We start from the raw sequence: 144,179 nt of genomic DNA, 5'->3' as shown, positions 1-144,179 counted from the left end.
GGGTTTTTGTCAGTATCTGTTAATCAATGTGTTTCTTATTGATGCTCATCAAGAAAAGCCAAAGGGTTAAGAGGTCCTCTAAAAACTGTTGCCCTAGATACCCTCTTAATATCCATGCAGCTCTGGAACGATGATGCTATTTTCCTAAAGAGTTGACTGATCAGCATACAGTAATTTCATATGTACTGATATCTTATCTCAAACGTGACTCGCTCGAGAACAGATTAGGTTCCCCTGAATTAAACTTCACTGTACTTTACTAATTTCAAATTCTTGGGGTTAGTAAAGTACTTTTGTACCCCACAATACATCTGCTTATGTAAAGCAGATGTATTGGACAGACCACAACAGATGATCAATAGTCTACTTAGAGCGCAAGACAAGAGACCATTTTTTAGGATAAATAATATGAAATGGATCAAATATGGACATGTGGTATCTCTGCTTTGCCAATGGACAATTCACAAAACATTAATATGTTCAAATAGTGCAGGCTATCTCTCAAAAGGAGACCTGTAGCTGATGCTAGTCTTTCTCCTGCCTTATTAGTGTCTTTTTCATCTAGTACAGGCTGCATAAAAAGATATGTTGTACAGACTGGCTTTAATTGAATCATAGCTATATTTTTATTTGTTTTATTTGTGTTTCTAATGCATTTGCTCTTCATCTGTATGTGTCTAGATATGTGAAGCATTAGCACATTGGGGTAGTACTATCATTTATGATATAAATATACAGAAATTACATTTTTTGTTGTATTAGTCTTGATATATTTATCTTGCTGTCCTAATAAATACAGAGAAAATAATAACAGTTTTTCAGAATGTTTGCAACTAAAGTTAAACAAAAAACAGTGCTATGTTTTATTAATAATATGAAAATGAATTCGATGCGAGTCAAAAAGATCCAATTCCAGTGGATTTTTCACAGCCAAGTCCACCACCAAAAGTCAGCTTCTCGTGACATTAAAGGGAACAAATAAACTCATGAATAAATGCAAACGGATATAAATATGCACATACATAAGGCAAGCCACACTAGTTTGATGAGAACAAGAGGCAGAGCGTTGCACCACTGCTGATGTGCTGTGGAGCAGGGCCTCCTGCTGGCCCTCAAAGAGACTCCAATACAACTCCAGGTCCCCGTTTGCAATCAAAATGCACTTAAGGCACAATTCCATGTTCTTTTCCCTGCTTGCATAGCACTGTTAAAGGTGTCTCTGTAATCTGACAGTAGCATGGCGCTGTGCTTAACTGTACACCATGTCTTTCAGAGTGACAGGTTTGTTTGTATGCAGAACACACACAGCCATCACCTGGGGAGAAGCTGGGCCTTAGAGCAGAATAGAGAACTTCAAACTGACTCTCCAACACCTAACTAAGCAAACAGGGCTACATAGGAATAGGCAAAAAAAGTAAGACACCAATATATATGACCATGCACATCCAGTGCTATCTACTCCAGATGTTCAAGAGCTACTACTAAAAAGAGGATCTGTATGAGGAAAGCAAGGTATACCTTTAAAAAATCTGCTTTTGGCTAATGATATTAAAGAGACAAGATTGATAGGTACACGCATGAAGGACACAGGAGTTCGGACCCATTTTCAAAGACAACAAGTACCATCAGAACAGCGAGAATTGGAACTAACAGAATTATTTTGGAAAGTGGCTGCTAGGCTCTTAGCCAGCACTCTAACCACAGATTGAGAAGGTCGAAGGGTAGCATCTGCTGTTCACAGCGCTGTTCTATTGTTACTACTACCTGCACTTTTAACAAAATGGCCACCTCCTTTCAAGGTAATGTAATAGCAATTTATTATTGAGCTCCTTCCAGATTTCTAAGCTCCTCAACCCTTGAACCCAGACACCCAGCAGAGGACACACAGCAAAAGAACTTAAAACGATGACAAAATACTTACAATCACTGAACTGCGGGTGAGGGTTTAAACACCAATTCTGTCAATTTCACACTACTCCTCCAATCACTTGTGATCACAGTGAAAAAGACAACAACATACTTGAACTCTTCACTCCGAGCAGGAACTCACGCCACACTTAAAGGGATCTCTTCACAGTTCAAGAGTGATGTGGGTGCAAACTCATTTAGAAAACCCATTTATTTTCTGTTATTTTTTAAAGGTAAATGCAATTTTGGACAGATTCTGACTTAATCATTTGAGAGCAACAGCTACATGTACAGATGGCACATTTGACAGAAAATCTTTCACCATATTAGGTTTTGGTCATGCATGTGAAAACACACAAAAGCACAATTAGTCGCACAGTTAGACATTTAAATGTGCTTTATTTGGCATGTAAATGTACTCAGAAAAACTATACATTGGCATTTACTCAACCCTCCCTCAATGTACAAATTTGCCAATCCCTTTACAATAGGGCTCCCCAGCATTACCATTCAGTTCTTTTATGTGCAAATTCAGATTGTGCATGAAAATTAGAAATACACATATCTAAGAATTGTTGTCCTGTCACATTCAAACATCACTATTTCCTTTCCTCTGTTCATTAAAAGAGAGAATAAAAAGTCACTTGGAATGCAAACAATTATGCATATACCTGTCTTAATTAATATAATTACATTTGTTTTGCATTCAGACAGGAACCATTTTTTGATATATTTATATAGGTCCCTTGTGGGGGTCTATGTGATCAGATTCTTTATTATCGTTGCTGTCACAGTGTTTCAAGGTTATCCTTTGGTCTTTTTTAGATGACTCGCCTAATCAGATTACTTAGGCAGTGTTGCCCCTGTGAACAGGTTTTGATACAGTGCAAATTAATATTAATTTTACCAGCCCCGCCTGTGAGACAGATCTAGCCTTGACTTGCTGATTGGTGAAGTGCTCTTTAATTGGTTTAAACTTTGCTCTTGCTGCTCAGGGATCTACACGCTTAATTTCAGCAAAAGGTCAATATCAATAAATCCGGATGCTAAGGGAGGGAGGCACAGGCCTGGAAATAAAATGCTCCACACTCTTCTGGCTCGAACTGACCACAGGGAGGGGAAAGCAAGCTGACCCTGGTAACACTGCGAACCAACAAGATGCTAAGAGAAAATTAGAATTTGAAGCGCTGTCGGCCCACCCTCTTGTCAGGTGTTTATTGCCCATGACCTCGGCAAGATGAGGTCAGATTTTCATATTATAGCAAACCAACTCCTTTGGCACAATTGGTTGCAGTATATTCAACAACTGCATAATGAAATGCTCAACAGGAAGAGGAGGGGTTGTATAAGCAAGTGAGGAAAGACGAACAGGGAGTGGTCTAGAACAAAGTAGAAGAGACTGTGCAAGATTGTGCGCAATGTAGAGCAGATGCAGAAAGAAAGAGAGTGATATGAAGCAAAATCTACTCTGGGCTTTGGGTTTTTTGTTTTTTTTGCATCAGTTCCTCTCTTGTGTGAACATTAAATAGCCCTAAAAAGGCAAGCATGAGAAGCTGCAGTACTCTGGGCTCTCAGGGGGGTATGCACACTCTACACTTGCCCCTCAGGATTTCACTCACCCAAATGGAGAGATGAACAGCCTTACTGATTACATGTCTAATGCTTTCTATGGCTCATCACTCTCTGATGCCCAAGTGGAGCGTGTGCTGAACACACAAACCTACACTCACACAAAAACACCCATGCACACAAAACTAAGCCGTAATCATTGGCAACAACATCAACATCCTGCTTCTGAACTATCCATCAAGAGATTATGTCATCTGTCAATCAGACTGATGGTAAAATCTTTCAGTTGACACACAGGGCTCCCCAGGTAAAATTAAAATAAATTACTGCAGATCACACTGTCCCTAGTGTAATCTGTCAGCTGATTGGTCTGTATTGTGGTGGTCTAGGTTACAGCAAAGTAATGTGCTCTCCTGTGCGATGGAGTTGAAATTGGATAATTATTCCGTCTAGTCACCATGCATCACCGCTCCCATGAACCGAGATCAATACCAGGCAAAGGTGAAAAGAGAAGGAGAAGGGGTTAAATGAATGAAGGAATGACAGGACTCTACAGCGTCAAATCCCAGAGTTATGGTGTTCTATCCAAACTATAACTTACTACAAGCATTTATGAAGTTTGCTTTTCTATTTGTCTAAATAAAGCTTGTCAGTCATATACTGTATATCTCTGTCTCTCATGGTCACTACTGTCAGTGTGCTATATTTAAAGTTCAATTCAAGTCAAGTGTATTTCTACAGCACATTTAAAAACAACAGCTGTACATTTAAAATAACCATAAAACACAGGACAAAATGACAGAGTTCCATAAGACTACACACAATGTAATTATCAAATACACAATATACCACTATAAATGATTTGACTGACTACACTTAGTTTAGAACCTCTTTTTCGAAAAAAAGCTGTAATGCTTCACTTTAATGTGCATTTTATTTACAAGTTTATGCATTTATGTTTAGCGGTTACTGCTCTTGAGTAGTTTCACTTGTGGACATGTCTGACTGCTGAATTGGATGGTCAGTTGGAAAAACACATGCCATTGCTTTTTAATCCCCTAACTAGATGTCCATTAAACTCCCACCCCCCAAAAAATAAAGAAATAAGGCGGAGCTTCGATAATATAATTTTAGTAAGTGAAACTTGCCATCTATCACAAGTTATTTGAAAAACAAGTTTCTATTTAACTGTTTTCATTCCCTAAAATTACTGCAAAAACTATATTTCTTATGTTACAGTAACTTGTAAACCAAGAGAAATATCTTCTCTTGCTCAAAGAAAAAAGTGAGACCAGGACACGTAAAACAGTCAAATCAGGTTCCAAACTTTTAATCAGTGTAAAATGTTTTTAATTTTTTATTCTAAAACCATAGTAGGATGGTGAACCATTGTTATATTCCGCTGCTGTGTCAGAAGCTTTATCTTAATTATGTCAGATCCGTATTCTGTTCAGCACTTGCATAATTGTAGAGGATTCATCCAAGAAATCACAGCAGATGATGAATGAAAGAAATGGATATAGCAACTCTGGTACATGATTTGCAACGAGTATTTGTGAATTGTATTACTAATAACGAATCCCCCATTAATCTAACTCAGAATCTGCGTTAACCAGATTAAAAAATTATATTCTGGTAGGCACTTACTGTAAGCGTGTACTAAATGAAGAAAATATATCAGAATGCAAAAGGGAGGGCAAGTGGATTTGCTTGGAGATAGGATATTGAGACAGATGCACAATGGCCTTGTCCAACAAAATTGCCACTATGTGCTGTCGGTTTTGTGCAGTGCTGGAACAATGAGTAGGGCTGAGATAAAGCTATGTTACATGTTTTCTACAGCTGACTTGAACCTTGGCCAATTTCATGAAACTTGCAACATACAAGCTGTGATTTGCAACATAAGATAATCTAGTCATCTTTAAGCAACAGCACACTTATAACACATGCATGAGCACGAGAGAGAGGGCATTCGCAAATTCATTTTAGAAAATTGGATGCTGGTGCAGTTTGCAATCACCATGTAAGTAGTGCTCATCGGTTGCAGTGTAAAATAACCCCACAGCCTCTAAGCCCTCTGCAGTGTTTCTTTCAAACGAATGACAGCAGAAACTGAACACCCAGAGTCATTTTCTTCTTGGTACCATGCTTGATGGGCACTTTGTGAAAGCATGATGGAAACTGGAAACATGCTGTATGCATAAGGTGGAATGCACTCTGAAGAACAATGCCCCTCCTCATACACTCAACAAAAATATAAACGCAACACCTTTGTTACTGCTCCCATTCCCCATGGGATGGACGTAGAGACCTAAAATTCATTCCAGATACACAATATAACCATCCCTCCCAAACAGTGGTCACAAATCAGTCCAAATGTGTGGTAGTGGGCACATCTGCTATATTGAGATAATCCATCCCACCTCACAGGTGTGCCACATCAGGATGCTGATCTGACATCATGAGTAGTGCACAGGTGTACCTCAGACTGCCCACAACAAAAGGCCACCCTGGAATGTGCAGTTTTGTCTCACAGCAAAATGCCACAGATGCCACAAGCAATGAGGGAGCGTGCAATTGGCATGCTGACAGCAGGAATGTCAACCAGATCTGTCGCCCGTGCATTGAATGTTCATTTCTCAACCATAAGCCGTCTCCACAGGCGTTTCAGAGAATATGGCAGCACATCCAACCGGCCTCACAACCGCAGACCTCGTGTAACCACACCAGCCCAGGACCTCCACATCCAGCAGGTTCACCTCCAAGATCGTCTGAGACCAGCCACCCAGACAGCTGCTGGAACAATTGGTTTGCACAACCAAACAATTTCTGCACAAACTGTCAGAAACCGTCTCAGGGATGCTCAACTGCATGCCCGTCGTCCTCATCGGGGTCTTGACCTGACTCCAGCTCGTCGCCGTAACAGACTTGTGTGGGCAAATGCTCACATTCGATGGCGTCTGGCACGTTGGAGAGGTGTGCGCTTCACGGATGAATCATGGTTCACATTGTTCAGGGCAGATGGCAGCTGAGAATGTCCCAGTTCTTGCATGGCCAGCATACTCACCGGACATGTCACCCATTGAGCATGTTCGGGATGTGCTTGACCGGCGTATACGACAGCGTGTACCAGTTCCCACGAATATCCAACAACCTCGCACAGCCATTGAAGTGGAGTGGACCAACATTCCACAGGCCACAATTGACAATCTGATAGACTCCATGCGACGATGTGTTGCACTGCATGAGGCAAATGGTGGTCACACCAGATACTGACCGGTTCTGGGTCCCCAGACCCCCAATAGCGCAAAAAACTGCACATTCCAGGGTGGCCTTTTGTTGTGGGCAGTCTGAGGTACACCTGTGCACTACTCATGATGTCAGATCAGCATCCTGATGTGGCACGCCTGTGAGGTGGGATGGATTATCTCAATATAGCAGATGTGCCCACTACCACACATTTGGACTGATTTGCGACCACTGTTTGGGAGGGATGGTTATATTGTGTATCTGGAATGAATTTTAGGTCTCTACGTCCATCCCATGGGGAATGGGAGCAGTAACAAAGGTGTTGCGTTTATATTTTTGTTGAGTGTATATCACCATAACAGAACACAGGATGGTTCCAGCATGTACAGATTTCAAGTATCAGAAAGAGGACATTTATCATAATGTCAAGCCTCAATGATAATCCATGTTCACCTATCCTCAATCAAGAGATGATAATGTGTAATGGCAAGCCACGATCAACTTGGACCGCAATAGCTAGAGGCCAATACCATTTCATGTCCAATTAGGCTAGCTAATGCTGGTTCATCTGCCTTATGCAGCCTCTTCTTTGTGAAAGGCAAACTGATGGAGAGGGAAGAAGCATACCTCTGACTGTGTTGACAGACTGGGTCAGAATCAGCTCTCCAGTGGGTTAAGTAATTTTGACACTATGTCTGCCTTCCTCTATAACTGAGCTGCGCCACAATATACAGTGCATAGAATCATAAAAAATTGAAACTGATACTTTGCTTTTGAGACAAAATAGCTGAGGCATTGCCTTCACCAGTGCATTCCATCTTAAAGCATAAATGCCATTGCACATTTACAACCAGACCAAGAGTAGTCAGAAGGGGTGATGCCTCCAAAAATGCTTTGATAAAACAGGAGAGTCGACTGGTGAGGTATGTGATGCAAATTACATTTCTCTAAAGACTGAAGTCAGAGACAAACCGACCAAGCTGAACACAGACCTCACAAGCTCATCATCCCGGTCTAGGACTCCCTGGTTTGTAGCGAGATCTAACCCCTGTAGCTGTGCAAACACAAATGTGGCATTCCTGCTCAGAGGGCTGTAATCTTGTCCACGTTTCCTCAACTAACAACAAGATCTCTTGTGGAAAACAAATGCCAGTCTTTAGAGGAACTGCCTCTTGTTTCTAGTCACTGATTTGCATGCTTCCAGTCAACATAAATATCCTTGACTGTCTGGAAAGATATTCTTGATCTGTTTTTATTCGACGAGTTGGGAGCAGAACACGTTAGACCTAGCTGAGGCACTGTTTTGTTCGGTGGAGAACCCCTGTGATCCTCAAACTACAGCAGAGCTACGGTATTGTTGCCCTATTCTCTATAAAGCAAACTTGAGTGAAAACAGTAGGGGAATACAAATAAAAATCAGTATGCCTGCCAGATGGAGCCCGCTTGGTAGATAATGCCCATCACCAAGCCCCAGAGGTACATTAGCAATGCTTATTTAAACAGCTGGGTTGAATATAGCCCCTTTAAATGGAATGAAATAGTACCATTAACGGGTGGGCCATGCGCTCTGCTTGTTCTGCTTATTGTTTTGTGCTGCTCTAAAAGTCCCTCAACATTGAAGGAAAGTTGATTAACAGTAAGTGAAGCTGAAGGTTGGCAAGGTGGTAGCATAAGATTAAAGACCATAGATTAAAAAAAGACTAAATATTCTGTGGACAATTTCATAAACGTTGTACTACTTAACTTATTATGCTGAGTTTTGATTTATCAGTTAATGTCACAAAAAGTGAAGAAAATGTAAAACTGATAAAACACAAAGTAAATGATAGGTTTACCCTTCAACTGCCATTAGATTAGGCTTACAGAGTCATGAATGTAAAAAATGAGACGTGACAGATTAAACTTCGGTCACTGACTAATAATACTGCAACCCTTTACAAATCTCCAATTTGTTATCAGGAAGGGGGCGTGAAGAACACGCCTCCAGAAAAAGATAAAGAATGCCACCTAAAGCAAAAATGTATCAACCTTGCAGGAAAAGTGTAAGAAAGGACTAGAAAAGCATACATAAAAAAAAAGAAACAAATAAAAACAGCAACAGTGAATTCCATTAATACCAGAACACATTGTGAAACATATTGTTTTGACATTATGAGGCATCTCATAATGTTGCTGGGCTGATATTGCATAGTCTAAATCCAACATGCAGCATAAACCTGTTGAACAGACTGCTGAAGCTGCACACCTTTAACTTCACACCTATCATGGAGTGGTATACCTTTCAATATGACATGCTGAATTGGAAAAAACTTCAGCACAGTAATGTTTCCCTTTCCTCCGCTAGGGTAGGTTAGCAAATGAAGACACATAAATCTTTGTTTCTTCTGGGCCTGTCTTTGGTCTTCTTGTTTGGCAGCTTAGGTTCACCTTTTCCGCTACCTGTAAGACCACGGTTATTTTAACATAATTCAAATGTTAAATATTATTCTAACATTGTGGGTTTTAAAGAGTATGTGGGAACAGCTGAGACCTTATAAAAATATGCAATTTCCTTGACATCATATTGAGCCACGAATAGAAAAATGAGCATTTAGACCAGTCTGAAGCCTTAATCTTTGATTCACAGAGAATACTTTGACATACACTGACCTCATTATCTCAAAGTCTGTCCAAGTTTAATATGAACATTCATCAATGTAACAGAAAATAAGGAGAAACACAATGTGTAACAAAAGATAGAATACAACAGAAACAAATTTGAATTTATTTGGAACATCATACCTAAGTAGTATGCAAATTTATGTGTGCAAACAGATCCAAGTCTACATATCATGCACGGTTTAGATGTGTCAGTAAAGCAGAACAGAAGCACCGTCTATATGGAAGAAATATAGTGTCATCAGAATTCAAGTATTTTTAGACATTGAATTTATGACACTGAATTTTTATCCTCCAAATTTCCCTGCAAAAATATTCACCTGCAAAAATTCACCTGCAAAAATTCACCTGAAAAAAATTCACCTGCAAAAATTCACCTGAAAAAAATTCACCTGCAAAAATTCACCTGAAAAAAATTCACCTGCAAAAAATTCACCTGCAAAAATTCACCTGAAAAAAATTCACCTGCAAAAATTCACCTGAAAAAAATTCGCCTGAAAAAAATTCATCTGCAAAAATTCACCTGAAAAAAATTCACCTGCAAAAATTCGCCTGCAAAAATTCAACTGCAAAAGTGATGAACTTTAATGACCCAAGCCAGAGCAATCAGCACCAGATCGAGTCGAGTGGCTCTCAGCCAATTAAATTACGCTGTTTGATCACATGACACCGTTAGCCAGCAGTGTGTCTCCTAAAAGAGAGCTGTTTAAAGGTGAGTGATTAAGTTTTTCTCCTAAATAGAGATCATTACAGAATGCCTAGTCCTACTTAAAATCCCATTTATTTTTATTATTTTTTTTTATCATCTACTCGAACTAAGGAAAACGTTTGACTAACTCAAAGACAATTTCCACGCCTCCCATGCCTGTCTGCAGAAGGCGTTTTGAATTTAGGAGCGCCAAGATGGCAGCGGCAAACCCTGGCGGCTCTCCGGTGAGTATATATATTTTTTTATCTTCAAGTTTGTCTTTTGAAACCTTAATTTTATTTAAATCCGTTGCTCACGTATAAAGTACACAGACGGGGTCTTTGCTCAACTCGTCTGAGGCGTGTCTCACTAAGCGCTACATGCTAGCATCCTGCTAACCGAGCTACCCTTTACATGCTGTGCTTTAGAAAATAGGATACTCGTTAAAAAAATACTCCGCAGATATTGATAGATAGACGAACACTGCAAATATAATGTTGGAAACGAGAACGGCCTTTGGTGAAGGGGTAAAATACACCATGAATAAAGCCATAGAGTGAATGGCTGCCATGGTTGCAGAACGGCCTGATTTAATGACAAGAATGGGGAAGAGTGAGGTGAAGTGAACCAAAGCCACAAAACACGGTCAGACAAGGCGGCAAAAGGGCAGTGATCTGTCCGTCAGTATGAAGTTGGTGTGTGCTTTGGTGAACAAAAACTCCAGACCGGTAGCAGGAAGATGGGAGACTCGTGTTTCACTGGAATAGTGGTGAATTAAAACATCCTTTGTTGGGGACATTTCGGTGTAAATGCATCCATACACGCAAGACAGAGGCAGACCAGACAGTGAAGAAAACAAGGCAAACATTAGAAATATTAAAACGGAAATATAGGATTGAGTTGAGGTCCTTGCAGGCTACCCACAATTTCCCCAAACTGAGCCACCCATTAAGAAATTCATTCTCACTGTTTCATAAACCAAAGGGATTAAATTTGACAATATCAAATTTAATTTTCTGATCTTTTCATAAATGAAACACGCTGCCAGGCAATCTGTTTTCATTTTTTTTTCATCCATTCAGAGTATTCGTTGGGAACACTGAACTCAATAATCAGTTCCAGCTTTCTTCATTAAGTTTTGGTTTGGCTTTGTTCTCAAAAACATTTAAATAAAACAGATAAAATAGAAAATAAAGCTTTTTCTCTTGCGAGCTCAATTTTTAAATATACTGTGCTATTAAAACAAAAGATGTAAGAAAAGAATAAATAAAATCCTAACCAGAAAATCAAAATGCTGCAACAAATGGCATGAATTAAAAAATAAACTTTTTTGAAAGAACCATAAGGAAATATGATAAAATAAACATTGGAATCTTATAGCCTAAGAATATTCAGTTAACTAGGTAACTAACCTTGTGTTTTTAACTCACTTTTTGTTGGTGATTTAAAAATTACAAAAATAATTCTACTTTTTCCTCTCCTTTAGGATCTTCTCCTACATCATATTCTTCTGAGACAAGGCAAACATTAGAAATATTAAAACGGAAATATAGGATTAATATAACATACAATTTGGGAAAATGTAAGGAACGCAATGTAAATGATATTGTAAAGTCATTAAAACAGCATACTCTGATTAAAAGAAACATGTAATTGGGTAGGATAATAATAATAATTATAATAATAATAATAATAAACACGTACAAGATGGGTATGTATACTTGTACCCAGAATTTAACAACTATAAAGTTGTAGCATGCCAGACCATCTTGATTGAATGTAACTTTGCTCCACACAAGTTTTTTGTTAGACATATTCATATTGTTATCTAATAAATGATACATTCTTAGATTTTATCGAACGTTAATTTATAAATTGTTTCTGTCTTTATGTGTTTGTTTCAGATTATGCAGGATGAAATTATTCGGTCAGCAAGACACTTGCTGCAGTTGCTAACATCATCCAACCAAACTCCTGCTGTTGCTGCTGCGATGAATCAGAATACAAGGTACTTTAGCAAGACTTATGAGTTAATCCTACATTCAACTAAATTGAGATATATCTATGTATATGTGTATATGTATATGTATATGTATGTGTGTGTGTGTGTATATATATATGTATGTGTGTGTGTATGTGTGTGTGTGTGTATATATATATATATATATATATATATATATATATATATATATATATATATATATACACACATGCATGCATGCATGCATATGCAGGGATGGGTCAAAGAACAGCACATCTTGATGAGAGCACAACACATGAAGAGGTATAAACTTATTCTTTTTATTCACTGATCAAAACTGAGAAGTTTTCGCTTAATAAAAGTGTTATTGAAGGTGACCATCACTGCAGGTCACAGGTGGCATTTACAAAAAATAATATTATTATTGGATATTCATCATTAATCATGAAAATGTAACTGTAAATTTTGGATTGAAAAAGATTTTTTTATTATATCCAGTTTGCACTGTAAATGCATGCTTCTTTTACCGTTTCTTAGTATATACAGGGGTATAATTAATGTTAAATGTGTAATTTCTTTGGACTCAGAGATTGTATTTGTATTATTGCTTTCAGTTAAGGGACGCCCTGAATGATTTGTTTCCCAAACTGAAGGAGGTAACAGGTGGCTGGCTGCTGTTCAAACCTGGGGGTGTGTATGAATTCTGCACTGTGTATAATTAAACTAGAAACTGATCCTGCTGTTTAATAAGTACTTTTAAGACAAGTTCCTTTTCACCGCATGTTGTGAATTCCTAATTCTGAGTAGTTTTGAAGATACTTTTCTTTTTTACTTTTCTTGAGGCATTGGATATATTTCATGATCAGAATAATCTGCTGCAATTTGCTTTTATACAGGTGGTTGGGGAACCCGAAAACTCTCTCTGGTTCCTCCAGCTGATATTGGCTATACAGGGACAATCCTAAAGGCTGCCAGTCGTGGGGGTAAAAATGTATATATTGCTCCTATTCAAGAGGAACTTAGCAATGACCCTGTACCACTAAGCGATGAGTCCTTCAGATGCATGCCAAAAGCAAAATGCCAGAAGTGTGGCATAGGTGTTCCACTGCAACTTCTGTCAGAACACCTAAAATCCTGTCCTCCTTTGGAAACTCCCAGTGAAAGTACTGTGGTGAATTTAGATGGTGATGAACCTACAGAAAAGGAATGTAGGTTTTTTGACAATTTCATACTAACATATTACCCAAAAGCATAAAGTGTTAAGAGCTAGCTAGAAGGAAAAATTAAATGTTATAAAAATAAACTTTGTCCTTTATAATTTATTGCACAACAGCACCATTGCAGCAGTGTCCTGTCTGCACAGATATGTTTCACTCTGACCTCATTGAGCTGCATGCCTCTTCATGTGGAGAAAGGTATTTAGCAACAAAAATTGCAATTTTTATTGTCATTGGATTTAAGCCTTGAATGAAATTTAACAACATATTTTGATAGTAGCTCACAAAATGAAAAGGGGCATGAAGATACAATAATTGAGGAAGGGCTAGCAGATATGCCAGGACCATCTGGAACTACTTGTGAAGTCAGGGATGGTAGGTCAATCATTTAGTCACAGGTTATGTAAGGAAGGTGTTGATTAGTAACAATCAACAGCTAATGTGAACAATTCCCGGAAATCAAACCATTAGTTTGTATCCATTCAATGGATTTCTTATTTTTGATAGCCTCATATTCAAACTACTTTAGACAATCCTTCAAAGGATAAAACATTATCTTCTTGTAATAGTATCTAGATAGAACGTGATATACAGACTATATCCAATTATAATCACTTCTATTTTCTTTTAGGCTGGTTAACTGTTTTGGACTCTTCAAAGGCCAAATATGAATGTGCAAAGAATGCTTTGGACATGCATGAAATGGAGAGCCCATTACGTCTCACAATGGACATCAGACAAAGTGTAGCTGATCAGGACATGGCCCTCATCTCATTCTACAAGAGACCCAATGTTGAATGGGCACGTCCCTTGGAGTGCAGGCTTGAGGGTAAATTTTCTGAAAATGATACATAAATATATCTTGAAAGAATTATTTGTATTCATTATTTTATTTTGGTGATCTAACAGGGGATACAGCTATCGGACAAGGAGTAATACGTTTTTTCTTATCAACATGCATGGAGAAGCTGATGTCTAGTTTTTGCATCAATTTTGGTTAGTTTGTTTTGGTTGACCGTACCTATGTTTGATGATCATTATATTGTAGAACTTTTCACAAGTTAATTGTCTCTTTATTTTGTGAAAACCTCTGTATTGTGTGTAAGTAATCTTCTTTTTTTTTTCTTTCTTTTCATTTATCTCATAGCAAACTCTGTTACTCCACTTTTTGAGGGAGAGCCAGGCCATTACATACCATCAGCAGCTCACTTTCTTGTGGAGAGTGATATGTTCCTTATGGCAGGGAGGATGGTAGGGCACTCCTTTCTTCATGGAGGCCCATGCCTATCTGGACTTAGCCCAGCCGTTGTGCATGTCCTACTTGGTGGTAGTCCTGAAACTGCCACCGTTACACCCGAGGACTGTCCAGATCTAGACCTGAGAGGGACAATTCAGCTTGTAGGTTTTTATGTTTAAATGAGGGAACGTTTATACATTGCCCCGTGTGAGTTATAAACATGTCTAACCTAGACTAATCCTTTAAAATTGTTCTAGATCAAAAACTCTGCCATTGAGACATGGTCTGAGACTTTTAACTTGTCTTTTTTTTTTTTTTTTTTTTTTTTATGTATGAGGAATTAGGAATTTATAGTTCTTGTTTCTGTCGGAATTACTGTCTTATGGGTTACAGCTTGAAGGGCAATCCAAGCTGTCGGATGAAGAGAGAAAACGTGTTCAGGATCTGGCATATGCATGGGACCTCCCCCCCTTGACAGAGAACAACAGGAGATGGCTGTTTGAGAAATTATTACTCCATTCTGTGAGTAAATTGAAAAGTAAGTAAAATATTTCTGTGTTACTGTTTAGTTAACGTTTTTCCTTAGGTCATTGGAAGAGTGACGAGGTCGATAAAACAGCTGAGAAGGGGACTTAAAGAAACCCATATGTGGACCCTGCTGACCCAGCGACCTGACACGGTGCCCTTACTCTTTCCACAAGAGTTGGCTGCTGTGAATCCTGAGGTAAATTTTGTGTTCCTAAATACTGTATTCATTAATAACATTTTACTGTGTTGTAGAAAATGTAGTCCAAAGCAAACTATGAAGACTTGAGTCATTCTACAAAGTGAAAAAATTTCAATTTTAATTTGGCATTTACCAAGAATTATGTATCAAATAATAAACTTACCATAACAAAGCTGTATTCATTTTTACAAATAAAATGCACAAATACTAAAAATGAACATATTCTTGTGGACCATACATCTTTACAGCAGTTTTTCTTTAGTCCTGTAAAAATAAAACTGCTCAAAGCCTGATTTACATATAGAAAACGATTTTGTAGATTTGAAAAAGACATGACTAAAATACATTAGTAATTATTTGGTAATACACATTTTCTAATTATATATTTAGCCATTAATGTTGTTTGAATTTGAAAAAAAAAAATTTATTTCTATTTTCATTTTTTGTTTGAGACAGTTTCTTCTTTTAAGATACAGTCAAAACTATGTAGAGGTTTGGGGATCCAAGTGAACACAAAAAGCACAAAACATGGATTATTATAGAAATTTATTCAAGAAATCAAGTCATGGACCATAAGGCTAAGTGGGTGATAGTGAGCTAAGAACAGGTGAAATATGGCTATAGGGAAGGGAACTACCCAAAACAAGAACAGACAAAATCCATGGAAATCTGAAAAATGTGCAGCAGTATTTTTAAGGGTATACTTTGTTCTGTTACAGGTCCTTCTTCAGCGGATCGTGTGGCCAGAAGATGAAGATGATGACTGTCCTCTTGAAAATAAATGCCGAATCACAGGCTACATGAGGCATTTTATTCTAAATGGTAGGTTTGCCATTTTGCAGGAGGGGAATACTACGGAGCCCCGCAGGGGACATGGGAGGGGAAAAAAATTAAGACGGACTTTTGCGAGATCTCGCAAAACAAACTCGGGATCTCGCAAAAGTTGAATTCCAACAATGGCGGCAGCTACTTAGTTGTAATATTACTCTTTCTGGGTCACAAAATACACCTTTAAGATATTTTGAGGCGTGAATGTAGTGGTGTAAATGTCAGATACCTGCTCGGTTTACAAGACATCACATATTTGCAAAAGTGCTCCGACGCTTTTGGAGATGTGACACCCACTAGCTCGAAGCTAACGGGAGGTCGAGACCTACTACAGCCGGGAGGAACACCGCTTTCCCGGCACATCGTGCCTCGACCTCCCGGTCGGCTTCGAGCTGGCGGCCTCTGAAGAATGCGGCTAAAACATTTGCGAGATCCCGAGTTTGTTTTGCGAGATCTCGCAAAAGTCCGTCTTAATTTTTTTTTCTCCCGTGTCCCCTGCGGGGCTCCGTAGAATACCAATATTATTGCAATGTTAAAAATATATTGGTTGGATTTTTTTCAAGGTTGTTAAACCTCATTTTTTTCTTCACAGCAACACCAAGTGAGCTGAAAAATGTCCTAAAATTCTGGACTGGATGGGAGATTGTGCCAAAAAGTCTCACAGTGGAGCTAGTGGATGGCAGACATCCAACTGCTATTTAACTTTTAAGGAAGACCTCATTGCCTGCTCTGAAACCTGCCACTCAGGGTTTGGACTCATTTGAGTCATTCCCATAATGCAAGGTAGTGTTGTACAAGTCTGTTTAAGATTTGGAATATAAATGTTCACATCTACTGGGCCTCTCTGATGCCATTTACTCTGTGCAGGCAACATTGGTTCAGTTCTCGGTTGAAAATGCCTTTAAGTAGTTTTTAAAACTGTTAATGTCTTGAAAGTTTACCTTGTCAATGACATCTTGCATGCATCTTGATCAAAATAAAAGGACAAGATTGACTTACATTGTTGTTTTAATTTTGAAACATTCCAACCATCAGCCTTCAGTCAAATATTGCTTTACAACATAACATTCAAACTGACAAGCAGTTTCTATTTAGTTTTCTGAGTGAATCTATATTTTTAAGTTCCCTCTCCTAATTCTTCAGTATTTACATTACGAAGCTTTACTAAAAATTCCTACTTATAGCAAAGTTTATAGCTTCAAACAGTTGGTGAACCCTGTGTAATCTCATAGATTTCAGCACAATTTGAAGATCAGATCCCATTTCATGACCAAAGTCACAATAATCAGAACTGCTTATACACAATTATGTTAATGAAAACACCATGAAAATTCTTTGAGTTGGTTTAGTTTAAGCAGACTGATTGTCCAGATGCCCGTGATGAAGATCCGATTACATTTCATGACCAAATTGTGCAGAAATTAATGAAATTCAACAAGATTCACAAACTTTCCTGCAACTGTATGTAGCTTTCCTATTCTAAATGAATTGCTGACAAAACTGAACAGCCATAATGTAGATGTCCGCACCAAAGGACTGGGATGCCGCTCTTGGATTAACAACGCCCTGTAAAGTTGTCATTTGTTCTTCTGTCAATGGACAGTCAGTGTTCGGAACAACAATGCTTGAATGGTTATGGCAAGATAGGCCACTGTCCTCCCAGTCAATGTCTGGAATCTGGAAGCCCTGCAACGAACAAGCAAAATTAGGAAAGAATAATTGTATATAGGAATCAATGAGTACTAAAAATGTGCACCTTTACCTGTGTGTTTTCTGGAACAGGAACAGGGTGATATCTGTGACCCAACTCCCACAGCTGGTTGGGACTCATGTTGTTTTCTGTTCGCAGTGGATGGTTGTCCCATCCACTGCAAAATGTATTCAAATCATCCTCCAGTCGAGGAAGAAAGACGTAATGGCAGCAAAAGAGGTGTGCAACATTTGAAATGTCAAGAAGGCCCTCGTAGTAAATGCATGTAACGGCCACCCAGAGGTCTCTCCACAGTCGCTCTATTCTGAAATAATATATAAAAAATATTTAATTAGGTATGGCTTTTCTTGGTGTGTATGAGAAATTCCCTGCTTGTTTCTAACCCGACATGAAATGTGTGCATGACAACAGTAATAATACATTACCAGGGCATGTAGGAAGGACCCAGGCATATCACTTAAAAGGTGCCAAAAGGGTTGTAATGATCAGTGGCAACATGAGATGACAACCAGACCATTAACACAGAATGAACATTCATGGAAGGAAGGAACAGACTGGAAAAGGTGCGTGAATAACTAAAAAAAATAGGGCACATTCCTGAAGGCTCTTTGGGGTTTGCTGGACCTGTCCAATATTTTCTTCCTTGAGGGGTAAGTAATGGAAATTGAAAGAAAAAACAACAAAAACTGCCAAAAAAAAAAAAGGAACACCTGATACATATCACAAAGTGTATCATGCTGGATAGGGCACTGTTTTCTAAAAACTTTCATAAAACTATACCCTTTAAATGTATGTATTTTTAATTAATGGAAATAAAGATGCAACACCTTCCATCTTATGTCAGGAACATTTGAGGTGGACAGTATTTTATGAGAACAAACCTTTGATTGTGCACACTCTTTCCTGAAATGAAACTGCCTCTTCCTGTGCCACGAACAGTAAACATCAGCCGTGCAACCTCCACATTTTCCCCTCCGTGGTCGCCACGAACCCTGAAAACAAAGAATCGTACCCCAAAACATTCGAAGCTTTAAAAAAAATTAGATCTGATAATAAAGAACAGTATATGCCTTAAGCAAAGTTTGAAAAACAAATTGTAAAAGAATCCTTAAAATCTTTCATTGCTACTGCTCTTGAATGCATCAGAAAAATTGTCTCATGAATGCACTTTCCAGCATGTGTCAGTATGAAGTGTAATTTAACACAGCTGTTAAAACATTTTTCAGGATTTCACAGGTTAGTAGTAATTACTTAGATTTATTGTATTTGTTGAAAATTACGCAAGTGCCATCTTGTATCATTATGATCTGTGTAAGGAGACAATTTTTAGAATATTTTTGCAAAAATATTTACATCAAATTAAACAAATAAGTAGTCTATGGCATTTAAAAGTGGTTACCTACAATTCTGAAATGATAATACTAATTCTTATTGATGATGATATTGAATTTGAAATCATGGTGTAACACTGAACCCGACATCATAAAATGATTACCCTTGTAATGTCAGGGAGTTACAGCCAAGGAGGCAAAATATTACTATCTCACCCCTTGTATCCAATTACATAACAGCAGTGTTTGGTAAAGGTGTTGAATTAATTTTTTTTTATTCTTAAATATCCCCAAGTCACCATAACAATCCTTTGAAATTAGAGATATATATATTGAGGCAAGTTAGAATCATCTTAAACAACTTTTAATGAAATATCCAAATGTAGTCTTACAAAAGGTATGTAAGATAATACCTAACCCATAATAAAATGCATCACTTATTACCTGAGAGGAAAACCAAACTTCTCGATTGATTTTCGGAAGAATGCCAGTGTTGTTGATGCCAGATTGTTGGAAGCAGCACCGAGATACATAATCTTTATAGGAAAAAGAACAATGGGAAACTTCCATGTAAATATTACATTTGATTTACTTACTAAACTAAACTTACCTTACGAGAAAAGCCATCAATACCTCCAAAGATCACAATGTTATAGCTGAATGGGGAAAACAAATTTTTTTTTTATCAATTTTGGAATTATCACTTTGAAGTGTTTAAATGTAAGCAATGCAAGATGTAATTTATGTATGTCCAGATGCAAATATAGTAACGAGTAAGATAACAAAATACAGTTCTGAACATTTGCAGATGAAAAAATTCTCAGGAATATCTTTCACTTCAAAAGATCAAATAATTTACCGTATCAGTTTGTGATTTGTGTCAATATGCATTAGAGACTGTGGTCCTGGGACGGAATAAGCACGTCGAGCAATGCATCCCAAGGAAAACATCCTTGACACAACACCAGCTGTGTCAACACGGTGCATAGAACTTCTAACCCTTTGGTACTGGACTCTGTGTCCTCTGGCCTGAAGAAGTGCTTTCACCATCCGGTATCCAGCGTGAGGCTGCCTAGATTTTATGTCTGTAATGCATTGGTCCAACTCTTCATCTGACAGGCTGCTATAGAGTGCTTTGACTGAAAGATTGAACTCATTCATGCGTCTGAATATTGTGCTTCTTGACATTCCCAAAATTTTAGCAATGGCTGGGATGGACAAGTTCAGTTCCAGAAGGCTGTTAAGATGATGGGGGGAAAGAGCCATTCTTAGTCGCCCAGTAGGTCCCCACTCAAACTGAATGACAGCACTATGTAGATTCATTTTATCCTTTTCTCTGTTTATCAGAGTATGTAAACTACATAATGCATCTAAGAGGACAGGGCAAACCTGAACTTGACCAGACAAAGCTTGTAGAAAAACTAGTTCCTGGGTGCAAATGAAATCTAAAAAGTCCAGATCCAGGGGAAGGTGTTCAAGACAATGTTCTAAACGTGAACGCAGTCTCAGAAGAATATGATGTAGGAGAAGATCCTAAAGGAGAGGAAAAAGAATTATTTTTGTAATTTTTAAATCACCAACAAAAAGTGAGTTAAAAACACAAGGTTAGTTACCTAGTTAACTGAATATTCTTAGGCTATAAGATTCCAATGTTTATTTTATCATATTTCCTTATGGTTCTTTCAAAAAAGTTTATTTTTTAATTCATGCCATTTGTTGCAGCATTTTGATTTTCTGGTTAGGATTTTATTTATTCTTTTCTTACATCTTTTGTTTTAATAGCACAGTATATTTAAAAATTGAGCTCGCAAGAGAAAAAGCTTTATTTTCTATTTTATCTGTTTTATTTAAATGTTTTTGAGAACAAAGCCAAACCAAAACTTAATGAAGAAAGCTGGAACTGATTATTGAGTTCAGTGTTCCCAACGAATACTCTGAATGGATGAAAAAAAAATGAAAACAGATTGCCTGGCAGCGTGTTTCATTTATGAAAAGATCAGAAAATTAAATTTGATATTGTCAAATTTAATCCCTTTGGTTTATGAAACAGTGAGAATGAATTTCTTAATGGGTGGCTCAGTTTGGGGAAATTGTGGGTAGCCTGCAAGGACCTCAACTCAATCCTATATTTCCGTTTTAATATTTCTAATGTTTGCCTTGTTTTCTTCACTGTCTGGTCTGCCTCTGTCTTGCGTGTATGGATGCATTTACACCGAAATGTCCCCAACAAAGGATGTTTTAATTCACCACTATTCCAGTGAAACACGAGTCTCCCATCTTCCTGCTACCGGTCTGGAGTTTTTGTTCACCAAAGCACACACCAACTTCATACTGACGGACAGATCACTGCCCTTTTGCCGCCTTGTCTGACCGTGTTTTGTGGCTTTGGTTCACTTCACCTCACTCTTCCCCATTCTTGTCATTAAATCAGGCCGTTCTGCAACCATGGCAGCCATTCACTCTATGGCTTTATTCATGGTGTATTTTACCCCTTCACCAAAGGCCGTTCTCGTTTCCAACATTATATTTGCAGTGTTCGTCTATCTATCAATATCTGCGGAGTATTTTTTTAACGAGTATCCTATTTTCTAAAGCACAGCATGTAAAGGGTAGCTCGGTTAGCAGGATGCTAGCATGTAGCGCTTAGTGAGACACGCCTCAGACGAGTTGAGCAAAGACCCCGTCTGTGTACTTTATACGTGAGCAACGGATTTAAATAAAATTAAGGTTTCAAAAGACAAACTTGAAGATAAAAAAATATATATACTCACCGGAGAGCCGCCAGGGTTTGCCGCTGCCATCTTGGCGCTCCTAAATTCAAAACGCCTTCTGCAGACAGGCATGGGAGGCGTGGAAATTGTCTTTGAGTTAGTCAAACGTTTTCCTTAGTTCGAGTAGATGATAAAAAAAAATAATAAAAATAAATGGGATTTTAAGTAGGACTAGGCATTCTGTAATGATCTCTATTTAGGAGAAAAACTTAATCACTCACCTTTAAACAGCTCTCTTTTAGGAGACACACTGCTGGCTAACGGTGTCATGTGATCAAACAGCGTAATTTAATTGGCTGAGAGCCACTCGACTCGATCTGGTGCTGATTGCTCTGGCTTGGGTCATTAAAGTTCATCACTTTTGCAGTTGAATTTTTGCAGGCGAATTTTTGCAGGTGAATTTTTTTCAGGTGAATTTTTGCAGATGAATTTTTTTCAGGCGAATTTTTTTCAGGTGAATTTTTGCAGGTGAATTTTTTTCAGGTGAATTTTTGCAGGTGAATTTTTTGCAGGTGAATTTTTTTCAGGTGAATTTTTGCAGGTGAATTTTTTTCAGGTGAATTTTTGCAGGTGAATTTTTTTCAGGTGAATTTTTTGCAGGTGAATTTTTGCAGGTGAATTTTTTGCAGGTGAATTTTTGCAGGTGAATTTTTGCAGGTGAATATTTTTGCAGGGAAATTTGGAGGATAAAAATTCAGTGTCATAAATTCAATGTCTAAAAATACTTGAATTCTGATGACACTATATTTCTTCCATACATCTAAGACAGAAGCTTGTCCATCTGTTAGGTGAGCTATGCTTTTTCGAGTCTAATTAGGTTGACACTTCTATCTGTACTGCATGGTCATTTCCTGAAACAACTGGCAGTAGGGCTTCCTCCGATGAACTTTTTTTTACCTTTCCTGTCTGTGGTTTCAATTATTGTAGTGTTGCTGGATAAGAAATATAGCTAGATGGCAATCTGCACTATACATTGCATTTCAGGTATGGGACATATTTTTGAAAGAGAGAAAACCTTAAACAACTCTTGTTTGTTGTTCATTTTACAGTGTACTTTATATAATATTAGCTCGACTAACAAGTTATATGCATGTGTGCCAAGTCTGATAATGGACCCTTGCCGGACAGCAGTGTCTCGCTGTGTATGTGTGTGCGTATGTGTGAGATAAAGACCCCCCCCCCCCCCCCCCTCAAAAAAGGATAAAGGTTACCTAGAACAAGCCAGACAAAGCGAGTGAGTGCGGGGTGAATATTTTCTTGAGAACAGAGTATTGCAAGCCTGACTTGAGTGTTAACAAAGCAGAATGATTTTGCTATTCCCTCTTAGCTGTAAGAACAACATGAGAAGGAACAAAAGAGCGGAGCACTGCTTTGGTCCTTTCTATTATGCAAGCTATTTCTAGATAGACACATCAGCTAGACAAGCAGATGAGCAAAGAGACAGAGTAAGAGTCAGACAAAGATGGTTTGTTCCAAAGAAAAATATTGCTCTGTATTGCATTGATTTTTAAAAAGTTAACAGAACTTTCTTTCTTTTTGCATTCAAGATGTTGTAAGTCGAGTAACAACCTTGTGGTAGTCAATAGTGCATGCAAAAAACAAAAAAAACAAACAAACAAACATACCCAGGTAGCTACAGTTAGATAGTAGTCAAGTACAAATAAAATTTGAATTTGAATTTGAATTTACTGACTATTCTAAAAAACAGTCTGGATGCTTGAAGAAGTCAGGGATTTAAAAGTGTGATGAAATCAACTCATTCTAATACAAATTCCACTGCATCGGAGAAAGTAAACGCTCTTAAACTAGTACTGTTGTGAAAGTAAGATGAGCTACTGTTAATCCAAGGTCAAGGAAGTCCTAAACGCCAGAGAAAATCCAGCCATCAATTCTCTTCTGATGATCCAAGTCCGGACCAGTTTAGATTTAAACTAACGTGTATGCCTTTGCACTGTGGAGGGAAGCTGGAGCAAACTCCACAGAGGGGGCCCTAGCCATGGCACAACCCCATAAGTGAAACATGGATGATGGTAATATGAAAAACCCATAGCTTGTCTTTTAGCTACAGAGTCAAACTCTCATCTGTTACGCTGTTACAAGTGGTCAAAATTATTTTCGCTGAGTTAGGATTTTTCAGATAGTCTTTCTGAGCCCATCATCCATGACAGCAATAACTCTTGGCTGTCAAAAAAACCTTACAAATGCTATGAAGCAATTTGCAGTTGTTTGTTTCCTTTATTATGCAAACATACTGACCTGTACAATATTAGGACTGACTAATGTGTAACCTCCTGGGCTTTATCTTAAAGAAAATGCTATTTAAGGTACCCTCTAATGAAAACCACGTTTTTGAAACTGGTATTTCTCTATATGTGTTTTCTCTATACACTAGAAAGCATGAAGAAAAAAGAGCTGAAAACACCATGGATAAGCTTCATTGGAACTTAGGAACAAATCCTGTCAACTAGCTCGGCTAATGTTTTGCATTCAATCAAAAACAAGGTTTATGTAACTTTGGCAAACCATTAGTTGCCTGATATCAGTTCAATTTCATTTGTCTAGCACCAAATCAAAACACCAGTCGCCTCAAGGTGTGTAATCAAAGTAAGTCTCCTGTTATCTATGTACACAAATTCATTTTAGTTCAGTGTGACTCAGTATTTTCTCCATTTCGCCCGATGAAACAGACAAATGCATGACACAGCAGGCATCTTTGGAGTGGAAGAGAGACAACATATTACGTCAAAGTTTGAGCTTCTCAACAACCGTTAACAGTTTTAGATGCTTTGCGATGAGAAAGCACATAGTTGTTCCTCTGTAGTACAGTGGCTCTTTTGATGCACTTGGTGTTTTCTTTTGGGGTTTTTTAACATCCTTTACATTCCCCTGTGCTGTGAGAACAGTATAGTACAGTTAAGAACAGTTTGCACTGTGGGCCTGTCTACTGTTTCTATCTAACGAAAGAACCATGAGGAGAGAGCAGAGTTAGTTGCAGGCAAGTGGCTAAGGGAAGTGATGGAGAAGAATTTGCACATTTATATAGACCTGCACACACTTAATGGGCCAAAAGTGTAAACTTGCATTAAAGTCATTTTAAAACTTAAAGTAATTAATGTAAAAAGTAATAATAGCAATAAAACCAAATAAAAGAAACTATATAATTTTGATAAAGCCAAATGCGAGACTCGCTGTACAGTCTATTAAGTCTTTTAGATAAACTGCCAAACTCAGGAATTGCTAACAAAATATTTATAACTATTACTATATATATATATACTAAACATAACAATCACAACTAAATAGAATTCCAATAGAATTTTGAACTGAATATTATGAATGAACTGACTACTGCTAACTGAACTAATACTGTATGTGTGCTGTGGAAAACCAAACTTGTGCCAGAACTTTCTTTGGACAAGGTCAATTGTTAAGTTAATTTGAGGCAAAAACGGACATAATTAAATTAAGACTAAGGCATGTACATGTTACCATGTTCTGTAAGTGCTATTTCATAATTTTCCTTAACCCCCACCCCCCGTCTGCAGCATTGTGTACAATATAATGTCAACAGTTATTTGTGACTGGGGTATAATTTTCACTGTAGTATTTATGGCATTTACTGGATGAAGCACTAAAGAGTCCTGTTGGACACATGTGACTCCCTCCATCCCAACACTGCAGAGAGATTGACAGGAATTATAGGCTTTCTATTATTTGGTTCTATTTGAGAAGACTGGCTGCGTCCACACATGACAAGGAAGCAGAGACGTCAATGAAAAATTTATTCTACCCACTCAAATCTAAAAGTTGGCAATTACTACAACAAACCACCCTGATTGCGAGCATCTGTCATTCCTTTGGACAGGCTTTAAGTAACAAACACATATATATACATATATATATATATATATATATATACACACACACACACACACACACACACACACATATATATATATATGTATGTTTCAGAGACACTTAAATGCAATAATGTATTTTTGTTTTTGTCAATATATTGACTAATTGATTGAGGCAATAAAGACTTTCCCTCAAGGTTAACCACCATCAGCATTGATGCAAAGTGTCTTAAACTGAACTACTCTTTGTGTGATTTTAAGTGAATCCCGCAGAGGTTTCTCAGTCCATGTCTGGAGGTTTGGCTGAGAAAAAGCTGTCTCCAGACGGACAGGGATGATATAGTCACTTCTCCTAGGCCCTCCAGTACTCTAATCGGCTTTGAGAAGAGAGACGGATAGAGGACATCATTGTCTATTGCTTGGTGTTTTAGCCCTCGAGGCCTCAGCTTCTGTGTACCAAGGCCAAGCATCTCTCTGGCCTCACGCAATCCAGCTTGTGTGAGGCACGATCTGTTTCGTGCCCCAGGGAGCTTGCCACTGCTGGAGCTCACTAAAGTTTGTGAAGTCATCCCGGACTCGCTACTTTCATGTCTGGATATGTCAGTGTCTCTGCAAGATCTCAATGTAGCCAGTCATTGTTCACTATAAAGGTTAGGTTTATTTTTCTTTTCATTTCATGTCTGAAAAATGAAGCCATTTTATTAGCACAAAATTCCATAACAGTAAAAGGTCTGCTCCTTTTTACTGAATCTTCTGGACTGCCCACACCACAAATTAAGTGCCTTGAAAGGCTTCCATTTAAATTGTGCCCAAAAGCATATGCAAAGATATTGCAAATTCTGCCATTAAAACCTGTATCAACAATTCCCATGGCTTTTAAAATTTGCACTGGCTTTTAGAAGTACACAATTCTGCCATAATTAGGGAGGAAAATTACAAAGTCAAGTCCCATTTCACCACCAGAAACAAAAGTCTGCATTCATTATTAATTTGTGATTTTATTGCATTTTGCTCCTCATATTGCCGTGTTATGTCACTCTGTATTTAGCAATGCTACCACTAAATCAGCCCGATGTGGGCTTTGCACTTTCATCAGATTGCCTAAACATGATCTGAGTTGTTTCTTGAATAATGCATGTTTTACCAGTTCAGCAACACACCATACTTAAATGTAGGAGAGGTACTTTTCACTGATAAATTTTTAATATAGCCAACCTTGCTTTTGAAGGGCCCATAGCACTGTCTCATTATACATAAGATGCAGTTCCATTAGTATCAATTTTAGCACCTGGGAGACTTGCGAGATTCACCTTAACTCTTGTTTTGGCCAGGAATAATAGGCGGGATGATCAATAATGCATCAACAAGATAAACACAGAACACTCCTGCTGTTTATTTCAAGAGCACTTTAATAACCATATTATGTTTAGTAAAAACCATTCTGCATCGTTACATGAAATAATTAAAAGTACATTTTGCAGGCAAGATTTTTACCCTTATTAAAAAAATATTGATGTAGATAGACATGGACATGTTATCGTTCAAATAGGGGTGTCTGAAGCAAACATAAGCCTGTGGGTTAAAGTTAAATATGCAGATGTTTGATGTTGAATTCAGCATGTCAGGGTTAGAACTGTGTGCAGCACATTCTGCAGTAAGCTGTAATTATCAAGTCCCCATTGTCATTTATGACAGCGAGTGTCTTCCACTTCTGGCTGGTTAACCCATTCAGAAGTGTGTGTGTGTGTGTGTGTTAGTGGTTATGATAAAGTAAGGCGAGTTTTTGGCTTTTATTATTATTTTACATGGTCTTGTGGATAGTGAAAAAGTATTTTTTTAGCATGTTGAAGCATATAAAGTGTAGGCTTTCATGTAGTCATTCCTAGGCAGCAGCACTTTGCCTAGTACCTAGTACTTATGGCACACTAAAGTAAAATGGGATCCAGAGCTCAACCTGCTACTAGAGGAGCAGGTTGAGCGAGTGATTGCACTAAATTTTTTCACATGCTAGTTGTGGGGACCAACTGATCTCCCAGCAGTTGAGAATGTACATTTTTCCCAAAAGTTGGGAGGTTGTAATGAAGATACAAATAGAAACAGAATGCAATGATATGCAAGACAGAAATAAAATATAAAAAGATATAAAAGACAGAAAATAACATGTCTCAAAGTTGGAGTAAGAAAAGGCTGGAAAAATAAGTGGCACTAACAACAATCAGCAGCTGGAGGAATATTTTGCCCATAATTAGGTTAAACAGATCATCCTAGACAGGCAGTTTTTCATGAGATGGGCAAGAGGTCTGCAATTGATCTTAAAGTGACTACACAGGCCACCTAGTGTGAGGCAACATGTCTCTAAAAACAACTGAAGCCCAACTCTGACGCGAATCACTCACAGACTGATTGGTAAAGGTTTATTATATTCCTAAATAAAACCAAGGTTGCCAAGCACCAATATCATTTAGCAGTTAAATCACCATCCTGCAGCAACTGCATCACGATTTAAGAATGAATTTCAGTTTCAAATCTGTGAGGCTATGGCTAGACTCTAAAGCCCCTTTTTCATTACTACCTACTCGTAATCAACTCGCCACGGATCACCACAGCTCGACTCGGATCGACTGGTTGTCCATTACAATCCGGTACTACCTGACCTGTGTGGTTGTCATCATAGTAACACGTCCGAGTGTCCTGCGATGTAATTAATATGCAAAACAAACGCTTTAAAAAGTGGACATCGAGGCAAGAATATACCTGCTGCTCGGTCTGTGGCTTTTCATCAGACTCTGAGACCAAGGCGTAGTTTTTTGTAGCCATTTCCCTCGTTGCACTGTTTCAAATATGGCAGTTTTAATTTTCGTGAATGAAGCACTCTCATGACTCATCGAGTGATGCTACTGACCAGCCAATCGTTGGCATGCAGTCTGACAACTCACATTTTAGTACCTGTTCGGATCACTTGGAACCCCGGGTAAGCAGGTACTAAAAAAAGCACATGGTACCTAATGGAAAATACAGGAAAACGTGTTGATCCAAGTATGTACGAATCGAAAAGGAGCTTAAATGTAAGTACTTAATGTGATTTTCTTTTGAATGCAAATGTCTGCTATTATTTTAACTGAATTATGAAAGTTCATCAACATATTATCACAAATAGACAAAAATGAGACAACTTGACCCCATTCAAATGCAAACTGACAGCAGACTAACTATCTTACTGCAGCTTTGTCTCCATTTTGACCACTAAAGTCACTTTGAAGATGACAAACAGAAAAGGTAAAAGTACAGACATTCTATACTTTAGTGGAAGAGAACATACTTATATTATACTCTGGTAAAAGTTGAAGTACTGAGTCAATTCCTTTACTCAAGTAAAAGACAAAAAGTACAGCCTCTGAAATGTACTCAAAGTAAGAAAGTAAGAAGTAGCCCATTTTCAGTTTCTACCAGCTACTTCTGTACAAAGCAAACAGAACCGTGTGCTACATTAATACTGTAAAATATATTAACATTTGCATTCCCATGTATTATTTCAAATACACTCTGCTTGAATCAGCTATATAGAACATGAGCAGTGAAAAAGAAGGAGACATTTTAAAAATAGCTCTATTTTCTGTTGCCTACATTGTAGAAAGTGACTTTGCCTCCACATAGAGCTGGGCGATAGAACGATAACGATATGTATTGCGATATAACTTTTTCTCGATAGAAAAATTAAACTATTGCGATAGACCTCGCCGCTCTTGTCCTCTTAAAAAAAAGAAAAAAAAAAGAACAGCCAATCCAAATTAAGTAGCGCAGAGCCGAACCAATCACAGCCGCAACGTCACGTGACTTGTTACGTACAGCACTAGTGCCAAGCCGCACATGTGTATTTGTTTGGGAAGCAGCCAGCCACCGTACCGCCCGGGTAATGGAGGAAATGAGTGTGCCGACTAGAAAAATCAACCGAGCGTGACCGAAGGTTACCGAAGAGAAAACAGATGATGGTTCCAATGCCGGAGAGATTGTCGAACGGAAGAGCCATAGAAGTTCCGTAGTGTGAAGGTATTTCGGCTATTTCAAGTCTGACAAAAAACAGAGTAGCGTTCACTGTAAATTGTGCCGAAAGCAAGTCTGGAAATACAATAAACTGGTGCATGCGCTACGTCCACACGTACCCGGGTATTTTTGAAAACGCAGAATTTTCTATGCGTTTGCACCTTTCGTCCACACGTAAACGGCGTTTTTGGTCACTGAAAACGAAGATTTTTAAAAACTCCGGCCAGGGTGGATATTTTGGAAAACTCAATTTTTGCATTTACATGTGGACTAGAAAAACGGAGAAAACGCAGCGTCAAAGGTGTGTGCATTTTTTGACGTCGCACTGTGCGCCACGTTATTGTTTCGGTGAAATGAATTTCTTTTTTTCTTTTTTTTTAGGTTTTCTATTTTATTTGAGACTCCATAACAAAAAACAAAAAAAAAAAAAAAAAAACCAACCCAAAACAGGACAAACAAAACAGCACAAATAGAAAGAAAAAGTAATTCCTTGGCCAATTTCCAGGCTACCTTGGAATACGAGCGAGAAGCACATCCGGTCCTTAAGTGATGATGTATGAACCCTGCTTCCAGGTCCAAAATACTCAGAGCTGTTGTGTTTTTAACATGTTCTAATGCTTTGTATCTTGTTCTATTTAATCTGAACAAGCCCCTAAAAAAAGACAGTGATCACCTTCGGCCTCCCTTGTTTTTTATTACCACAATTCATTTAAAAGCTGTTTTTAAAACCTTACAATGTAACTACAGCATCCTGCCATGTGATTGCATTTGTTCCTAACCAGTGTTGGTCAAGTTACTTGAAAAAAGTAATCAGTAACTAATTACTGATTACTTCCCCAAAAAAGTAATCCCGTTACTTTACTGATTACTTATTTTCAAAAGTAATTAATTACTTAGTTACTTAGTTACTTTTTAAAAACACGATTTACAACCTGAAGAGGTGATAAAGCGATAGATCTTTCAGCCCAATTCTACTTTTTCTACATAATCCATCATACAAAATGTAATCAAATGGAAAAGTCTCTTTTTTTAACTTGTTTTATCAGTTTTAATCTTTTAACTTTATGCATCAAGCAAAAATTTAATTATATGCAACATTCTCTGACTTGAATAAATTAGTTTAACATTTAAACCTATTTTCTGCACATTCCAGCACAAAAAATAAAATGTTTTTTGTGTTTACATTCACATTTTTTTTTTTAAATTTTATTTTCACTTACTGAATACGGGACAGACTTGACTGGGGGAAAGAAGGGGAGAAAGAAAGAGGGAAAGAGAAACAGCTGAGAAGAGGGACGGGGGAGAAGGGCAAAAGACAAAAACCAACAGAACGGGCAGAAGAAAAAAAAAAGAAAAAAATGCATATATCAATCACCTGGATCACCTGCTGAGAAAGAAAAAAGAAAACAAGCAGAAGAGAACAAGAGTAATAGAATAAACAACATCACAATGATATATGGGAATATGACAGTAAATACTAAATATTAAACATTATTGTGCAGCACATAAGATCAACAGAACACAGTGTGCTTTGAGGTAGGAGCCAAAAAGGGTGTAGTTTGTGGGTGTGATCACCCGTGTGTACACCTGTGAGCATGGACGCGCTTGTTTTTTTTTTTTTAAAGGTTCCTTCATGTAATGATCTGCTAGAGGGTGTGGGGGGGCCACAGCCCCGTCCTCCAGGGCATGAAGCAGGTATGGAGGAGATCAAAACTCCAGACATCCAGAGGCCCCCAGAACACAAGAGACCAAGGAAGACCAACAGAGGGGCAGCCGCGCCACTGTCCCAGAAAGAGCTGAGGAGAGTCCCAGATGAGGGCTCACTCAGCAGCCGCGGAGCAGAAGCCAGGGGGAGTTGCAGTGACGCGCCCGTGAGCTCCGCCGGCAGCCAGCTGCGCCTGAGTGACCGAGCCCCAGGCCGAGAGGCCGGGGGCACCCCACCTCCGAAGTGGCCCGAGCGAGCCCCAGGCTCCAGGCCCCGATAAGCGGCCGCCAAGGAGTGAGCCGGTGTGTACCTGGACGCCCATCCCCGGACACAAAGAACCACCAACACACCAATGTCTGAGGGAGTCCGCCACTGGCAGGGGAAGTGGTGGTAGGGGGAGATAGGCCTCCAAACCTTGGAGGGCCTGAAATGTCCCCAGAGAGGTGGCGCCTGACACCCAACCTGACATATAGACACAGACATACAGGCACACACATATACAAACATCCATTCCCACCCTCATGCTCTCACGGTGAAATGAATTTCTACAATACTGTTAATTCTACTCTCTGCGGTGCTTAAATGCTTACATATACACACAGTTACTGTCCCTCCACACATACGACTCGGTTCTGCTTCTATGCCCCAGCTTTGTTTACTTTTTCCCACCGAGGCTTCTAAACTTCTGATTGGCCAACATTTCTGCACGGTTAGGAATCTAGCGCCACCTGCTGCTTTGGCATGTTCATAGCAGCGTTTTCCTTCATTTCTGCCTTTATGTGTGGACGGGATTATTTTTTAAAACGGAAAATCTCCGTTTTCAAAAATACCCGTGTACGTAGCCTCAGTCTCTGACTGGAAGCGCTAATTCGTCATTCGGCTTTTGTCAGACTAAAGTAACTGTTAAAACTGTTTGAAAAGCTAAGCTATACAACAAGGAGAGATTGAGAATTTCCTTTTAGTTCTCAGTTTATTTGATATTGACAAAAGTTAGTCAATTTTGTTTGTTCTTCTATTTAAAACAAACTAAGATTTATTTTTAGAATTAATATTTTGTTTCTAAGTGGAATTGACAATTTAGTAGTCTGTTTCGTTTGTTCTATTTTGAATCTTAAACGCTTTAGCGGCTGCCTTTTGTGTAGTTTGCAATATTTGCCTTTATTTATCTGAAAAAGTCTCATGTTCCTTAAGTACATCTACCCTGTTGAACTTATTATGGGAAATAAATATTTAAATAAAAATAAGCTGCTGATTATTTCACATTTTACTTGTGAGCAACGGCACGTTTAAATCCTACAAATATAGTTGTTTGGCTTATATCGTGATATATATCGTTATCGCCTGAAATGAAAAAAACATATCGTGATATGAAAAAATCTTATATCGCCCAGCTCTACCTCCACACCTAAACAGGAAAAAGAGTACAGTCAGGGGTTAAAGTGGGAATCAACAGGTGGGGGGACCTTAAAATCATCTGTAGTGGCTCAGCCATGGCTCTCAATAATTTCTATTGTAAGCTACAGTAGATTTTCTTAGTGTGTAGTGATCAGTTAACTGTCTTTACACTAGACACTATAACGTTTGTATGAAGTTGGAATTAAGTGACTGAATCCAAGTATCATCAGCTAAAATTCATATTAATCTCTGCTACTCTTAATGTAACCTAACTCTGACCATGAAAACCACAACCACTGTGCACAAGTCCAACACACTTTAAATCCATCACATTACTGGAAGCTAACCTGTTTATCCTGCACTAAACTGCACAGTATTTTCAGTGCTCCCTTTATGCTCGCTCTTCTTCTATAGGGCAATCTTGATGCTGAAGTACCGCAACCACAACTTATGAACATCTGCACTCATTCAAAAAAATGAGTGCAAAAAACCCCCCTGACTATGGCGCTATAAATGATGCATAAATTATATGATTTTTACCTCTTTCATCTCTTGATTTGCAATAACCCCTGGTGATTGATACACCATTAGGATTGCCTTTAATGCATTATCGTTTAGGCTCAAATCGGTTTGATGTTCAAAGGCGCGCAGTGCTGGGAAATAAAAGCTTCCATCAACTGTCTCAAATCAAAAGTGACGTGCCTGTTTTGAAAATGTGAGCAGTAAAAAGTACAGAAATGAATACTCAAGTACAGATACCTGAAAACCCTGCTTAAATACAGTAACAAAGCATTTGTACTTAGTTACTTCCCACATCTAACGGGCAGTGACAGCGAGTGGTTGCAGACCTTGCCCTGTCTTTGAAGCAACAATTTCAAAGGCAACAAGATTGCAACTCCATCGTCACACCGTGACAATAATTTAGGTTGTGCCGCAATCCTAGTCTTTGTGAATGTGTGAGTGCATTTTAATGTGTTTGCCTTTAATCAATAATTAGCAATGTTAAAGAGATAAGCTTAGCATACTGGTACTTTGCTTTGAGCAGCACTTGGGGGATGTTGCTAACTCCGGGTCCGATAACAGGCACCACACCGGGAGTAGATGTGCTCGGTGCTCGGTCTTGCAGCAAGCTATCAAATACGGTGCATTTCTCTGCTTTTAAAAAAATGTTATGCATCGCCAGGTGTTTCATCAGTTTCGAGGTGTTACCTCCTTTGCACAGTATCACCTTAAAGCACTTGTTGCAGGTTGCTGAGTTTGCATCTTTTGCTGTGAAGTACAGCCAGACTTTTGACCACTTTGCCTTGGGCATTTTTAATCTGTAGCTCTGCTCTAAAAGAACGTATGTACATCGGCCTGCCTATCCTTGGAAAGGTAAAATGATTGGCTAGAATCCAAAGTGTATGACATCTCAGCAGTGTTGCCAACTTAGCGACTTTGTCGCTATATTTAGCGAGTTTTCGTCTTTAAAAAAAGACGTGAAAGCGCGTATCGCTTTTACTCTCAACAAGCAGCGGGTGCTGTAACGCAGTCAGTTCTTTTACTCTTATGCTGTTTTGTGGATCACAAGGTTTAAAACTACTTATAAACACAGACACAAAGTAACTCCACCAGAGTGCCTATTTCGGGTCACTTTTGCCGGTCCAAGCCCGGGTAAAGGAGCAGGGTTGGAATTGTGACATAAAAAAAAACAATAATTGCTAAAAGAAATTTAATTTGTAGTTCTAAATAAACTCTAAATGCATTTAGGACGTTTTTTACTCACTTTATGTCTCTTCCACAATGTTATTTCTCTCTCCAACAACATAGGTTACAATTAGATTAGCATGACCAATTATGCAAATTAGGCGATGACGTCATTTAGCGACTTCTAGCGACTTTTAGGACAACCAATAGCGATTTTCCTTACTGAGGAGTTGGCAACACTGCATCTCAGGGAAAAAAAAGCACCAAAATAAAGCACCGAAATGTGTGCTGCTTTTCGGTCTGGTTACTACCGTTTATGTCAGAACATACCAGTACCCATCCCTAGTCAACAAACCTATGTTCATTTACTAGAGTTAACCAGACTGTTACTACTACTGTTAATACTAAACACACAAAATGCATTTTTTTCATATGCAATAAAATGCATTATTAAATATTTAGCAGACCAGCATCTAGGGGAAATGCTGATGTTGAATATTAACATTAATTTCTTAACATGGGGGATTGTGCAAGTTTTGTGCAGGCTTGTATGCACACATGCCAGTCTGAGGAAATTTGCATCTGGCTGCCTCAGTGTATGTGCATGTGTGCGTTTGTGGGTACGCTTCTATTTTGCATGGTGACTCAATTCCAAGGCTGTGGCTGAGCAAAGGGTTGTCCTTGGCTGTCACTTCTCATTATTTGCTGGTCAGTAAGACAGCTGAGCAGAGGGCATTGTATGAACAGTGAGGAGATGAGTGACAGGCTCTGGGATTGAATGACTGCACCCTGTTAGAACCCCTGTTGTCTTCAAGGGAAACCTGACACTCAAGTGGTTTATAAAAGATGAAGAATAAAGCCGCACATCTATGCTACACATCCCCCCGCTTCCACCAGCCAACGTAGAGGTATTTGACTGCATACATGTAAATTGATTCGAATCCATGCAGAGATTTACACAGCCACACACGTGCAGAAAAAGAAAGAAATGGATGTATTCACTTCACAAAATCCCCATGAGCACAGACACATACCATCACCACACACTGACAAACAATCACTCCGTTGTCTCCCTGCTATTGATATTCCTCACAGCTGCGGCCTCCATGCACTTACAAGTTATCAGAGGCTGCTTTCAGCCACCACATATAATGGAACTCAGAAGCACTTCATTTCTCTCTTTTTCTTTTCCCTCTTATGAAGGAATAAGAATGCATATATGAGCACAGTGGTAAATCTAAAAATGAAAACCAACTCACATTAGCAAAGCTTGAAGTACACACCCAGAAACTCATGTATTTAGCACTTCAGCAATACAATAAACCATCTTTAAACTGAGAGGAGCTTCAGCTAAAGAGTTCTGTGATTAATACTAAGCATATAATTCAGAGGGCAATATAATGAATGGCCCTTTTTTGGGATTATAAGACATGAGAAAAACTACCCTGCGTGTCAGCAAGATTCTCTTCCAGCCCAATCTCTCCACAGAAAAACCATCAGCGTCATCGCTGAGCATGCTGTAATAGACGGAGATCTGTGCAAAGGAAAGGCATACGTGCCTGTTGGAGATTCAGCTGTTAGAAGGCTGACAAAACAACAGCGAGAACATTCCAGAATTTACTGCATGTTCCAGTTTCAGATAAAGGGTGTAGTGCTGCTATTAAAATTTTATGATCCCTGATTCGTGCAGGAGAATTAGGTAGCGGATATTTTAGATACGTAAAACAAAATTGGATAATGTTCTTCTCCTTTTGGCCATTAGTGGAAGAAAACTGAGAATTTCAGCATAACCTTGAATGCTTTTTACATACCGTATTCTTCAGACCATATGTCGATGAACGGGTCTGTTTTCATACATAAGGCGCACCAGATTATAAGGTGCATTAAGCGAAACAAAACACTCAGATGAGTCAAACTTTACTCAACTCATTCTTCTTGCTTCCTCCACTTCAGTACCATTGATTCATTAATGTTGAATTCTCTCACAGCTGCTCTATTTCGTGTTTTTGCAGTATATTAATAACTAACCTCATGTTTTGGATGGATTATCTCAATTGTTCTCCTGACTGAAGTTTGAGTCGTTTACAGCATCCTGCCATGCGATTGCATTTGTCCCTAACCATCGGGAACCCTCACGTCGAGTGGAAAAAAGTTAGCGTTCAGCCTCCAGCTTCACGATGTTTATGTCATGCTAGCATAGCTGTGTCGCTAGCCATCACGTAGCACATCATTATATACCAGCTAGCCCAACTTCAGTAACCCTACAAAAGTCACTGCTGGTTAGTTTCCTGTCTTCATTTATGTTGGAAGTGATAGCAGAGCTGTACATTTTATTTTTTTCAGAAATCTCTCAGTCAGAACATGGTATACCATGTTTAAGTAGAAACTAGCGAGCTAACTTCCTGCTAACTTCTAACTCCATTAAATTTAATAAATTCTGTTTTCATGGATATCTGGATGTTAAACTTAATTGTTACACCTGGTAGCAAAACTGATCATTTTATTAAAGTTGAAAGAATTGTTTAACTCTCAGTGATGCCACAGTGTTCGTTTGACTTTGGGGCCTGAAGGCTCCTGACTATGGTAGCCGTAATGCTCTGACAATTCATCAAGCGGTGCGGCTTTGTAGCTTACCAAAGTCGTACTAAAACAGTTTTTGACAGATTTCTGAGCGCCGTGTACCACATAAAATCAGTTCGAGGTCAGTAAGCACAACTAGAATTCATACATAAGGCGCACTGAATTATACGGCGCACTGTCGATTTTTGAGAAAATTAAAGGATTTTAAGTGTGCCTTATAGTCCGAAAAATACGGTAGGTGACAATAAAACACCTTAAACATGTGACTACAATAATACTATAAATAACTTAATGTCAGTGTGCAGAGACTTCTTTGTATGTGTTTTTTTTAGCTAAATGTCATACTCTACTCTCCTTCCATTAAAAAATGTAATTGTTTTTCATAATTCTTTAGCTTTCACACACCCAAAGTGAAGTTTTTGACAGTGTCGGATGAGCTCTGCATAAACAACTTGATAAGTCACTTAATTATTCAGTCTGCCTTGAAATATGATTTATAAGTAAATAAGCAGACTGCCAGTGGAATGGGGGTAATGTCACCTTTTTAAATGGCATCTCAGTTGCCTCGAGAGATTTCAAGAAAATCAGACTTTAAAAATAAATCAAAACTGCAAGATTAATTTTAAGCAGAACACTGATAAGGTGTCCCTAAGTGTTTTATATGGCTGTCATTGTGCAAGCGGCACTGATATTTTTTGTGGCTGAAAGATTTCACCCCTTTCTTCATTTCTCCAACCCCTATCTGTATATCTCTCTTGACAATCTGTACTGTAAGCAGAGATAAATCAAATTGTGAAAGTGAAAGTACTCTACTTAACTTATTGACTTTGCTCAGGTCACAGCAAAAAAGGAAAAGGCCTTAAAAATTACTTGATTACAATCTTGCTTTTATCACTTTGCTCCAAAAATCTACTCGAAATCAGAGGATTCCTTCTATGTGGTTGTTGCAAGTGACACGATAACAACCAAGAGACTGCCAGTGGTTCCATGTCAGCTTGTTATCAAAAAAGCTACTGTAAATTTTTGGATGAGTATTATAGATAAGAACAAGAAAAAGTCCATCCATTTTGCTTGAAGATTCTACTTTCCTTTCCTGGCTGCTACATCTTTCAGCTTTAACAGTAACATTCAGCCCCTGTTTTCTCCTTCTTATTGTCTATATTATTCATGCTCTTATTAGCACAGTGCATGCAGGCATTAATGTCTGCTCCATGCATTTAGATATTTAAAATTTCAAATCCCAAAAGACAACACACAGTGGGTATTAATCTTTTTGTTTTTTTCCTTTGGTTACCCACTGAGATGTTGTGTGTGAGCTTTGCATGTGTGTGACAGAGAGCGAGCAGTTGCATTAGAGAAACTAGGTAGAGAAGAGCATGAGAGGTATTTGTTTTACAAAACTGCCAACTGAGAGTTTGTTAACTGCATGTTTTAAATAAAAATACATTTGAAGAGATTAAACTTGTTGCCAAGTTAGTAAAATATTTAAAGGTGTCACTAATGTAGTTTTAATGATGTTATTGATGTTAATGACGAAGGTGATATACACAAAATCGGTGCTATACATTTGTGGCACTGTACAGAATGCATGCAAAATATCTATTAGAAAGATAGATTAATCCTCTATAAATTATTTTGCAGGAAATTACATTCCCACCGGAGCATCAACACACACATAACACCACAGAGCCCAAAAAGCAAAACAATATTAATACCTAATCAAGTTAAAATCATATAAATGGGAAAAACATCAGTAATTAACACTCGCAAATATGCAAACATAATCATTGTCATCATCATCATTATTATTATTATTGTTGTTATTGTTGTTATTATTATTATGCAATAAACAGTCTTATAGCAGCTGGTATTGTCCACACACACAGACATACACACAGTTTTGTCTGTGTGTGTATGGGCTCATGTGTTTGTTATTCTATACTATTCTATATTTAAAAGAAGCCACACACCATAAAAGCATGCGGCTCAGGATGACTAATCTCCTCTCACTATCTAAAGCCATGCAGCCCTCCAATGCATGGCCGGGGCTATGTTTCCTAGTCTCTGACATACAAGCAAGTGGCCTGTCTGCTAAACTACCCCAGCTCCCCAAATGGAGTTCTCATTTTCAAGGGGAACGGCTGCATGGCATAACGCACTTTGTCTTGGGAATTACTTTTTCTCTGCCTGTGTGGCTCCCCTGGATGGACATGGCTGGCTGGCTCTAGGGGAGACAGATGGAGGCTGCTGGCTAGCCTGACACATGTTGAGCGGCTGTGATGAGTCGGTGAAGAGGGGCGGCAGGATAGAGGGGCACAGCACTCTGTCTATGTGATGTGTTGATGAGAGCAGGGAGAATTGGAGGGTGGAGGCCTCACTTGGCCTGAAATCAGCTGCCGACAGACTGAAGCTTCACCAACCTGTATAGTGAACGTTATTTGGATCAGACTAACTGCAGTTTTTATCACTACTGGGGAGATTACCCAACTCTCAGGATTTTAACTGATATTATTATAATGAATATATAATGAAAATATTTATAAAACACTGTTTCTTTTTTAGTGATGTCTTTGGCAAATTCAACTTAATTTGATCTAATGACTACCTATACAAGCATGTTACTTGATGGTGGATTACTTCTACTTTCCGTGCTTCTTGTCAACTGTATGTAATAAAGAACTGCAGTAGGTGCCGACTCTTCTGACACATTCAGTAGGCACCGAATTGTTGAACCCAGCTGTGATGATGTTGTTGTTCATGGAGATGCTGTTACAAGAGTCTTAAACATTAATCTCCTGTTACCAGTGGCTATAAGACTGACGTAAACATGTTGTAATTTCAGCTGGAAATTAGTTAATGACACTGACAAGGACACCACAGACAACACCAGAAAGATCAGAGAGGCTGTTTACATCAAGCATGATCACTATTATTCATTAACAACACTTACATCACCACGGACTGCCATTTGGCTTTTTCTACCTTTAAAACCCGGAGAGCAGCCAAATGGCTTTTAGCTAAGCTTTAGCTTCAGCCAAGTGGAAGCTAAATTGGCTAGTCATTCATATGTATATTAGGTTGGTAGCTGGGAATTCTGGAGGGAGGGGAGTGGGGGTGTGTGGATGAGGGGGTGGGGGAGCTGCTAAAAGCTGTGAACTTCCTTTTGTGTTTCATCTTGATGCATTCTCAATCATCCAGGGAAATAAATCTCCAAAAGTCACCAACTTGGAGTGTTTCAGTTTGCCGTCTTAGGGAGAAATCAACACACATGGGTGTAGGTCCTTTGTTGCTGAGATTTATTGATAAAAACAGTACAAAAAACCAACCATTTGTACACATATTTACAAATAATAATAAAAAGTGAGTGAGTACATTTCAACATTAACAATTACTTCCACTCCATTCAGTGAACATGGACCATTATATATTGTTATTATAAGCTTAAAGTTCAAATTCTAGCAAACCGCAGGTGTGAGCCCCTTGATTGCAAGACAAGAAAAGCCAGATAAAGAAATGAGAAATGTCACAGCAACATGACAATTCTGTAACAATCTGTAATCTTGTTGTTGAAACAATTGGAGATATTTCATATGCCCCACAGGTGAGTCAGATCAACATTATTCAGAAATATTTTAGCTTTTTTAAGCTATGTTTACAGCTTTGTAAAGCTTTTACAAGAAAACTGCAACCATGTAAGTCAAGCCAAGGCAAAGATAATACTGATGTAAAGGAGCATATAGGCATTACTTTGCTTGTGAACATCATTAAGAAAAAACTTTCAAACAAAAGATTTTCCATGAAACCATAATGAGGCGGAGTGCGTGAGTAAAAAGTGAATTTGAGATGATAATGAATCCACTGATCCACTGTTCTACTGATTAATGTAATTCATGGCTGCCTGCAACCTAACAGTGCAAATGTTTATTAGAGGATCACACTTTTGGTGGTGTCTGGTGTTTCCTGCTAGATTCCAGACCATGGCAATGAGAGAAAAACTTGGGGTGCCTTAGGCCATGAAACAAAACTGGCAGTAGACATCAGGGTTGAGCTGAATAATTTAGCCTCACAATACATTTTCATATTCACATTCATTTTCACTGGCACGTTCACTTGAGAAGCTACCTCCTCTACTGCCTGACTGCATCTTTCCTTTCAGACCCAAAATAGCTGAATTAACTGACTCCTCTTGAGGAATAGAGAAGGCACCACCTAAAGGTTTGGTGTGATGTACTGTGAGGACTTTGTTGATGCTGATTAGGAAAACTGTCTCAGGGGTTGATCTGTTAGAGCAAAGCCATTAGTAATGACACCAGGTGCACATTTAATTTACAGCATTTCCCTGTGCACTTGTGCTTTGCTGAATAGTGCCAGCAAATTATTATTGCTGATATAAGACAAAGAACAACACAAAGTCAGAAATTCTGTAGCAGTTAAATGGTAATTATGGTATTTCAAGAGATCAGTGAGGCAGATAACACAATTCTACTGAAAAAGAAAACCCTCAAAAAGCCAATAAACACAATAACACTGGACGAAAATATAGTTTAATTATCAATTAATATTTTCTGTCTCTGTACAATTACTAACAAAAAGACCTTTTAAAGTTTGATGCTAATTGTGTAAGCTTCAGATATTCATACTTGCAGTGGTGAGAAGTAATGAAGTGCAAATACTTTCTCTTATATTGGTAAGTACTTTTAAATTTTATTTAACTTTTTACTTTGAATCCCTAAATTTTAATATAAATATTTGTACTTTCAACTCCTCACATTTTCAATCAGGTTTGTTACTTTAGGTTTACAACATTTAAGGGGAGGTATTATTTCCCAACACCTCACCCTTTCAAACATCAAACCGATTTAAGCCTAAACAGTAACACATGAAATCAATCACGTGGAAAAAGATGAAGGAAGCAAAACCATATAATTTATGCATAATTTATAGAGCTACAGTCAGAGTGAGCTGGTGGCTTTTTTATTTTTTTTTGGCACAACACCAGAAGGAGTGCAGATGTCCATAAGTTGTGGTTATGGTACTTCAGCATTTAAGGTCCTGCTACAGAAGAGGAGCATAAAGGGACTAATGTTTTTAAGTGGCAAGTAATTTCAAATGCAGCGTTTCCATCAGCTTCATAAACATCAGCAAACACACAAACTGTTTGTGTGCAGTTTGTTGCACACTGTGTCTACTAGCTAAATGTACAGCTGCCGTGTTTACTAGGAAGAGAAAAGAATGAGATATGACTTCACTAAGAGATGGAGTAAGATGTAAGTAAGACAGGAGAGGAAGAAGAGAGGTTATAGTTAAATGAAAGGACTGCCCTGCTCAGTGGTATTTGATCAAATGGAAATGTAAAGCGTACACACGTACACGATTTGTTAAATCGGATATTGGATTTATATATGATGAGAAGTTATGTTTTTTTAATATTGGGAACAAACTGAGGCATACAAACTTTGTGTTATTCAAATGTTGAATGTCAATGCTCTTCAGTTTAGTGCAAGATAAATATTATAGGTTAGCTTTCTGTACTTGGAGGAATTTACAGCAAAGCACTGTGTTGGACTGGTGCACAGCTGCTGTGGTGTTCATGATAAGAGTTAGGTTAGAAATGATTTGAATTTAAACTGCCGATGCTTAGATTCATTCATTGTATCTATCTTAATAGCATCTAGTATAAAGACAGCATAAACAGTATACTGTCAGTGTAGTGGAAATTAGCCAGGACAACTCATGAAACATCTGCTTACGTCGTGTTGAATTCAGTTGAGAAAATCCAGAAAGAGCGGTAAACCTCAGAGCACCTCAGTGCCCTAATATTATTTTATTAATATATTAATTTAGCAAAGGGTTCAGTTAGCTTTGCACAAAACACACATATCTATACTTCTACTAACTACAGATGCAGTGGTCCAACTAGTCAAATCTGTTTATTGGCATAAAAAAATCTGAAAACTCGAGCTTGATCGAGAAAAAAAAATATCATCTTGTAAGATTAGACAGTCAGAATGGCAGCATTAAGAACAGGTGAGTCTGAAAAATATTTTTGACGCACATAATATTTGCACATCCAGTCTGTAACTCTTAGATAAGACAAAGACTGAACTATTTCCAAATAGTTCACAATGACAAGAGGTAGGTTTGGAGGAGTAAAAGTAAGGTTTTGGAATCTTAATCAGACCTCATTTCATTCTGTCCCTTAATGCAAAGGATAAAAGATCAACACTGTTCAACACCTTTTTCCTACTTTTTATCAACAAAGATAAACCACGTTTGCCACAGCAGCAGTGCATTTCTATTACACAGGTAATGTCTGAATACCTGGAGGGCAGAGATGATTCAGTATGTTGGACAACAAATCAAACAGATCAAACAGATACGACACAAGAAAAATGACAGCAGTTCTCTCTCCTTCTGTTGAAGCTTTTCCCCCATAATATCCTACTTCAGAGCACTCTGTTTAATTAAGCTTGCGTGAACAGGTGACAAACACCTAGTGAGGATAGTGAGGATTATTTTCTCTTTGAGTGAGGTAGATTTACACAAGAATAATATTTGTCTTCTCAAGTCTTTTGCAGCAGTGAGACAAAACATACTTGTCAAATACGCAAACAGGTGTGCAAAAAGAAAAGTAAGACGAGGAAAAGGGAGAGAAGGAGGGGCAACAAGGAAAATGTGGAGACAGCAGAGATGACCCACATTGGTGCGAGTTGTTATGAATTCACAATGATGCTGCTGGGCTTGTTAGCACACGGCTGGGGAGCCAGGGGTGATGGGAGATGCACAGTCGGCTACCTCGGCTAACCCCTCTGCAATTCTATTACACTTGTTTATAGCTCTTGGCAAACCGAACACAAAAGATACTTTAGCTTCTCAGAGAAGGGCAGGGTTAAAGGGGGATGACTACTTAGCATTTCACAAGGAGACACAGAGGGCATCCTGAGCAAAGTGAACACGCGGGGGAAGTGAAGAAAGACTAGAAAGGAAGATACAGATAGAACTGGGCTGACTTTTATACTGATGCATGATAATAGGACAAAACAGTGAAACAAAAATTATGGGATTAAATGTTACTTTGGCTTATGTTTTCTTCTAAGCTTTCTGTAAATTTGGGCCTTTATTACGTATGCTGTGAATGTTTTGGTAAACATGTCATTGGTTTCCATGAACACAATGTTTTTGAATGACAAATGGTCATCCAGTTTCTGTGGACGTATGAGAGATACCAGCTGTCACAACTAATGTAAGTGTTTCTGGGAAGCAAACTGGGGATGAGAGTAGCACCTGCAAATTAGCAACTCTTTTCATACACATATGAACACACACAAAAAAGTGGTTTTTGTCTGTTTACATCTGCAGGTGTCAACAGTTTTTCCCTATTAGTTAAACTGTGGAGGTTTCTTTACATTGCAAATGAAAGAAAATGACAAAACATACTTTGCTAGATTAAACAGCAATTTCAATGAATGAATGTAAATTGCATAACTTTATATTCAAGGTATTTTGTATGACCTGTAGTTTTGCATTCCTCTCCTTTAGATATCCCATTCATCTTTTGGATCACAGACAAAAGACAGACAATGGTTTGACAAGACATAAACACATGTGACAATGTAAAGTTTTAACACCATCAGAAGTGCAAGATGAAGAAATTTGCTACTGTTTTGCTAAATTGCTCAATTGTACATTTCTTAGAAGCTCATTCAAAACTCACTTTACAATTAGTAAAAGTAAGTAAAATAAATCAAAGACAATCTGCCAACACAAGAAAAGATGAACCAAGAAACCTACCGGTTATCTGCCTTAACCCTTTAATACACTATTACTAATGGTTTCAACTGTGTATGGGAAGAATTTAGTTGACTAAACTGTAACTTTTCCATGATTAAAAAACATCAAAACACCTAAACAAACAGGACCAGTCTGCACATCTCACATATAGATAGATGCAACATGGATTTTCAGTACAGCAGTAAATACATTCACAAGAGATACCTCAACCCATAGCTGGACTGGCCATCGGGCATACCGGGCATTTGCCCGGTGGGCCGATGGTGATTTTTCGTTTTTATGGGCCGATGTTTTGTTTTGTTTTTTGTTTTTTTTCTTCCCCGTAACGATATAAACACTGAAAGGTGGTGGATTGGCCAGATGCTGGGAGGTGTGTAAAAATAACTCAATTGTTTGGTGGTGGCTATTGCAGAGCTTCCACAGATTCAGTAACATTAGCAAGTGGTGGAGGCCAGCAGATGCAACACGCTGGCAGGTGGATGATGGAAAGGCAGGAGGAGCAGAGACCCGAGGCGGTGAACTGAACTTCAGGTAAGAAGTTATGACCTGCAGTCTATCTGGGTCAGATATAAACCAAGTTTAGGTGTAGTTTATTTTCGTTATGCTGACTTATTACAGTCAGTTACAATAACTCGTACTGCGTACTAGCTAGCATGACGGAGTTTCTATACTGCTGGGCGGGTGCTATGATGTTATTGATGTTGAACTTGTTTTATCTTATTTTATTCGTAAGGTTAGTTATTAGAGTTTCCGTTTTAAAAAACGGAATCGTCTCGTATTCAGAGAAAATATTGCGCGTTTCGTGTTGAGGTGAAAAGGAACGCAGTTTGTCCCGGACTTCAGCTACAATGAAAAAGACACAAAGCTGGAGCTGCACAGCTGCCTCTTCTTCTCTCATTCTCTCCCTCTCCTGTTTCTACTTCAATCATGAAACTGATCAATGATCAGCTGATCGGCTTTTCTCTCGTTTGTTTATCGCTCACTTTGCGCCAGAAAGAAGAAACCAGTGGATGTCGCGCTAAACAACAGCAGCACGTTTAAGCTTGATCAGCTGTTGTTAGAATTTATTTAATATTAATTTCTAGTATCAGCTGATGTTTGCTGGAGCCACAGCTGTAAAGCTGCTGGTCATGATGTCGGTTTGGATATGTGGTGAGAGGGAAACATGAAGATGAAACCAGGAGATGTCCTTACTGAATCATCAGAGCTGTGATGGAGAAACAGGTTTACCTTTTAGGTGACATGAATGAGTTGAAGGGAAGTTATGAACTGTTTCTGAGAGACAAATAACACCAGGATCCTTTTCTAAGTAGCCAACAGCTGGTAACTGTGCAGGTGCGGGTCTAGCAAAGTTTTGCCAGGGGCCCAGGTAGGGCATTAACAGGGAAAAGGGGGGCACAAAGAAATACTTTTCTTTCTTATTCTCATTTAAAATGTCTTACTTTTAACAAATAATTATCTGAATCTTACAACAAACATTTTCATCTGATGTAAAATGTATAGAAATCCATTACTGCACATACTAATTTTTTTAGGGTCCCATCAAATTTTCTTCAGAAGTAACTAAGTACCGTATATGATGCCAGTATATTCCCACATTTTCTAGATAATGTACCAGTACTGTGTGTAAAATGCCATCAAAAAGTCAATTAAGTTTTATTCTTTCTCACCTGTCTTTCTATCTCCTTTCACTTTTTAAAGGTTGCCATGTTAGAAAAAATATTTTGCCCTACCATGCTGTTTATTGATGTGGCAAATGAATGGTTTATGAAAATATATCTAAATCTGTCATCAGTAATGATCATGTCTCACCTCTAGCCTTCTCTGTCTTAATTTCAGGTTTTCACCATGTGTTGTAGATAGTTCAGGAGGTTAACTCGACCAAGCAGTCTACTTTTCGGTACTGTTTAGAATACCAGAATAGGGAGGATGTTGTAGGTTTAAGTTTATTAGATTGATACATATATACCAACAAGACAGCGTACATCACTGTGACAACAGCGTTTGTTTTCATTCAAAGGCTTTATGGTTTTTCCTATAATACCTGGTGGGCCGGTCTCTAGTCAAAATGCCTGGGCCGATTTTTTGTCCCAGTCCAGCCCTGCCTCAACCAATGACAGTTACTGAAGGAAGAATACTGCAATCATGTTTTTCAGCGCATATGGCTTTCTATCCTTAAGGCAGTGAAAGCATATATAATGGAAGCCACATTATGTCTCAACGTGCTGGGCTCATTTCTATTTCCACTGCATCCTCACAGGAGGAGATAACCACAGTGACCCATAATAAGCAGGGAAGAACCATGACAGTCCCCATCCTCAATCGTGCTGTGTTCAAGTCACAGTTAACTGATGGGCTCGTCATGTGTGCTCATGCTCTTGTGGTGGAGTTAATGGGAGCTGAGCACTTTTTGTTGCCATTTCACATTAAAAGCTTCAAGTACAGTTTGAGGTACTTTTGGAATTCATTTGATTTAAAGCTCACAGGCAGATGTGGTACATTTCACTCAGCTACAGTTGCAGTCATTTACCACGTACATTTCTGTTCAAAATGTCACATAAAAACTTAAGATAAGCTTATGAAATCTAATACACTACTAAAGCCCACATCACAAAAAAAAAGCAATATGTAGCTGAGTTGTCATAATAGTTTATCTATAATATATATCAATACTTAATTTTCCACTTTATTTTCTGAAATTAACAGTAGCAACATTGTCATATATTTCAAGAAATAAGGAACACACATTAATTTCAAGAAACCCCATCCCGCCACACCACGCCCCCGCCCGCCCCATGGCAATGTTTACCACTTTGTAACACCCTTTCTTCTTTTAGCAACAGTCAGTAAATGTCTGAAAGCCAAGACCAGTTGTTGTTGTTTGGGAGGGAAATCCTGTCCCATTCTAGCCTGATGTACAATTATAGCTGCTTTACAGCCCCCAGGGCTCTTCTTTCTCCTAGTTTTGTTTCATGATGTGCCAAATTCTTTCAGTTGGTGAAAGTTCTGGACTGCAGGCAGGCCATTTCAGCACCTGGAGGCTTCTACTCCGAAGCCATGGCGTTTTACTAGATGCAGTATGCGGTTTAGTACTGTGTTGCTGAAATAAGGAAGGCCTTCTCTGGCAAATGTTGCTGGATCACAATTCAGTTCAATTGAATTCAATTTATACAGTGGCAAATCAAAACAACATCAGAAGAAGGCTTTTTTGCAGTGTGGTGAACCTCTGTTATAAGATAAGATAAGATAAGATAAGATAACCTTTATTAGTCCCACACGTGGGAAATTTGTTTTGTCACAGCAGGAAGTGGACAGTGCAAAAGTTATGAGGCAAAAATTAGAATACAATAAGAATAAATACAGTACACAGCTGTACAGAATAGAATAAAATAAAATACTATATACAGTAGAATAAAATAAAATAAATATACAATAAGATAAAAATAGAATACAAATACAAATACTATATACAACTGAGTAAAAATACAACGATGACAGAAAGGATTATTGCACTTAGTATTATTGCATATGTATGGATGTGTGTGCTTGATCAGTTAAAGTCTTTATTATGGAGTCTGACAGCAGTGGGGAGGAAAGACCTGCGAAATCTCTCCGTCCCACACCGTGGGTGCCGCAGTCTCCCACTGAAGGAGCTGCTCAGTGCTGTCACAGTCTGCTGCATGGGGTGGGAGATGTTGTCCATCAGGGATGACAGCTTAGCCGCCGTTCTCCTGTCACTCACCACCTCCACTGGGTCCAGAGGGCATCCTAGAACAGAGCTGGCCCTTCGGATCACCCTGTTCAGTCTCTTCCTGTCCCCAGCAGAGATGCTGCCGCCCCAGCAGACCACGCCATAAAAGATAGCAGAAGCCACAACAGAGTCATAGAATTTCTTCAGGAGTGGGCCCTCCACCCCAAACGACCTGAGTCTCCGCAGCAGGTACAGCCTGCTCTGCCCTTTCCTGTAGAGGGCGTCTGAGTTATGAGTCCAGTCCAGTCTATTGTTCAGATGAACACCAAGGTACCTGTAGCTGTCCACAGCCTCAATGTCCATACCCTGGATGTTCAGTGGTTGCAGTGGAGAATGCTTGTGCCTGCGGAAGTCTACCACCAGCTCCTTGGTTTTACTGGCGTTGATCTGGAGGTAGTTCAGCTGGCACCAGTCCACAAAGTCTTGGGTCAGACCTCTGTACTCCTTGTCGTCCCCATCAGTGATGAGGCCGACTATTGCAGAGTCATCAGAGAACTTCTGCAGGAAGCACTGGGTGGAATTGTGGGAGAAGTCTGCAGTGTAGATGGTGAAGAGGAACGGAGCCAGAACCGTTCCCTGTGGGGCCCCCGTACTGCAGACGACCCTGTCCGACACACAGCCCTGAGTCCTCACATACTGTGGTCGGTCGGTGAGGTAGTCCAGGATCCAGGTAGTGAGGTGATGGTCCACTCCAGAGTTCACCAGCTTGTCCTTTAGAACCGAGGGAAGAATGGTGTTGAAGGCACTGGAGAAATCAAAGAACATGATTCTCACAGTGCTTCCAGCGGTCTCCAGGTGAGCGAGGGAACGATGTAGGAGGTGAATGACGGCATCATCCGCTCCAATGCCAGGCTGGTAGGCAAACTGAAGTGGGTCCAGTGATGAGCTTATTAGGCGCCGAAGCTGAGCCAGGACCAACCGCTCCAGGGTCTTCATCAGGTGGGATGTCAGAGCCACCGGCCTGTAGCTGTTGAGGTCCTTGGGGCGTGAAGTCTTTGGCACTGGTACAACACAGGAGGTTTTCCAGAGCTGTGGGACTCTTCCCAACCTCAGGCTCAGGTTGAAGAGGTGCTCCATCACCCCACACAGTTGGTCCGCGCAGGACCTGACGACCCTCGAGCTGATGCCATCTGGACCCGCTGCCTTCTTGCCATTAATCCTCCTCAGTTCCCTCCTAACCTGGGTGGTTGAGAGAGACAGGCTGGAGCCTTGTGTTGAGTGTGTATTGGATGCTGTTGTTGGGGGTGGGGGGGAGTGAGCAGGGTGAATAGAGGAGGTGTGAAGTGTCTGAGGTGGAACAGCAGCAGTGGGGGTGGGTGAGTCTGCAGCCGATGTTGTAGACTGTCTCATGGCTGAGTCAAATCTGTTGAAGAAATGATTCAGTTCATTTGCCCATCTCACATCCCTCCCAGGCAGAGAGTTCTGCTGTTTGTGGCCCGAGATGGTTCTGAGGCCTCTCCAGACTTCACCAACGTTGTTTTGTTGAAGCTGGTTCTCCATCTTCTGCCTGTAGCTCTCCTTCCCATTCCTTATCAGTCCCCTCAGCTCTCTCTGCACCCTTTTCAACTCCTCTTTGTCTCTGGATTTGAAGGCCCTCCTCTTCTGCTTGAGGACGGTTTTAATTTCTGGGGTAATCCAAGGTTTGTTGTTGGAGAAACACCGTACAGTCCTGGTAGGTACAGTGTTATCCACACAGAAGTTTATATAGTCAGTAATGCATGTAGTATCTTACTTATCTTTACTTTTTAGATATTCCACCATTTTAAAAAAAAACAACAAAAAAACCCCAGTAATGTTACTGACCTGTTGCCAATTAACGTGCTTAGTTGAAAATGTTCCTCCAGGTGTTTGTTTTTAGTACTACTTACATTTTAATCTTTTTGTAGCTCCAATCCCAATTTGAGACATGTTGTTGCCATCAAAATCAAAATGATCCAATTTTTTTCACTAAATAGTAAAATGTTTCACTTTAAACTTTTGATTTGTTTTCTGTTTTATTGTGAATAAAATATGGGTCTGTAATTTGCAAGCCATTGTATTCTGTTTTTATTTCCAACACAACACAACCATAGCATGCAAAAAAAAAATTTTCATTTGCTTTTAGCATGAAATTTATCATTGCTGTTAATGGCCCCACCCCAGCCAAGCCACACTGTAAATAGTGCATGGCTATAATTAAATACAATTAACAGACATAGCACAATTGAAAATTTCAACTCCAAACGTGGCTTGAATATGAAACAGGGCTATGGTTTATAATGAGACAACAGGTTTTCTCTTGCCAGGGCCCCTAGTGTAGCTGCATGCAACATCCACACTTTAAATAAGAAAAATCAATCAAACACTTAAGCTTCATTTCACTGTTTGAGAGCATTGCTCCATCACAGGGTTCTTTTGTCTACATGCACAGTTCTGTAGATGGGGGAAGAAAAACAACAAAAAAAGACACACACACACAGACACACAACACATACACCCAGAGATAGAACACACACAGGATGCCAGATGAAATATCAAAAGGTCAGTAGACAGGCAAGAGGATATGGTGGTGCCACTGTAAGACAGGCTGGGTCCTAGCTCTCTGTCCCCGAGTGTTTGTCTGTTTGAAATCAAGGACAACACTGGAAATTGTAAACAAGCCTTAATGTCTATGTTTATCCATGCATATTTTAAATGCCAGATGCGCCTTCCAATTCCTTAGATTCTCAAATCCGTCTCAGTCACCATAAAGCTAAAAATCCAAATACGGAACTATGATTTGCAGAGATTACATAGAAAAATACTTAAACCTCTTAGAGAGTGTGCAAATTATCAGTTGAAATGCTATAACTATACATACATTTAACAAAATTATGACACAAACTAAGTGCCAGGTGGCGCTTAATCCATGAGTATATGGTGAATGTGCACTGAAACGTCCATTAATCCCCAGAGTTCGTGCATCGTGGTTTCATCTGATTTATTAACACAGTGGATGTACCCTGTAACAATAATCACTTCAGGTCATCAGTCAAAAAACAAGAAACGTTCAACTTTTTTAATGTCTGTCGACCATTTTAGTCTTTAATCAAGGCAAATAAAATGCAACATGCCACAACTGCACAACAGCGCCACACAATGGTCAGGAGAGGGAAAAGCATAATGGATAAGGATTAATTAAAAGAACAATACCTTAGATTGTAGCTTATCACTTGGCAGATGAGGGAGGAGGCAGTGTTTTCTCATATGTCTCCAAGTGATTAAAAATCTCAAAAATATTACAACAAATCTATCAGAGTAGAGTAAAACACCAGCTCGGGATTTATTTGATGAATGATCAGAATGGGGGATCTCTACCAAAAGAAATTGATTGTTACTGCGGAGGTCCAACACACAAAGTAACAAACATAGTTGCTAAAAAGAGAATCGAATTCTGCTAGTTTATTTAAGCATCAAACCAGAAGGACCACTTTATTATGAATGGGCAGCTGCATAATTACATACTGTATTCTGAAATTCAATGGAATAGGAGAGGGACAATGTCAGCCACTGCTACTGTAAAAAAATGAAAGCATTAAGAGTTGTGGTCCACTAAAAAGCAAGTTTTGTTTACGCACATAAGACTTATGTCTTTGCAGAAGGCATGGCTCCGTATCAGCAGTAAATAGCTGATAATTAAGGAAAAGAAAATTATTGCTAGGGAATGGAGGGTGTGCAATCAGAAGCATAGAGGGAGAACAAATACCATACAGATCAACAAGGTGATAAACAAAGTTACTTTTAAGATTTTTTCAGTATATGTATCTTTATTAAACTTAATAATATGTAAGTATATTTTCTAGTCAAAACACTTTGCCATCCAAGTTTTTGATGGCTTGATAGTTTTTTTGGCCACAACTGTTTGCACATCTGTTACCTTTTGGGGCAGTTTTCTCTGCAGATGTTTTTCATTATGCAATGCAAATCTTTTTTTCCCAGAGAGTGCTAGTGTTTTATCCAAGATGGGGTAGCCTATATGTACTTGCAGTATTATTGTGTAGAACTGTAAATATGAGACCAATTACAAGCCAGGACAAAGTTTCAAACAAATATGGAAAACTGAGGAAACAGCTAGCCTACCTCTATCCAAATGACAGTAAGTTCTTGAAGTCTCTGCCAATTTCCTGGCAACCTCAAGGTGATGACAAGACTACCAAGACTGAACCTGGCCAACAAAAAGAAACAATGCATTTGTTTTTTGTGGAAATCAAAGAAAGGAAAGACAACATATAATTTCTGTGGCACTGGTAGGTTGAATTCATTATTTTAGAATATAGCCAACCTCTCTGTTTCCTCCGGTTATATATTTTACTCCAAGATACTATAGTATTCCTCCTACCTAGACATCCAACTGTAATGAAGATATCAAATCCCCTCCACAGCCTGAAAAAAGCATCTTGAGTCTTTTAAATGAGAAATATTTTGACTTTACTGGTTTGGAACTTGTTTGGAAATACACAATGCAATGCAAATAAAATTTCTCCTGGCTTCATTCTTATGGTTGGAAACTATTACTATAGTTTCTCACAGATACTACCCACTCTGCTGTTTATATATGTATTTGGTGTGTACGTTTGTGGGTCTTTGCCTGCACGTATTCGTGTGTATCTCTGTGTATATGCATCTTTGTGTTTGTCAGCCTGTGCCCAACTAGAAAAAAATTACGTTCCATAAAACGTCTCTATAAACGGCATGGCACAATAAATCCAAGGCAGAAATATTAAGTGGAACCAATATTTTGCTGGACTCACTCCAGATTTCTAGTAAAACTCACAACTTGTGATGATCTTAGCATTAAAAATATATATTTTACAGGGGGGAATAATCCAACTCCATTCCAGCCAAGGCATCATTGTCATGGAGCTATCTGCGTTGTGCACCTGTGCCTTTCTACTGAGAGGTCATTAGTTTACATTCTCTCTTTTAGGCACAGCTCTATTAAATACACCATGCATACCCAAGCAAAAAAGGATTTTTGCAATGTCACAAAGAAAGAAAATGACTGGGGGGAAAAAGTGCTGCAAACTGTTGCTGTGTTCTAAGAAGGAAGCCTCCCATATGTGCAGAGAAACGAAGCAGTGAAGCTACAAAGGAAACATGCTCAAGGACACCTGTTCGTTGCAGGGAGCAGTTTGTGAGAAGCATCTTGTCTGTGCAACACTGCACCAGTCATGTGTGAATGAAAAAAGAAAAGGAACAGGATCCACTCCCTTATCGCCACATGGAACCACAATGTACTTTTGAACGTGATGACATATTAAAAATTTGATGAAGTCCTAGGATGACACAGCGTGACTGTGTACTTAGGAAAGTATAATGCAGACTTTGAAGCATTTCTTTATGACATTATTTTTAAGCCAAACTACATCACTTATTGATCAAAGAAAACAACAAAAGATAATTAATACTGTAATTAGGATTACAGCATCAGCATAATGTCTGTGATGCTGGTACTAGAAACCACAGAAGACTTCAAAACAAATTCCTCTGCATGAAAGACCCAAGTACCCTGAATCAACTCGGCATTTCCCATGACAGTTATACCAAAGAATGTGAAGCCATACGAGTATACTGAACATAGCAGCCTATATATACCAGTATAGACTGAAGAAGTCACTTGGATGAGCGACAAAATGTTTCTCCCACTGAAAACGCTGCGTCCAGATGAACAGAATCAACTTTTGGGGCATACTACTGTAGGTGGAAGTGATAGGGTTGAGTTGCTTGTTTACTGTAAGGCAGGTGTGTGAAAACAGTATCGACACTATGATTATGATGACTAAACTAACGTTATATGTTAGAGGTTACATTAGCTAGCTATAAAAACAAAATAAAAATATTGAGGGCAACATCATTGCATACAGCTAATGTGGCTTAAAAATGCTCTGTAGACACTGCAGCTATTATCACTTTTTTAAATCAGCGTCACACAGTCACAGCTGATGATTTTAATTATTTTTTTAAATATAGTTGCTCTGGTTGTATTTCCGTTCAGACCTTATGTCTGAACTCTAAAAACAATTACCAGACCTCTGTGACCACAGAGCTATATATCAGCATCTGCACAGAGCCTCTGTCTGTTCGCCACAGCTATCTGCCAAAAACTGCATTTTCAGGAAGCTGACATTTTCAATTGGCTTTTAAAATATTAGTTTCATTTTAGGTTGATTCTGGTTGTGTTATGTGTGGCTATGCATTGTGTAGAAATATAAATTTTGATAAAGAGGACAAGGGAGGGGGAAAAAAGTCAGCTTGGTCCTCCCTTCCTATTTTTGTCTCTCAGCGAGATGAGGTCATCAAACACCAACCTGCTTTGTATATTAATGATGCAACAGCCAGGGTTCTTTGGACACCCTGTCCCTGGAGACTGCTTGTCTGGCAGCAGAGGAAGACTTCATCTTGATTTAAGAGAGATAACACCCTCGACAGAACTGTGACAAAGGCTAGATAGGCAGTGTGAGAGGAGATAGTGAGGGAGTGTCGACACCAGTAGAGAGGAGAAGACAGGACAGGAGGGAGGCAGAGGAGGGACTGTGTGATACACTGTGCCTTTAAAGCACCAAGCCCCTCCTCCACAGAGCCAAGCAGAAGAGCCGAGTGGTGCTGGCAGGAGCCTGAGCCCAACGATAAACTCTGGCATCAGCTTCCCTTCATCCGGCAGTGAGCGAGGACACAGTGAGGGCGTAGGGGCAGAGGGACAGGGATGGAGAAAGAGTGACAGAAAGAGAGGGAAGTGTGAGAGAGAGGCAGAGAGAGACAAACCAGGCCGATAGACAAAGAGGGAGAGGCTGTCATAAGAATCACACAGCTCCTTTTTCACAGTAGCAGCTCAGTTGATCTGTCTGCTGCCTCCCGATGCAGGCGAATGCTGAAGGGGATGACGGGTGGTGTGTTACGGCAGCATAGCTATCTGAGTGATGGTAGCGGCCGCAGCAGCATCACAATCCGAAGCAGGGGCTCTTCTTGCCACTCTGGCTCTTAGTCATCTTCGGCGTCCGCTCTCCCTTCTCAGAGTGCTATCAGGGCCATTCATCGTTCCCATCTCATGCCTCCTGCCTCCTCCTCCTCCACAGCTTCATCCTCCACTTCTACTCCTCCTCTGATGAGCCACAGCCTCAGAGTGAAATAACCCTGCTAATAGAAGCTTCTCCCTCTGTCAAGACAGTAAGTACGGGAGGAGGGGGGAGAACTCTGTGTGTGTGTGTGTAAGGGAGAGAGGGAGTGTGTCTGCGTGTGTAAGACAGAGAGGAAAAAGAGGGAGTGAGAACGGCAAGAAGGAGAGAAGATGTTGGTGTGTGCGACACAGGGACTTCTAAAGAACCAGCAGGTTGTGTGTAGCTTCAGTGATTCTGCTGTGCCTGGACAGTAAGCTCTGGGCATAGCAACAGCAAAGTGATGCACAGAAAAGGTGAGTAGGTGTGCGTCCCAGCGGATGTGTGTGAGCGTGTGTGAGCGTGTGTGAGCATGTGGAGGTGAGGCAAGTGCTGCTGAAGTACGAGATGCATTCTAACAGAAGCAAGAAATAATCAACGCAGTTAATCCCTGACTATATCTGAGTCTTATTCACCCGACTGATGCTGCTTTTCATGCTGCTATGATTTAGAGCAAGCTTTAAAAAAGAAAAGAAGACGAGACATGAACGAATAAGTGATTGCTTTCCTTCCTGTATGACCAGGTGCCATGTGTGATTGGCCAGCATACCCTGTGGCAGTGGCATCGCCCTGGATTTGGCGAGAAGCTCTCCCCCCTGCTTGTTCTCTGGGGCTCCTTTGGGAAGCTTTCATGGGATTTATCTTGTCCTGCTGGATGGCACGGAGCTCTCTGCCTCTCTGAAAAGAGTCCACAGAGAAAACATACATTACACGGATAAGAAGTAAAATAATTATCCAATCACAGCACAAGCAGGCAGACCGGGTTCCCTTAGCAACAACTGAAGGAGACGAGAGAATCCTTTTCTCTTTCTGCTCCTTTGGTTTTTGGGCACACCCCTGTGGACAGCTGTGGGTCAGTCTTTTGAGAAAGGACTTCAAAAACATTTTTACATAAGACAAGCTATCACCGAAATTCCAGAGGAAGGTGCTCATTTGCCTTCAAGTCAGCTTGTTACTGTGTCTCATTGGCACAATGAGTTTTTTGTTATGCCTCCACAAATTCGCATCGCAAGTCACACTGCACTGGCTTAGAAATCACTTCATTTTGATCCCACGCCACCTGGAATGAGCCCTGCATTTTGGGGGAGATTTGACACTGTGTGAAAAGACCCACTTTTACATTTCTCCCTGTCATGGACAAGAAATGAAGGACAACATGATTAGGTCATCAACTGCAAAGAAAATGGATGAGAAGCAGAGTTTATTTTGATGTGAGTTTCTACTGAGAGTCTTTTTTTTTCCTCAGAGGAGGTTACACCACACTTGACAGAGGAATAATCTCTTTTTTAAACAGGAGCTGTCCTTTCTGTCTTTTAAACAGTAGCCCTCACTAATGGACTATTTTTAGAAGGCAAATCTTGGCCCGCTACCAATAAAATAGAACACGATCATTTTGAGAATCGAGCCACTGCTGGGAGTTTTCTTTTTCTATTTCAAAAAGGTTATCGTGAACCCTTTTCCTGTTTTCACTTTTGTATGTTAGCCTGCCATTATGCCACTGTGTTTTACATGTAAAAAAGAGTGTTCAGGACAAATGGAAGAAAGAAAAAGTCTTTTCCCTGTATAGACAGGCATTTTAAATAGCATCTCCTTGAGAACAATTTCAAATATATACACTGACACATGAGATGAGTTGGCTCAACATGATTATGTAAGAGTTTCATACCAGCTTTAGCCCATGAATTTTCCCTCTTCTTTTTCGATGGATTTACAGCATTTGACTTTTCCCATGCTCCTTTTCTCTTCATTTTTGGAAGTGTCTTCAAGAAGGCATGGATGCCAGAGTGTGACCCTGTGCCGAGAGTGCTGGCGAGGCAAGGTGTTTTGGCTGCCGAGGTGCTTTTAAGATGTTGAGGTCTCCCTGCGTGGCCGGGGCCCCTGTTCGGATCAGTAGCACTGAGGCTCCTTGTAGCCAAAGACATGGACCCCGACTCGGCTCCCCCACGCCCTCAGCCTGTTGGCCACTGGCTCCACGTCACCCTGTAAAGGATGTCCCTCAGCAGAGCTCCGGCCCGGGACACCTCTGAGACCCCCAGCCCGAGAGAACGCATCCGCAGCCACATGAAGATGGTGATTGATCAGCTGGAAGGAATTCTCAAAGAGCTCAAGGATGTGGCCAAGGAACTCCGGGAGGTGAGCATCAAAATAAGTTTATAAATATCACGCTTTTTCATTTAGAGAGGACTATAGTAAGGAAGACAAGCAGGCAGGGAGATAATGGGTGCCAGGTGGGCGTGCTTCTCTTGTAAGCTGCATTAAATTAAGTGTAAAATTCTTTTTCTAGCATAGAGATATTGATTAAGATTTGACAGTGATGAGATCTAACTTTTCTGTGTGTTTGTAACAAAAGAATGTTGTTTATTACAACCACACCAAGGCTTTTCTGCTCTTACAATAAGCCCACAAGAACACAGTTGCTTATGGGCAATTACAAATGTCCTTCATGTGTTCACTGGCGTCTTGTGGGAGGTACAGTAGATGTGAAAAGCTGCTGAAAAGCAGCAAAGCCAGGCTGAAAGGAAATACAGACACAGGCTTAGATAAGATACATGACTTAGCGCTGCAATAGTTACATAACCATTTTGTTAAGAATCAGCTGGATTCTTACTGTATTTTTGAAACTGCCATGGTAACACTGTAATATGTGCATTTTAGTGTGTGTGCGTGTGTATACGCCACAAGGTCTGAACAAGGATCTTCAAAGAGACACTGTGAGTGTTGTTATATGCACGTACAACCACGTAGACTTAAAAAAAATCTGCGTGATGTTTGATAATCAGTAGTACATCTGTTTATGCGGGAAATCTCTGTAGGATCCTGCAGTGTCCTCAAAGATGTGAGCTCTTCTTGGAAAGCTCTTCTGCAGAAAGAGATGAAGGCAGATATAGACAGAGACAAATGAAACCTCAGTAAACAGTTTTGTCCGACCCATTCCATATCCTCCAAGCTCATGACATGATTAGCCTCCCACCTGCTTCTGGGATCGACACGTGTGTCTAAATGTGTTAAAAAGGCAAAATGGTGGATGTTGGTGCATATAATCACCCGAAGAAGGAGGGGGTGTGGGTGGCTATCATAACTGAGTTCATCACCCCACAGGAACCTTTCCCCCCCACATTCTCCCTGACTCCCAGCTCTGTCCTACTCACTACGCTCTACTTTATGTACTTGCACAGTTGGAGGTGCAAGGGCACCGCTTGCAGTGCACCTTCTCTCTGGTGAACAACAGAAGTCGGCCCATGAGCAGAAGTGATTGATGGTTATGGGACAACTGCAAGTGGAATAATGCTGGCTGGAGCTATTTATAAACAAAAACACAGGCTGTGCCTCTGCCAGCTCCAGTGCATATTACCATTCTTATCCCAGACCCCATTAGAGAAGGCTCTGCAAAGTGGCTCAAATGTCATTTTTTATTGGAAGAGCACATTCCCACATATTAAAATGGTTAAGGAATCATATTAACTGAAGGAGCAACTGTGATACTGGTATAAATATCCTACAATTAACTGACCTTTGGGGTGGGAGTCTGTATCAAAGGGAAATGGAGAAATAGAATCAGTGTTGTGCTATCAGATGCATGGAAGCCTAATGTTCCACAAAATCTCTCATTCTTGGCCACATGAAAGGAACACTATAATAGACAACAACTGTCATATAAATAAATGATGAATTGCAGTGTGAATGTAGTGAAATAAATAACTCAGTGGAGGAGCGGTAATGACTGATTATCACCCACAAGGTCTTTGGGGAGCTGAAGAAAGAGCTCTGAGGAGTTAAAGCTGACATTCTAAAGGAAAAAGCTGCCCAGATATTGGGAACCTACGAGTGTGTTACTAAACTTACTTCACGGTACCGCTTTCAAAGCTCAAGATCACATATGTACCATGTCACTGTGCCAGCTGGTCAAAAGCTGAAACCAAGAAGCGATTAAAACATCTAATTTTAACACATTATTAGTCACGTTGCCAAAAAAGAAAAAAAAAAAAAAGAAATCTACCTACATTTCATTTTCTTTTCCTCCATATTGCCTGCAGTGTTCATTTAGATCATTTAGTCAATGACGTTAAATGTCACATGAATTAAAACACTTACTTTTGGGAGGTTTTCTAATTATACTGTCTGGATTTTAGAGCATTATGTACCTACAGTTAAATAATGTATCCTCTGCGTTTTTAGTCGATTACGGTAAAGTAAAAAAGGAGAACACTTTCAATACTCTATATAAAATAAGATTTAAAAAGCACCGAGGAAAATCCAAGAAAAATTCTAAGGGGAATCTCTTCGAGAACAATATAGGTTTTCTTTTAAAAATAAGTATCACTGCAGAATTGTAGCCTTCCACCAAGAGACGTCATCACCATCTAGGTTCTCAACTCAATATAACACTAGATAATTGGCACGAATAAACATCCATTAAATTGCTGTTTAAACACTAAACCCAGTCAATGTGCTGTTATACACGAGGAAAATAAGGCACAGTTTAAAAATGACTCAGTGCTTTTCTCCACCTTCACTCAGTCTTCCCACGAGTGACTACCATTTCTCATAAAGCGAGAAAAAGACTTAACGTGGGGTCACTTTTGGGTCTTACTGGTTTTGACTTTCAGACCTCACCATCCCCATCAATAAGGATTCTTTCAACAGAGGATGTGCTCAACATCTTAAATGACAGCAAATATAGGTTCGCAATTGTTGATACAGTTTGAGCACCCATACAGCCTAAACAAACTCACCAAGTTTAATGTAAATCCGTATTATGCAAATTTACAGTATAGTAAGTGCATGCCATTCAGTTTTTTTTTATTTGTTATGAAAACAAAATATTTCTGGAAACAAATTTCACAAAGATGGAGCTATTTCAGGAAACTTTCAGGAAAGACTCAATGATTGCTAAATTAAAAAGCAATCTCAAGCAAATTTTCATATAAAGGCATGCTTCTGCAAAATCTTCACACAATATACAGAATTCTTCTCCACGCTAGTCATTTGGCTCAAACATTAACACTACAATCACCTTTAAGTCATACAAATTAAATAACATGGCAGCCAGTGAAAAAGCACCAGCTGCACACAGAACAATACATATAGTTCCTCAGATCTTGTGTTAAACATTTTAGCAAACCATGCCATATGGTTATATACTCACATAAATATAACCGATTATGATAATACTACTAAAACTACCCATAAGCACATTCCAATATAACCGTGAACTTATCCAGTATAAATTCTGAATAATCCTAGTGTACATAAAAATGTGATTATGGTACAAATCTTGAAATTGGAAGTGTGTAAAACATCAAGGTTTTCCTTTCCATGCTGCAGCAATGTCTCAGGCAGCAAATCTTCCTCACATGTTGAAGAAAAATGTAACACGGAGCACGAGTAGTTTTTCAAGATTGCTCCCTTCAAAAGCCTATTACTGTCAACTGCAGCCTGTCTTACTTGTGAATCCCATTAAGGCTCCATGACAGGTAAAATGAAAAGGACCTAAAGGAAGGACATTGGAAGGTAATATACTGATAAACTACTCCATTTGTAGTAATAATACTGGCAGGAGTGGCGAGACTAGAGGAAATAATTCATTTGGATATCATGTCAACCTTGGACTTTTTGCGAAAATGGCAGCAAACAGAATGCAAAGTAACCTCTGAAAGTTATTGAGTTCTAACTTTTGCTCAAATAAAAATTTTAAAAGAAAAAAAAAGGCAAATATAGAAATGCAAATGTTAGAGTGCACCCGTGAGGGTTATTGGAAAAATTGGGAAATTGGAGATTAAAATTAAAAGAATTTAATGAAGTGCTACAGAAATAAAAATGAGGCAGAGGAAAAGTGTATTGTATTTGTTTTAAATGCACTTATGTTGGTACATGTATTTTGACTTTTGTTGCCATGACGTCTGCCATGAGTCACTCTTGGGAATTCGATTTTTGGATAAATAAAGGACTAATAAAAAAGCACCAGTGGCATCAACTAACGTAAAAGGTTTTGGCAAATTATATTGAAGCTCAAGATATTTAAACACAGGAAGCTAATCAGGAAGAGAGCAGAGAATATAAGCTAGAAAAACAGGCAATTATCAGAAGGATAACACATCCAGAGAACTGGCCTCGATCAGTCAGCCTTTTCAGAATCAGAATCAGAAGACTTTATTTATCCCCAAGGGACAATTAACAAACAACAGAGCAGCATAGCGTTGAAGATAAGGACTATAAGAACAGGCAATAAGAGTGATGGTAGCTTTTGGTAGCTTTATGCATATGTTCATGTAATGCTTAAGAGCGACTAACTACCCTGAAGGAGGAGGACAGAGGCAGCAACAAAAGGCAAGCGTCAGGTGAAATCTGTGTACTCCAAATGTCAGCTTTTTTTCCCCCCCAGTGATGATGTATTAAGTAACAGTTCCATTAATGGGACTGGTCAATAAGCCGTTTCAGAATCTTATAATAAGGATTTCAGTGTGTCATTAAAGGCTCCAAGTGACCAAAAACAAACAAAAACAACAACAAAAAGCAGTCATCACCGTTTTTCCTTGTGATTAGCACCAGCATCTTTTACTTTTTAATTTTTGCTGGTTTTTTAACAAGAGAACTTGTGCTCAACAAGCTAAGTTCGCCTCTAAATGGCAGATGCATGCGGCACAAATGGGTGGTCTATTTAATTTCTATTCATCACCCAATACCATCTGCATGATCCCTCTGGCCTGGCTGTCAAATCAAGACATCTGTGCTAAAATGGAGTCTGTCAAAGAAAACTGCCATGTAAATTATCTGATCGGGAAGGCTACTATATTGTTTTCATGTGCGAGGCATACGTAAATGCCATGTTATTAAAGCCTGGTGTGGATAGTGAGGTAACCAAGCACCTGGCCTCAGCCTCAGAGCCATCTGCCAAGCCAACAAGCCAGTTGTGTCTCCTGATCAAGTCTGAAACCAGTTATGACACATGTCGAAGTGGGGGTGGGGGCACAGTGCCCCTCTGCTGAAGCTACCATGCTCAGCGCTGAATGAAATCTGTTCCAAACCCAGAGGCAGCCCAAGGGAGACTCAAACCAAAATCAAAGGGCCTTTTTTTCTCTTTTTTTAGAAGAAGAAGAAGCCATATCCTCTTCTCACTCTGTTCCCTCCCCTGCTGCTGCTGCTGCTGAGCAAAGCAGGGAGCAGAAAACTGCTTAGCAAGAACACTTCAACATTTAACCATAAGAGTGGCTCTTGCAATCACTAGCACTTTAACTCAGTGAGTAGAACAATATAGAGGACAGTGGTAAACACACTCTCATACCATAACATTGTTGAGCCTATTACTAGAGAATATTTGCAAAATTTAAGGGCATAGCAATGGCATTAGGAAATCCCTGTGTGGAAAATGGGCCACTGCAGAGTGATGTGATAAAATAGATGAGTTCCATTTATTTCCAAATTTTAGATCTGACCCCAATTGACACGTGTCTAATGAAATATCTTTACAACAAATTAAAAAATATAGCCGTAATGATAAATGAAATCTTGGGAAAATTCAGGATAATAACTAAAATGTTTTTCTAAGACATCCATGCCATCGTGCTGGACTTACTACAGAGCAAAAACCAAAAAAAACAGTCTATTTCTATTAATACTCATGATAGCTAATCAACTTGGCACGTGGATGGGATTCATTTTGTTTGTCCAAACAGACGCCTACAATAAGAAATTACAATGTAATAAGTCACAAAGCTGTGTTCTGATGTATCATTTTCCACAAAACAACCATTTTGACTTGGCTTACTGCATTGTGGATTTTACTACCCAGTTAACCACAGCCCAGTGATCTCCACTGAGGATGGCCCAGCCTGTTCTCCACTACAGAATCCATTTACTTTAGATTGAGGCAGGGTTGGGCCAAGTCTCTGACATGTGAACATGCCGACCAGCTGCTCCTTGCAGGTCAACGATACTCAGTTGCCAACAGTAAAAGCTTAAAAACACACAGAGAGAAAAGTGCCCTTCAACCTGACATACCTGGGCCAAAGTGTTTCATCTTATTAAAAGCCATTTGGAAGAAATGACAAGTACCCGCCTGCTGTATCTGTCAATTTGTTCTTCCTTGATTGACCTCTTTTGTGTGTGCAAATTAAATTCCTAAATTAAACTTGGTGACGTGCCTCCAGCAGAGTTCTCCTTGCTCAGGAAAACAAGAAAAAGCAGGTACCTTTTTTTCGGGCTGAATTCAGAACACCCTGCCATCTCCACATCTGTGTTGCTGCCTTGAGCTGAGCTCCCCATGAGTTTGTCCATTCCTGGAAGGAAGCAAGGGTTCAATTATTCTCAGGACTGAAGAAATTGCTCTTTTGGATTCAGTGAAAAACCAGATCATCTGCTGACTGTGTTACAACCCGGCTCGAAATGACCGTAACAAGAGCGGGGTGTCCCGCGACTTCCCACGCCCAAACAGACACAGCATCGGACTTTTAACAATAATTTATTCACAGCAGTGGCACTCAGTACACGGTAGTGGAAGTGTATGATTTCAGGGTGAGCTAAGGCCAACACAACAAACAAAACCCAACCTAGGCTTCGGTTCCCCTTTGACCTGTTCAAGGAAAAGAAAACAAAGAAGTGACACAGTCTGACCTCCCTGGTCAAAGTACACAGGAGAAAAGAAGGTTTCCCAAAATAATCGGCAGCTCACCCCTACTTGATCCGCACTTCACACACATGCCCGACTTTAACTAAGTGGCTGCGGCTGCGGCTGCGGCTGCGGCTGCTCCGTCTGGACCTGAGGCAAGTGCACGGGAAGTTTTCCACACCCCCCACACCGCAGCTCTTCAGTCGTCCTTTTATAGTTACGTCCACGGCAGGAACCAGTTACATCAGGCCATTCCTTAGGTCCACCAATCACAGCCGAGCCCCTGCACAGGTGAATTTGCATACACACATTAAGAAACAAACCAACAACACGCGCACGTAACAATTGGCTGATTTTAAATGAATTCGGATATGTCCACAGTTGTTAGCAAGTGACAAAAAGATCACTGCTTTAATAAAAGGACATTACCTTTTGTTTTTAGTTTAATTGCACGATCACAATATTTAAAAGTAAGCGGTTTTGAGAACTGCAACGGGATCAAAGAAGGAAAGGACTAGTGGTAAACAATGTGTTAAGACTTAAACGGCATCTAACCTTGAGAGCTGTGGAAAGAATAAAAACTGCACCACGCAAAGCATTCCCCAGAGACTCTTTTACCTAGCTCTGCTGTGGAGCTCCAGCATTCTTTCGGATGCAGGCCCAGCATATTGACTAGCCCACCGTGCCTATGAGACCAAATGGATTAGTTGGCCCTTTGAGCTCTGCCTTCCTCCATGAACCCTGCACTCAGCACAGACTGTAATGAGGGCTTTAGGTTAGACCTCTGCTGAGATAAACACTCCAAAAATTGTGCTTGTTGTGTTCAGTGATTTTTATCAGCTAACACACCTACTGTGGGCTAGTTACAGTGAAAATTTTTACCATGCATGTTTGTACTTTGTGATTCAGCCACAAACCCTTTTGCTTGTCCCAAGGCAAGGATAGAGCCGAACAGGATGAAAAAAGGGTGTTACAGGCAAAGCAAAGAAATACTGAGGGGAAAAAAGAGAGAGAAAGGGAGAGATGAAGGGCGGATGGAGATAACGGTTTCTCCTGCTGCACAGAATTGCGATAGACTGGGTGGAACAGCTTAGATCAATTGTTGCAATTGTGCTCGTTCGTGGGCGTGTTTAGGATTGTTTTGGCCTATCTCTGTGCTGTGAATAAAACCAGTAGACTGTAGTTAATGGTGTGAAAAATGGCATCCATCGAAGTGCACAAGCAGCCTCCAAGAATAGCTACATCATTTCATTGTGTCAAAGCATACTGTATGCAGAGGGACAGCTTTCTCTCCATTAGGCCATCAGATTGCGTTTTACTAAGGTGTGGATATGTGATTTTATAACTGTTGAGATACACATAATGTAAAATAAACCGATTACTATTATGATCAGATTTTGAAGAGGCGCTATATTTTTCTCTATTTCCATTGCCTGTAAAAACGCTCAGGGCAGCATGGACCAACCCACTCACCAGCGGTGCAGCTTAATCCAGCTACAATCTTTGGAACTGTGTTATACTGAGGGATCATCAGGAGGCTTTTTTTGTCATTCCTTTTATTTTTAGCCATAGTCTGTGATGCATCGTAAATCAACCCAGTTTCGAATGAGATTGTTCAGTTTTCACTAGCAGAAATAGCTCAAGTTAGATGGCACACTACTAAGCAACTGGACCATTTCTAAAGCCTTTCAAGGGCTCAAGTCTTTACACATCCGTCCTGACACATAACACCAAACAGGTTCTCTCAGATAACACACAACAGGTGTTTTAGTGCTGTTGATATTCAGCATTTCTGATATTTCCACCATAGGAAAATTATTGTGCATCTGGTATTTTGTTATGCATGTTAGAAAATCCTGCCAGAAACTGTGTGACAAGTTACAACAGTATGACTCACTTCTAATTCTGGCTTGGCATGTGTAATGTTGCACACTGTCTTAGTATAATTAAAAATGTGTTGTTTACAATATAGAGCCAGAATGCAGCTGTGACAATGCAATTGGGTGTTTTATTTTTAATCAGTATCAGCTATTAGTTTGTAAAGCTATCTAACTTGATTTTTTCATGTGTACAAATATCAGAGGGACAGCTCAGGTTGAGCAATTTGGAAACCAAGTTCTGGAGACAAGACTGAGGTGGTTTGGTCATGTACAGAAGAGGGAGAGACGCCAGGGAGAAGGAAAAGAGGAAGACCACAGAAAAGAGTCATGGATTTAGAGAGAGAGGTACCTGCAATGGTTGGTATGATAGAGGAGGATGCTAGGGTTACATGGCTGCTGTGGCAACAAGGTAAGTCAAGAAGAAGATCCCTACTTGACTTACTAATTAGTCCAAAAGTAGCATTTTGTACAGTGGAAAGTTTACTGAGCAAAGTTTTTAATTGTAAAGTGCTCGAGCAACAGCCCACTTAACTGTATCACTCAGAATGAATCATAATAAAAAGGATTCTAAAATTTGGCAGTAATCTGTCACAATTAAACAAATAAGGTCTTGCACAAAAAATAATTATATAAAGGAACATTTATCATATTCAGGGACAAGCCAGTGTTGTCTTTACTTCTTTCGCTCTTTTATATAGTTGATGAATTTACACTTTGTGAGTTTAAGAAGGATGAAAGTCCTCTGGTAAGGTAAAGCCAGGTTTTATTCTCCATTATCCCATAAACACCTTTATGTGATAACTTGTACAGTTTTTAGTATCACAAAACACAAATGGTCAATTATTCTGTAAGAAAGTTATTGAGTTATACATTAATTTTGAATCTGGCCATTTTATTACCATTCAAACATAAGTTTCTGACAATATGTACTCAAGTGTATTTTTTTCCACTATCTTTTTGTTTTTTATATTGCATATTTTTAATTTCATTACTATTACACAAAATAACTTTGGATATGTGATGAATATAGGTACAGAACCTGTAGAGAATTTTCTGGGGATAAATGACGGCAGAAAAATTACTGCTTCAGTACTATGATAACAGAGTGTATAAAAGAGGCATGTCTCCTATCGAAGGCTCAATTTGGCTCTTGAAAAGCATTTTGCCAAGGCAACATGAGAACACTATGGGAGTAAAAAGTCACTGAGGACACCATGTGCTTTTCCTCAACAAAACTACCAGACCCATTTCTAGCAACTGAGTATTTAGAATAGAAACAATTCCTCACTAAACTATACAATTTAAAAATGCTACGTTACTGTGCAATGCAGGCCTTATGTTCTTTTGAACATACACAAAGATCTGTTTCTTTTACTGATACAAATCACAGCAGATGTGGTGTACTATATACAGTAAAACAGATTACAAATACTATTAAAAAACTAGTTTAAATTCTTAATTCAGTGTCTGCTCAACAGGGAAATTAAATTACATCTTGAAAAATGTTCTCAGAGAAACACCCTTATCCTTTTTAATGTTTAAACACCTCAGCTACTTTATTTCCCCCAACGGCTAACTAGAAATGCAAATGTTCTTGAGGGATAAGCTTATGCCTAGTGTCATCCTGTTTGGTTCTTTCATGAAGTTCCTACCTAAAATGGTTGGTTTTAGTCGATGTTTGTCTCACTTTGGAAATGCTTTGTTTAAATTTGAAGTAGAAGAGCTTGTTAGGGGCTTTTCACAGTCTGAGAGTAGGTTTTTCTTTAGATCAGGATTTTAGTGGCCAGTTAAGTTTGTCTGGTAAGGTTGAAATTTAATTTAAGACTCGTAACATTTACTTCAAGTAGATTTTTTTTTATATTGTTTCCACTGTTTTGGAAATTCAGCATAAAACTGACACAACTGTGTGTGGTGGCAAATAGGATTAGCTGAATTTGCACTCGGTTCTGTGATTGCAAGATCACAGGCTCTGGGAATAATAGGAAATACAAAGGTAACACACCTTGCAATGTGTGCATCGGAACTCTACAAATACCATAACATTAAATTCTCTTACTGGGATTATTTTGAATCCCCTAATTAATGCCAACTAGCCCAGGATCCATTTAACATCTAAATGTCATTAATTACTTCACGTTGTAAAGAGTTGATCTGTCTGAATATTTAAGCAGGTGGCCTACAATGTCTGATGCTATGCTAATCTCCATTGTGGACCTATGCAGAACCTTCTTATCAAATAAATCTCAATTTTTTTGTTTTCATTTAGTATGCAAGTCAAGTTTTATATTTCACAATGAGAAAGAATGCAGATGTCTACTGACCTTAAGTGATGTGCAGTTTTTGGGATGATATCATTACCTTCCAGCTACACAGTGCTCCAAGTACTACAGAGCCAACCATATTAATCATCACAAAAACAGTGAATCCTGCAAAGTTGCCTCATAGACATCTTTACTAAATCTATGAATCACAAAATCTAAGCATTCATATAGAAAACAAGCCAAGCAAAACAGAATGACACACAGATCTTCATCAAGGCGTAGCACCTGTCCACTCAGGGAGCCTTTTTGCATGCTGAGAGCTGAATGAATTAACAAGTACTTAAGAGAGTCCGTGTGTATGACTCTACATTCCTACATTAATGCGTTTTTTTTTCCTCTCTACTTCTTTGTGTACTACATCTTTAATGGTTTTGGCGAGGTGGCTAGTTGTTGGCTTGCATACCGGGTAGCTGGTATTAGGTTTTGTTGCGGATGGTATCCAAAGGGAAGCCATCTATCCAACATAGATTGAGGCTTGTGCCAGTAAGTGTTGGTGGAGCAGGTGCTGAGGCTGCAGGTGAATAAGTTGGCCATGAGAATGAGTTAGACTTCCAGAATAAATTCAGCTCTTCTGTGATAGAAGAAACACTTTGTTCTCTGAAAAGCAAGATGTAATGGCAGGTCATTACATCTCGGCTGTCTCATAATGTTGGTAATGTTAACACATACTACAGTCATTCTAAAGAACAGCACCTTCAAATCTCTTTAAATTCAATGCCTTCAAAAGCAGCTCTGTGTTTTTGGAGCCGTCCTCTGACTCTGTTTCTCTCATTGCTTTGCACTGGCAGCTCACACTGACAGAAGCACGGCATGGATGGCTGCCACCACTGTCATTGTCAATAGCATGACAACACACTATCTAATGCAGGGCAGGCAAAAATGAAACACGCACAGCAGAGAGGACAGGCTAATTATTCAGACACACAGCTAAGAGCAGAAGGGGACATAACTTGTCAACAAACTGTTTGGGTGATTAATTTTTTTTGTCATCTGCGCAGTCACCTGTGTAGTTGGCGGTTTATGGTGATAAGATGACGAAGAATACGGACTTTTATGCAATGCAGCAAGGTGTAAGAGGGTAAAAATATATTGAGTCTTAAGTCTGCTGTTATTTTTAAGGATATTGTCTGGCGAGGGGACTGCAGGTTTGTGTGGGCTGTGAGGACCATAAGTTACAAGGTTCTGATTAGAGAGATAAACACTGGAAAAATACTCATTATGATTATGCAAAAATAGATTAAAAATAACAATTATGTGTCTGCTCTATTTTCATAATTGTGCTATGCCAATGATATATTTTCATACATTTTTCATGTGAAAAAACCCCATATATATTAATTCCTAGAAAGAGGTTAAAGTAACAGGAAGATTAAAAGAAATATAATTTTTCTGTGCTTTATATCCAGAACCCAATTTTAATAAAATCGTGCAAATACTGAACCTCAGCCTTTTTACATGGCATCAAGCAAACTCACATTTGTAATTATCCACAGACCCAATGTCTGCATTATGTCAAATGTTTGACTATAAATAAAAACGTATACACTAAAGGACAACAAAACCCCTTTTTGAGAAAGGTGGGCACAGTAATCATTTGTTGTAAGCATTTTTATTCTTTTATGTCATGGACTCTTTTTTGATACAATAATGCTCATTAATGCATTTTTATAGAAAATATCTTCTGTCTCTTGCCCTGAGCAGGATTCAAATGATCCGGCGCTTCATTTCAGTGTGAAATAAGTGACAGCTGTGTTGTAGTGTCACATAAAGAAACTGTTTATGGCCACTTGTGTCTCCAGTGATCACTTTTTTTTATTCAAATCTCTGGGAAGCCCTTTCTGTTGTAAAATGACTCTATTATATACAAAAACTTTCAGCCTCATTAGCTAGATTTGTAATTATCAATTGCATGACCATCCAGCTATCTAAATTATTACTTAAACCATTAATGCATTTTAACATCTCTGAAATAAGGATTTGGAGAATATTAGGCATATAATCACTCAATGAGGTATCTTAATTTAAATAAGTTACAAAGAAAGGAATAAATGCTAACGTTAATGAGAAGATGCTGATTAGTAGTACATAGAATACATATAATGTCCCCAAACTAAATGTTACTAAATGTTTTAAATGACAAAATGAATTCAATAAGATCTTGTGCTCTCGGGTAGTCAGGTAATTTAAAAATATTTTCCCAGATATTATATATTAAACTGAAAAAAATGTTGCTGAGTGCATGGGCTGATGTAACCCATGCACTTATGCATGCTCCAATAGAAAAACAGTGAACCCTTAATAACAACAGCTGCATTTTAAGGTCTTCTGGATGACTAAGTGTACTGATTTTAAGATAAAAAAAAAAAAAAAACAGAAAAGCCACTTTAAGATTTTATTGATGTGATGTTCATCTTGATACCTGTCATTAAAGCTTGACTGGCTGACTGACTGATTAGCAGGATTGTACTGACCTCGTGTAATTAGTACTTTCATTTATTCTTTCAGCTTACACTGAAAATACATCACACAATATAATCAAACCCTCCACCCTGCTACGGTAGTCCATGGTTAACTGTGGTCATTTCATTAGAGAATTCATTATGCATGACAAATTCATATTCATAAACACCAACTCAGGTGTAAAGCCATACATAACACATACAATACATTCACTTTGACACAGTAAAATCTATATTTGCATGCTGTGTGTGGTAAGGAATGTAAAAAAAAGAAGAGCCTGACAAGTAGACCCTCTCTGCTACCCTCAGTTCAACTATGAGTCACAGTTTTGAGGCTTCTAGTCAGACATACAAATACAGATGGAAATCAGATGGTTGGTAGAGATACTAAGAATGACCTTTTGGCTGGAAGAAGATATGGACGGGTTTTGTTAAGTGTTAAGTTACTAAACCACACTTGCTGCTATGGTGACATATGATGACAATGAAGAAATGTTATATCCTATATTTAATCCATTCTGCGGTCTTTCTTGAAAATAAAAATGGTAGATTTATAGTTTAGTCATTAAAACAGTATGATTATCAATGTGTGGACCAGTGTAAAAAAATCCTTACAATCCATGTGATCAAGGACTAAACCTGACGCTCTATTCGCGTCCATCGCGTTCGGTGTGAACACACCGTAAGGGTCAATCATGACTGGAATGACTGTCATACATTTTTTTGTACTACCACATAAATCGTAAAGCTCATTCTGCTGCTTGAGGTTTATTACCAATTCTGTGTGCATCTGTGAATTCCCAAAAGGCAAACTACGTGACTAATTGTCCTAATGTTTAGAGGCCGTCCTTGTTTGGCTTTAGAGCCATTGATATGGATTGTAAGGAGGTGGTGAGGAATGATCAAGCAGAGTTGAGCTGCACTGATGACCTCAGGAGCGGCTGCTAAGGTCATAGCTGAAATTATAACTTCTAGAATCAGCTGTTCATTTTTGCAAAGAGGGCAGCTTGATGGAGTGGTTTGCCCAAAGTCAGGACTTTCAGAGTCAGGTGAGGGTGAAGACACAGGTCACCCGTTGGTGGTTTTGATTGGGGAGGCATCTGTCAGCACAAAACAAAGAAGACGAGGATACAGAACAGCACAGCATCCGACGTCCAAAACAGACTGTATAGGGGTCTGTCTGTGGAGAGAAAATATTTACAGACTAAAAATCAAGAGATGAAGTAGAGAAGGCGGCAGTGTGAAATCGAAGAGGAGAGAGGTGGAGCCACAGACAGACGGGGGAAAAAGAAAAGAGAGACAGACACAGTGAAGGCTTATCTCTTGGCCTGCAGACAACAGTTCTTTTTCGGAGCCGCAGCTCTGAAAAAGGGTGGGGGGTGTCTCTTTGGGGTGCATGAGCCAGAGGGTCAGCAGTTCATCCCATAATTCTATGATTGCAAGTCAGTTGCAGATGCTCAAAAAATAATAAGAATAAAAATAAACAGCTATCCATTTAACACGTCATTCCAGCTTCTGACAACTAGAGGTTGTTAATCAAAGCATATTTGCCAGGGTTCACAAAGGAGAAAGAAAAAAATCTCTTTACCCATCTGTGCGCTTGCTTGTTTGTAGACGTTACTTATATTTTAACTGATACTGGAATTCACAAGTCCTTTGCCCCCAAGAAGCATCGGATCCATCTGTCTTGCGTCACTAATGCTTTGCACAGTCATTTGTAACAACCATAAATAGCAGTGGTCTACATTTAGTCAATGACATCTGCTATGACCTAAATGGAGGAAATATTAAATGGGCTGCCAGTGGCTAAATTTATGATAGCGCACACACACTTTAAAGGGATCTGTGTTTTCTGTACGTTTAAATTACGAAGGACAATGCAAACACTAAAAAAAGCGTTTAAAGTCACAATGACTTTTACTGGAGATTATTTTTTCCTTTTAATATGTGATATTTATAAAATATTAGTGCACATAGTACATACAGCACTTAACATACAAATTTGTTCTGATGTATGTGCTCTCTCATTCTGTTTAAGATAAAGCCCCAACTTTGCTGAGCTGTCACTATGATGCTCTAAAATGTATTAAAGAAAGATAACTTGGTGCTAATTCTTAACTCTTTAATAACTTGTTACAAAGTGTTTTTTACTTTATTGTCAGTGAAGTTCAGGGAAAGGCATCTAACCATCAGGCCTCATATGTAAATAAAAGAGTAAGAGACATGTTAAAGATTGTAATTTTAAAACCTTTTCTTAATGCTCTGCTTTGAAACAAGCTGGAGACAGGATGACCTTTGAACATAACATAGCTGTGAATGTAAATCTCACACAAAGCTCTTTAACTCCACTAATTGATGCCTGGAGCAAAAAGATTTGTTTTTTTTTAATTGCTACTTTGACGTAACCACATGAAGGCTTTGTGGCACTCCTGTACAAGTACACCTCTGAGAAATGTGCACTCTGTCAACATCCCTATCCTCCTTTGACCAGATGCAGCCCATCCAGACACCTGGAGGGGGGCGACACCATTACCTCTCCTCAGCCTAATTGCAGGGACATAGCATTGGCAGTTGGGCAAGGATTCTGAAGCCAACTTCTGCAGGAGAAGTAGCAGGGGCTTGATGGGCTGAAATTCATTCTGACAGTCACTGCCTGATTGACAGATTGCTAAAGGTTGACTGCGGCCTCTATGCGCCACAGGTAGATGGGCCTTTGCCCCGCCACCATGGGGCTCCAGGGAGATTGGCTTTGGGATTGGGAAGCAGGGAACAGCTCAGGAAACATTTAGTGTTGGATTTGAATCTGGCTATAACTGTTGGTGGTCAGGCAATTAGATATACACAGTGCAAATACAGCCTCATGCTGTTCTCAGCCCACTCCTGCCTGCCTGCCTAAGCCTATACATATGTATGAGTTTGTGCTCACAAAGTGGAAAGGAGTACCAAACCAGCCATAAACTATGGCTTTTCTCATTTCTGAGGCTGTCTTAATAGATAAGATAATCATGGTGGATGGATGATAGATAATGTAGAGGTGGTTACTATTACTGACACGGATTAACAGTTTTTAATACATGTTTTTTGGCTTAATACTATTCATCGTACATTTCTTTCATACATATCATCTGACCTGTCATGCTGTTTGCTGCAAAAATTGCAATCTGAGTAATTACTTAAAATTGATTGCATCAGATTTTATGCACTTGGACACAAAAAAAGGGATAAAGATCAATAAATGCTACTTTCACTTCACAAATATAAATCTTTTTCTTTTTTAAAAAATCAGTGAGCCTAGTAGAGGCGGAGGATACACTATTGATCTCTAACTCTCGGACACGAGTGGATATCCTTGAGGAATAAACTTTGTTTCACAGCTAAACTAAGCTACATAGCCTATCAAAACACATCATCTGTATGTGGGGCTTCAAAATGCGTTCTACCACATCCCTGAACAAAATTACAATTAAATAAATAATATATGCAGGCATTGTGAACAGTTTATTTAAATAAGATATACAAAGGTTGAAAATTATTAGATTTTTTTTTTTACTAACCTCTGATCCAAAAAGATCAATGTACTGGATTTTATTTTGCACTCTCAATATGCATGTAACTCACTTTGATAGACAAAGGGAAAAGCAGCAGATAATTTCAGTTTGATAATCTTAAAAAAGAAAAAGAGGAAAGACAAAAACAAACAAATGGAGGCTGCCTCGGGTATCATCTCATTGAGGGGCATCGAACCACTAAAAGCGAAAACAAGCTTCAAGGAAAGGACGGAAAAAGGAGTGCTGGCACTGCTAACAACATTGTCACACAGCCCACCCACCCACTTCTTACCCTCCTTTCACACCAGATTGTCAAAATAACTGTCAGAAGTGTTTCATTGCTCAGAACTGCTGGAGAAAATGTTGGCCTTTGCGAGTGGTGGTGTGTGCTCACAATATTGAGGGCAATAAAGAAAGAAATTATCTGACATAGCAGTTCAATTTAGCAACATCATTACTTTGATGAAAGGTGCACCACACCGCATCTAAGCAACTTCTTATAGTGACACTTCGTTTTAAAGCAGAAGAGAATTTTTCTCATGACAAACCTGCTATAAACTTTTGCGGCAGCCAGTGGCTGTATTTTCCATCTATTTTATACTTTATTGGATTTCCTGCCTTCATCTGCTATTGCTGTATTTAGTGTTGATGATTTCCATTGTGAGAGGAAAAATAGGCCATCGAATTCTCTTAATTCACCACATACACTCTGGCCCCTGTCATTTAATTGATAGATGGAAGCTCTTTCTTTTTTCACTTTCTCCCACTCCCCACATAGCTCTCCATTTATCGCCACTTTCATTACTCGGAGCAGAACGGTAAGTTTCTGAGATCAGTGCTGGATATCTGGAGGCTAATGAGTTGGGTGGACTGCAGTGATTGCATGAGGATATGCCTTTGCTATCTGGCAGTAGTGACATGTTCAGGGTGACAATAGAAAGATGAGTGACTAAAAGCTATGGCTGCTCTGACATTACATAGAATACTCTGATTTCTTTTTTCTCGCATTTATTCCATTTGTCCTATTTGCGTACTGTTAGGACTTTATCAATAGATACTCCTCACTGACATTCTTATTGGTACTAGTCTAGACATCTCACACTAAGCTTAAACTATTTGGGGTGGGGTTTTTCATGTCAGCCTGCTCTTGATTCAATAAGCCTAACAAGCCATTGCGTTTGTGTAAAACAGAGTAGCATTTTGGTAACTATTTAAGCGCTATTGGGCAGGTGTTGTGAAAAAATGATTTTTACTGGCCTTTTACTCTCAAAGATTTTTGTAAAAGGAGTAGTTGTTAAGACGTGAAGAATATTATTGTTGACTTTTTCTGAATTGTCCCCATGATTCATCATCTCTTCGATGCCTGTGATGTGTCAGAGAGAGGAAAATGATACCTGCAGAAAATGTCATCAATTAGAACCTTTCCGCTGGAAAACAAATGTCTTCTTGAATATGTAACATTCTAACCCTAACAGATACCCTTTACTGTTGTCTAGGTGTTTATCAGCAATTTAGTGCAGACAAGTCTGGTACTGGAACCAATTTAAAATTGGTTATATACAATACCTATCACTAAGTGCTGACTTATTAATGGTTGCAGTTGTAAACACAAGTTTACCAATCACAATCGTCTGCATACTGGAGGTCTTGAGATACATTTTCAAGTTACTTACTAATCAGTGTATCTCAATAATGACATGCAGCTTGAGAGAGTACGTATTTATTAATGAGCCATCTCTGAGCAAAATCCCAGCAATACAACAGTAGGATATGCTGGTGTAAGTGTGGGCCTGAAGCACCCTGCCAACAGCACTGAGGCATGTCATTAGAAGCACCCAATCCAGTCTAGATACAGGACTGTTGCTCAAGTACTGGAATTATGACCACAGGCAAAAAACACAAACACTGGTCCTCCAGCAGGTGTGGGAACAATGCAGGTCTGGTCAGCTCTGTTCTCTTAAAGATGGTGAGGCCAGTTCCTTAAATTTTTCTGGTTAAATTTAGACCATTGTCCTCTGCTGCAGACAGAATACTAATAAGGCCAGTGCAAAGCCAAAGAGAGCTGCAAGAGACTCCGCTCCTGTATTCCTCCCTCTTTTTTACTGCATTAAAGCTTTCAGGCTTTCAGAACATCGTACAACTAAAGTAACCCGAACCATAAGTTTAACTGTAGCCCTGAGATATATTGACTCCTTCTCACACAATTATGAGCAGCTTTTGAAACACCTTAGGCATTTTAGCGACACATTAAAGTCACTTAATGGGATGCCGATTTTCACCACTGGACTATCCAAATAAAGTGTAGCCCATTAAATGAATATTTCATATGCATTTTGATGGGATCTATCAGACACTCTGCAAACATTACCTATTATTCATTGCTCCACTAGCATACTCTGATTTCCTTTCATTTTGCATTAGATGCAGTGAACACTTCTGAAGCCCAGCCATTTGTTTGACTATGTAAATAATTGAGCAGATACAGTATAGTCACATACATCATTGAAGAGTTGCAGATGGAAAAAAATCAGCATTTTGTTTTTCCCGATCAATCATATTTCTGGATTCAGAATTTTTTGTAATCTAACATTTACAGACACTGCTGATGTAGACAAACTTTTGACATAATAAAACTGTTGTGTTGTGATTAATGGTAACCCTTTGTGCATATTAAAAGACTTGTCAATCAAACATAGCATGTTTTAATCTTTGATTTTTAATAACATAAAAGTAACACATGGATAATTCATTCTACTCTAAGTGCTTGGATGGGAACCCTCGCTAGTTATTCGTGCAGCCTGAAGCCCACAGGACTGTTCATTTCTGACCAAGGCCTCAGTTCAACACCAATAACAAGACTACTCCTGTCATGGTCCTGGGCCATGTTGGCCCAGTGTTCTTAGTTTCCTTGTATGTTTGTATTTTATTCCATGCTTCCCCTGCCCATTATGTCTAAGTTCTCCCCGTGCTCTCTCTTCCCCCTGTGTGCCCTCTATGTATTTATGAGCCCTCGTCCCCTTTCGTGTTTATTCCATGTCTCCCCTGCCTGTTACGTTGGTGTTCTACTCGTGCTCTCTCTCCTCCTGTACTTCCTGTTTCACCTCTCCCGTCAGTGTTCAGTTCACCCCGCCCTGTCTCGTTATGATTATCAGTGTCACCTGTGTTCCCCGTGTGTTCCCACTTCCCTCGTTAACCCTCTGTGTATTTCTGTCTGCGTCTCCCTCTGTTCAGTGTGACGTCGTCCCTCATGCTGCGTGGATTTCCCTGTGTCTCTCTCTCCGAGTGTTAGTTTACTTTTCCCAGTTTAGTTTTGTATTTCCTATGTCCTGCCTCTTCAGCAATAAAGCTGCCCTTTTGAGTTCATTCCCTCGTGCCTGTGAGTCCTGCATTTTGGGTCCTCCTCCTGCCTGCCACACAGCCGAGCCTTGACAACTCCAACAACTACAGGAAAAGCTAGAGTAACATTAGTGCCTGACCGAACACACCAACCCCCCATCTTGTTCTCTCTTCCTTCCTTTTTTTTTTTTTTTTGCTCTGGTAATGAGAGCAGATGCCAAATGAAACCACTAAGCTAAGCAGAGCAGTGCTGAAATAAGAAATAGCTGTAACCAGGACACACTGGGTGAATATTTAGAGCAATGTACATATTTTAGCATGCCCTTTCATGTGATTCCAGGTTAAAGTGGATCATGACTGTGCCTTCACTGATTTAACTCCAGGTTTGAGGGCAAGTGCAAGTATAAGTACAGTAGGACAGTGCCAAGTAAGCACTGTTGACACTATGTGTTATTCTTTTCAAAGATGGGACGTGGGTTATGAAAGGGCATGGTTTCTGCCTTCTGCAGTCTCTCTCATGCTCTGCTTTTCTTATTATCATGCTCTTTCAGTCCTTGAACTCCCTTGAGTCAACAGAGACACTCCATCTGGGGTCTGAAGTCAGGGAGCTGGTACAGTAGGATAGTGCCTACGTGTCAGCATGCTTGCTTCGGCCTTGGCTAGTGAAAGAAGGGTAAGGAAGGGTAGAATAAGGGCGAGACAAGAGAGCTGCAGACAGTGAAGGAGGGAAAATTCAGGGTGCTTCATCATCTTCAGCGACAACTGCACACAGAGGGAAGCAAAGTACATGTCCACTTACAATCTGCAACCTTATCCAGCAGCAGGCTGCCAGCTAGCGGTCACCTCGCAGACGTCTGGCCAAACCCATCTATTAACCCAGAACAGCTGGCCACTTCCCAGCTTGCAAGACTGTGCCTTTAATTGTGCTTGTGGTCTAAGGAGAGAAGACTGGGTGGTCTGCAACGATTATATTCTTATTCCAATAATATACTGCCCAAGAGACTCAATCTGACAATCATCCACAGACCACACGTGGAATACCTCTCATTCCAAAAAAACAAAGAAAATATGAGACGAAAGTGTGTACTGTGAAATTTGATGTGTGCTTTACTGTTAACAACCTTAACTGCCTAACCTCCCACCCCATCCCTAATACCGCCGTCTCAACTGCTGAATCCTGCCGATGCTGCAAAATGAGCAGGCATCTACATAATACAACAAAACTAATTTCCTCATCTCCTGCTGTTCTTGAGTCCTGGGAAGATGAAAATATTCATTGCTGTTGTCCTGAACACAGCATAATCATCTAGGATTTACGCTTCTAGCTTGTATCAAATTAATTGTGCATGGAGTGAGGAGGGTCGAGAGAATATCTCATAGAAATGGATTTCACCACGTCATCACACAAATGTATAAAGTAGAACTATAGTCTTTGTTTTCTTGTCTTTGATCACAGCAGAGTGCACATGGTCGCTGCCTTTACTAAAACACGGAAAAGCAAAGCAAAGATATGATGCGGCATTGTATATGAGCTCGTTTCCAGGCTTGTCACCACAGAATAAATAGGGGTGGTATGTACAGTATTTACATTGAAACAGATAAAAAGGAAACACATGACGAGACCACTGCCTTAGGATTATCTAGTGGCTTTGAAGTCTTCTGCTGATGCAGTGGTTACTTTTGCCTGAACACTTAAACCCCTAGATGAAACTTAGCAGGAATTATTAATGGAGGGCTACTTGCCTTAAATGACAGAAACAGACTGAAAAATGTGCATGTTGGTTTGATGTTACAAACAAATTTGTATGATTCAGAATCTTTATTCGCAATTGCCAATTGTTTGTTTCAAATTCAAATTTTTATTTGTCACGTACACAGTCATACACAGTACGATATGTAGTGAAATGCTTGGACAACTGCTCGTGACCTAAAGAAAACAAAAAAGGAAAAGGCTATGAATAAGAAAGGAAATAAATATGAAAAATTAAAAAGGGTAAATTTAACTAGGAAGGAATAAAATATAAATTAAGGTTAAAAATGAAATAATTGTACAACACAAATTAGAATGAAGGGTAAATTTAACTGGGAAGAATAAGATAAAGATAAATATATAAATTAAAGTTGAAAATAAAATAACTGTACAACAAAATACACAATACACAGTATAGAAATATATAAGAATGTATGAAGAAATCTAAATATAAATAAATATATACACAATAACAGCAGCTGTACAAGTATTAACCGGAAATGAAGAATATAGTGACCAGTGTTGTGCAAAACCAAAGTCCAGAAAGTCCAGTGTGTGTGTAAGAACCATATGTGTGGGTCAGTACTGTGTGGTGGTGTGATTGAGAGACCGTATCGCCTGCGGGAAGAAGCTCCTCCTCAGTCTCTCTGTGTTGGTCTTCAGGGAGCGGAATCGCTTTCCTGACCTCAACAGAGAGAACAGTCTGTTGTTGGGATGGCTGAGGTCCTTCACGATCTTCCTGGCCTTGGTCCAGCACCGCCTGCTGTAGATTGAGTGCAGGTAAGGGAGCTCGGAGCGGATGGTGCGCTCAGCTGACCGCACAACCCTCTGTAGAGCTCGTCTGTCCTGCATGGTGCTGTTCCCGAACCAGGTTAAGATGTTTCCCGCCAGGATGCTCTCTATGGTGCACGAGTAAAAGTTCCTGAGCACCTTGGAGGGCAGTTGGAAGTCTCTCAAGCGTCTGAGGTGGTAGAGACGCTGTCGGGCCTTTTTCACCACGGTGTTGATGTGACAGGACCATGACAGGTCCTGCGTGATGTGAACTCCGAGGTATTTTTCTGGGATGAAGAAATCAAAGTCTGAAAAAATATAGTTTAAGAAATATTGCTTTTCCTGCCAGTTTGCTAATTTATTTTGGAGCATAGACAGTAGGTATTACTCCTCATAAGGCATTTCTACAGTGACTGCACTTATTTATGGCCAACTTCATGTCTGCACCTTAGTTAAAGCCAGTCTCTGCAGGGCTTTTAAAATCCAAATTCCAAAAGAAGTTGGGATGCTGTTAAAATGAAAATAAAAACAGAATGATTTTTAAATGTCATAAACCCATATTTATTTACAATACAAAAAGAAAACGTGAAAGGTTCAACAAGAACTCTTTGCATGAAAAAAATCTTATTTTGAATTTGATATAAGAAAAGCATTTTGGAGTCATCATCTAAAAAAAATCAAAATCCAGAGAAATCTCTGCACATAAAGGCCAAAAAACAATAAAACAGGCATGATTCTGTCATGGGACTCATTGCATAAGTTCGGGAACACTTGAAACACCAGATATCCCTGTTTGTGAACACAGTTCACCTGCATCCACAAATGCAGGTGAAAGCTCTATCATGAAAAGAACCCATACGCCAGCATCATCCAGAAACACTGCCATCCTCTCTGTGGGAAAGCTCAATTAAATTGAACTGAAGCAAAGTGGAAAACTGCTCTTTGGTCAGATGAGTTAAACTCAGAAATTCTTTTTGGAAAACATGGATAAGGTGGTGAAGGACCCTCTCACTCAGACAGAATCTCTCATGGTACAGGGGTGCATTAGTGTCTATAAAATTGGCAGCCTTCATATGAGAAAAAGCACCATCAATGCTGAAAGATGTATATAGCTATTAGAGCAATATATGCTCCCATCCAGGTGGCATCTTTTTCATGGAAGGTTTCAGTGAAATAATGCTAAATCACACAACCCATGGCTTTTGCATTAGAAGAGTCCAGGAGCTGAATTGACCTCCCTGCAGTCCAGACCTTTTACCAATTTAATCAATTTGGAGCAACAAAAAGAAAATAAAAGAAAATACAAAGAAGACTGTTGAGCAGTTAGAATCCTACATCAGAATGGGACAACTTTCCTTCTTAAAAAGTCCAACAACTGTTCTCTTTAGTTCCTAGACAATTACAGACTGTTGTTAAAACAAGGAGGGATGCTACACAGTGGTAAGCATGCCAATGTCCCAAGTTTTCTGAGATGTTTTGCTGTCATCAAATTTAAAATGGCCTTATTTTTTTCTTAAAATTGCACATTTTCTTATTGTCAACATTTGATTTGTTTTCTATATTCTACCGTAAATAAAATATGGGTTTATAAGATTTGCAAATCATTGCATTCAGTTTTTATTTAAATTTCTGATCCCAAACTTTTTGAGAACTGTGGCTGTGCAATAGTGAACCTGATACTGAACAGTGACTTCACACAGATTATAAGGAAAATATCTCACTACTATAAAATGATAGCAGCTTTTTGACTAGAATTGCATGGCGCGAACAGTTTTCTATGTGCCATCATAATCTGCAGATCTGGTCATTTCTCAGCCATATAATAAAGTGTGCGGTTCCACTTAAGGTGCTTCTTCTATCTAGTATATGAAAAATGTGCAACTGAAAATGTCAATTTTACCACCACTTATTAATTTGCATTGATTATATCCGACAAGTGATGTTCACTGCAGATTTTAGGATTTGCAGCCTAAGGGAGCAGAAGCTTTACATTGGTGTCAACCACTCAAGTCCTCCAAACTGACTAACGAAATTACTGCCCTTCAGAACAACAACTATTTCCTGATCTGACACCCGTATTAACAAGATGACATTATTTGTCATCGCTGTTGTCAATCTCCATTTGGAAAACAAATACATATTACGATCTACCAAGATGATAGTTACATTTTGGCTAGGTTTAGTTTGATTAAAAATGAATACTTCATTAAGGTTAGACCTACGTTATCATTTTTATCATAAGATGGCGCCGGTGAGGTCGGCTGCCGTCACGACTGCTCCGACCACTTTTTCTTTGTCTTTGTTTTTTAAGTTAGTTTTCAGCGTTTCTAAATCGGCAAAATCATCACCATTGGGTACATTAGGTATGACAGTGACACTCTTGTTTCTATTGGTATACAATGTACTCACAATTCGAAGTTTTTAACTCCGGATCCGAGCTGGCCGAGTGAGATCTCGAGGGAGAACAAAGGGAAGCGGCGGCGGCCTAGAGGGAAGCGAGCCGGCGTCAGGAACAGGCTGAGAGCTCGTGCACACCGCACACCTCTGCCTAGCATCCTGCTCGCCAACGTCCAGTCACTGGAGAACAAGCTTGACGACCTCAGGGCCAGGATAAAGTTCCAGAGAGACATTCGGGACTGCAATCTCCTCTGCTTCACCGAGACATGGCTGAACCTAGCGGTGCCGGACCACGCCATCCAGCCGGCCGAGTTCTTCTCGGTTCACCGCATGGACAGGACACGGGACCCGGGGAAGTCAAGGGGAGGCGGCGTGTGTTTAATGGTGAACAACAACTGGTGCAACAGTGCGAACGTTGTTCCTCTCACACGCTCCTGCACACCAAATCTGGAACTACTGTCCATCATGTGTCGTCCTTTTTATCTACCTCGGGAATTTACATCGGTCATTGTAAGTGCCGTTTATATTCCACCACAAGCGGACACGGTCACCGCCTTATGCGAGCTGCATGAGGCACTCACACAGCACCAGACACAACACCGGGACGCTGCGCTTATTGTGACGGGGGACTTTAATAGCGCCAACCTCAAACGCGCAGCGCCGAACTTTTATCAACACATCACCTGCCCCACCAGGGGTGAAAGGACACTGGACCACTGCTACACTACGGTCAAGGACGGCTACAAGGCACAATCCCGCCCCCCGTTTGGCAAATCTGATCACGCCGCCATCTTCCTCATGCCAAAATACAAACAAAGGCTAAAACAGGAAGTTCCGGTTCAGAGGAAGGTCGCGCGCTGGACGGATCAATCGGTGGCCGCGTTACAGGACGCACTCGATGACGCAGACTGGGGCATGTTCAGAAACAGCTCCGACGATGACGTCAACGTGTTTACGGAAGCGGTTGTGGGATTCATCGGGAAACTAGCGGATGATACCGCGGAGACAAAGACTATCACAACGTTTCCCAACCAGAAGCCGTGGGTGGATAAAACCATCCGCAACGCTCTGAGATCCCGCACCGCTGCCTACAACACGGGACTCATGACGGGGGACATGGACCCGTACAAAGCCGCGTCATATAACGTGCGGAGGGCGGTGAAAGAGGCGAAGCAGCGCTACGGGAGGAAACTAGAGTCACAACTCCAACAGAGTGACTCTAGGAGCCTGTGGCGGGGACTAAGGACAATAACGGACTATAAAGCACCAACAACCGGTATGACGAACGCGGCCGTGACTCTGGCAGACGAGCTGAACACTTTCTATGCTCGCTTCGAGGCTGCAGCTAAGGTCTCCAACAATGCTAGTGTTAGCGGCGCTAACGGCTGCAGACAGGAAGATACTGCCAGCACCGGAAACGTGCTCGTCATCTCCGAGCATGAAGTAAGGAGAGCCTTCAAGAGAGTGAACACCAGGAAAGCAGCAGGACCAGACGGCATCCCAGGTCGTATCCTAAGAGACTGCGCATACCAGCTAGCTCCTGTGTTCACTGAGATATTCAACATCTCTTTATCTCAGTCGGTGATCCCCACATGCTTCAAAGAGTCCATCATTGTTCCTGTCCCGAAGAAACCCCACCCTGCTTCTCTCAATGACTATCGCCCTGTAGCCCTCACCTCAGTAGTGATGAAGTGCTTTGAACGCCTGGTCAGAGACTTCATCATTTCTTCACTACCAGACACACTGGACCCACTACAGTTCGCTTACCGTCCAAATCGTTCCACAGACGATGCCATCTCTCATCTCCTCCACACATCACTCACTCACTTGGACACTAGAAGGGGGAATTATGTTAAAATGCTCTTCATAGACTACAGCTCTGCATTTAACACCATAATTCCCTCCACACTCACCACCAAGCTGGAGCATCTGGGACTCAGCTCATCTATGTGTCAGTGGATCTCCAACTTCCTAACTGGCAGACCACAGGCAGTAAGGATGGGCGGACATGTCTCAGCCTCCACCACTCTCAGCACTGGAGCCCCCCAGGGGTGTGTTCTGAGCCCCCTGCTGTACTCTTTGTACACATATGACTGTGTGGCCACTACCAGCTCCACCACCATCATCAAGTTTGCTGACGACACCGTCGTGGTGGGCCTGATCTCTGATAACAACGAGACGGCCTACCTGAAGGAGATTAGGAATCTGGAGAACTGGTGCCAGAGGAACAACCTCCTTCTAAACGTCAGTAAGACAAAGGAGCTGATAGTGGACTTCAGCACTAAGCAGGAGAGGAACTACCAGACCCCCGTCATCAACGAGTGCCCAGTGGAGAGAGTGGACAGCTTCAAATACCTCGGAGTTCACATCACGCAGGACCTGTCATGGTCCTGTCACATCAACACCGTGGTGAAAAAGGCCCGACAGCGTCTCTACCACCTCAGACGCTTGAGAGACTTCCAACTGCCCTCCAAGGTGCTCAGGAACTTTTACTCGTGCACCATAGAGAGCATCCTGGCGGGAAACATCTTAACCTGGTTCGGGAACAGCACCATGCAGGACAGACGAGCTCTACAGAGGGTTGTGCGGTCAGCTGAGCGCACCATCCGCTCCGAGCTCCCTGACCTGCACTCAATCTACAGCAGGCGGTGCTGGACCAAGGCCAGGAAGATCGTGAAGGACCTCAGCCATCCCAACAACAGACTGTTCTCTCTGTTGAGGTCAGGAAAGCGATTCCGCTCCCTGAAGACCAACACAGAGAGACTGAGGAGGAGCTTCTTCCCGCAGGCGATACGGTCTCTCAATCACACCACCACACAGAACTGACCCACACATATGGTTCTTACACACACACTGGACTTTCTGGACTTTGGTTTTGCACAACACTGGTCACTATATTCTTCATTTCCGGTTAATACTTGTACAGCTGCTGTTATTGTGTATATATTTATTTATATTTAGATTTCTTCATACATTCTTATATAGTTCTATATTGTGTATTGTGTATTTTGTTGTACAGTTATTTTATTTTCAACTTTAATTTATATATTTATCTTTATCTTATTCTTCCCAGTTAAATTTACCCTTCATTCTAATTTGTGTTGTACAATTATTTCATTTTTAACCTTAATTTATATTTTATTCCTTCCTAGTTAAATTTACCCTTTTTAATTTTTCATATTTATTTCCTGTCTTATTCATAGCCTTTTCCTTTTTTGTTTTCTTTAGGTCACGAGCAGTTGTCCAAGCATTTCACTACATATCGTACTGTGTATGACTGTGTACGTGACAAATAAAATTTGAATTTGAATTTGAATTTTATTACAGAGTAATGAGAGAATTGTGGTTTTTACTGATTTTAAAGGGAAAAAAAGAGGCACTCTCTTGTATTAAGGTTTAAAACGCTCATGAGAACCGTTAATGCATTATAAACTTTATTTATTAAGATAATCTACTATATCATGCTCAGATTAGGACATATTATTACATTCATTTCGGAAAAGAAATGCTCAAACAAAGAAAAGGCAGTGTCAGTGGAGTGGCCCAAAGTGAAGAAGGAACAAGTCATAATGAAGGGATAGATAGTGTGGAAATAAAAGATTGGAAAGAGAAGATTGTGCCACATTCATAAGCCCAGAAAAAGGGAGGGGTTGACAGTAAACCCTGTAAATCCATTTGGTTTTTCAGACATGGATGGAGAACAGAACTGACAATAGCTTGAGGGGCTAGTGCTCCATGGAGTGAATACCAGAGCGGAGGAGAGCAAAAATAAATAAAGAATGTGTCACCTAGTGGGAGGAGGCACCAAGGCAAGATCTGTCAGAACTCTGCTGCTGTCTGCAGATTAGATCTGGGGCTATTTAAAGAGGGAGAGCACGCCAGAGCCCCCAACACCAATGTCCACACTGCACCTCCCACCAGTATAACATTACTGGCAGCCATCACCTTTTGAGAAAAAATACGATTCATAAGCGATGACTACAAAGGGCCAAGGGATGGGGACATTTTTTTCTGTCGTGACTGACCTGATCACATCACGTGTTCTCTGAGTCCGTGCAGATAAATCCAAGGTCATGTAAGAGGGGAATTTGCATGATGATGTCATAGATGCAGTCAGGGCTGCCATATGCATTTTTTTTGGGTTATATCTGGTCTATTAAAAAACAACATCTCAATAACCCTGAGGTCAGATTGACATGCTGCCATTCAAATAATCACCATTTCCCATCAGGATCAAAGTAACATGAGCCAGTCTGGCAGTCAGTCTGACTTGGCGTGCACTGTACATATATATCCGTTGTGCCTTTATGACAGTGTTTTTTTATTTTATAGGGGAAAAAAGAGCTAGTGATTGATGCATGTGTTTGTGTGGGTGTATGAGTATCTGCCAGAAGATATGAGTTTAGCTATGAGTATGAGAATGCGTGTGTATATACTGTAGTCTTGTTTTTGTTTTGTTTTTGTTTGTTTGTTTGTTTGTTTGTTTGTTTGTTTGTTTGTTTTTTTTGGGGGGGGGGGGTGTTGTGTGTGTGTGTGTGTGTTCTGTGAGTGCATGCTGTTTGTGTGTTTTCTGTCCTCCCACAGTAGATTGATTAGATAGAATGCTGCTGGCGAGGCCCTGCTGTGTGTTTGGTCACATCACTCTGACTCTGTGATGTTTCTCTCCTCAAATAAAGCAACATTAGCCCAGTCATGTTTGCCTCCCAAACATGAGCCAAGGATGATGAAGCTATGTGCACTACCAAACTGCAAGGCCTCATTTACCCTGTGATACCTTCTCCCTTTCCTGCTCCCTCTCATTCTTGCACTGCTGTCTCTTCCTCCAGGCTGCAGCAGACTGACTCTGTGCTACAGACTGAGTCATTCTCAGCCAGCCAGTTATCTCTCCATCCAGCCCTCAGATTTCACCACTCCTTTTGTTGTCATCAATCAAAGCTCGGCTGCAAGAAAGAGAGCGAGAAACCCATGAAAGGTGTCAAAACAGTGGCCAACTACGGACTTGCACTTGTAGGTTGGCGCCGCATTTATGCATGAACACAAAATCCATGGATTATTAATGAAGCCCCTTTTCAAATGTTTCCAGGAACCTTGTAGAACGGTGTGTGTGAAAAGCGAGGAGAATGTATCAGAAGGTGCTTTGGCGAACACCGATTGTTGTATCATGCAGAGTTGCAAACAGTAGATTTGGAGGATGGGATTTGCTGGCAAGCAAAGCATATAGGAGAGGGGGTCATGGACAAGTGCAGGTGAAGACAACGAAGCGACAAAATCTCAGTCAGAACGATCCTCAAAAATGTTTTCCACAGATGGCTCAACAAGGCCCTCATACCATACCTCTACCAACTAATTACATGCTGCGCCTGACTTCGCACTCTCTCTTCCCTTGCCAAAGCCAAGTTTATTGAAAAGATGAATATGCTTTACGTAGAACAATACATCTCCATTCTTCACTCTTTCCAATTTGTGTCAACACAACAGTACAATGGGCCCAGTGTTTATGGACTAGAAATTCAACGCATGAAACGGAGATGAAGTGAGAGGAGAAAAGAATGGGAAATTGCCTCTCCTGTCGTTCACCTTCACTGTACATTGGTTATTTGTCTGCTGTAATTGCCCCTTTTAATGTCCCTGGAGAATGCAGGTAAAGGGAACCCCGCTGCACTGTGTGTTTGTGTTGGTTTTATTAATACCACAGCAAAACCAGGGGCAGTATGAACGACTGATATAGCTACTGTGACATCACAAGTTGCTTTAAGCTTTAAGCTTTAAGATGAGGTCACCATCTTGGTTGCAAAAAACTGCATGTGATAAGGTGAGGTGGGTTTGACTGTGAAACAATTGTGGTTGGCCAGTTGATAGCCAATGGACAAGTTGAACAATACCACTGTTAAGTCTCCATTTTCAAACATTATTAAAGATTTACAAAATCATATTTATTTTTTTATTCAATGAGGCTCAAAATGAGTGACTAAGACCAAGAACTCAGCAGGAGAGTTTACAGAGGTCAATACAGACAGCATTTTCCCCCTCAGACTTCAGAAGATATTTGGGTTGGGTAGCCGTGGATTTCTTGCCCCTAAACTGTCTACTATGCCGTATTTGAGCTTGACAGGCCAAAAAGGGCACGAGGGCAGACTTCTGGCTTAGTATAAAACAAATGAGTCATGCATATATTAATTTTAAATGTATTCTTTAAATTATTTATTTATTTAAATATGCAATAAAATACTGTCCTAGTTAAATATTTTCTTTCCTCTCACTTTTGTGAGATGTGTTTACCAGGCTCCTTTTGCCCAAAGGGGTTGTGTGACCGAGGTAACGCTTCTCCAAACACCATCGTGTTTCCCTGCCAACTCGGCAACATATAATTATCAAGAGACACACACACAGAAAGAGATAGACACATTAAATCACAAATCAAGAGAATTGTTAAGCAGAAAATAGGCTGTGATATTTCTCCAAGGGGGACATATATGTATTCTTGCCTCATTTCAGGCACGTAATCAATATGTTTTTGGGCTTATGGGTAGTATTTCAATATGTAATTAAAGGAACTGATCCATGCACATTGACTAATTGTTCTCTTGACGAGATGCTTGATGAAATCTATCCAAAACTGAGAGAGAAAGAAAGAAAGAAAGGGGCTTTTACTTAATGGGGAACAATGACAAAACATCTGGATTTTGATGACTAATTCATAGGCTGTATTTTACATTGGAAGTTGTTTAAAGTTCAGTATTGCTCTCAGATGATAAAACCTTGGATTAGGAAAAAAATAAAGGGGAGGATATGTGAAATGTGCAGATAAAAACATGATAAAGAGTGCATGGAGGCAGAGAGAACATCTATTAGTCAGGATGAATTTTGCAGTTTTTATTTGCTTAAGTTTAATTATATTTAACATTTCAGCATTCCAATCAAAGTAGTACATTGCTGTGAGTGTCCTTAAAGCATTCAAAACGTAGTCACTGTGGACCATATCAAAATACTGCAAATGTCTAACAAGCTTGCAAGTGCACGTCTGTTTCGCTCTCAGTATTCTGTGCTCGTTTGGGGATGCACGTTCAATAACATAATACCAATAATCAGAATGCAACCTACAACGCTTACAGAAACACTAATTGCTTTATTGATAATTCTGATACTTCAATGATGGTTGACAGCTGACTTCCAAAATCATCGCAAATTCTGCTAAAGAAAATCCAGAATACACAAACATTATATCATACACGGTACCTTCAGTTTAGGCGTTTCTGTCGTTTTCACAGTTTGTCTCGCGACTTAGAGCCAAGCTAAATATAGGAGAAGAGTTCAGATAATGACAAAGAAGGTCACTGCTGGACTTGCTATCTCTGCGAAGTCTGGCAAGAAGCCGGCTGCTTGTTCATTTCCATTGTTAGCGACAGCAGACTGTTAAGAAGATGTTATCCACACATTAAGGGGGAGATGTGTTGACATCTGTCACCCTGATGATTGATTGCCTGAAGGAATATCTACAGTTTGCTAGATTTTAGTTGCTGTTTTACAAGATGCATTCTTTGGGTGGGTGGACAGGAGAGTTCCTATAAATAGGAAACCCGGTGGTGGCAAGGGAGTGATGGAGGCAGGTATATGTGGCAGCCAGATGGTGCCTTGTGGGAAATGTCTCCCAGTGATTTTGTTTGCAAATAGGTCTCTGTAAAGTCACCAGCTCTTTTCCTCCAACTTGCCTGCTGTTATAGGCAGAGCTTTAGGAACTGCCATATCTGATAAAGGTGCTGCCAACTCAAAGATGTCCTGCCGCTTGCCAAAGAGAGAGTGAAAGTGACGCACTGTGACAGGTTTTGTCACTCTCTGAGGTGACCGCCCTACAGATTGTCACAGATAGAAATGGCAGAACCCTGGAAGCAATGACAAATTGTTTTGAGAGAAAGAGGTAGGAGAGCAAGCCACGCCAATATCTGTGGCCTACTTCATAACCACGGTGGGGAAGGAGGGGCGCTATCATCGTTCAGTCAAAGCATGTGTAAGTGCATGGTCTTAGCTTGTTTGATTTCCAGCATAATGATGCTGCTGTTACACACCTGCAAGAGAAACACTGGGCTCTACCTTTGATGGTAAAAGTATTAAATGGATGTTCACAAGAACAATTCTATTATAAAAAAAAATTATAGTCAAAACTCTCTCTAGGTCATCAAGAGAGCAATCATTGATTTGTTCCACTGGACATTGCGAACACAGTAACAGAAGCCAGGGTGATTTCACAGAGATATGGGCACATTTTCTGGTTCATAAGTGGTAGCACCTCAACAAGTAAAACTCATTTGGGTGTAAGAGCTCAAACAAACATTTTACGAGTACACAAATTTAATCTGCAGTGTCTTTCTTAATAGAGCAGGCACATGTTGTTATATCTTGAAGCCTTCAGTGCAGAGGGTTCTCTGCTTCAATCTGTGATTCAGGGGAAACTAGCACAATTATTAAAGAGACATTTCTTTTGAAAGATCACGTATTTACTGTGGAAATGTATTTGTACTAAATGAGATGTGTCTTTTTTAGATGTGTGTTTTTGGAACTATTTTAAAGTTGAGGATTATGTCAATAACACCTTTAGATAATATATATCACTGTAAATAGGATAGCATAGCGGTTATTGTGGGAAGGTAAGATACCACGCTTATTTTAAACACCTCACTCCTCCAGACAGTGAGTCACAGTTAAAGGGCTGCGGATGAAAATGCTTTGTTGATAAGAGGTCAGAAGAGACTTTCTTTCCCCAGGTAAACAGTGTAGCCCCCAAAAAAGAGTTGATCTACAACAGGAGTTAAAAATGTGGTCATAAGATGATTTGATTTATTATGATAGAGATTAGCAGGTTAGCATTTGTCATTCTGGCAAAGATTGTCATTGTCCATATTGTATGAGTTTGCTTTCAAACAGCTGCAAAGTTTTCAGGAGCTACAAATTATTCATCCTTGGCTGGCATAGCAGTTGCACCTGAACATGGTCACACTCTTTTAGTAGGACAATGTACTATCTGACTAAGCATGTATCATTTCAAGGAAACTCCAGGTAAGCTTGAAGGAGGATGAATGAAAATGCTTCTCCACAGAAATGTGTTTCTGCCCACTAATGCACACCGCATCATCCTCTGTGGTATGGTTCTGAGTAATAATGCTGCCACAAACACTGGATAGCCAATCTTCACTAAAGGCCAAAGAAGATGGAGCAGAAGTGAAACAGCAATTGAATATTCCTGAGGTCCATCATTGCTTCCATAAAGGCTCAGAGAGAAGGTTAAAATAAAAATAAATTGCATTAGTTTTTTGGGGTTTTTTTCTCCTCTGTGCCTCAGTGTTTTCACAAAGGCCTGTAGATCTAGCTATATTTGTTGGGTAATGATATATGTGTTCACACTATAAAAGAAAATGGGAGCACACCTCCATTAAGATAAGCGCTGCAGGCCAAGGAAACCTAGAAATGCCACTGGCATATTGATTGCATGCCCTGTATTAATAGTAGGGTTAGCTGCTGCTCTCTCAGCCCCGAACAGTTCAGCCATTGTCAGACAACATTTAGCTGCAATGGAAACTAAGCTTATGTTAAAACAAAATGAAATGTAGAACAAGTGAACTGAAAGTCACAGTGAACTGAAACATGCAGCAAGTAGTCTGTTGATTTATCGTACTTTAGCCCAATGTTTGTTCAAGACTTCATCATGGCAGATGCATTATGTAAAAATATATAGATAGTAGGGGTGCAACGATACACAAAATTCACGGTTCGGTTCGGTTCGATACTTTGGTGTCACGGTTCGATATTTTTTCGATACAAAAAAAATGTTCATGCCTTTTTAATTTGTCATTTATTAAAATTATAAATATATATTTTAACTCAAAAGTACAGTTTTTAAATTTAACTCTAACCCTTGTGCGTGTTTTTTATTTTGACAGCGAATGCACACCTGCGGACCACTTATGTGCAGCCCTGGTTATTTAGCTCATCATATTGCAGCCAAAGAAATTCGTTTGTCCATGAAACCATAAAGCTGCACTATCTTTTTGCCTTATAGTCTGATTTGTCATAACTTCTCCTGCTGCTTTTACACATGCACTCACATAAGCTCAGCGATTCTCTGCGCGATCAACCTCTCACATGTTTAAGCTTGCTGCGGGAGATTTCACTTGTCATGTTTGCATAGTAAGCTAACAATTAATAAGACGATGTCAGAGGAATTGGTGCACAAATTATCATCACTCACAGATCAGTGCTGTCGCTCTCTATACACAGTTCGCACGATTGCAAATTGAAAGCAAAAAAAACAAGCGCAAATTCAAACGCGACTTCAATATGTCACATATTGACAGTGGCTCACCGATGCCAATGACATAATTACCCAGCTACATTTCTGAAAGAATGCAAAAGCATTGACATATATTTTTCCATCCTACGGGCAGGGCAGAGATAGATTTTGGTAGCCCGACTGAAAAAAAATCGCTAGCCCCGGGACGTCGGGCTAGCGATATTGCGAGCCCTGTATCTGATTGAGGAATCACTCATCTTTGGAAAAGAGAGTTTATTACAGAGAAATGTCTCTTTCCAAAATAAAAGCTATACTATCCGCTTCTTCTGGGCTATATTCTCAGCAGCATAAGGAGAATCATGTGCTAACAGCTGTCTAAATGACTCGGCTAAAGTTAGTAGCATGCTTGCTTGTTTTTGTATGCTTCCACTTGTCTTTGCACTAGGATGATGTCGGCGTAAATGTGCAGTCATATTCGTTGTGTTCCCACTAGTGCTTTCAGGTTAATCTCGTTGAAATGACCTTAACGCCACAACACGGCAAATCTCCGTTAACGAGCTACCACCGATCGCCCCGTGCATGGGGCTAGACGGCCAACACGTTAACGAGCTAACTGCGCTAACACACTAGTTCCCACCCATGTAATTGAGCATTGCATGGCACATCCAACATACTGTTTTACTTTAGTCCATGACTCGCTTACCTTCAGGGTCATACGTCACATGAAAACCAAAATAATTCCAAACGCCAGATCTGAATGAGAGTGGGGGAGGTCCATGTTGCAAGGAGAGCTTAACTTCTCTCTCGCTAGCTTGCCCTGCGCTCTTCCTTCTGACGATGCTGTCTGTGTTGAGCGCTCAGTGGATCTGCGCTCGACAGTGCAGCCTAGGCGGAGTAGTCGAACGCAGATTCACTGAGCGCTCAACACAGACAGCATCGTCAGAAGGAAAGTTGATAAAATAAATTACAAATGTTGTATTGTTCGATACATATGCGTACCGAACCGAAAGCACTGTATCGAACGGTTCAATATCGATACGAATATCGTTGCACCCCTGATAGATAGTGTTACTGGTTATTTATTTATGAATGTTTGACATTTATAATCAATCGGACAGAAAAACATTACCATTTTTACTTTATTGACACTGATTATCAGCAATGGGCTTGTTTTAAACTTCCATGCAAACATACAATAGAAAATGTTCTGTGGCCATACAATGACAAGCTGTTAAAAATCACTTAAATCACAAACAAAGATTATTAACAAACACTGACCCTAACAAATCACTTATTTATCTAGTATGAGGCAACTAATTTTGCACCAATAACGTAGCAACAAAGAGGTGGAGGAACATAATCTCCTGCGCTCAGTGCATGTTAGTAGACCTTTCTACTTGGTAAGGCGTCCTTTTTATGTTGTTTTGATGTTGCTGCTTGATTTTATTTACTGTTTTAGACAGGATTGAAAAAAGGAAGAGAACATCTATGCACTGTCAGACACCACTGTTTCTCAGCTTCTTTTACTTTCTCAGTACTTAGTGTGTAATATATATTGTAGGGGTTCAAATGTTGCTTGTAATGAATTTGGAATAGTTCAGAAAGCATTTCATGATATGAAAATGGTATTTCTGTGCAGTTTTCAGTAGGTTTGTCCAAAGTATTAATACATTCTTCAAAATATGTACTATCACAATGAACTGTCAATGCACATACTGCAGACTAGACTCCACCAAATGCTTCCGCTAGTTGCACTCCGTATGACAGGAAGAGCAAACAGTGGATCGAAATCATTACTATATGGTGGTAAAGCAGGGCTGTAAGCAACTGGTTAAAAAGCCCGGCTTTTCCCAGACTTTTCTCAGAGTTACATCATTACAAGCAGAAAATACTTTTATAATTTTATGAGGTTCCTGAAGAGTTACAGGCTTAAGTTACCTTCATTTTTGTTATGTTAAAGTTTTAAGCAGTTATTTTATACTTTCTGGGGAAAACACTACCCCATCTACGTTTGTGCTTAAATTTGACTTGTGCTGTATTGCTACTATTGCGCTATAATGCTGCTGCTCCCAGCACCTTATTTCAAGAGATTGACACTTAAAATTAGGTAGTATGTTAATGGCCGTAGCTTATTGGAAAAGAAGGATGGAAATGTCCTCAATTTGCATACATTTATAAATGCTGCTGCCTGCAAGTTGTAATCACCTGTACTTGAAATATTGTGATATGATAAAGGCTTTATAGACCACCCATTGTCTTGGCAGAAGATGAGACATTTTGCAATAAAGTTCAGTTGCTGGCATACATGATACACGGGTGATTAACAGCAAGCTGTGTGGGTGGAGTCATTGAGATTTACACATCCATATATCAGATCTTTCAAAAGCTGACCACACATACAGCTGCCTGTTCTACTTCTCCACTAACTGAGCTGATAGATTTGACCACAGATTCTTTTAAGGAAAGAGAAAAAAAACATGTTGTCTCCTGTTTAAAAAAACCCTTTGTCTTCAAGTTAGTTTTTTAACAACTTGGTGTGCTGGGTTTGCAATTCCATTTACACTCCTAGAGTTTGGGGGAAAAAAAGTAACTCCTGCTTCATTACTGATGTGTTGTTAGGCAATATTTTCAGCCACAACCCAGGAAAGACGACTGCATTGTAAGGACTTTTAATTACAGAAAGAGAGCAGGTGATCAATGGCAATGTGTGAATCTGCATGTCAGTGGTAATGTGAGAGGTGCAAATGGTGTTTTATTGTAGAACATATTTTTAAAGGTATGAATATGTCCTCACAGATGGATAGAAAAGCAGGAGTAAAGCAGACAGAAGAATAAAAAAATAAGTTAAAAGTAAAAATAAAACTGCATGAAGATTATGATTTTTTTCCCTGTCAGTCTTTCACCTTCTGTTTGGCTTTTCAATCTGTCTGCCCCTTCATGCATCTGTTTCCTGTTTCTTTTCATAAAATCATTTTGATTCTGAGGTGTTTTACAAGTGATTATTAGAATTTACAAATTTAGAAGATGGAGACTAACATGCAGATATACATCTTTGTTTGCCTGACTATTTTGGCCAATGCTGATCAAAACCATTTCAAACGATGTAAAGCTTGGACTACCACTGTTGCTGCTTATATATGTCGGTGCTCTCCACTAAAATACAGCACAAATAAATAACTCAAACCCCAAGATGCACCCAACTTCAATTATTTCAACATATTAATTCAGTCAGTAATGAGATGGGTATATATTTAATATTCCATCAACATTAACTGTTTGCTCGACTATGCACATCGCCTGATGCAAATGAGCTTTGACAGCCCAGAAAATGTGTTTATATTCTGCTGTGATATGTTAATGTAGTAACATGTTTACACCAATTTACTGCCATAGTGGGAATTACATGAGAAATTGTTACTGTAACAAATCAGATCAACTGTAAGTACGCTAAATCTAAATTTATTTAAAACATTGAAATTATGATTAGTCATTGGCATAAAATGGGATAAGCATGCAGCTATAGAATGGACTGTGTATTTCCCCATCTCCCCCTCGTCGGGATACACTTATTATCTGCTTATTGGCTGGCATGGAGACAGACTTGCAGTTTGTGGTATTCTACCCTCTGCCCAAGAGATTCCCCCCATTTTCCAGTGCAGGTCAAATACATTTACCCTTCAACCCAACCCACAAAAACACATATAAACTACTATCGCTTTACACCTTCACTGGCCTTTGACAGAAAGACACCATGTTGCTAATAAAAACTCTGAGTCATTAAAATGGGTCAGTGTGGCCTGACTGCACTCACATGATCCATTTTTCCTTGCATGTGACCAGCATGACCTGACGGTACACAGGCCTAATCCACCTGCTATCTCAAGGAAGCAGACAGACTGAGGAGCCCCGTAGCGTGGCCCTACCATCTTTTTCTGGTCATTACCGGCACTAGGCCTCTCAACACGGATAGAAGCAATGAAGGAGAACCTCAATAAATGATCAGTGTGCTCTGCCAGCACCAACACATGCTGCATCTGCTACCTCCCTATTGCTGGAAGACAATCTTCCCATTTTCCTCCCTCACTGATTGTACAACCCATAGCCGCTCGAAGTATGATATGATAAACCTTCCAAATTTGCCATAGAGTTCGAATACAAGACAGTCCAGTCTAACAGTCTAATGACCTAAATTTGGCCAAGAAAGTGGTTGATTGCCCAGGCCTACAGGGACTTCAGAAGCCCACCTCTTCTAAAGCCCCACAGGGATAAATGAGGCCCATTATGTGCTGAAGTTTGTAATGATGCTTTTGATTAGTGAGTTGTCAGGAGGTACTGGCCGTACGCTCATCACAGCGTTGTTTAGCACTTTAAGGCCTCCATAAAGATGAGTGTTTTTTGAGAAAAGATGAAAAAGCAGCAGGCATGTGCCTAATGAAGTCTCAAGCTTATAGCCCCTCTCATGACAGGATAATTACACCAAATGCTTCCAGCGAACACTTCAAAGGACATTTATCCCTGTGCCAACACTAAGCAATACATCTGAGCAATCAAGATGGCCTGACCCTAATCAGGTCCCCCTAGCTTGTCTGCAATGTCTTCTGCCCAGTGACTCATTGGTCTGCAGAGTGAACTGTATTCAAATCCCGACCATGCTCAATATACTTGGCTAGTACAAAGTACTATGGAATTTTGTACAACGGAAATGCATGAGAAGCTAACCGATCTCAAGTAGGTCTTCTTTAATTTTTGTAACATGTCCCACAGAACGGTCCAAGATCAGTGGCACAATGATTCAGTTACACACTGGGTGATAATAGGTTTTCTGGGGTAAGATGTCAATACAGATTTTAGGGGGAAAATTCTGATGTGATAAATAAGCTGAAATTAGGTCTGTCAAGATACTTAATGTATTATATATCATACCGTAAATCAGCGACACCATTGACTCTGCTGTGATTAGAGGGATGCACCAAACTGCACTGATTTGGATCAGATAACTATCTGCTCCAGATTCAAAACCATAAATAAGATACTGTAACAATGTGATGAACTGTTCAAATCACTGTTGTTCTTTAGCACACCTAGCAGGACAGCTGAGGAAACATGGGGGAAGCTAACGGCAAAGCAGCACAACGGAAGTATTTCACACCTGTTATATCAACAGATTTTCTTTGTATGTTTGAAAACATTTTTATTCAACTGTAAATAAAATAAAAACTGGGGGATCTGACAAGACAAAAAAACAAAACTGAGACTAGACAATGCTTTGGATCTTGTCTCTCATCCACTTTTTATGTTACACAAGATTTTTCAAGACCTTGCTTGCGTGTGCATATTATCTGACATGAAGAGTAACGGATATTCATTTGTCATCTGAATCACGTTTGCAAACCCTCTGTTAAGCAGCCCCGTCTCCTTTCATGCATATGATTAGGGGGGAATGATGCAGCATCTATTCCTCTGCATTAACCTAAGTTCACACAGTCTGGAAAAATATATTCTGAAGGGCAGCTGAAAAAATGTTAAGCTTTATTAAAGTGATTCATAAATTAGTTTGTAGTTTGCTCCGTTTTGAAACAGAGACACTGTGGTTAAGTTGTTATCAATGGTACTGCATTACTCTGCCCCGATGCGCAACCCTAATCACACTCCAAGCAAACAATGTCATGTGTAAATTTCTCCCCGAAGCTTTTACTCAATGAAGTCTAAACTCTCAAGCCAAGCAGCATTCTGTGCAGATATGAAATACTTGCATGTTCTTCACATACAGCAGGGTAATGTTCAGTACATTACAAATTTTAAAATGCTCCCAGAATTCCATTTTATCCAGTAGTGAATAAAGATGTCTGGAAGAGACTGCACAAGTTTACAAGTCACTGGACAATTTTGCTAGTGAATCTGGTAAATATGTCCTTTCAGAGTAAGTCGGGGATGATAAATTAGGTTCTGGGGGATAAGATAAACCATATCACAAAAATATGAGTGGCTTGGATGCCTCCCTCTTCTCGGCTTGAGGAGAATTCAATTGAGGGGAAATAAGGAGAGGATACAGAGTAAGAAGGAGCTGCAAAACTGCTGGAGTTAACTGCATTAAAACAATATTTGTGAAGCCTTTACTTACAAAGCCAGCATGCAAGGCCATTTTGATAATTGCTGAGACTTCCTAACTGGCATTAACCGCTTTCAGTGCTGAAAGTGCTGCACAGTGGAGGGCTGGAAATCTATTGTGACATGTTGAGAAAGAAATAACACTTAGATTTGTTTGAATAGCGCCTCTGAACATTTGAGATTTTCCCATGAAAAAAAAGCAAAGCTATGCTAGACGCTGGATGCTGCATAATTAACGAACAAGCACTGCAAACTTCTCTCAGTCTGCTCTGAAAATGACTCCTGGAAGAACGGGTGGCACAGGAACAGATGGAGAGAGGCCACTTGAACACAGCGTAATGAAGTGATCCACAGAAAATTCACTCATACTGCGTGCATTTCAAATGAACCCAGTGAGGGTGTTATGTCTCATTTATTTTGGTAACTCACACCTGATTTGTTTTTTACATATGTACAAACTGCATTGCTACTGATAGCATATTTCAGAGCTGTTTTCTACTTTCTGGTAAACACTAAAATATGTAATGCATATGGAAAACCAGATACCCTTTCTACTGGCATCATTAGAAACATGTTAAAGATGCACTTTTATGTAAGACTTGCAAAGAATTGTAATTCCCATCTGTTTACTAGACAGCTAACAAAAATCTTTCCACACAGAAAACCATCAATGCGCATCAAAACAAGCAATTCCAGTTAAACATCTGCTTAAAGACCAACTGAGTGATTAGAACATGTGGTAAATATACCCTCCTCATCAGAGGCAATTTCACACCTAAATTTTCACATTTGCTGATTTTGACCTCTGTCTGAAATTTTCAACAACATATTAAACATCAGATCTGGGAAAAAATGTTACAGTACTAATGTTCTGGTACAATTTTAATTAGCCGCAAGAGAGAAAAGACACTCACTTTGGGAGAAAGAAATCAGGTGCCCAGCTACAATAAATAAATCAAGAGACCAGGTGGTGCTGAATATTACAGAAAAATCACCACTCCTGAGGGGGGGCTTCATTAATAGTTTTTACACAAATCTGTGCTAGATAATCCTTGCCTGTCTTTTCCGTCACTCTGCCTTTCTGTTACAGACAAGGCTGGAGGGTGCCCTCTTTCAGTCTGACCCTCAATTACCCAGACCATCATTTCAGACAGGTGTTGAGGTACAGTAATAAAACCTCACCTGATGCTACTGAGGCAGCCTCTCTTTTAAAGCACCTCAAAGAGCTTTGAAATGACTCAACTCTCTGTTGATCAGGTGATATGCTCTCAATTGACTTGTGACTGCTGGCTGATAGTGTGCAATGAAACAGAAAAAAAATTTACAATGCCATTTATTACTCAGTTTGTGTGTGCGATTCTTCCTGGGCAACCGTTAATCTAAAATAAACAAATCATGTTCTGCTTACCATTCCCACACAGAAAATCATAGTTATTGTTATAGTCATCATACTTTTTAATAGCTTCTATAAGACAGCATTTACAGTAAAGCAAGTAAGTGAAGTTGTCAGCAGAGGCATGGAGAGAAAATTATAGACTGAAGTTAAAGTCTAATCCCCAGCACTTTATATCCATGCTTATACTACACATTACTGCTTAACTGTGTTGCAAATGGAGTCTTTTCAGTCACAAGGATATGCCATCACCGCATCATAAACTTTGTAGTATGAATGTGCCGTGAAGTCTGTTGGGGATACACAGCCTGACTCCAGAGGTTTATCACAACTTTAAGCTTCCAGAATTTTTACATTTTTGGAGGAAATAAAAACAAAAGAGAACTCAATATAAGCACCTTATGAGCTAACAACTATTTACCTTGTAGGCCTATGTTTCAGACAATAAAAACCATACGCACAGGGGGGGGGGGGTTATAGCTTGTTTGTGTACATGATCTCTGGAATGCTTTCATTTATTTATTTATTTTTCCAGTATATGATTAATAACCCACGTGCAGTGATGTCCACATGAAATAAAGTTCCGTGTTACACGTTTCATAATTACTTCGTAATGCATTCTCATAATGCATCTGCTATTTCCAACACATTGTGCACAGTGTTAATAACTTGTTCCTTATGTGTTCATTCATCCTTTGTGCTAAAATAATCTTCTCATCCAATTCCATCCATAGATCCTTCATCACACACTCTGGAGGAAAAAAAGCAGAGACTAGACTTCTTTGTTGTTGCATTGAGCATGTGCAGCATTGTAACAAAAAGAATCAGCAGATCCTTCAGGCTGAAACTGTTATCAAGCTAAATTAGCCCACTACATACTGCAGGGAGAGGTCACGCTAAACAGTTGAAGCATGCAGGAATGCCTTTTAAAATAGAAAATAAGCAGGTTCAGGGTCACTGCAGAGGTACAGCAAACACTATGTATTTGGCAACTAGAATCTTGATTTGTGCATTACCTGTTACCTTTCTCTGAACTTACCACGGTATGCTGTAAGTGCTCCATCTGTTTAAACGCAAATTAGAAGATATATAAAAATGACTTGTTGCTCATGGCAATAACTACTAACCAAACAATAATAAATTCGGGTTTAATAGCAGGGTTGAGAAATACATCTGATAGCTATTCTTTTAACACACTGATTAAATTAGGTTTTGCAATCAAGTAAACAAAGCTATTCAGACTCCTCTGGCCCTGAAAACATCTTACATTAACAGCTCCATGAGTAAAAGTCTGCAAATCACACAGCAAACAGGTGGAGTAATTCAAGGATTAGAGGATTCATACAGCCTAGTTCCCTCCGGGCAGCATGCCAGTGGAAAAGCACAGTCCAGGTACTCATGAGGTGCACGATGCCATAACTGGCAGATCTGCAGAGAAGCTCATTGACAGATGAGCCAATGCTGTGCGTGCAGAGGTATGCAGCCAGATTCAAAATGCAGGTGCTTTGACTTATCAGCACCAAGAAAAATTCAGGATTGAGATAAAACAGCAGCAAGGAGAATCTAACCATGCTTGAGCCAAATTTAGGATGGAAGATTGATTCAGTTTTATTCTTAAGCTTTTTATTGAGCACACGAGCAGCAAGTTTGAATTTACAGCTTTTAAAGTTGGACAAAGAATGAATTACAATAGCAATTCCACATACAGAGATAAGACTTGGAGTTTTTGATACAAGCATACTCATTTTGTAGTCATAAGAGTCAGAAAGAAGCAAGCACTGCAAATAATTATGGGGGGGCGAAAACAGATCATATCTCAGGGTGAAACTACACTTTCTCTGCTGTTCGGCAGCAATTACAGGGCAAATCGAGGTGTACACATTCTAAAAAAAAGTTTTCTGAGTTCAAAACACTGTGCTTAATTGCTGAATAGTTTAGGGAAATGTATCATTTACAAGCTACATGAATGCTGAGTGTTTTCATTTCACAATAGATTGTTGTTGAGAGCAGAACATGCTGATTAAAGGTGCTAAAATGTCAAGTATAGAGGGCTCGGATTTTAGGTGCTGTCAGCAAACCAGCATGATTTCCACTGAAGTGCTTTCTATTCATCAAACACTCAACACTGCTGCTGATGACAAAGGCATTGAGGTTAATTTTGAGGTAACAATAAATGAAATGCTTTTGTGGTACATTTCTGTGCAGCAGGTGAACATTTGAGTTTATTTTGTTTGACATGGGCATTACAATAGCACTACAATTAACATCAAAGTGCAGGCATCAAAAGCACTGGATTAGGGGTTCATACTGTAAAGCTATAGGTCTAAGAAGGTTTATCTCATTTTAAAATGAATCAGCTACTGGATTTAGGATACACAGCTTGGTCTGAGAGGATTCTTTGGTGCACGTGGTGCCTTTTCTGTCTCAAGTCTCTTTCATGCTACAGGCTCATTCCAAAGGATTGTTTAATTTTGTCTTAATATAACATGAAGCAAATTTTTTAACACCTGTCTGAGGAAAAGCTTGGTGGAAATAAAGACAATTTCCAAACTATGAACAAACAATTATAGATTTATGGATCAAAAGAGAGTAATGGCAAGCTGTAAAGGCAAACTGAGTAAATGTTGGCTTTTGTTAAACTTCCCAGTGGGGGGCAATTCAGGGGCATGCGAAACATCTAGAGATTTCATATAATTGGAGTCGGTCTATTCATGTACTGTGTCTGCAAAAAGTAAGACCATTATCCCCTCGTTGCATTTTTTCCTACAAGTGCAAAAATATTTCTTTTTCAATATGCATTCATGACATAAATATGCAAAAATGGCAAAAGTGCACATGCTATGTGTTCTAATTATGTTAGCATATAAAAGTCCAGCCAAAACAGAACAGGTGATACGTGCACTTTTTGCTATGTATATAAAGCTTAATATACATTATTACGCATCATTTTTTCAGAAATGTAACTTTTAGCTTTTATCCTAATTATTTTGCCTTCGTAAGCTTACCTTTGGACACAGAGGCCTTTGGAGGTAAATGATAACAAGGACATATTGGAGGTAAAATGCACTTTATGCTACTTACTATAGGACTAAACATAAAGTAAAGGTCAAGTTGAATTTTTGTAAGCGCTTGGTCGTAAACTAACAAGAAGTAGAATTAGATCTCGATTCCAAAACAGGAGTTAGGAAAGTAAATGCAATTCAATCTAAGAGAGACATAATTGCACCAGATATTGCTTAAACTAATCCATTAGCTTTTTTTTTTTTTTTTTTTTTTTTTTATTAATATTTTTGGATGGACAGAAACATTAATAAATAAATATACAACTGCAATAATCATACTGTCAGTTCTCTGTCCATTTCTAAACAAACAAACAAACTAAGACAAGCAAACAAACAACACACTAACAAACAAAAAAAAAAAAAAAAAAAAAAAAAAAAAAAAAAAAAAAAAAAAAAAATTACATGAATAAATAAATAAATAAAATAAATAAAACCCAGGAGAAACAAAATAATACACCGCCTCCTGGAAAACATCAGCAAAAACAAAAACGAATAAGGGTAAAACCCCCTGGTGCAAAAAAAAAAAAAAAAAAAAAAAAAAAAAAAAAAAAAAAAAGACAACAACCAAAATACCAATGACACATGAAATATCCCTCTAAGAGACCATTTATCATAATGTCTAAGAGACATTGTCAATGTACCGCAAAAAGGGACCCCAGACCTGCTCAAAAATATCTTCTCTTCCCTTCATTCTATACATAACCCGTTCATATGATGCCATCCTAGACATTTGTTCGGTCCATTCCTTGAAAGAACAGGGGCTGGATGACTTCCAATGCCTAAGAATTACCCTGCAACCAGTTATAAAAGCCAGACGCATCCACAATCTCTGTTTTTTTGAGAGAATGTTATCGTCAGGTAGTAGGCCCAGGACGCATATAGCTGGAGATTTAGAAAGATTAAGTTTAAAAATATCATTCACCAAGTTGATGATCCCATCCCACAAATAATCATTTTTCCGACATGTATACAACATATGAACTAGAGTCCCGACTTCCTGCTGACATTTCCAACAAATGTCCTTATCTGCGAGCTTCAACCTGACTAATTTACTGGGTGTCCAATAGTTTCTGTGAAGCAACTTGTACTGGATAAGTTGAGACTGTGTTTCAGGTGAGCAAACATACCATGATGAGATCAGCATCTTCCAACTGTCCTCTGAGATCTGGATACCCAGATCTTTCTCCCAACACCGCCTCAGTCCCCCCAAACTGGGAGCATGTGCCTCTCTGAAGCTCCCATAAAATTTAGATGCCCTGATTCTGTTATTGTCAGGGGTTGCAAACATCTTCTGAACACTAGATGGAGGGTCTAGATTATTTTTCAAAATGGCTTTAATACAATGTCTTATTTGAAAAAACCTCCAAATTTCCCTTGGATCCAAATTGAATTCTCGTCTGATTTCTGCAAACGATTTCATGCCAGTCTGCCCAAATAGGTCCCCCATCTGATTAATACCTGTCCTAGCCCAAGCCTCCCACCAGACCGGTTTCTTCCCTATTAATACTTTCTTATTATACCAAATAGAGGCTCTAGCGGTGAGATAAGGGCTGCTGTTGGTATATTGGTGAGCTCTAAGCCAGGTCTCTTGCATGAAAGACAGTACTGGATCTTTAAACGGTACTGGCCTACCCTTCTGAGTAAGGAAGGCCTCTAAAGACGAAGGGGCCACAAGACTTTCCTCAATCCCAACCCATGATGGCTTATCAGTAGAGGAATTATGTATCTTAACTAACTGAGAGAGGGAGAAAGCGTAATGATACCAGACCATCTTAGACAATGCCAACCCACCACTCTCTTTAGCAGCATATAATTTAGACCGATTGAACAATGGCTTTTTACCTGCCCACACAAAACCCTCTACACATGTATTATAAAGCTTTAGCAAATTATGTGGGACTGCTATCGGTAACATGTGAAGAAAGTACTGAAGTTTAGGGGCAATAATCATCTTCACCAAATTAATTCTGCCCAAAAGGGACAGATTTATTTTAACCCAATTCTGCAACAGCGAACGGATGTTTTGAATCACTGGGGAAATATTTACTTTCATTATGTTGTCTAAACCAGGGGTCAATTTAATCCCCAAATAAGTCAGACCCTCGGGCTTCCACTTGAAATGCCATGAACTCCTCATAACAGGCGGACACAATTTAGAAATAGGCATAGCTTCAGACTTAGACCAATTTATAGTGTATCCAGAGATTACAGAGAAAGAATCAATAATTGAGGAAATTGCAGGAACAGCCTGTTCTGGGTTAGTTGAAATCAGTAAAATATCATCTGCATACAAAAAAGTTTTATGTTCTTCTTGACCCAAATCCACCCCTCTAATTTTCTTACATTCACGTAAAGCTATGGCTAAAGGCTCCAAAAACAGAGCAAAAATGAGAGGTGATAAGGGTGAACCTTGTCTAGTACCCCGACTTAACGAAAATGAGGGTGACATTATCCCATTGGTAATAACTGTAGCCATTGGATCTGTGTATACCACCTGAATCCACTGCCTAAAAAAGGGACCGAAACCAAATCTCTTCAAGGTATGAAACAGAAAAGGATACTCAACTTTATCAAAAGCTTTCTCTGCGTCCAAAGAGAAGGCAACGACAGGGTCTAGCTTAGTCCTGCTCTTCCAGAGTATATGCAATAACCTACGTAGATTATCCGCAGAGCTTCTATTTTTCACAAAACCGACCTGATCCCTATGCACCAAATACGGAAGAACTTTTTCAAGCCTAAAAGCTAATATCTTAGAAATAATTTTTTCATCCACATTAATTAATGAAATTGGGCGATAATTCCCACAATGCTGTGGGTCTTTCCCTTTTTTATGTAATAACGTGATCACTGCCGATCGCATACTAAACGGTAGTCTCCCTCTTTGAAACGCATCTTGATATACCGACAGTAGTCTTGGAGCTAGTTCGTCCACAAACACCTTATAAAAATCTGATGGAAATCCATCATTACCTGGAGATTTACCCACTCTAAGGCTGCCGATTGCCTGCTTAACTTCAATTAATGTAATCTTACCTTCTAATATACTTCTTTGATCTTCCGACAGGCTGGGAATTTTAATAGAAGAGAAGAAATCTGACAGCCTCTGTTCCTCCACCAGTCCATTAGAAGTGTACAGCTCCTGATAATATTTAGTAAAAATATCATTTATTTCTTTTTTACTAGTAGTCAACTTATTATTATTACTAGGATCAAAAATAGATGGTATAAGGTTACTAGATTTTATCTGCTTAACCCTGTGTGCCAACATTTTACCTGTTCTCTCCCCTTGTTCAAAGTACTTCTGATTTAGACAAAACATTGCATATTCCACTTTTTTCTCCAATATGCTATTCATCTCAAATTTAAATTTAATTAATTTGTTCCATAAGTCCCTCTCTGGGAGCAACATATGTTGTTTTTCAAGCTCCTTGATATCCTGTTCCAACTTCATCAGCTTATCCCTCTCAGCTTTTTTAATCAAGGAGCAATATTGAATAAGGCGCCCCCTTAAATAGGCCTTAAAAGCATCCCAGGTCATTCCAACGTCGTCAATAGAGCCCTCATTGTACAACCAAAACTCCTTTATCATTTCCCTTATACATTCGCAATGACCCTTATTCTTCAATATTGAGTTATTCAAGCGCCACCTAGGTGACGGTTTAATATTATCAGTGTCAGTAAGAACAAGGTCAATGGGAGCATGATCCGATATAGCAATGTTACCAATAGAGGACCCAATAGTTTGACTTGCCAAAGAACGGGACACCAAAAAGTAATCTATCCTGGAGTAGGTTGAGTGAGGATGCGAAAAAAAGGTATAGTCTCTTTCTTGAGGATGAAGAAGTCTCCATATATCTACTAGACTCAGTTCCTCTGACATCACGTCCACCGCAGCATTTGTTGGGTCCTTGCTTAGTCCAGTACAAGAAGATTTATCCAATAAGACATCCCTGACCCGGTTAAAATCTCCTCCAATTACAATGTGTGTGTTACCTATAGTCCGCACCATGTTACAGACTTCATGAAAAAATTGTGGCTGAGGAGAATTAGGAGCATATATATTGACCAATGTCATTTTCCGCCCCTGTAAACATGCATCCAAAACCACCCATCTACCCTCCTGATCTGTATAATGCTTAAAGACCTGAAAATCCAAGTTTCTTCTAATCAATATGACCACCCCTCTTTTTCTAGCCGAAAATGCACTAAAATAAACTTGCGCCACCCAGTCTCTTTTAAGCTTTAATGATTCGGCCTCATCAAGATGGGTCTCCTGAATCAGGGCTATATCAGTCTTTTTCTGTTTCAGATATGTGAGGATTTTCTTCCTTTTAATAACATTATGACAACCCGCTATATTCCACGACACAATTTTACATAACTCCATCACACCATGTGAGCCGAATTATTATACAAATTTATCCAGAGGAATATCCCATTTACCCATATAACAACTCTTAGAGCCAGTAACATGAGACAACTCAATGATCCAAAAATTAGGTCTATACGGGACAGTTGGTACCATACCATCAAAACCAACAACAAAACCAAACACGAGAAAAGAAGAAAAAAAAAAAAAAAAAAAAAAAAAAAAAACAAACAAAAAAACAAAAGAACATGAAAACATAAAAAAAATCGCAGGTCCGTGGCACTCAAAAAAAAATCCCAGATGGTGTCCCTCCTTACGTCTCCCCCCCCCCCTCAGAAGTAAACCAACCCATAGCTTATCAAATCCTCTTAATCTACATCACCCGGAATGTTAACCAAATCCAGGCCGCTTAGAAATTGCTTAGCCTCAGCTGGGTTGGAAAACTGATGATACTGGTTATCCACTGAAAAAGTCATAACAGCCGGAAAACGAAGAGAATAGCCAATCTTGTACTGTTGCAACAAGCGGCGCACCTCATCAAACTTCCTGCGTTTTTCTTGTACCTCCTGAGCGTAATCCTGGAAAAAAAGAACTCTCATGCCTTTCCAAACGATCTGCCCCTTTTTTTTGGCAGCCGCCAGCACGGACATCTTGGCTTTATCCCGTAGGAAGCGAACAATAATGTGTCTCGGTCTGGAGTCCGCCGTGGGCTTCGGAAAAGCTGGCCCCACTCGATGGATTCTATCTATTTCGTAGTAATCTCCCATCTCAATGTCCAGAGCCTCAGACAGCAAATTCTTCACGTAATCCTCAATATTACTGCCTTCGGATCCTTCTCTAATACCCGATATTCTAATATTCTGGCGCCGTGAGGAACCCTCAAGCGCCGTTACTTTTTCCTGCAGCCGCTGGTTCTGTATCTTCAAGATCTTACATATTGAGCTGGCTTTAGCCTCTTCGTCCTCCAATCCATTAGCTTTAGAGAAGTTTATCATTAACTTGAGGTCATGAGGTAAAAGTCACTACAGTTGGCTATTGATTCATTCTCTGGAAATCTTGGCACAACATAAAAAATTTAGTAGCAATTCTTAAATATATGAACCATTGTTCAGAGATTTATGATTGGATCTTTGTGGCTGTTAAGGTTAAAAAATATTTTACCTAAAACTGTTTATTCTCTTTCACAGGTGGTGGGTCAAATCGATAAACTAACGTCTGACTTTGACTTTGACCTGGAGCCAGATGACTGGACCGTGGCCACAGCCAGCAGCACGTCCAGCAGTGAGCGGGGCTTGGGAGAGGCCTTCCGATTGGACTTCCTCAATGCAGATGTCCTTTCTGACAGCTGGGAGTTCTGCAGTTATCTGGAGGCTGCTGGTGCAGCCGCTCGCAGATCTTGCGGGCAACCAGGAGATCCACAGCAGGAGATGGGTCGTGGGACCAACCTCACCCAAACACAAACCCCCACCCCACCCCCCACCACTGCGTCTGTCTACTCTCAGATGAATGGCGGGCTGCCCATCCCCAATGGGCCACGCATTATTACTCCAGATTCATCGAGCGAGGAGGCCAGCAGCTCCACGCACAGCCACAAGACTTCCCGTACCTCTGGCACAAGAGAAAGAGTCCGCTTCAGTGACAAAATTCTGTACCATGCATTGTGCTGTGACGATGATGAAGAGGAGGAGCAAGAGGAGTTACAAGAGGATAAGAGTGGCTATGCTACACCAGATAGCGATACTGAGCCCAGCCTCCTGGCCAGCTCAGTTGCCCCCAAACGTTCTTCCTCTGAGCACTCACTCCTCCATAACTGTCTGGACCCTTCTTATGTCTCCTCACCTGTGAAGGGGACGACAGGAGCTCACACACTACCCAGGAAAGGTCTCTTAAACCCCGGCTGCCGCAAAAAACTGTTACGAAATAGCAGCACACAAACTGTCTCTGACAAGAGCACCCAAACTGTACTGCCCTATATTCCAACCAAACAGAAAACAAAGGACCACTGAGAAAGCCCGAAGTTTATCGTAAAATCTCATGAAGGACTGTGCATTATTTAATATTAAATACATAGCTCATAGATTAATACACAAATAAATTAATTACTAAATAAATAAATGATATATGGGAAATCACTTGACTACATAAAGTCATTCTGAGGCTCAGGGAAAACACGATGAATTGAAGTCAAACAGATCAAAAGGGTGAAAAGTTAGAGGCAGATCAAAAGGTTCTAATTTTAAAACACATACTGAGTGGACTCAACATGTTGGATTATTTCAAATGATTTCAGAGATTAAAAAAAACAATCATTTTTCCCACAACATTTAAGTGCTTAAAATCACAAGAATAAAAATATGAAAAGTTTATTTCCCACTCCTCACACCACACTATAACTTAAAAATTGCTATAATGTGGATACAGAAGGTTGCTCATTCTGTACTCTGAATCTGTATAAACACTGTCATTTTTCATGTTCCAGGGTTTTAAATGTTAATGGGATGGTTGATTCCAGCAGGGATATGTATCTGGATGCACATGTCAAGCCTCTTCTTCTCACTGATGTCAACAAATGATTCTGAGTGAAGAGCCGGAGAACAACACTATTTATCTGCCCTTGATTTTATAAACACCAAATCCGGCGCTCTTCTCGATCTGCTGGAGAAGCTGCAACACATAACATAAAACTGACAGAAAGGGGGGAAAAGAAAAGAAAAACAGATATATACATTGTCATTTCAAAAGGTGCAGTTTACAAAGGTGCCATTTTCAATTTTTCTCTTCCTACCGGTGACGTCATTAGGCTTAGGATTTGAGCTGAATAGCAGTCCACAAAAAAGTGCTAAAGGTTTTTGTCTCTTCATTCAGTTGCCCAGTGGGGAACTGAACTCAATAGAGCAGCATTTTATTCACAGGGCTGACGCCAATAAGCATTCCTGATCAATATGTTCGAGGGAGGTTGCAGTGAGAAGTCTCTCTGCTGAGCATGCATGCCACTCTCCTGGGATCTCTGAACAAAAACTCACAGTCAGATCTATTTACTTACACTAAGCGAAACAAAAATTAGAACTGTTGCCCTAAAGAACTGACATTTCAAAAACTGTGTGTCCAAGAGTGAGAGTTGATGGTGAAAAAACAGAGACCGTTAACGTTCAAAGATTTTCTTCTACAAAGCAATAATCTACCCTGGGGAACAGCTTTGTGAGTATGGTCCCTGACTTGGAGTTTCAAAAGAAAAAGTTAAATGTTGCAGTCTTTATAGGAAAACCCTCTTTGTCTCCCATGAAGCTGACCTTTTTGCCTCTGATGACCATAACCTTTCACGGTAGGAAGACTCTGCTTGCAGTATACTATTCTACCATACACTCTCTTATTCCACTTAATAAAAAAAAACAAACATGAAATATTGCAAAAAATATGAAGTAAATAAGCTTTGTATTCAAAGGATTACCCTAAAGACTTTATAAAGAATTATTCCACATTCCCAAGTTGGTGTTGTTTATTAGCATAAACAAACAAAGCTATGCCACCACACAGGAAAGACATCAATTACAGGAAAACAAACTAAGCCCTTATTTTGATGCCTACACACCTGCCAGATATTACAATGCGTTTCCACTCTACAGGTTTTATAAGTCATATCTGCAATGAAATCACTTTTTCAAATATAGACCTGTTTGGCACAGGCATAGAATACATTATCATTGGGGACAGATTTTAGAGTTTTGGGCAAAACATTAGCAATGTCTCTTTTGCCAACAGGCTCATTATTCATCTCTGATAGGACAGAGCTTTGTCCTCGGTTCTCTGTAGGACAAGGGTGGGAGGCATCCAAAGGTTATGAAAACCTGAGCACACTGATGCCAAATCATCTGCCTACCAGGAAGTTCATTTCATGATGCCACCAGACACAAAAACAGATGTGTGTTTGTGAATGTGTGTGTGCATGTGCGTCTCTGTCTGTATCGTCATTGCCTTTATGTCTACACACTCTCTGAGGAGATGCATGGTATTTTCTGAATTACACCTAACATACAATTTTATATTTCCCTGTCATAGCAATTAATGGGGATCAATACAAATAGACACAGCACATCCCTCTGGAAGTCATTTTGCCAGACTAGTCCATAAGACAAGATTAGACAAAATCTCCTTAACAAGGCTGAAGTGAGTCATGCCATCTGTATTATGACATTAGCAGTGGGCATGCATTAGTTCAAATCCCTAATCAATTTTCTAATGATAGCCAGCGGGACACTGTTGAATGACTGACAAATAATGTGGGGAACAAAAGACTTTAAAAGGTCATTATGGCAGAAATATACATGGGCCACAGTTTCCTTACCCACCCTTCATATATAATTACTAGGGGTGCAACGGTACCGTTGCACCCCTATTGAACCGTTCGATACAGTGCTTTCGGTTCGGTACAATACAAGATAATTTTATTTACTTTATCAGCTTTTCTTCTGACGATGCTGCCTGTGTTATCTGCGTTCGACTACTCCGCCGAGGCTGCACTGTCGAGTGCAGATCCACTGAGCACAGCACAAGCTAGCAAGACAGAAGCTAAGCTCGTTGCAACATGGCAACTGCCTCAACGCTACCCGACATTGAACCTCCCCCACCCTCATTCAGATCTGGCCTTTGGAACTATCTTGGTTTTCATGTGAAGCATGACCCTGATGGTAAGTGCGTCATGGACAAAAGTAAAACAGTATTTCGGATGTGCCACGCAATGCTCAATTGGTGGGAACTAGTGCATTAGCACAGTTAGCTTGTTAACGTGTTGACGCCGTCCAGCCCCACGCACGGGGCGATCCGCGGTAACTCGTTAACGGAGATTTGCCGCGTTATGGCGTTAATGTCATTTTAACGAGATTAACGCTGACAGCACTAGTGGGAACACAACGAATATGACTGCACATTTACGCTGACATCATCTTAGTGCAAAGACAAGTGAAAGCAGACAAAAACAAAAAGCACGCATGCTACAAACTTTACCCGAGTCATTTAGACAGCCGTTAGCACATGATTGTCCTTATGGGGACCTGATATGTTTAATATGCTGCTGAGAATATAGCCCAGAAGAAGCGGATAGTATAGCTTTTATTTTGGAAAGAGCCATTTCTCTGTAATAAATTCTCTTTTCCAAAGATGAGTGATTTCTCGATCAGATGGATTTTTTAAAATTATTATTATTTTGTTGTTTCAGCAACATTAAATTTAAAACTGTACTTTCAAGTTAAAAATCTATATTTATAATTTTAATAAATGACAAATTAAAAAGGCATGAACATTTTTTTGTATCGAAAAAACATCAAACCGTGACACCAAAGTATCGAACCGAACCGTGGATTTTGTGTATCGTTGCACCCCTAATAATTACCACACTTTACTCTCACTGGCCTTTGTCTCCATCAGTGAGCACAGGAAAACAGATGACAGATCTGTGTTTTCTCTGCTGATTGGTAAGGGTCCGTGAAGCGGAGAGCTCAATGCAGTCTCACTGATTACTATGGATTGGCTAACAGCCGGGGCTACCTAAGGTTGATTTGTTTCATCTTTGTGCCATTGATATCCTGCCACAAGAGCAAACTATTTCTATTGTATCTCCCTCTTTTTTTTTTTCTTTACCTGCAATCTCCTTCCATTGCACACACCATTTTCTATTTGTGGCAATTAGTCACATCAAGCATCTTCTAGTGATTGACAAAGAGATGGGATGGTAATTTTGCATCTCAGTTTCTGGTCAAACTAGTAGAAAGTTTTTTTGTCAATGAGTAGAGGATTATGGTCTCCAACCAATATTTAAAACACTTGGATATCAAAGTCAGGCTAAGAACACAACACTCCTGACGAACAGTTTGCACATAGTTACATGGCTCAGTTTTCTACATATATAGGGGAATGCTGCTCTTATGCACACAGAAGTACCAGTAGCAATAGGCTGCAGGATCTATAGTGCCATGGTCAACCAAAAACCAATACCACCATCTGAAGGATGGCCAAACAAAGCCATGTTAACCATCAAGTACCATCTGATTGGAATCAGGGAATGATTAATGAATAGCCATTCAGGAGTAATAGATAAGATACACCTTCACAGGTGATGAAGGACAGGGCCTGTGGCCATGAGGGAGGATCTGGGTGATTCTTGGGACGAAACAGTGCCTTCAGATGACTTGGCACACTGTAATTAAAGTTAATGAGAGTCACTTTTGCATACACCATGCCATTATGATTTATCAGGATGATATATATGTAATAAAAAACAATGGAAGGTCAAAGGAGCCCAATTATTATTCTAGGTCAAAGAGACGATAACTATATGGCCTTGATCAAGTAAAGATACCCAATAAATTCTAGAGTTTGTACTAGACTATGGGTAGGAAACACTATATTAATGTGCACCCTAGAAACAAACTTGACAGGAAATCAAATTACATATTGCCGCTATCACTCTTAATTTTGGGTGGCAAATTGTCCTTTTATCATCTGCGATATGGAAAAAAGTAAAATTACTTGTCTAATGCAACAGTTATTTTTACAGGATGGAGTTACAACATTGCGTCAGTTAACTGAGGTTTGTGGGCATTTGTTTACAGTATGTACCGGTCCCTTTAGATCCCACCACGGCATTTCAATTTGGTTGAGGTCTGGACTTTTAATGGGCCACTGCAACACCTTGATTCTCTTTTTTTTTTTTTAACCATTCTGTTGTAGATTTTGTGCTGTGCTCATCTTCCTGTTGCACAATCCAATTTGACTAAGTTGTAGTTGTGGGACAGATGGCCTCATGTTTCATTCTAGAATACTTTGCTATACAGAGGAGTTCATGGTCAACCCACTGATTGCAAGGCACCCAAGGCCCTGTGGCTGAAAAACAAGCCCAAATGATCATCTCCCCTCCACCTACTGACAGTTGAAATGAGGTATGTTTGCTAATCTGTTGTGGTTTGGTTTTTGAAAGAGAGGTGCAGCCAAACATCTCTTGCACGTCCACAGGACATTGAGGACATTTTGTTCTCACCACCATGGGTATGTTAGCAAATCTGAATTGTTGGAACCAATAACCTGTGGAATTTCCATACAATTTGCTAACTATCCGCATGCTAGCCTTACCCAATTTCTCTATATAAGGAAATGCATACATGCATACCTCCTGGTAAAGCTGAGAAACTGGTGATGATGTTGTAAGAAAGAAGACTGCACATCTAAGGCAAGTAATAAGGAGACAGTCTGGCGGTAGAAAATTCAATAATATTGTCTGAGGTCCAAGGAGGAAGTCAGAAGAGGCACAAGTTTCCAAAGTATCTCCACAGGAATGGAAACAAAACAAAATGAATAAATAGAAACTTTCAGACTAAAAATAACAGGAGTTCTGAATATCATTTCCCCTTAGACACTCAATCTCAAGTTTTAAAAAATTGAATCAAAGATGATATGAAAAACACTAACAGACTAAAAGAAAAAGAAGAATATAGGTAAAGGACAAGGGTCATGTAGTCTGTTATCTCTGTTAGCTCCACATGAGAAACTACATGCAATTAAAAAAAAGAAAAGAAAAACGAAAAAAAAAAATCCAGATTCTCAAGCATCAATGCGATGAAGCCAAAAAATTATACCATAGATAACAACATCTAGCAATGACAGTCATTTTTACATGTAAGATACAATGAAATGAGATATGGAATAACAGAATATGTTTAAACTGACTGAGGCTGCAATGTAAATGCTGCACACTAGTCAAGCAAGATAAAGAGATGGTAAAGAGAGAGCTTATCGTTAAAGAGAAGTGTTTGATGTTCCACCAGATAAGCTTCAGGAAGTTGCTGGGGAGAGGGTCATTTGGGCTTCTGGGCTTATGCTGCTGCCCTCACAACCTGGTCCCGGATAAGCGGATAAAAATGGACAGAGGGAGGTTAAAGCCTACTCCTTTCCGTTTAGTATTTTGTTTTCCCTACGTGCATTTTTTATTGTAATTCTGAGCATTTCGCGTGTTATGATTCCTTGCAAAACTGTAAATGATGACCAAAAAGCAAAATTAAGCATAATTACGCAAAAATATTTAAAAACACATTTTTCTGTGAAACACTCGTGCAGACAATTTACGCATAGAGTTGTGCATACCCACCGTTAGTAATTCCTAAAGTTTTGTGGTTTGTTCAAATGCAACTTTGAAAACTGAAGTTATCGTTCAGTTTTCCAGAGAAAAGGCTTTTTCCCCACCTGAATAGTCCAGACAATTAAACTGCTTTTATAACAGACACACATATTTTAAATGTGTTTAGTCAGTTATTAAAGACTAAATCAAGTGCATTTAATTAACAGTATCTGGCAGCTACTTAACCTCCTAATTCCTATCCGGTTGTTCAGTCTGACGTCACTAGCCGTGTCTGGGTCTAAACTCCGCTGCAGGTCCATATATCAAACGATCACTATGGCATTACTGAGAGTTGAAAAACTGTCTAAAGTCTTTCATCTTTAATAAAATGATCAGCGTTCTGCTCTACCAGGTGTAACAATTGAGTTTAACATCCAGGCATCCATGAAAATGGAATTTATGACATTTAACAGAGTTAGAAGTTAGCAGGAAGTTAGCTCGCTAGCTTCTATCTAAATACAATATAGCATGTCCTGACTGTAGGGTTTTGGAAACAAATTAAAACGTACAGCTCTGCTATCACTTCCAACATAAATGAAGACAGAAAACTAAACAGCAGTGACGTTTGTAGGGTTACTGAAGTTGGGCTAGCTGGTGTATAATGATGTGCTACGTGACCGCTAGCGACACAGCTATGTTAGCATAATATAAACAAGCTAACTTTTTTTCCACTCGATAAAAGTTAACATGAGTGTTCTCGGTGGTCAGGAACAAATGTAATCGCATGGCAGGATGCTGTAAAAGGACCAAACTTCAGCCAGGAGAACAACTGAGATAATCCATCCATAATACGAGGTTAGTCATTCATATACTGCTGCATGGGCTGGGCTGTAGTTACATCCTAAGGTTTTAAAAACTGAGCTTAAATAAATGATTAGCGGTAATAAAAGCCGAGGGAGGTCAACAGGGATCACTGACTGTTTTAGGAGCTTTTTGAGATCAAATAGAAGAAAATACATAACATTAAACATGTTAACAACACAAAAGCCATATTAAACGCAGACTACTTTAGACCCGGAAGTAGGATTCGTCGCGTCATCACTGAACAACCGGATTGAAGCTTAAAGGGTGTATTTAGTTTTCCTGTTACTGCACAGAGTCAAAAGCCAACGAAAAATGATCATTCCTACAACTGCTCCATCTGGGGAAAGAGAAATACCAAACAGATGGATATAATTTCATTATGTAATGCACTTGATAATAATTGATCAGCACACCCAGGCTAAAGACAGAAAGTTACCATTTTCATCACATTACCTGACTGATAATTGGAATATCTTCCAATGTGAATTTAAAATGTGGCATGACCGAGCAAGGCAGGAGTGCAGAATCATTGCGGAGGCAATTTTTTGAAAGCCAGTTGAAAGAAGAAAAAAAAAAGACAGAGAGAAATGATTGTGGCTGAAAAACTAAGAGCCCTCAAATTGAACCACCATAGAAATATAACCTTGTTGCATACTGCATTAAATTGCACACAAATGATGTGTGTAATGACATGCTCAGCTGAGCGAGGAATACATCAAGAGACAATTGAATTGGTCCGGAAAAATATATAATTACAGGAAACATTACTGACACACTGCGGGAATGGGAGATGCATGTTACAGGGAACCCCCATGAACACAAAACAGATATTACCAAGTTCTTACTAAACTACGGGAAGGAAAGAATAATTTAGAGAAATCCATTGTTAATTGAGTGTCAGTCTGAAATACTACCTAAGTGCAGGTCTGTGCATATAGATCTAATTCTGACAGCGCATGGAAGTCAAGTAAAAGCAGCAGCAGCCTTTTCTAGACAGCTCTGGTTTGGCAGTCTGTCAGCATTTCCATGAGATCTTACAGGTAAAGGCCAAGAAGGCAGGGAATTGCTGACAGTTTAGCACTGCAAGACCAACAAATAAGAGTCAAATGATGATAAGACAGGTGCAATGTATACGGCAAGTCCCCAAGTGCCCCTTATTTCACCTTACAAAGGGCTTTCCCAGTCTCTCATATTTAGTACTTTCTCCACAGTCCACACCCTATACTCTCTCTCCTTCTCTCTCACACTAACACACGCAATTACGTCCCTCTGTTCATTCTCTCCGCTATCCTCCACTCCTCTGGCTGTAATGAGCTCTCCGCTCTAGCCCAGGAGGCTCTAACTGAGGTCTTCATCAAAAACGCAGATATTTTAAAGGTGGCAAGGACAGGTAAGAGTCATTCTTTTGCTGTTCCATTGTGGAGCAGAAGGGAGGGGGAGAAAGCTACAGTTCAGCTGTGCTACACGACCATGTACCATAGACTGATTCCTGCATTCTGTTTGCAAAAATGAGAGTGGACCTTGTAAAAAGGCTCTGATTGCAATAATTACAACTGTACTTAATGAGAAGAATCTTTTAGCATTTTAACAGCTTCCCCTTTACTCAAACTATAAAGTGGGTCACCAGACAGAGAGAAGTGCCTGCATGTTGTGTTACGCTGCTGTGCATTTCCAATACATTATAGCAGTGATCACTCTGAAATGACTGCAATTAGTCAAATGTCAGGCTTGGTTTGTCAGTGAGCCACCATGAGTGCACAAAGTAGCTCAGAGGTATGTCAAAAGATTAATAGCTGAGGGATTTTATTAAATAAGGTGCTAGAAGGAAACTGAAGGAATAAACAAAATTAATTACAACTTCAGTGCTTTCGTGTAAGTTTAGTCCATAATTAAGCACACAGATTTTTTTTTTTGATTTTTTTTTAGGCTTAGCCAATTATTTTGTTGGCCTGCCATACTTTACAGTCATAACTCATTAAAGCTCATTACTACTCTTATAATACCATGCAATTATTGTTATATTTACTGGACAAAAAAACTAGTTACTGTTAGATTACAAAGGTGAATAAAACACACAAAACAGTAAAAATGTTTTTACCAACGTTTCTTGAGCTGTAAAATTGGATGGGTCTTAGCATTCATCGGGCTACTTCTATCAGCAAGTCACATCATCAGATTGCTGATTTAGCCAGTCCTAATGTTTTTGCTATAGCTCTGATAAGTTTCATTTTAATTGATAACCACTTGCAATCATTTGCATTAGCATGTTTTTTGGATGTCATATTCAGAATTTCAGTTCATCCTGCTACTTCTATCAGTAAGTTACATTATCAATAAACACCACTGAGCCGGTTCCAGTGGCAGCAATACATGCCATAACATTGCCTCCCCCATGTTTAATGACGAGGTTTTATGTTATGAGGTTGTACTTCAGATCACAAACTGTTCCAAACTCTAACCCTTTCAGTTTCTTCATACTTTTCTATCCATATCATTTGGGTACAAGTTGATCTTGGTTTCATCTGTACAAAGATCCCCTCTTAGCAAAGTCTAATCTGCCCTTCCTGTTCTTGAGTCTAACCAGTGGTTTGCAACTTGTAAACCCTTTGCACTTACATAAATGAAGGCTTCTCTTGATTGCAGACTGTGACAATGAAACGCGTATCTTCTTGATAATTTTTTTTGTCTTGACTAGATTTCGAGAAGGATTTTTCTTGACCAAGGACAGAATTCTGCAATCCATTTTAGCTGTCTCCTGTGCTCTTTCGGGTATGTTGTTGTTAATAAGCTGACGAGTGCATTCCCTCTCTTAACTGATTTAACCAATCCTAATGTTTTTGCTATAGCTCTGATAGGTTTCATTTTAATTTTAGACCAGTGACAACCACTTGCGATCACTTGCATTAGCATCTTTTTTGGATGTCATTTTCAGAATTCCAGTCAACAGCTACCATGTGCAAGTTCAAAACTTAGAATGAACTCTGAATTATAATAGAATATGATTCACCTGGCCATAAAATTGCTTGTCAGTCAAATGTCCTATTATTTTTGAGCCTTGTAAAATGGCTCCAATTCCAAAGCAGTTAATGCAAATCTTTAGTTAAACCTGCTGAATTAAAGAGCAAAGTCTGCATTTCAATCAAACCTGATTGTATGATTGCTAATGTACAGAGTCAAAATCAATACAAAAATTTGTTATGTTGAAAATACATCTGGCCCTCTTTATAGATACTAATTTGAAATTATTAAATAATTTAAATTTTATACATTTAAAAAAAAATGTTAAATAAAGCGGAATAAGTGATGTAGCACAACTGGTGACCTGCCAAGCTGCATTATAAACAAAGATCTACTGCTTTTCTATTAAAATTGATCCTAAGGAAGCAATAGGCTTGTAATGCAACTTGGATAAAAATCAATCAGTCGGAAGTTTGAAGTTATGGCATCTTGGCCTTGTCCAGCTGGCCAATCAATGTTCTCTTTTGCTTGTGTCCTCAGTGCATCACCATGGACTATAAAGCCTAGAAGGCCAGCTGTAAAGTAGCTGTGTGGGCCCTTTTCTGGCCTGGTGTTTGGCAATCTGGCAAGAGTTTCTGGCATCCTTGCAGTCAAACCAGGACATTAAGAGCATGTAAAATGTAAATCTTGCAGCTGACAGACTTATCTCTGCTGTCTCCAGACTGAATTTACCACCTTGCACAGAGCTATAAAAAGCTAGCTGTATCAACATCTTATTCCCAAGGGAAATGTACGAATTATGAATACCTTTTTGCATACGCTAGTAGTGGGTGCTCTGTAAGTTTGAGCACTATCTATATTTTTCATACATTCATATCTAAATGACATTTCACCAGGGTATATAGTGGCAATAAATAAATAAATAAATAAGAGTAAAGAGAAAAAGTAAAAGCTAAGATACTGATTGGTTTTATGCACTGCTCAGCTGATATTAGTTCACGTATGTTCACTCGTTGCTATAGATGAACAAGATAAAGCCTTATTTGATGATCCCTTGGCTAGTATAGCCTAATTTGTGTTCCAGCTTCATCCAAGGTGGTTTAACATTAATTGAAGAATCTGATTTACAGAGTCTCCTGATCTGAAATGTGTTGTTATTATGCAATTCCTGCTGAGTATCGCAACTTTTGTAGCACAAATCCTGACATAATAAGCATCCTGAGACTACTGAAGGAACTACTACACTTCCTACTGCAATACATAGGGCATAAGTGGCCTGGCCAGATATGATATGCAAATGCTGGTGCTAACAAATAGTTTTACATTGACCCTAATTTACTCCAAAACCGGTTCAGAGGTCTTTTTTTCTGTTCCATGAGTCCTGTTATCTTGTCCATACCATTCACAGTTGAATACGTGCATTGCACTATAATAAATCACTTCAATACAGCTCCTTAGCTAATCAGTTTCAACTATAAGCTTAATTAACTAAATAGTCAGTTATGCAGTAATAACTGTCAAAGATTTCTACCCCCAATACTACAGCTCAGCAAGTGTGCATAAGAAAAGTCTTCCATGAAGACAAAAGTTCTAGTCTGAATGGTAATGTTGCCTCTGTACATGACTACACTGGATTTTAAACAGTCAATATGTGATGAAACAGCATTTAAAAGTCAATGTGGTGGCGTACAGTCTGTAGATGTCCAAATACTTATGGACCTTATTATACTGTTTCATTGATAGCTGAAAACTTCCAAATAGCAAACAGCTATCAAATGAGTTTTGCTCTTGTGTGGAGAGTTTAATCAACACCTGTACCAGATCAATGTTATGTTGTCTTAATATGCACAGGATGGAATAGAAGCGCTGTTTAACTGGTAATTCACTCCACACTGAATTATCGTCAAGCAAACATTAAACTGTATACTATATATAGCTATAACTTATGTTGTCATCATAATAGGCACAGGAAGACATACTCCTGAACAAGAAATTTAAGGCGCATCCAGCTACAGCTCATTTTCATACAAACAAAAACTGAACCAATAACAATGGAGAACTAGATCAAAATCGAACTCAGCTATGCCACCGAGTGCATAATATCTTTCCTCATACAAAGCAGATTACAGCCACTAAACTTTACATGCTAAATATGTAGCTATTCTGGGAAACAACACTGACCAAAATTTGTACTTTTTATGTTACATGACTTTTAAAAGCAACAACTTTCATTAATTACAGGATTTATATGACAGCCGATTGTGTTGATAATGTTGCACCACATCATGTTTGTCACAGCCATTGGCCTATTAGTATTGCAATTAAAAACACAATGCTCCAGGCACTGTATGAGAAACTGTCAAATAATGAATGTGGTAGCTGCTAACTTTTAATGAGGGGCAGACAAATTATTCACAGTATGACACACACACAACACTCATCTTGATTTTGTTTCTTACACACATACTGGCATACTTCAGTGTTAACGCGGTTAGCCAATACAGACCTTGAACATCTAGATACTCTACTCGTTATCAATTTATTTGATAGAAATCTTTAGGGGAAAATATATTCCCACTGCTCTGACTTATAGTAAAAGTTTTGAAAAAGAGCAGTGAAAGCTGAACTCTTTTTTTTTTTCTTTGCTAGCAGCTGTTTTAGACATTTCAAAACAAACAAATAAACAAAAGATAAAACATAAACTGCTTGAAAAACTCCAAAGAAGTTTTTAAAGTAGTTTTAAAAAGGTGTCAAGTATTGTACCTTCATACTTTTTTCACCTGTTCAGCTGATATTGATCTTCTTATTTCCACTACAGATTCCATTATAGATTATGGTAGGCTGGATAATTCTTTACCATACGGTAAGAACATTTCCCGCAGTTTTGTTACAATTAGCATTATAGTGGGTAGAGTTACATTAATTTAGTGCAACACTTAACTGTCACACTAACCTTTAAGCCACAAATAAGGTGTAAATAACATGAACTCATCCAGACTGACAGGTAACTCACTAACTGGGCTCTTGGTGATCAGAGCATCTTAAGGAAACATATGTAGCTTATTTCTTTACAATTCTTTTAGTTGAATTTATAAATTGATAAAGTACACAGAGGTTACACCATACAATATGGTCTTGTGTACATATGTGTGTGTTTAACCTCCTAGGACCTGGCGTCCACATATGTGGACATCACATTCTGGGTTATTTAGACCACAATACTCAATTTTGCTCTACAAGGGCCTGATATCCACTTACAAGGACATTATAATGCTACTGTTCTATCGCAATTTCAAACGAATATCCTTATATGTTGCTCTCATTTCTCTTAGAAACAAAAAAATCAGGCAAAAAAAAAAAATCTGGTAATTCTTTGTTTTTACATTCATCGGGCCCTAATGTGCCCAATAATCAAAGAGAAATTAAAAATGCATGCCGTGGAAGAGTTTGGGTCTTAGGAGGTTAAATAACCTTTTTAGGCTATATCATTCAAACAGTATAAATAACTGAGAACCCTAGTAGCCTCAAGTTCAAACACTATTTAGGTCTTAAAGCATTTTAAACAAGCATCTGTAGTGTTTCATAATTCACCCTAAAATAGGGGTGATGGTGCATCTAGTGCTGTGATTATGAAATGCTTGCTGTTGGTATGAAGCGTGAATACCACTCACTCATGTGACAGTACGTGGCCGTCATGTGACTAGACAGGTTCAGTTCAACTCAATTTTATTTATGTATGTAAATCAAAACAACAGTGGCCTCGAAGCACTTTATATTGTGAGGTAAGGACCTTAAAATAATGCAGAAGGACCCCATGTGTATTATTATATTATAACAGCACACTGTTTTGTTTTATTTTGTTGTTGTTTTTTTAAACAATGTATTATTTCAGTGCCCTAATCATTTATATGTCTAGTACACTGTATATTATGATATAATACATTATAAGCCATTATGGATTTTTTATTCAGTAGTCATAGATTTGAGGGGAACAGTTGTGCAGTCATAAATCCTATGCCTTAGAAACTTAATTTTTTTCCCTATGCCCTCCATTTTATAGAGGCAGCTGCTCATGCACTTATTCATTCATTCAGTCACCCAAAAAAAAGTACTGAATTGAGAAAAGGAGATCCCTTTCTCAGGCCATTACCAGCTATTTCCCTGAGGTGCAAACCCCATCACATAGTGTTTTTACAGACTGTGAGAAAGAGACTTGGCAGAGTAGAAGAATACATTTCTGCTTAATTAATCCCATTCCTTACTTTAGGTATTAAAAGGCAATGGTCTGTTTAACAACTTTCGGCGACACTAAACGGGTAATTAGTCACAGCCTAATCATTTTTCATACATTTTATGGGCATGTCCGGGATGGGGTGTGCTCCCTGAAGTGTCATACCACTAGCCACCTTCCCTATCCCACGCCCTCTTCACAGCTCCCTACCTCACTAGATAAAGTCATTTTGTTTCTTCTCAGCCAGTCTGTCATTAAGCAAGTCCTGCTCTCTGATGAGATGAACACACCAAGGTAGTCCTTTCCTGCAGATCCAAACACCTGCTTCTGATAGCACTGGAGATCAGCTTGCATTTCCTCAATAGAAGGCTGCTAGAGGGAAGTGGTATAATGTAGAAACAGTTTTCCTCAATATGAAAAGGAGAATAAAAAAAGGAGTGGGAGCCCGGGCACAATCAGCTATGGCACACAGACTACCAGCTTGTGCTAGCTGTTGCAGGCAGCCAATCCCAAAGCTGAAGACCATATTCGTGACATTCGAATGGTTGGGAAATTAAAATAATTTAAATGGCGAGAGCCACCCACTGCCCAGGTGGAAATATAACTTCAATAATGGTTCTGTTAAGATTTACAAAAAAATGTTTTCAGGAGCAGGACAAAATATTATTTTTCTTAAAGAACAGACTAATACTTTAATACCCCATTAAACAGCCCTGATAATAAGCTTTAGCAGCTAAATAATTAAAAGCCCACATCTTCACAGCCATCTCTAAAAATAGGAGATTTACAAATTATGTGCACACATTTAGAATACTGATAAAGGTTATAAAATATTCCATAGAGCAGAACCGTTCATATGTGATTTTTACCTTATCCACCCAGAAGCAAAACTTGGTAACCTCGGTAAAGACCATGCAAGCCAGGCAGTTTCATTATGTTAGGAAATGAAAAATAAATAAATACATAAAAATAATCAGTGTATATATAACTTTTAACTTAGACCATAAATTATTAACCCCTCAGACAGATAATCTGTGAGCCAATCATACATTCATGTATGATTCATACATTTCACACTACCTGTAATTTTTCAGCAACTAGGTTTTCCATTTGTCCACAGCTCTCCATGACATTTGTCTACAAATCAGTGACCATGACGAACAGTGTACAGCAGGTGGTGTGTCCACAAAAGCATCTATGGCGCTATACTCATCGTTAACCTTTAAACACCTAATAGACCTCTTTCTCATGGCAGACAGGAAAAGCACAATGAACAACATTAATGCTGACCGTGCATTTCCGGTGTGTGAGTAAACATAACCATGAACCAGGATTCCCATACTTCACTGAATCTATCAAACCCTTTTTGACATGTCTCTTAACCAGTGCTGGTCAAGTTACTTGAAAAAAGTAATCAGTAACTAATTACTGATTACTTCCCCCCCCAAAAAAAGTAATCCCGTTACTTTATCGATTACTTATTTTCAAAAAGTTATTAGTTACTTAGTTACTTTTAAAAAAATGATTTACAACCTGAATAGGTAATAAAGCAATAGATCTTTTAGCCCAATTCTATTTTTTTCTGCATAATCCATCATACAAAATGTAATCAAATGAAAAAGTTTTAAAACAATCTTGTAACTTTATGCATCAAGCAAACATTAAATTATATGCAACATTCTCTGACCGGAAGAAATTTGTTTAACATTTAAACCTATTTTCTGCATATTCCAGCATATAAAATAAAATAGTTTTTTGTGTTTACTCACTCTTTTAAATAGATGCACATAAAACACACGTCATTGTCATGAGACGCTCTCGCAAAAAAAAAAAAAAATCACGGTTTTAGTAACGCAGTAATGCGGCATGCTTACGGGAAAGTAACAGTAATCGCATTACCTTTTTAGCAATAGTAATCCCTTACTTTACTCGTTACTTGAAAAAAGTAATCGGATTACAGTAACGCATTACTGCCCATCTCTGCTCTTAACAACAGCAGGGTTAAATTACCCTCAAATAGAGCAGGGCGATATGGCCAAAAATATTTATCACCATATACATTTGAAAATTTGCGATAACGATATAACTGACGATATAATTGACACTAGACAAAATACTTTAGAACTCCAAAACTTTATTAGTGCAAAAAAGAAAAAAAAACCATCAATGTATTTTCACTTAAACAAGCAGCTGTTTTTTATGTGCATTAAAGTTATATAAAAAATTAACAGTGCAAATGCAAATTCCTTGATGACAGTTTAACCAAAAGGCATTTCCAGTGGAAATTGGCCGACACATCCTCAGCATAACCATGTATAATATCCACAAAACTTAAAAAAAAGAGGTTATACACATACAACATAGTAATATTATGTTGAAGCACGTGCTTCAACATAATATTACCGGAGCCATAATATTACGTACGTACTGTACAGTACGTATCACTCCGCGAGGCTCCTGCCTACGATAGCCGTAATGCTCCGACAATCCATCAAGCGGTGTGGGTTCGTAGCGTAGCAAAGTCGTACTAAAATGTGACAGATTTTCGAGCGCCGTGTACCACATAAAGTTGTTTCGAGGTCAGTAAACACAACCAGAATTCATACATAAGGCACACGGGATTATAAGGGCTACTGTCGATTTTCAGAAAAATCAAAGGATTGATTTTAAATGTGCCGTATTTTCCCAAAAACACGGTAATAACGACGGTCCGCTAGCATGCGATACCAGAAATAGTGCTTTGTTGTGTATCTGATGGACAAAAGCTAAACCAGTGAACCGCTGAAGTTGCAGCATTTTTACAAACCAATTCTGGTTCATCCGTTTAATTCAACGATCCGTTTTCGCCCTTTTCATTCTCCGTTGCCGCCATGCTTTTTCCGCCATGTGTGTATGAAAACAAAGGCACTGCGCATGCACGTTTTACCCATATTCTATCACGATATTTCATTTTCTTATCGTTGCCCAACATTATACCAGTATTACCCTGAACGGTATGATATGGCCCAGCCCTACCCTCAACAGACTGGTTCAAACAAATACTGACCTTCTATATAAATACAAAGCTGTTAAAGGTCAAATCAACAAAGTTTTTAAACTATTATTTACCTTTAATAACACTTAAAAAAGTGAAATTATATTTAAAAAATGATGTCACAAATTACAAGGAAAAAATAACACATTTGCCACAGCTGCAAATCTGAATTTTAAAAAGGAGAGCACTGTGAGAGCAATCTCAGGTAGTTATGATAATTATGTTTAGTTTGCGTGCTCTAGGTGTTAAAGGTGTTCATTTCCAAAAGTAGAGAGGTAAGAAGAAGAAGAATGTTGGTATGCCTTTTTTTTTTTTAAACAGCAGAGTATTGCTGAAGTTTTATTGCATTAAAATGTTTAAATGTCTGTGGACAGTCATATTTAAATTTTATAGGAGATTACACTGTATACATAGCAGGTCACAGGGATAAATATGGGATAAATATATTAATACCAATAATCTTCTCATTACGACGTCCAGGACACAAACATAAATAATGAAACATATATAGTGTTGACAGTGCTATATTTTTCCACAGTAGAAATGGTGTATGTATAAACCTGAATGGGGAAACGGTTTGAATGGCAAAGAGCAAAGAGCAGCTCAGACAGGCAGGCACAGCTGCAGGTTACAGTAGTGGGCTGATTAGCAGCCTCACTAATGGGTTGTAATCATTTTCTTACTTAATGAACATAATTTGTTTCAGAGTCCCAAACTATATGTGATCGGGGACTGCAGTTTCCTCTTTGACACTTGAAAACAAACAAATTACACTACTTCTATTGAATAAATTAAGCAAACTATTGGTTTTCCTTAATGCAACATTAAGAATTCAACTTTATTTATTGTAATTGCATATGTCACAAGTACGAGGCAATAGGGCTGGGCCATATTATACCGTTCACGGTAATACCGGTATAATGTTAGGCAACGATAGGAAAATGAAATATCGCGATAGAGTATGAGTAAAACGCGCATGCGCAGTGCCTTTGTTTTCATACGCACATGGCCGATTGTTGAGTGAAACAGATGAACCAGAATTGGTTTGTAAAAATTGTGCAACTTCAGTGATGTGGAACTGGTTTGGTGTTTGTCCGTCAGATACACGACAAAGCACATTTTTTTGCAGAACATGCAAGCGGCCGTCGTTATTGTCGGACTAAGATGCTCTTAAATCTGGGAGTAATCTGGGTCTAAAACTCCGTATATTTCAGGTCAAACAACACTGCAGCATCACTGAGAGTTAAAAACTGTCTAAATTCTTTCATCTTTAATAAAACGATCAGCATTGCTGCTTTACCAGGTGTAACTATGAAGTTTAACTTCCAGGCATCCATGAAAACAAAATTTATTACATTTAACGGAGTTAGAAGTTAGCAGCAAGCTAGCGGAAGTTAGCTCGCTAGTTTCGCTAGTTACCTAAGCATGATATTGCATGTTCTGACTGAGAGATTTCTGAAAAAATTCAAACGTACAGCTCTGCTATCACTTCCAACATAAATGAAGACAGGAAACTAAACAGCAGTGACGTTTGTAGGGTTACTGAAGTTGGGCTAGCTGGTATGATGTGCTACGTGATCGCTAGCGACACAGCTATGTTAGCATAACATAAACAGTGAAGCTGGAGGACGAACACTAACACTTTTCCACTTATAAAAGTTAACGTGAAGGTTCCTCATGGTTAGAGACAAATGCAATCGCATGGCAGGATGCTGTAAACACCAAACTTCAGTCAGGGGAACAACTGAGATAATCCATCCACAATACAAGGTTAGTCATTAATATACTGCAACAACATGGGAATAGAACAGCTGCCAGAGAATTCAACATTAATAAATCAATGGTACAGAAGTGGAGGAAGCAAGAAGAATGAGTTTAATAAAGTTTGATTTATCTGACTGCTTTGTTTCGCTTAATGTGCCTTATAATCCCGTGCACCTTATGGTCCGAAAAATACATACTGCACACTGCATTTTAATGTTGCAAAGCACCTCTTTTTAACTTCAGTGGATATTATACATGGTTATGCTCAGGATATGTCAGCCCATTTCTACTGGAAATGCCTTTTGGTTAAACTTTCAGCAAGGAATTTGCATTTGCACTGTTACATTTTTATAAAGCTTTAATGTACATAAAAACCAGCTTCTTGTTTAAGTGAAAATAAATGGAAGGTTGTCTTTTTGCGCTAGTAATGTTGTGGAGTTGTATTTTGTCTCGCATCAATTATATCGTCAGTTATATTGTTATCGCAAATTTTCAAATATATATCGTGATAAATATTTTTGGCCATATCGCCCTGCTCTACGAGGCAATGAAATGCAGTTTGCATCCATCCAGAAAGTGCTTTAGGAATTGATATATTACAAAAAAATATATATTAGCAATGCACAGATACATACAGTTATTGTTTCACAAAAATGCATTTCATGTTTGTTTTTTTTTCCAGATAATCATCTTGGAAACAAAAAATATCTATGAACTTAATATTCTTAATCTAATGACAGCAATTTATAATTGTATTTATTTCCATCTTTTAAATAACAAACAATGAGTAATTAAATGAAAAAGAAAACATAAAAGTTGAATGAGGTGTTTGAGATTAGTTGAGACTGTTAAGAATCTCAGGAGAGTCAAGTAGAACTTTTTTTTATTTAAACCTCTAAAAGTGTCTGTGGTTCTGTTTTCCACTGTATAGTGTTCTCCAAGTTCTCTGAGGCCTTGCATAACAAATACTTTGGGTACTATGAGTCTTCCAAAGGAGTTAAAAAGATCTTCAGACAATTTGAGATCAGTCATATTAGTATAAGAGATATCATCAGGGGGTGGTGTACATTTCAAGCAGTCAGTAAATTCAGAAAAGAACATCCGATGCAGCAAAAAGGTTCAAGGCACCTACAATTGTCATCACAGGATCTGCAGTTATGTATGCTTTCTTATGGAAATATATACTTATAACTGATAATTTTGTCCAAACTTGAGATTACAAATATGTAATCCTGTTACTTGCTGAATTTGGAAAATCAGGCATGCACCGAATGTAAAAATAACATTTTAAGACATCTGGTAATCCAAACCATTTGTCCTTCCTAGTTAAAATCCTTTAAAACAACATGTTTCTTAACACCTTAAATGGTTTACCTCTCTTGCTAACATTGAGTTAAACTACACAGCAAACAGCTAGATGGAGAGCGATGGCTCTGAGCTTTTATGGAAGAGAAAAAGTGCACTGCAGTAAAGGAAAGGGTGTGCTGAAATTATGAATAAACAAGGGCACCATTGATTGCAAAATGGAATTGGGTAAGCGAATAAAGAAAGCTTCAACAGACTACATTTTTCAAAGAAGACACTTGACAGTATATAGATAAAAAACAAGTACATTAATTAATATCACAAGTCAAAATGTCTGCTCTACACCTACTTAAAGATAAATGTTAGCACACGTTACATTTAATTTTGCTGTTCAGTGCATTTCACTAAATTTTATTGTATATTTTCATACTGCAATGATGCTAAAAACAAAAATAATCAGTTGAGTAGTATTAATATCGTTCTTCATATACAGGGGTGAGCGTGGCATATGGATGCATGGATCACCTCACAACAGGAAAGCTCCAGCTAGAGCTTCTTAGTCAACTTTGCATGTTCTCCCTGTGCATACCCATATGGAAAAGAAATAGTAAAAACTTATATGTGATTACTCATGAAAGTGGCCATATAAATCATATAAGGCTTACATGATTTACTCATGAAAGTGGCCACTTTCTCATTACTTTCATACATTGTTTTAGTAAGTATCCAAAACATACACGTTTCATTATATAATTTTTCAAGGGATCTTATATCTGTTTTCACTCTTACATGCTTTTCATACAAGTTTCACACAAGACAGATACAAACTTTATAAGATTTATATATATCTTTTCCATATGGGTACTCTTATGATGGTTCTCTGATGAAAGTCTACTGCACTTGCAACATCAGCACACTATTGAATGGTGGCACCAGGCTCAACACCTTCCATTTCTACTGCCTCCATTGCATCTCGGGCTCTGTCCCACACCAGCCTGTACAGGCTGCTCAGGCAACACAGATGCTGGCTTAGTCATGTCCACCACATGGACAACAGTCACATCCCCAAAGATTCCCTCTATAGCCACCTGGCACTGTGCAAGAACAGCAAGCTGCACATAGCTATTGTACCGGCACATATGCCAGCCTTGAAGACTATTTTCTGTCAGTTGTTTAAAGTAAATGAAGACATTTCCCCCATGTTTCCTTCAAAAGCTTCCTGGCAATGAAAGTTGGTTTCATTGCCATTTTTTTTGCATATCATACGATCAAGCTCTTCCCACAAGAGGGACAACATTAGGACTGTGATTTGGTGACTGCTTTGGCCACACCATTATAGACAAAATACAAGCTGTTAGCAGTTTGTCTTAACAGTTTACAGCAGAGTATGGAGATGTGAGATGTGGGTCATTGTAGAAGGAAATTGCCTCCAGTAAAGTGACATCCAAAGGCTTTGACACAGCAAATTGGAATGATGGCCTTCCTTGATCAAAATTAATTTTATCCTGTAGAAATCTTCATTTTTACAACCAATAAAAAGTATCTGCCATGCTTGACAGATGGCATTAAGAACTCTGTATCTTCATTTGTTCTGTCTTAAGTTCTCCCAAGGTTTAAGATGTGTATATTGGGAATGCAGAGACTGGTGTAATTATGAATCCAACAATATTTAGATTTAGATCTTTTTGGATCATTTTCAGAATCCACATAGTCTGATGCTCCAGATACCTAAACAGCCAAATCTATTGCATTAAAATATTGCATTACAACAGTTTTCAGATGTATAAGAAAGTCTTTAACAATATCTTTAAACATTAAAAAAAGTGGTTACAGAAAGCGAGTATCTGAATGTTTTCTGTATAGACAGGGCAATATTATTTATTATTAATCGTTAACTGTAATTTATAACATTTCTCATCAATTTCTTAATTTTTATTAAAATCAATGTTTTTCTTTACAAATTAACAACTTATCTCAGTAGCTGCTGACTTTTGACCAGCAGTGCACACTACTAATGCTACACTTTTACACACCACAGAATTCAAACTCTAACTGCCCCTCAAGACAAGTGAGAAGTGTTATTTATTTATTTAATTTTTTCATGTTTTACCCCCCCCCCCCAATTCCCATACAATTTGTTTGATCACAGCATGGACCAAATTCATTTATTATTATAAATGTTTTTGGAAAAATGTCAGAGTCCCTGTCTGTTTATTTCTTTACAAGGCTCCTGTGTTGTTGCTAATCCTCTTGCCTTTAATTAACATAACAAAATCATTAATGTTTCCTTTTTATCTTTATTATCGTGTCTTAAATCCCTTTAGTGGCTGAGAAGCATGGCTAATCGCAAAGAAATGGGTTGTGATATGTGTTATTTCAGCTTGTTTTCTGACTTCCAGCTGCAGATGAATAAAATAAACCCGTATTTATCTACCGTCTTAGAGTAGGGAATTATTCCTAACTGGCAAAAAACCCCACTGTGGTCACATATTTGCCCTTACCTTTAGACATCTGAATAAAAGGATTTTAGATACTTTTCCCCTAATAACTTCAATCTTTTCCAGGATTTAGGACAGAACGCTTAAAGATAACAATCTCGGCATATTCTTAGGTTTAAGGTTGTGAATTTTGTTGTAACCAGCTTTGTCTAGAATAACTGCTTCATCTACTGCATTATACATTCAAGGTCAACTTGTCAGTTGCTGGGTGCACTCTGAAAAATATGAGGAAAACATTTATTGCACTGTATTGCTACAGTATGATGCCATCTACAACAATACAAGAGGTACAACTATTGTTCCATGAAAAACATAACAAATTACATTGAAATGCACATCTAGCTACACTTTTAAATGTTCTTTTTGACATGTGTTTCTTTTTCAAGACAGCTGAACTGAAGTTTTTCCAACAAGGCCCAAATCACAGCTAACTATAACTGCAAGGTTGAATACATATGAGTGAAAATGAAACAATACAACCAGCTAGTGAGTTGCCCGAACATCTATGGAGCTTAAAAATTGTTAGGGTCCCTGGGTCGTTGACCCAGTGTTTTGTGTTTTTGGTTCTTTGATTTTGTTATTTCATTATATTCTAGCTTTGCTTTATGGGTTTTAGGATCATTCTTATTCATATCCAACTGATACACAAACATTCAAACCTTCTGTTTATATCACTCAGGGTACTAGCAATAAAGATCAATAAAATAATGTTTAAAAAGGAAATGGGGGTATCTAGGGATCTGCAGGGCAGTAATACAGTGGAGGAGAAACTTGCGAAAATAAAGCCAATATTGTAGTTGCTTTAAAATGATTTTCATGTAAAGATAAGGATGAGGTGAGGACTTGCAGTTTAAAAAGCATGCAAGTGTGTGTGTGCATCCATGACTCAGATATGTAAGCCTGATGAGAGAAAGTTACATACAGGGCGGTATACCCGCTACTGATAAGAAAATTTAATGATAACCTATAGTGTGCACTGCACCGCTATTTCTAAATCTTATAGTTAAAGCCTGGGGGAACAGCTTTAAAATTTGGTCCTAAGACTTTGGTCTTTATGTATAATTTGAAAAGACTAAAAAATGTTAAAAAATGAATAAGAAACTAGTGTAGTCCCTGTTTTTATTTTTAATTGTTTTTGCAGAACCTAGAGAATGCATACAGAGGATGAAGGCAGCCATCCTGTCTAAGTGCCTTATAAATAACACCAAAATCTACTGATGCATGCCCTTGTTATTTTTCTTTTCTTACAGATACAGTTACAGGATAATTTGCTCATAATAATTTCTTCAGTAAGTCTTGTATAAAACACTCAAAAGGTTTTGAAAAACTTTTGAATACAGAGGATATTCCACAGGTTACAGTCACTGAGCCCGTGGAGTTACTGACAGAGTGTGGTTATAAGCACTTTTATACAGTTTTACATCGGCCCCAGAAATACTACTTTATTCGTAAGCAGTCTTCATGCAGCTTTGCAACCTGCATATATCATAGGGTTACAACCCAACTATAACTTTACACTGGGTCTATTCATCAGGTGCTGTGATGCATAGTGTGATTTTCAGTATCAGCACAATGTGTACAAAGCAGTAAATCAGAAAGGCTTTATGCATATGTACTTGTTTGTGTGTGTGTGTATGTGTGTGTGTGTCTGAAGAGTATGTTGTTACTTTGCACCAATAGGACCCACTACTGACATTAAGTTGAAAGCGACAGTGCAATTACAGTTGATTAAAAGTTCCCTTACTTCATTCTCTGCTGCATGTTAATTGGATTTGGTTGGAAATAACGTGCACTTAAAAGTTTTTTTTAATGCAGGCCCATAAGAACTAGATTTTTTTGTGTCCACTATTTTGATAGTACATTTTTTGTTTATTTTTTTTGTTGCAGTGACATTGTTACAAAAAATAAAAAATAGAACTATTTCTTACGTTACGCTAAAATCATTAACACCATTTTCACACATTTTATGTTTGCGAAACCTTTTAATTACATTTTAAACAAATACTTGAGATTTTTAAAGCCTAAAGCTGTATGAAGTTAAGCATATATAGAGCCAAGCATAAGGTAATGCTTGGCTCTATATATGTTTAACTTCATAATAGCCTTTTACTGAATTAAAAATAATGATGATTAGCTCTTTTGAAGCAGTCCTGTGTTGATGGAAAATAGTGATTTATAGCAGTGCTGCCCTCAGCAGTTCAGGTGCTGAAATGCTGATCTATCAGTTTGCTAGGTTTATCTTAAATATCAGTCCTCCATAAACCTGAAGTCCAATACTTTACATTTTCAGTATTTTGCTAAATTAGACTCTTCCGAGTTATTTGAAAACAAAAAATTACTATGCACTTTACTGATGATAATGCATAAATATATATACCACAGAACTTTGGGAGAACATGCTGTACTATTACGACTAAATACTCAGCGCTTTACAAGGACTCTGTGGGTCTTTGTAAAGCAATACTATGCCTACCCAAAGACAGTCAATACTGGAAAAACAGCAAATGATAAAAAAGCGCCTTGGTATATGGTGATACATACTGATGCAATATTATCATATCGAAAGTAGCTTCACTTAACATTTACTCATGCACCATTGAGTAAAATTAGCCTACTTTAGGTCACAGCAACACAGTCAATTCACTGCGAGAGCTGCTTCCCAAGAAGTCAATAGAAAGTATTGTATTACATGCTGGCAATGATGAGAGGAGCAGTCCAGAGGGATAATACAGACTGAAATGCTGCATACATAGAGGGTTGCACTGAAATCTGAAGTATAATATGGGCAAGCAGAAAAATAACAGCCCCACTCTGTGGAGTGGAACCAGAGGATTCAGAGATCAAATAGATAAGCCACTTCAGCCCTTTCCATTTTAGTGCATGATAGAGCTCACATCACTAAATTCTTGCTTGGCACATCATCCCTTCCCTATTTGATCTCTGCTACTTATGCTTAGACTACAAGACTTGACTGTGTTAGAAAATAGGGATCCAAACTGAAGTTTAATTAAATTCTTAATTATTCAATTGACCCAGCAGCTGGTGATGAGTGGAAATGAGGCATGAATAGGGTGTTTTATTAAAACCCGTAATCTCAAATTATAAAAGCAATGTCAATTCAAATTTGTCAATTCAAGTTTGCATTAGTCGGTTTCTGCGTGATGCTAATTAGAACAGTACACATCTTATTCAAAATCAGAGTCAACTTCTCAAACGTGTATGGCGAGTAAACTCCAGCACTGATATCACTAAACAGATGCGCTAAAGACTGGTAATGAAATCAGAGAGAAGATTATATGTGGTAGAGATCCAGCGTAAACTCACGGAGGGGGAAAAAAGAATATCAGCCTTTCACAGCGGTCCATACACTTCACCCTTCATCATTTGGCAAAACAGTACCTTAGCTACACGACCAATAAGAATATGACATGAAAGGAGGAAACACTTAAGTTGATACTTACTCCTTTTTAAAATCTTCATCGTGCATTACACTCCCTGCCAGTGTCCCCATTTAGTGGCCCCTCTTCTGTTTGTCGGCACATATTTTGAGAGCTGTTGAGAGAAAAACCTGATTACAGAAACCCAAATTGTGCTTTCACAGTAAGGACACTGTTTTGATTTTGCTGTATCATTTCACAGTAGAGGTAACACATGGAACACACGAGAGGCCAAGAGCATTCCTCGGCTGTCAAACGAAAATTTCCCTCCTAATTCTTGAGGACTTAAAGCCCTTAGATTCTAAACACACTAGTAAAAGTCATCCCACTCCCAGCTTAGTTTTACTTTACGAGGTTCTCTCGGTTTAACACATTTACAACAGCTCTCACTTTAGTTCTGGGCCTTTGGGGGTATTTGATACAGTCATCCACAACTCACTTTTGTAAAAATAAAAAAACCCATAATATTACTCTTTAGTGCTAAATTTTTGCATGTATAAAATGGATTTTGACAGACTTCTTGCACTGAAATGGGACTTTGAGAAATGACGCAGGTTTCACAAAAAACCTGATCAATGAAAAAGGCCAGATGTTTACTTCAAACAAACTTCAGCAGAGTGTGGTGAAAATCCCTCTAAAATAACACTGCACATTATCCTGTCTGATTGGACGCTATTGTGACACAGAAGTCCATAAGTGGCACATTTTATTTGTATCATCAACAGTAATTACGTTCCCACCAGCATGGTAAGAAGAGATGAACAGATTGCACGTATTGTCCCCATACCCACTCACAGATAAGTTTACAAAGTGAACCTATGTCCTCTCTTGGCATTCTGAACTTCATGTCCAACTCATCAATGGTTTCAGTCAAACACTTGTAATTATCTTGTTTGTGAAGTATTACAGTTTGTTATCTTGAAAGAGCCCCTTGATCATCCTAAGCCATTATACAGCAGGTCTGCATGCCAGTACTAACATGTAATGATGACACATATTGTTAGATTTCCTGCATTTCAGCTACTCGTGTTTCGAAGACAAACTTACAGCATTTTACGAAGGTCTGCAGCCTGCATGTTTCCTCAAGCTTGGGTGTCAAATAATATCTTAAGCCCCTCACTGAGTGGTAACAGATGGAACCAAATCAAAACAGTGGAAAATAAAGGCAATGCATTTGAGTCGCATGGGCTGACAGAACTGGATGTGAGCCATACAAGCTACAATACAGTGGAAGCTGTGTGAGACATATGTGCTGCTATTTCAGTGTTCCAGAAGGGTGCATTTGTCATGACCCACATGGCCCAATATCCCACTCGCAGATTGGAATTTTAGAAACCTTGTGGCATTTGACAGGAGACTTAAGAGCAACCAAAGTACCATCAATTCTCTGTAATCAAAGCTTAGAAAAATCACATGAAATGAAAAAATAATAAGGCCTGTCTGAGGCATTTCTATACTCCTCTGTTATTAAATTTGATTACCTCGTCATGCAAATATTAGGTGGTAAACAAAGCTATGTCTGCAATCAAACCTTAGTTGACTGTAATCAAACAAAAGCTAGAGCCAGTAATTGGTGTTTACCAAGAGAGAACCAACATATCAGTTATGCTTTTTTTTTATCTTTCACTAATTCCAACCGGTAAACAGCTATAATCAATGGAATGCAATGTTTTATATAAGTACCAGTTTGTTCATGCCAAGCACCTAAAGACCAGAATAGACAGAAAACTCTATCAGTAAACACATGCATGGACTCAAAATCCTTCCAGACTTTATTATAGAGTCAAAAACAAAAATGTCCTTCACTTTTTGCTTTTGTTCACTTAAAGATGCACTCTAATATTTTAAGTTAATAGAAAAATATTAGGTCATAGACCACTAATAAACTAAAATAGACCACTTCTGGGTAGGAAAACTTAAATAAATAGAAGTGGCATTAACCTGCTTTGTTTGATAATGATTTATAGATAAAGATTTACAGAAAAACACTCAGTTCCTTTGACCTTAGACCCTTCCCTGATGAGTTTTTGGTCTCAATTGCTTGTTTCAAAATGTAATCATTCTAAAATGATGTTTATATGGCTCCTATTATAGTAGAAAAGAATAAAGCAGGGAATGCGTTTGAGGGGGTGGGGTGCTGTCTATCTTGTCGTTGATCATACGAGCATGCATTGTGCCTCTTAATAAGATCAACCACTCACTTATCCCATCCAGTTATCCAAACAGCAATAAAGAGCTAAAATGCTCAGCTCAAGGAACATAACAGAACTTCACTAACCAAGCACAAGGCAATATATTAATAAATAAATTTGGGGCATCACCAATTTATTGTGAATGGTGATGACTTTGTGGAGCCAGAAATTACAATATTTGGATATATTTGCAGTTAAAGTACCAAGTCACCAGCTAACTCTGGAAAGCACATAGCTGCTAATTAGTACTAAGTAACACTGGAGTTTAACACACCAAAGTTGGAGCAGGTGTTAATACAAGTTAGAATTCCATAAATAATAGTGTAAAAGAAAAAGAGGAAGTTTTAGCAACACCCCTTTTAAACCTTAATGTAATTAAAGACTTGATTTATATATATATATATTTGGCACTTCTATGCTGGCACACTTAAATTTCTCAATAATTTATTTTTGCCCTTAAAAACAGCATTTTTCTGTAAGTATTTGTATTTTCAGGCAAATCTGGAAAGAATGGACTGCCTTTACTGAAATGTTACTAAATATACTACAGAACCTTTAAAGGAACAATAAACATATATTTCTTTTTTAACGCGCCAGAAGGGCTTGCTCATAGGGGGTCATATGATTGTTGGGTTTATCTTTGTAACTATTACTGTATGATCTACTGTGCAATATAAAGCGCCTTGAGGCAACTGTTGTTGTGATTTGGCGCTTTATAAATAAAACTGAATTGAATTGAATATTTCTATTATGGAAATTCTGCTCATCATACAATTTTAAAGTGTCCATTTTGTATGAAGATAATGTCATAGATACGAATGTGTAGACATCCCTCAGGTGGATTTAAAGTAAAGCACTCTTGACAGTACAGGAGGAGAGGCCACAGCTTGACCCCTACTACTGTAGACCCACTCCTTCTCCTAAAGGCTTTTAGTTTGGTTAAGTGGGCTGGGCTGTGGGGCAGATGGTTGTAGGTAAGTGGGGGATGCACAGAAAACAACTGCGAATTCGCTGACCTCTGTCTCTCTCTTTCTAACGGCTGATTTGAGAGAGATCTGAGATTTCCCTCAGAGCCATGCCTTGGTCTCAGAGTGACATATTTATTGGCTGCTATCTCAGAAAGGAGGCCAGAGGAGGTAAGATTTTGGACACACACACACACACACAGCAATTTTAGAAAAGCTATAGTAAATCTGGCAACATATACTTTATATATCTGCACAAAAGCTTCATCTACTTGCAGCAACACCAAAGACAGTTATGATAGTAATTCATATTTCTGCAATTTCTACAAGAGTAAAATAAATGTAATCAGTTAAACACCACCCAACTCCAGAAGCTATGCAGTTGATATTAAACAACAGCAGGTTGTAGGTGCAGGAACTAACAGAGGAGAACTAGCAGTTGTGTTATCTGGAAGAGGAGAAAACTTGGCTTAAGGTAAAAAATGAGGATTAGGCCGAGTTTTGCTTTTTTTGGCCATATCGTTACATTTTTAGGCACAGCTATTACAGTCCTCCTGGACAAGGTAATAAGGACATTAGACCTCTGTTGACACTGGGCTCCCACAACAAAGTCAGGATAAACACAGAATCTCATTAATAAAACAAAAGGTGGTTCTCATGCTTAAAATCTCATTAACCATAATCATGTCTCCTGTTCTTCACACATAGGGTACATTAAAAAAAACACTATATATTCAACAGTTCTCTTGAGTCATAAAATTTATTCTGTTATTAAAAAATAAAGCCTTACAACCAAGAGTGACTACTTAAGCAGTTTTTAGATAGTAGTCACTTTAGTCTCTTCACGGTATTTGTTGTTCATGGTATGTTCTATGAACTAAATGTGTGGATAAACAACATTGAGCAGGGAAGTGTGCACACTTGTCTTAGCTTAAAGGAGTTATCATAACAGCACTAGAGTGATGTTTATTGCATGAAACAATTATTACTCCCAACAATACAGAAGACCTTATTCCCCGAGGCTACCTGCACAAGACAGAGCACGGTGAACAGCATCACCATAAAATCCAACATTCATCTAAGTGTTCGTTTATTCATCATATAATATCGCTCTAATGATTACTTATGTTAGCCAGCTCATGCTGGCACAAACAGCCCATGCCTATGGACTTTTATCACAGCTCTCTGAAAAGAAGCTTGGCAAGTTTGTTCGTTTGTTTGTTTTTGTTTCTGTTTGGGGTTTTTTTTTTTTGGGGGGGGGGGGGGGGGGGGTGTTAACACTTCATCAAGCCACTACCCTTCACCACAAAGAAAGGTGTACTACCATGTTTCATATTAAATGGAGAGCCACAAGGAGCAGTAGCCGCTTGAGGACGTATACCAGAGAGTCAGCTGAGTCCATCAAACCATCCAAGGTGTACTCTCAGTGGAGTGGCAGGTGAACAATATAAGAACAACCCCACCAAGGCTGGAGATGGAGCAATACTGGAAAAGTGTATGGGAAAAGGATGCAACCCATAGCAACAATACTCAGTGGCTAGTGGAGCCAAGATCAGTCACAGTCCAGTAACCATCACAGTGGCAGACATCCAAGGAAGGGTCTCAAACATGAAGGGCTGGACAGCACCAGACCGTGACATGATTCACACAGAAACTAAATGCTTCTTGAGCCAAAAAAGAAGCTACTGGTAGACAGAGTGGTAGACTGAACAGACTAACCAATCTGTGCATTGCCTGGATTGATTACGAGAAAGCCTATGGCCTAATGCCCCCTGGAATCCCTAGAACTGTACAAGATCAACAGGACCCTAACAGCCTTCATCATGAATTGGATGGGGATGTGCCAAACACTTGAGGCCAGCTTCAAGCCAGTTGCACAAGTCATCAAGTGCAGGATCTACCAAGGAGATGCCCTGTCCACACTACACACCTGTTTCTGCATAGGCCTGTACCTACTCCGTCAGATCATCAACAAGACTGGCAACAGGTACCAACTACAAAATGGAGCAATCGTTAGCCACTTCCCCTACATTAAGCTGTATGCCAAGAGTAAACGAGACATCAGTTCACTGATTGATACTACTAGGATCTATACCAATGACATCAGAATGTCATTCAGAATTGCAGAAGTGTAGTCGGATGATAAGAAAGAGAAGGAAATTAGTCAGAACTGAGGGAAATGCGCTACCCTTGCAGATATCAAGGAAAGCTAAAAGCACAAGAGGAGCAAGGAGAGGAACCATCATGGAATGACACGCTCCTGTACAGCATATACCACCAGCAGATAGAAGTAGTTGATACTGAGAGTTCAGCTTTGTCCAACCACTGAAAGACACTACAGAGGCACTAATCATGGCAACACAGGAACAAACTTTAAGCACAAGATTCATAAAGCCCGGGGTCAACACCAGGCAAGATGCACCTGAGACAATCCAGCACATAACAGCAGGGTGCTGTTACATGATGCCAGCAGGCAGGGCATACATGGAATACCATAACTAAGTGGATGGCAAATATACAGGAACATCTGTGCCGAATATGGTATGGCAGTCCGAAAGTCAAAATGGAATATGCCCCCTAGGGTGGTTGAGAATAACCATGGTAAGATCATGTGGGACTTCCAGATACAGACAGAAAAGCTGGTGATAGCCAACCATCCAAACATAGTATTGGTGGAGAAGCAGAGGAAGATGGCCGTAGTGATACATGTATCTCTACCAAGTGATAGCAACGTCAGGAGGAAGGAACACGAGAATACTCAGGGCTGAGAGAAGCGCTCTGGGGTCCTCTTGGTAATCGGAGCACACGAGAGGGGTGACCCTCAAACTGGGTGAGTGGCTCTAGCAGATCCCAGGAATCTGCAGTCCTATGAACAGCAAAGATACTACACAGGATACATATACATGCACACAAACTGATCCCAGTAAAGTAGGTTAAAAGCTGAAGCTTATTCAGAGAGCTAAACTGCTTGGCTGATCAACACAGATGTTACTAGGAGTGTTTTTTTTTCTTAATTTTTTCCTTTATCAGCAACTGTCTTTCATGCAGAACTGATGTGTGGAGATTGCTGAGTTGTCTTGTGCATTTGTAGTCAGTCATATATCAAATGGTTGTCATGGAAATACTTTTCCATGACCATGACTTGTACCAATTAACTGTAAATTGACCTTCAAAACAGAGACTGAACGGAAAAATGGATAATGAACGACATGCCAAAACATTTTTAGATATTTATTTAAAAAAACAAGGCCCCAGAAAGGGAAAAGACCCTCACATTCAGGTTTGTCATCTTAAAAATGGATGTGAAATATGAAAGAGATGAAGGACGACAAGGTTAACTGAGGCTTCTCGCACTGCTGTGAAGTTGTAGCACATTTTTTGGACAAAGAACCATAATGTGTAGTCTTGCAAAATCAAAGACAAAGCTCAAAACTTGCCTGAAGGAATTTTGTTATGAGATCCCTAAGAAATGTATTTGATACTTTAAGATGCTCTTTTATGATGTCCTCATTAGAAGATAAGACACGAATAAGGCACACTTGCTTACAGTGGTCATTTACAGTAAAATACATAAATTAGAAATGCAAAACTAATTCCACACGTGAATCATTACTCTGCTCGTTAAAATTTAACTACTGAAAGAGCACAGGGACTTCAGAAGGAGAATAATACATACATACTGCAAAAACGCAACCCTTCAACATAAGAAAATGGCCATTAATGTGCTCACCTTACAGTAAAATCATAACTGCATCACTTCACTATTTAACACATTCAGGCTCCAACACATAAAATCCTGGACAGGAATGTGCACATGCATTTTTCCTTTAGATTTAAAAAGCCATGAGTACAAATAAGCACCCTTTATAAAACCCAATCATTGTGAAATGTTACACATGTGCAAGAGCTTGATTTTCAATCCCATCTTTACCCATGGATGCCGATTTTCCTCACTTTATTCTTCATTTGCATTTAAAAATTGCTCTTTATGCCACAAATCATTTCAAGCAGCAATTAATACAGCAGCAAAGAATCAGCATATTTTCAGTGAATATTAAACCGTGACACTGTTTGAAGAGGTGGTAAAAAATAAATGATGGTTTCAGGTCTACATTTTTGATCACAAACATTTTTTAAAAAAAAGCAGCAAATGAGAGCCAGTAAAACTACATCCACACATGGGACATATCATTAGCCACTGCAATGCTGGGTTTTTTCTAGCCTGTGATGCAATGGTGGGGAGCTAAGTTTCAGTTGCACATTAGCAACCCTGTAGGTCGCTGGTTTGAGTCCCTGTTCATATCGCAGCATCCCCGCAAATTGCCTGCGTGGTGTGTAAAGGCCTTTAGATGATTCACTTTGTAAATGACCTAGATGAAGAAGGGGAGAGGGAAAAAACACAAAACAAACAAAAAAAAGAAAAACATGAGCAAAAACCTCACCAAACCAATATTAAGAACCAGGTGTTCCACACCGGTGCTACCACTAGGCTTAATTAGATTGGTATAACTGTGTGTGGAAATTAGTGGGAATTTAGGTACTTAATTTGTGGGAATCAGTTGAGTTTTACACAATCCTACACTGAATTTTACGCACTGATTAAATACCATGTTGTTTAATTTCTTCCACTTCATCATATCAGGTGTATGCATGGTGTGATGCACCCATGTGTGTGATAGAGAGACAGCAACATTCT

At 39.1% G+C, this 144,179-nt stretch overlaps 2 protein-coding genes and 1 pseudogene across 2 annotated transcripts; 2 read left to right on the top strand and 1 right to left on the bottom strand.

Moving 5' to 3' along the window:
* The first annotated feature begins 14,029 nt into the window (after positions 1–14,029).
* Positions 14,030–16,826, top strand: LOC146639450 (G2/M phase-specific E3 ubiquitin-protein ligase-like; annotated as a pseudogene).
* Positions 16,827–17,541: 715 nt separating this feature from the next.
* On the bottom strand, positions 17,542–20,631 carry LOC146639449 (uncharacterized). The gene is made up of 6 exons (XM_085351175.1): positions 19,964–20,631; positions 19,715–19,760; positions 19,549–19,640; positions 18,655–18,765; positions 17,825–18,077; positions 17,542–17,748 (listed from the first exon to the last, which is right to left on the bottom strand). Exons 1-6 carry the CDS (start codon positions 20,425–20,427, stop codon positions 17,542–17,544), a joined length of 1,173 nt encoding a protein of 390 aa, XP_085207301.1. The 5' UTR covers positions 20,428–20,631.
* A 37,208-nt stretch (positions 20,632–57,839) lies between these two features.
* On the top strand, positions 57,840–110,137 carry insyn1 (inhibitory synaptic factor 1). The gene is made up of 2 exons (XM_085352795.1): positions 57,840–57,983; positions 109,319–110,137. The coding sequence occupies exons 1-2, from the start codon at positions 57,840–57,842 to the stop codon at positions 110,135–110,137; spliced, it is 963 nt and encodes a 320-aa protein (XP_085208921.1).
* The last annotated feature ends 34,042 nt before the right edge of the window (positions 110,138–144,179 follow it).

Source organism: Diplotaxodon limnothrissa, linkage group LG1 (genome assembly GCF_057381915.1).
Source record: "Diplotaxodon limnothrissa isolate DT_005_m linkage group LG1, D_limnothrissa_male_GT1.1, whole genome shotgun sequence".
NCBI classification, from domain to species: Eukaryota; Metazoa; Chordata; class Actinopteri; order Cichliformes; family Cichlidae; genus Diplotaxodon; species Diplotaxodon limnothrissa.
This window is presented reverse-complemented; position numbering and strand designations above follow the sequence as displayed.

What these genes read in the sequence shown, in the direction of transcription:
- LOC146639449 (XM_085351175.1), bottom strand. Translation starts at nt 20,427, where the DNA reads ATGAATCTACATAGTGCTGTCATTCAGTTTGAGTGGGGACCTACTGGG. An exon ending in AAGTTTGGTTTTCCTCTCAG is followed by an intron (nt 18,766 to 19,548) that starts GTAATAAGTGAT and finishes CTTTGTTTTCAG; the next exon opens with GGTTCGTGGCGACCACGGAG. An exon ending in AAGAGTGTGCACAATCAAAG is followed by an intron (nt 18,078 to 18,654) that starts GTTTGTTCTCAT and finishes ATATTATTTCAG; the next exon opens with AATAGAGCGACTGTGGAGAG.
- insyn1 (XM_085352795.1), top strand. Translation starts at nt 57,840, where the DNA reads ATGTCCCTCAGCAGAGCTCCGGCCCGGGACACCTCTGAGACCCCCAGC. An exon ending in TGGCCAAGGAACTCCGGGAG is followed by an intron (nt 57,984 to 109,318) that starts GTGAGCATCAAA and finishes TCTCTTTCACAG; the next exon opens with GTGGTGGGTCAAATCGATAA.